General features: G+C 34.3%; 13 protein-coding genes, 1 non-coding gene and 3 pseudogenes across 31 annotated transcripts in view; 7 read left to right on the top strand and 10 right to left on the bottom strand.

Moving 5' to 3' along the window:
• Positions 1 to 1,200, top strand: part of LOC114373747 (vacuolar protein sorting-associated protein 55 homolog) — a 2,451-nt gene extending 1,251 nt beyond the window's left edge. Inside the window, exons 2-5 of the mRNA XM_028331267.1 lie at positions 52 to 186; positions 293 to 332; positions 449 to 530; positions 711 to 1,200. Of these exons, the coding sequence (XP_028187068.1) occupies positions 88 to 186; positions 293 to 332; positions 449 to 530; positions 711 to 903 (414 nt within the window). The 5' untranslated portion in view covers positions 52 to 87 and the 3' untranslated portion in view covers positions 904 to 1,200. The remainder of the gene's footprint in view (positions 1 to 51; positions 187 to 292; positions 333 to 448; positions 531 to 710) is intronic.
• A 1,231-nt stretch (positions 1,201 to 2,431) lies between these two features.
• LOC114374408 lies at positions 2,432 to 3,145 on the bottom strand. The gene has a single exon (XM_028332049.1). It carries the CDS (start codon positions 2,991 to 2,993, stop codon positions 2,697 to 2,699), a length of 297 nt encoding a protein of 98 aa, XP_028187850.1. The 5' UTR covers positions 2,994 to 3,145; the 3' UTR covers positions 2,432 to 2,696.
• A 1,701-nt stretch (positions 3,146 to 4,846) lies between these two features.
• LOC114376616 (haloacid dehalogenase-like hydrolase domain-containing protein Sgpp) lies at positions 4,847 to 7,098 on the bottom strand. 12 transcript variants are annotated; one of them, XM_028334819.1, is made up of 6 exons: positions 7,013 to 7,098; positions 6,837 to 6,931; positions 6,026 to 6,143; positions 5,705 to 5,856; positions 5,348 to 5,609; positions 4,847 to 5,266 (listed from the first exon to the last, which is right to left on the bottom strand). In XM_028334819.1, the coding sequence occupies exons 3-6, from the start codon at positions 6,137 to 6,139 to the stop codon at positions 5,090 to 5,092; spliced, it is 705 nt and encodes a 234-aa protein (XP_028190620.1). In that variant the 5' UTR covers positions 6,140 to 6,143; positions 6,837 to 6,931; positions 7,013 to 7,098; the 3' UTR covers positions 4,847 to 5,089. The 12 variants fall into 12 exon arrangements, with proteins under 12 accessions (XP_028190620.1, XP_028190614.1, XP_028190610.1 ...); XM_028334813.1 differs by having other exon boundaries at positions 7,035 to 7,049; XM_028334809.1 differs by having other exon boundaries at positions 7,018 to 7,044.
• Positions 7,099 to 7,922: 824 nt separating this feature from the next.
• LOC114376618 (haloacid dehalogenase-like hydrolase domain-containing protein Sgpp) lies at positions 7,923 to 10,619 on the bottom strand. 2 transcript variants are annotated; one of them, XM_028334820.1, is made up of 5 exons: positions 10,450 to 10,619; positions 9,163 to 9,280; positions 8,842 to 8,993; positions 8,488 to 8,749; positions 7,923 to 8,404 (listed from the first exon to the last, which is right to left on the bottom strand). In XM_028334820.1, exons 1-5 carry the CDS (start codon positions 10,479 to 10,481, stop codon positions 8,216 to 8,218), a joined length of 753 nt encoding a protein of 250 aa, XP_028190621.1. In that variant the 5' UTR covers positions 10,482 to 10,619; the 3' UTR covers positions 7,923 to 8,215. The 2 variants fall into 2 exon arrangements, with proteins under 2 accessions (XP_028190621.1, XP_028190622.1); XM_028334821.1 differs by having other exon boundaries at positions 9,163 to 9,277; positions 10,450 to 10,618.
• A 2,150-nt stretch (positions 10,620 to 12,769) lies between these two features.
• LOC114373430 (expansin-like B1) lies at positions 12,770 to 14,876 on the top strand. Its single transcript, XM_028330890.1, has 5 exons — positions 12,770 to 12,965; positions 13,052 to 13,158; positions 13,668 to 13,849; positions 13,958 to 14,090; positions 14,492 to 14,876. Exons 1-5 carry the CDS (start codon positions 12,776 to 12,778, stop codon positions 14,696 to 14,698), a joined length of 819 nt encoding a protein of 272 aa, XP_028186691.1. The 5' UTR covers positions 12,770 to 12,775; the 3' UTR covers positions 14,699 to 14,876.
• On the top strand, positions 13,401 to 13,527 carry LOC114377741. Its single transcript, XR_003659178.1, has one exon. It is a non-coding gene; the product is annotated as a U6atac minor spliceosomal RNA (small nuclear RNA).
• A 672-nt stretch (positions 14,877 to 15,548) lies between the features above and the next one.
• LOC114375002 (BON1-associated protein 2-like) lies at positions 15,549 to 16,658 on the bottom strand. Its single transcript, XM_028332733.1, has one exon. It carries the CDS (start codon positions 16,570 to 16,572, stop codon positions 16,042 to 16,044), a length of 531 nt encoding a protein of 176 aa, XP_028188534.1. The 5' UTR covers positions 16,573 to 16,658; the 3' UTR covers positions 15,549 to 16,041.
• Positions 16,659 to 18,222: 1,564 nt separating this feature from the next.
• On the bottom strand, positions 18,223 to 20,604 carry LOC114376368 (annotated as a pseudogene).
• A 119-nt stretch (positions 20,605 to 20,723) lies between these two features.
• Positions 20,724 to 24,011, bottom strand: LOC114376531 (annotated as a pseudogene).
• Positions 24,012 to 24,897: 886 nt separating this feature from the next.
• Positions 24,898 to 28,774, bottom strand: LOC114376367 (ras-related protein RABH1b). The gene is made up of 6 exons (XM_028334460.1): positions 28,524 to 28,774; positions 27,620 to 27,690; positions 26,539 to 26,627; positions 25,996 to 26,107; positions 25,716 to 25,806; positions 24,898 to 25,357 (listed from the first exon to the last, which is right to left on the bottom strand). Exons 1-6 carry the CDS (start codon positions 28,638 to 28,640, stop codon positions 25,214 to 25,216), a joined length of 624 nt encoding a protein of 207 aa, XP_028190261.1. The 5' UTR covers positions 28,641 to 28,774; the 3' UTR covers positions 24,898 to 25,213.
• Positions 28,775 to 30,140: 1,366 nt separating this feature from the next.
• On the top strand, positions 30,141 to 32,049 carry LOC114373489 (cytochrome c oxidase subunit 6b-2). Its single transcript, XM_028330955.1, has 4 exons — positions 30,141 to 30,398; positions 31,386 to 31,483; positions 31,584 to 31,665; positions 31,839 to 32,049. Exons 1-4 carry the CDS (start codon positions 30,234 to 30,236, stop codon positions 31,890 to 31,892), a joined length of 399 nt encoding a protein of 132 aa, XP_028186756.1. The 5' UTR covers positions 30,141 to 30,233; the 3' UTR covers positions 31,893 to 32,049.
• A 3,172-nt stretch (positions 32,050 to 35,221) lies between these two features.
• Positions 35,222 to 47,971, top strand: LOC114377108 (regulator of nonsense transcripts 1 homolog). Its single transcript, XM_028335504.1, has 29 exons — positions 35,222 to 35,994; positions 38,954 to 39,205; positions 39,290 to 39,460; positions 39,581 to 39,631; positions 39,789 to 39,881; positions 40,024 to 40,119; positions 40,759 to 40,809; positions 40,892 to 41,010; positions 41,535 to 41,643; positions 42,117 to 42,239; positions 42,318 to 42,389; positions 42,474 to 42,545; positions 42,691 to 42,757; positions 43,199 to 43,341; positions 43,429 to 43,500; positions 43,575 to 43,703; positions 43,887 to 44,042; positions 44,210 to 44,323; positions 44,405 to 44,503; positions 44,582 to 44,659; positions 44,788 to 44,922; positions 45,178 to 45,252; positions 45,397 to 45,517; positions 45,756 to 46,126; positions 46,228 to 46,290; positions 46,379 to 46,450; positions 46,625 to 46,756; positions 46,848 to 46,967; positions 47,130 to 47,971. Exons 1-29 carry the CDS (start codon positions 35,467 to 35,469, stop codon positions 47,250 to 47,252), a joined length of 3,807 nt encoding a protein of 1,268 aa, XP_028191305.1. The 5' UTR covers positions 35,222 to 35,466; the 3' UTR covers positions 47,253 to 47,971.
• A 2,269-nt stretch (positions 47,972 to 50,240) lies between these two features.
• Positions 50,241 to 52,678, top strand: LOC114374692 (histone-lysine N-methyltransferase, H3 lysine-9 specific SUVH6-like). 3 transcript variants are annotated; one of them, XM_028332366.1, is made up of 5 exons: positions 50,241 to 50,360; positions 50,464 to 50,528; positions 50,729 to 51,169; positions 51,282 to 52,333; positions 52,488 to 52,678. In XM_028332366.1, the coding sequence occupies exons 3-4, from the start codon at positions 50,733 to 50,735 to the stop codon at positions 52,312 to 52,314; spliced, it is 1,470 nt and encodes a 489-aa protein (XP_028188167.1). In that variant the 5' UTR covers positions 50,241 to 50,360; positions 50,464 to 50,528; positions 50,729 to 50,732; the 3' UTR covers positions 52,315 to 52,333; positions 52,488 to 52,678. The 3 variants fall into 3 exon arrangements, with proteins under 3 accessions (XP_028188167.1, XP_028188168.1, XP_028188166.1); XM_028332367.1 differs by having other exon boundaries at positions 50,749 to 51,169; positions 51,282 to 52,678; XM_028332365.1 differs by having other exon boundaries at positions 51,282 to 52,678.
• Positions 52,679 to 56,361: 3,683 nt separating this feature from the next.
• LOC114374798 lies at positions 56,362 to 71,747 on the top strand. Of its 4 annotated transcripts, none has more exons than XM_028332492.1 (23): positions 56,362 to 56,568; positions 57,681 to 58,528; positions 59,070 to 59,185; positions 60,218 to 60,426; positions 60,985 to 61,104; positions 61,214 to 61,342; positions 61,465 to 61,590; positions 61,915 to 61,970; positions 62,084 to 62,183; positions 62,624 to 62,741; positions 62,883 to 63,092; positions 63,280 to 63,604; positions 63,883 to 63,976; positions 64,493 to 64,601; positions 64,685 to 64,950; positions 65,072 to 65,196; positions 65,995 to 66,229; positions 67,072 to 67,260; positions 67,353 to 67,636; positions 68,490 to 68,697; positions 68,779 to 69,018; positions 70,414 to 70,499; positions 71,223 to 71,747. In XM_028332492.1, the coding sequence occupies exons 1-23, from the start codon at positions 56,566 to 56,568 to the stop codon at positions 71,380 to 71,382; spliced, it is 4,356 nt and encodes a 1,451-aa protein (XP_028188293.1). In that variant the 5' UTR covers positions 56,362 to 56,565; the 3' UTR covers positions 71,383 to 71,747. The 4 variants fall into 4 exon arrangements, 3 of the variants coding, with proteins under 3 accessions (XP_028188293.1, XP_028188292.1, XP_028188291.1); XM_028332491.1 differs by having other exon boundaries at positions 56,389 to 56,568; positions 57,542 to 58,528; XM_028332490.1 differs by having other exon boundaries at positions 56,389 to 56,568; positions 57,536 to 58,528.
• A 2,071-nt stretch (positions 71,748 to 73,818) lies between these two features.
• LOC114376527 lies at positions 73,819 to 77,552 on the bottom strand (annotated as a pseudogene).
• A 728-nt stretch (positions 77,553 to 78,280) lies between these two features.
• On the bottom strand, positions 78,281 to 133,562 carry LOC114375427. Its single transcript, XM_028333206.1, has 63 exons — positions 133,303 to 133,562; positions 130,904 to 131,007; positions 128,029 to 128,163; positions 127,882 to 127,932; positions 126,362 to 126,456; positions 126,152 to 126,269; positions 125,633 to 125,734; positions 124,848 to 125,036; positions 124,596 to 124,756; positions 122,127 to 122,297; positions 121,929 to 122,021; positions 121,501 to 121,822; positions 121,295 to 121,399; positions 121,106 to 121,201; positions 117,490 to 117,557; positions 116,654 to 116,774; positions 116,379 to 116,573; positions 116,098 to 116,301; positions 115,889 to 115,998; positions 113,782 to 113,878; positions 113,576 to 113,674; positions 111,764 to 111,925; positions 111,613 to 111,687; positions 111,045 to 111,539; positions 110,489 to 110,965; positions 106,816 to 106,929; positions 106,546 to 106,730; positions 106,236 to 106,344; positions 105,903 to 106,046; positions 105,446 to 105,736; positions 104,479 to 105,117; positions 104,186 to 104,377; positions 102,893 to 102,996; positions 101,626 to 101,915; positions 101,445 to 101,529; positions 101,022 to 101,351; positions 100,353 to 100,712; positions 99,754 to 100,243; positions 98,070 to 98,233; positions 95,838 to 96,000; positions 95,468 to 95,737; positions 95,134 to 95,331; positions 94,126 to 94,168; positions 93,471 to 93,595; positions 92,890 to 93,387; positions 91,365 to 92,129; positions 91,182 to 91,255; positions 90,709 to 91,057; positions 90,531 to 90,629; positions 90,285 to 90,440; positions 89,319 to 89,500; positions 86,452 to 86,964; positions 85,435 to 85,612; positions 85,186 to 85,322; positions 84,010 to 84,136; positions 82,894 to 83,115; positions 82,467 to 82,826; positions 81,936 to 82,094; positions 81,564 to 81,848; positions 81,276 to 81,494; positions 81,105 to 81,157; positions 79,947 to 80,055; positions 78,281 to 79,261 (listed from the first exon to the last, which is right to left on the bottom strand). The coding sequence occupies exons 1-63, from the start codon at positions 133,397 to 133,399 to the stop codon at positions 78,923 to 78,925; spliced, it is 13,062 nt and encodes a 4,353-aa protein (XP_028189007.1). The 5' UTR covers positions 133,400 to 133,562; the 3' UTR covers positions 78,281 to 78,922.
• A 4,089-nt stretch (positions 133,563 to 137,651) lies between these two features.
• On the bottom strand, positions 137,652 to 139,182 carry LOC114373626 (FCS-Like Zinc finger 2-like). Its single transcript, XM_028331130.1, has 2 exons — positions 138,609 to 139,182; positions 137,652 to 138,356 (listed from the first exon to the last, which is right to left on the bottom strand). The coding sequence occupies exons 1-2, from the start codon at positions 138,899 to 138,901 to the stop codon at positions 138,170 to 138,172; spliced, it is 480 nt and encodes a 159-aa protein (XP_028186931.1). The 5' UTR covers positions 138,902 to 139,182; the 3' UTR covers positions 137,652 to 138,169.
• Between the last annotated feature and the right edge of the window lie 2,440 nt (positions 139,183 to 141,622).

The following is a 141,622-nucleotide window of genomic DNA, read 5'->3' as shown; positions in this document are numbered from 1 at the left end:
ATTCTGATCTAATGCCCTTATAACTTGGTGCCAACGGAATTTTTGCTTCAGTTATTACTCCCTATAACATGTGGCAGTGATTTGGAGATGGCAGACTTACCAGGGTATCTTCATGCCTGTTTGAACACAGGGAAGCTTGCCTCCTTGGCAATTTTGGTGTCTGGAGGAATCGTCTTGCAAATTTTGGTCTGGATTGCATTTTATGTTCTTGTTTTATTAGTGCATAAATAGATGACAACTTCTTGGTAAAAATACCACTGTTTACTTACATCTGTCATCTGTGTTGTGTCAGGCATGTGCCTTGTATAATAACTGGTGGCCGATGCTGAGTGGTGAGTTAGAGCACCACTGAAATTTGAAACCAATTTCCAGTGTATATGTTTTTATTCTTTTCATTGATGAGATTTTTATGGGACAAGAACATCCTGGTAATTGTTTTCTCTTGCAGTGTTAACGTATGTGCTTCTTCCAATGCCTTTGCTGTTCTTTGCGGGGTCTGATGATTCTATATTTTCTGAATCTGATAATAGGTAAACTCTTATGCTTGAATATAATTAAAAAGTAAGATCATTCTACTTTTATCATACAACTTCTTAACTTAGTTTTATCTACATTCAAGTTAGATTTGGATTTTATCAGACAAGAAACTAAAAATATGGGGGATTAATCTTTCAACCTTTTCTTTTGTGGTCTTGTAAATGATGGAGCAGCTGGGTAAATTTTACTAAGTTCTTGACTGGAGCCTCAACTGTGGGAGGCATTGCCATTCCAAGCATATTAAAGCATGCTGGGGTTATCGGTTGGGGAGCCTTTGCAATGGAACTCTCTTCCTACTTTGTGTTTGGAATGGCCGTAATATGTTACCTTTGGATGAGTGGTGATGATGATTACAGTATCCTATGAGATGAGACTTTAGCGGGGCTTGCTTCGTCAGTGTAAAAATGGATTTACTCCTTTCATGTGCTATTATTGATTTCCTTGCTTTTGTGAGCTTCACTTCAACATATTTCTTTTCCCGTTTAAAATTTTTTGGCAGCCTCAACAAATCACAGTTAATGATTTGTTGATGCCCAATTGTAAAGGAGCTTTCAGCCAAATATACGGGAATTGTATGTAATAGATGATTTAATGTCTGTTAAGGAATGAGGCAGCTTGGTTGCGCCTTCTTATTGTGATTTTAAGATTGATTTTTCATTAAGCTATTTGATACCATTGGTGGAGTTCTTCTGTACACCAAGAAGGAAGATGGATTTTTCAAATGCTTCTAAAAAATTCAAATCTAAGAATTTCTTCTTCTTCTTCTCAAATATAAAAACTCATGAAATCTGACAAACGTGCACCTATACCAAAAAAGGTTATACTTTGCAAAAATATTCTTCTAAGATATTTTTCAAATTCATTTCTGAATGTAAATAAATTTTTAACGAACTTTTAAAAGTGATTCCATTCAAATACTGTAGTGACTTGCAGCGCTTACAAGGTCAAATTTCCAATTTATGTCGAATTATGTATTCTCCCCTACTCAAGAAATGCAAAATGAAAAAAAAGTATCACTTGCAATCGTGTTTGTGATTACAATATCAATAAAAATACAAACTTGAAGATATTTGTATTCATGTTTGCTTATCGCGTTATTTTTAAGTAAATAACTTGATTAGGTATGGGAATAAACAACTTAATAACTTGTTACAGCATGAAATACAGAAGATTAGGTATCGGGACAAGCAATTTAATTAAATATTTAAAAGCTCATCTCCAGAGAATATTTTATAAACAGTTTTCTTTTGTCAACAATAAACAGTTTAAAAATGAAAAAAAAAAACAGCTGAAATTGAGAAGAAAAAAAATGTCCCGACCATGTTCTAACAAGTTAAACATGATGTAACAAGTTAATTATTTATTTTTGATAGTGGAACGCAAACAAATGTACAGAAAGATACAACTAATCACGAACAAAGGTCATTCACTTGCTTTGCTCCCATTTTGGCCAAAAAGTTGTGTGCCAAACTTAACCAACCACACGCTACTTTATAAACTATAAACTTAACCAAACTCCTTTAATTTTTAACTTATAAATAAGTTCCGTAGACTATAAAGTTCTGGAAAATTAAGTTACTAAACCATGGCAGTAAATTACTAAACCAAAAATTAGAGAATTAACTGGTAACTTAAGTTTTGAGGCCAAAGGCATTTGGCACGAGAAATCTTTTGTTTTCAGCTAACCCATCCAATTTGTCCTCCCTTAAAAGTATAATCAGTTGTTTTTTACATCATTGATCCCAATGACACAACAGGGAAAACGGTGCAACTTAACATAACACTCCCAAGTAAACCGAAACATACCTAGTATTATTCTGTATGTGTGCGTTTCCAAAGTTGTTTGGACCCATGTGATAGGTATTTTGGGATTCTAACTCCATTGGGACTGTAGTAAAAAATGTCTAACCCAAATGAAAGGGGACGATTTATAATTCATCAACCTGATAAATAGTTACCACGAATAAATGGAACATAACAGTGACAGTCATGTAATATTGGGAGTAAAAAACCGAACAGGCGAAAAGAAAAGAGACACATAACATAACAAAAAGAAAAATGCGCTTAAACTCGAATGTTTTATAGCAAAAAAAAAAAAAAAGTAGATAAAATTGAATCCCACAAGCGGCAAAAGAGAGAAAAAAAGTTGGGTATCAGAATCAGAAGACCACGCGAAACTGGGGGGCGTTGGACTGAACGGCGGGGAGGATCTCCCAGCGGCAGGGCTCGAGGTCTTCGGAGACGGGGCAATAGCCGGCGAGCGTGACCTTGTCGTTGGAGGCGGCCACGGAGCCAAACTCGAAAATCGAGACGGTGGTGTTCGAGGGCCGGGGAACCTCCACGGCGCCGTTCATCCCTGGGGCCTCAGTGAGGGGTTTCGTTGAGTCTGCGCCGTTCGACTTTGCTTCAGGTTGGGCTTGGGTTTTATTCCCCTTTCGCCACCACAGTAAACCCATGCTTTCCTTTCCTTTCCTTTGCTTTGTTGTTGGCTAAGGTTGTGTTTGTGTTATCTGCTATGCCTCCTCCTCACTTTGCTTAGCTAGGGATTTTGAGCATTTCATTATGTAACGCAAACAAAACATATCCTTGTCTTGTGCCTCACTCAAATGACCTCATTGTCCTTTCGGTATTTTTTTTTTGTAACTACTGTTCCTTCCGTTTTAGATTATTCTAAAATATACGTTGTTTCACAGAATTAATATTACATTAAATATTTTTATCTAAGACTATTCTTATAGTAACAATAATATAATATATAAGAAAAGTAAATAAATTATTAATTACAAATAATTATGTATTAGAAAGTTATTTAGTATTTTTTAAAATTCAATAAATTAATCACATCCATAAATACTTTTATACTTATTCCAAAGCCTTAATATTGATATAATCCGAAATGGTACGTATTGTTTTAGGTATTATAATTAGATTAGAAGAGAAATACTAGTGGGTTACTCTGGAGTCTGGACATAAACTAGAGAGACAGAGACATTGAGAAGATCTCTATTTGTGTTCCGTCATGAACGAAGAACAATAGTCTCCGCTTCTCAGCTCAGCTTGTCGCTTTTCACTCCCTCAAGGAGTGAAGCCTATCGTATGGCACCGCGGGGTTCAGGACTATTGTTAGGATGGGGGATTGATGAAGATCTCTATTTGTGCTCGTTAACAGCTGGGGGATTGATGATTATGATGGTAGGTTGCGAAGAGGTGTTGTTAGGATGTACTCTGGGTTTGGTCTTATGGACTCTGCATGCAATGTGTTTGAAGGTAATCTGAAAGACTGTGATGATCTATGTTTCAATTCCATGATAAATGGTTATGTTCGGGCAGGTTAGCGGGAAAGAGCTCAAGAGTTGTTTGATATGATACCCATTCAGAACAAGGTTGTGTCGACTTGCATGATTGCTGGCTATCTTAGTGCTGGCCAAGTATTGAAGGCTTGGAATTTGTTTAATGACATGCCTGGTAGTGATAGGGATTCCATTGCATGGACTGAGATGATTTATGGGTATGTGCAGAATGATCTTATTGCCAAAGCCTTCTGCTTGTTTGTTGAGATGATGGCTCATGGTGTTTCTTCTATGAGTTCTACATATGCTGTTCTATTTGGAGCCATGGGTTCAGTTGCTTATCTCGATCAGGGGCGGCAATTACATGGTATGCAATTGAAGACGTGTATGAAGATGATTTGATTCTTGAGAACTCTCTAATTGCAATGCATGCAAAATGCGGGGAGATAGACGATGCATGTAGGATAGTCTCTAACATGACTTACCGGGACAAAATTTCTTGGAACACCATGATCATGGGCCTTTCCGATCATGGGAGGGCCAACGAAGCTTTAAAAGAGTATGAAACTATGCTTGAATTTGGAATTTACCCAGATGGCCTTACATTCCTTGGTGTCCTGACAGCATGTGCCCATGTGAGTCTTGTTGATAAAGGGTGGGAGACTGGGAGTTATTGCTTGCCATGGTTAATGCTTATGCTATTCAACCTGGTTTAGAGCATTATGTGTTAGTATTATCAATCTTTTGGACCGAGCAGGAAAGGTGAAGGATGCAGAGGAGTTTGTTACAATGTTAGTGACAGAGTTTAGATTGCAGGCAACAGTATGTATATATATATATATATATATATATATATACTTTCTCTGCATTCCCTGGATTTATGATTCAGAGTCCATGGGATTAATGTACATTTTGGCCATGATGGTACATCTGTCTGTGGCTGTTTTAAAATGCATGCTTTAATTAAGCACCATTCATACCAACTGAATGCGTGTGTTCCTTTGCAAGAGAACGTTCTATAATAAAGTATAAACAATATCCCACTTAGTATTGCAAATTTCATGGCCAACGTTACATTATTACTAAATACAAATAGAATAGAACCGTTTGCCTTCTGTTCCAAAGCGAGATTGATTGTGGACTAGTGTAATAATATTGCCCACTTTGAACAAAATTATTTAGGGAAGTAGGGGATTTAATATGGAACTCCTTGTTACATGTTTATATCAAGAAATTCCGTCAGTCACATCATTAATTCAAACTTAACGTGCACCAGCCTTGTCAAGTTCTTCCAAAGCTGCCCACAATTTTGAATCCTCATAATCCTTAATCAGAAAGGCAGGCTTTGCTTCCATCAGTAAATTCTCCGGGTTTCTTGTAGCTAAACCTATAACAGGCATCCCAGCTGCCACTCCAGCTTTTATCCCTGAAGCAGAATCCTATGACAGAAAAACAGACAGTGTGTCAAAAGCAGATCTAAAACAAGTTATTCTTTAGTTTGTCATCACAAAAATGCAGACCTCAAATACAAATGCATGATCCTTTGATGCCTTCAGAACTTCAAGTGCTTTCAAGTAGGGTTCTGGATGAGGTTTGGCATGTTCACATTCATCACCAATAATAACAGCATCAAAGAAATCTGTTAGACCAAGTTTTGAGATAATGAGTTCTGCATTTTTCCTTGGAGCATTGGTGACTGCAGCTCTCTTCAGACCATGGTTTTCAACCCATTTCCTCACTTTATCAAGGCCTTTCAAGGGATTCAGTTGCTCTGAAGCCAATCTGGATAGTCCATCAGGGAATTAACTGCTGAGGCTTCAAATGGACCACATGGGGGAAGGGTGGAGAGAAAGTAAAAGAAAGTGAACATGGTTTACCTCCGGAACATGGCTTCCTTATCTTCTACAAACTTTAAACCTCGTTCCAGATCACCAGGAAAGACAACCAAGGCAGTATCATCACTGTGCTTGCCAGAAAATGTCTCAACAAAGAATTCCTCTGTTATAGGAGCACCTCCATTAAAACCAAGCTGACAACCACCAAGAGGTTCTTGTTAGTTTACTAATAGCTATTGATCATGTACTTAGTGATGGTTATTTGGAAATATCACAAAAGGAATATTGCAACAGAACAACTATAATTATTTTCTAAATATTTTTGCATTAAAACTTTTCTTCGTCTAAGAAAAGGAACAGTACCTCTTGGAGCATTTCACGCAAAGCATAATAGTGGAGTGGATCAGAATCACAGAGAGTTCCATCAACATCAAAGAGCACTGCTTCGAGTGGAGCAAGACTGGTGAGAGAACTCATGCTGCTGGCACAACATGAAGGAAATGAGAGAAAAGTTTGGTTAATAATTAGAATTTGCGAGTATACTAAACTTTCTATCACAGACCATGTCCGAACTAACTATTCCAAAGCTATCTGAATGGTTTATATATTTGACATGCCCCCAGCCCTTTTGACTTAAAACATAGACAATATTTGAAAGAATGAGGATAGCAAGGATCCAATTTTAAACCACATGGTTACTAGTTAAAGAAGAAGACAGAAATGTGAAAATAAGGACAAAGAATTAGACATATCATAAACCTTTTGGGTGCAAAATCCAACCTCATCTCTTCCCTTGTTCTACATGACTTTGATCTCAACCAGAAAATAAAAATAAAAAACCAACAATTTTGCTTTAAAACAAAGAGGGAGGGGGTATTGATGCATGATGCATCCATCAAATATGGAAGGAGCATAATCTATGCTCTTGGGGAGTTGGAAAGAATTGATACGAGTGCGATATTTAACTAACGCTAAAGAGATTTCTGAATTCTAAATGATGGGTGGTGGCAACATACATAGAACGAACATACGTAATACATGATATTTTTTTGGTACAAACATACATGATAATAGGACGAAGAAGAAAACAACCATGTATTTGAAATTCGAAAACGAATCCCAGCTGCTATAAAACGAACAAAGATGCAAATGATAGAAGCACAAGCACAGACACCTTTCGACGCAATTCTGAGAAGAAGCCTTGGTGAGTGTTTTGAGATTGGTTTTGACGCAGACAAGGCGAATTTGTGGAGAAGGACAAAGTTTTACCTGCCACGAAGCGTCGTTAGGGAAGTAAGGGAATGTTAACAAGAAGCTGCTCATGGTTATACCGAAAAAAGAGAGATTTACTTCACCAGAAGAAGCATCGTACTTGTCGAATCCGCTAAAAAGAATCTCACTGGTCACTATGTGTTGTTTCAAGTTTATGAAAAGGTAGAGTTCACTTATTTTTACTTTTTTTCCTAGTTAGAGAAAAAAGTAAAAAAAAAAAAAAGGCTCAATTGTGCAAATTGGTCATCCAAGTATGGCAATTGTGCAATTTTTACCCCATCATCCTTCTCGTGTTAAATATGTAATAGGATTTTCGGATGATATGACATAACATGCTAGCTAACATTATTATGATGCTAGAGAAATCAAAATTATAATTAAGTCATATAAATATATATGTCAAATAACATATCATTGTTATGATATAATATGCTTAAGACTTAATTACTGTTTTAGTTCCTGAATTTGAAGTGTGTTTTTTTTTAGTTCTTGAATTTTGATAATTTATTTTTTGTCTTTAACTTAATAAATTGACACTATGATTATTTTTAAAATTTTGTGATAATTTTAAAATAAAAATTCAAGCATCTAAAAAATAAAAAATTAATTTATGACAGTTAAAAATCTCCATAAATTATCAATTTATTATACGAGAGACTAAAAGAATAATTCCTCAAAATTCAAAGACAAAAATAAAATAAAATTTAGAGACTAAAAAAAAACACCAAATTCATGGATAAAACAGTAATGCATATTCTGTCATCACAAGGTGGTGAAAGAAACTAACATATTTATAAGTACTAAAATTATATATTATTTTTTTAAGCATGTTGTCAGTGTGAAGTTTTGCATTTATTTTTCCTAAGGTGAGATGTGGTTACATCCTTTTCAGAACAGTTCGGTAAATTAGAAGACTAAAATAGGATAAAGGTTATTGGACCTTTGTGTGAAAAATCTAAATTATAGCCCAGCTCTTATGCATTGACCCTACAAAAAATATAAACCGTAAATTATTTGTGAGGGATTTGATTTTGTAAAGTAAAAACAATAGTACACTTGGGCACTGCAATTTCCTTGCCTTGACCATGCGGGTTCATAGATAACAATCACATTATTACAAAATACAAATAGAATATAACTATTTGCTCTAGGTTGCAAAGCAACACTAATTATGGACTAGTATTATAATGGGGGCCACCTACAACAAAATTATGCAGGCTAACCTATGAATTTAATATGAATCCCGCTATTTGTTTTTATCAGAAAATTATGTCAGTTGCACTAGTAATTCAAACTAAATGCACCAGCCTTGTCAAGTTCTTCCAAAGCAGCCCACAATTTTGGATCCTCATAATCCTTAATCAGAAAGGCAGGTTTTGCTTCCATCAATAAATTTTCCGGGTTACGAGTAGCTATACCAATAACAGGCATCCCAGCTGCAACTCCAGCTTTGATCCCTGAAACAGAATCCTATAACCAAAAAAAGAAATGCTGTGTCAAAAGCAGATCCAGAACAAATTATTCTTCAAGAAGGCATTACAAAAAATGCAGACCTCAAATACAAATGTGTGATCTTTTGATGCCTTCAGAGCTTCAAGACCTTTCAGGTAGGGGTCTGGATGAGGCTTGGCACGTTCACATTCACCACCAATAATAACAGCATCAAAGAAATCTGAGAGACCAAGTATTGAGATCATGAGTTCTGCATTTGCCCTTGGAGCATTGGTAACTGCAGCTCTCTTCAGCCCATGATTTTCAATCCATTTCCTCACTTTATCAAGGCCATTCAAAGGCTTCACTTGCTCTGCGGCCAATCTGGACGATCAGGGAAATGGATGAAGCTTCAAATTGACCACATGGGGGAAGGGTGGAGAGATAGAAAGTGAAAGAAAGTAAGCATTGTTTACCTCCGGAACATGGCTTCCTTATCATCAACAAACTTTAAACCTCGTTCCAGATCACCAGGAAAGAGAACCGAGGCTATATCATCATTGTGTTTGCCAGCAACAGTCTCAATAAAAAATTCCTCTGTTATAGGAACACCTTCATTAAAACCAATCTGACACCAACAGAAACTACTATTAGTTTTTTAATAGCTGTTGATCATGTGCTTAGTTGTGGTAAATTGGTGATTTATAAATACTATAAAAGGAATATTGCAACAAAAAAATGTATTTATTTTTCAATATGTTGCGTTAAAACTTTCCTACTAAGAAAAGACACACTACCTCTAGAAGCATTTCGCGGAAGGCATAGTAATGGAGTGGATCAGAATCACAAAGAGTTCCATCTATATCAAAGAGCACTGCTTCAAGTGGAGCAAGTCTAGTGAGAGAACTCTGGCTGCTGACACAACAAAAAAGTAATGAGTGACAAGTACAAGCTGTACAGCAAATGATAAAGTAAGATATGCCTATATACTAAAATTTCTATCACGAAGCACATCAAGAACAAAGTAGCCAACTATACCAAAAGCATAAGCCATTGCATACATGGTTTATATATCTAAGTAACGTGTCCCTGCAAGAGTCCTTTTGATTTAAAACATAGATAATACACAGAAGTACCTTCCCTTATCCTGAAATTTAACTTCTATTTATAAGAATGAAGATAACAAGGATCGATTTCTGGACTAAGATGTCATTGTAGAGGCTTAAATACCTTGCCATAAGCTAACTGTTTTAAAATCATAAACTGTTGGGCGAAGGCACATAACAGTTTTTATGTCTAACAATGCAAACCATATCGCATGCATATGTATGCCAGCCCCTCTGCGGCTAATCAGTTAAACAAGAAGCCAGTAATTGTGAGAATTATGACAAAGAATTTGACGTATCACACACGATGCATTATTCCCTAGTTTGCCAGATCCTAACATCAATGAACTTTTTGCGCCTACCATGCAGGGAATTGGGGCAGTGAAGTACCTTAGCACCACTTAATATTATAAGAGAATCTTAGCTAATAGTTGCCACTTACCACCTACGGTATATGATAAATCCAAGATTCATGCTTTTTTCCTTATTTTTTTTTAGGTTTTTTCTTGAGGTTCAAAATTATGAACAATCGTAAAAAAGGGCTCTTGTTTTAATTTCCAAGACGAGAAAAAGGGGGTAAATCAAACAGGATATACCTAATTTTTGGGTGCAAAATCCAACCTCCTCCTCCTCTCCCCTTTGTTCTATTATATGATATTGATCTAAACTAGAAAAAATGAATCACAAATCCATCCATTCACCAAGAAAGGATTGATCCATGTGCATGTGAAATACTATTACAACAGAACAAACCTGAAGAATATATGGAAAGTACAACTATGAATAACAATTACTCATGACAGAATGATAAGTGATTCAATAAACAAAAAGGTTTCTGACACACAAGGACATAGAAAATGGGGAACTTTTAGCAATCATCGCACACATACGTGTAAAGGAAACACAAAACACAACACAATGTCCTTGAAAATTTGAAATTGCTCTGGGTATTGCAATAAAATAAAAATGAATACATACCTAGAGACGCAATTCTCAGAAGAAACCGTCATTGTTAGTGAAACTGAAAGATGTGGTGTGTACAGAGAGAGAGAGAGAGAAAGAACAGAGGAAACGGAGAAAGGGAAGAGTCAGTTGAGCATGTTAATGTTAATGTAATGGAATCTGCCAAAAAAGCATAAAGAAAGTACATGGCGGATATGCCATGTGCTCCACCTTAACGAATAAAAATTGTAAGAGTTAATAAAAACAATTAAAACTAAATCAGTAAAAGAAAACTATTAACTTATAAGGATGCAAACCTTATTATTGGAATCAAATTTAAAATTAAAATTAAAATATAAAACTGATATTAGAAAATTGAGAAAATAATCCAGTTTTATTCAATTATAAATTCACATAAGCTTGTTAACGTTTTTAAAAAATAACTTATGTACTTTATATCATCTAATTATAAATTATTATATATAATATGTTTATTAAATTTTATAATAATTATTTTAAAATTTATATCGTTTATTTTTATTGCTTAATAATATATATGTTTTTACGTCGAAAGTACATAAAAATTAAATCCAAATGATTAATTTTTTTAAGAGAATTGTCAAGAAGTCATTTGAAAAAGAAAATAATAAGTTAAACCTTTTATAATAAAAAAATTGTCAAGAAGTCATTTGAAAAAGAAAATAATATACATAATATTACAAATAACTATATATGTCAAGTGGTATACATATAAAATAAATAAGTATTAGTACAAGTTTTGCATCTTGGTTGGATTTCAAAACATAAACAATAAAGATTGATTTGATTTGATTCAATAAAAAGCATGTTAATTTATTTCTCAATTTTTTTAAAATATATCAATTTAGTCCTTCATCGATAGGGTCGACGCCGTTAATATTATGAATTTCAATTATTGTCTTTTAAAAATCACTAGATTTATTATTATTTTTAACATAGACAAATAACAAATAATTACTTTTGCTTGAACTTTAGCCCGTTCCGTGTAAAACAAAAGTAGAAAGAAAGAAAGAAAAAGAATCAAAACGCAAGCCGAAGCAAAGCCCGTTTTAGGAGTTCCGTGCAATGATTTGGTATCAATGGTATGGACTCGTTAGGGTTAAATCCGCATGGAAATGGGATAGGCCAGTTTTCCAGTGGGCAGCCACAGCCCTAACCATAAGAACTTGAACTATGCATAATGCAAGTCGAATTATTCTGACTGCTTAAATTGATCCATGACCAAAAAACAATAATAATAATCTTAAATTGATCATAGGTCCAATTCCAAAGCCTCAAAGTGGATTCCATGTCATGGTCGATGTGGATCAAGAAATTTCTCATTCCAATCTTTTTAAACGTCGAGATGCTTAAATGTTTGTGTATATATATATATTATAGGAAGGCTTTCTTCGTACACTGGGAATAGCTAGAATTATTTTTTTTGGGTGCAACTAACTAAAATGTATATATATTAGATAATAATTAAATGTTATCCCAGTGTATGAAAATCAATTCATAACAGAAAAATTAACGGAACCAAGCAAATTACAAGGTGCTATATAGAAACATGGAGAGGAACCTCAGCAATGTCGTTTTCTTGTCCTTCCAAGGGAGTCTCCTCCTCCTCCTCCTCCTTCTGCATTCTGTCCCCCTAGCTATGATATGGAGAGGAGTTAAATCCTATGATATGTACCTTGAAGCAAATTACCTAAATTTGATATTATTGATCATGCTCTTTCAACATTATGTGATGGCTTCATGGCCAAGTGGGAACACTAGAAGATGCCTACATGAAGGGTAGAGTTATTATATCAAAGTGCAGAAGGGCCTAACTTTTCTCCTATTATTACATATATTCTCAAATTCTGAACAATTGAGTCTTTGGTTTTTACCTAGCTGTTAGGTGTTCAAAGGTCAACTGGCTCTCACATTCAAACGACTCTAGCTTTGACTAATGCCATTTGAATAGCATTAGAGTTGTTTAAAGTATTTTCCTCTCAAATTTAAAAATAAGCCACCAGAAAGCTTATCTGCTTAGGGGAATTGAGTCCATACCAGGATTTCACCTATGTGGAAATATCATTTCTATTTTGTCAACTAAAAATATCAATAGATCATATAAAAAAACAGAAAGTATTGCAGTTTAGAAAGGTCAGAAAGTGGTTTTTAGCATCATATACTCAAGTATGTGTCTTGGTAGTCTAATTAAGCGGGTAGCTGAGAAACAATTACATTTCTCATTCAGATTTCAGCATGTGAATATTTTCTTGTTTTTGTAATGCTTGTCAAAGTTGGTAAATTGACCAAATTCTCTATAAATAGTAGAAATGTGATTCGTTCCATGCATCACCTAAGTGTCCTTACTCACCATATATCTTCCCCTTTTACACATATGGCGCTTTATCTTTTCTGTCGTCTTTTTGCTATCACCTTAATTTTCATGCAAACTCTGGCGGATACTTCATGCACTGATTGTTTCATTCATTCTCGGGCAGCATATTATCCAAATTCTGAAGAACACGGAACGGATGGTAAGAAGTTAAACTGATAAGACGATATTGAAAAAAGTAAACTAATTAAAACTGTTGTCTCAATTTTCTTGTTGAATTCATTGCAGTAGGTGCATGTGGGTTTGGTTCCTTTGGGGCTACAGTCAATGGTGGAGATGTCTCAGCTGCATCTTCTCTTTATCGAAATGGTGTTGGCTGTGGTGCCTGTTACCAGGTGAGTACTCAACTGCTTATTAAGCTAGCTACTACCATTACTACATTACGTTTGAAGAGAATTAATTCTATAAAATATTTATGTTGTGCCTAGCCATGCATTGTGGTCATAAGCCGTAAACTTATATGCAAGTTAATTTTCATGAGAAGGAAACCATTTGAACCTCCCCCGTAATTAGTCCCACATCGTATAATATTAGAAAAAGTTTACTCTTTATAAACATTATTCAGCCACAGATAGATGTGTTCGTGAAAAGGAGAGATGGTTGGCATCTCCCCTGACAGGGATGGGAACAGCCTTCGGGCTTTCCTGTTAACACATCCGGTTAAGGCTACCCACCTATTGGTGGATCTCTAACCCAATTTTTTTTCTAACCCCACCATGTTTTAGCCCACTCCTTTAAACAGATTTGTTCTCATTGGCTGAAATTTTTTGATATTTCTCGAAAGAGTTTGAAACTGATATTATCTCGCTACGTTGTACTATGGAATTTGATCAATAATCAATAGGTGAGGTGTACCAACAGTGCCTATTGCTCAGAAAATGGTGTAAATGCAGTTATAACCGACCAAGGTTCAAGTGATAACACTGATTTCATTCTTAGCAAACATGCCTTTAGCCGGATGGCTCAAACCACTGATGCAGCTGCTTCTCTATTAGCCCTTGGTGTGGTTGATATTGAATATAGACGGTAACATAAAAAAAACTCTCATCATATAACAATAAGGTGTTACATGCAATATTTGCCTTTTTTTTTTTTTTACTTAACTGAGGCTTTTATCTTTCTATCTCTCTCCAGTGTTGCATGCAGCTTCCCAGATAAAAACATAACAATCAAGATAGATGAGAGCAGCAACAACCCTTATTACTTGGCTTTTGTCATTTGGTATCAACAAGGAAGGAGAGACATAACTGCTGTGCAGCTCTGTGAGGTACTATCCGACAATTAACTCCTTTGTCTTGTGATAACTAAGTCGCAATTTTGTTTAATCTTTACACCAAATTAACTCAATTCTTTAATAAGATAACTTTCGTAAGGACATGTGTAAAACGTGAATACTAAATATAATTTACTAAATCATATTTTCAACTAAATAACATTTGCTTGCTATATTGAAATCACAAGAGATCAATCGATTACCCAACTTTTTTTTTATCAAATTATAGGAAACTATCCCTTTCTTTTATTCATTACAAGTACAAATTCTCAATTGAATTATAGTACTATTAGTTGGGGGAAAACATTGAAGACAATCAACCCCTTTCAGGTAGGGAAACAGTGCTAGTGACATGCAATGACAATTAATGACTGTAATCTCTTTACTGTGTGCAGACTCAAAACTTTGTGTGCAAGTTACTGGATAGGAGCCATGGAGCGGTGTGGACTACTACCTCTCCACCAAGAGGACCTTTGTCTTTAAGGATGTTGTTTAGTGATGAAGAAGAGGAAGAAGAAACATGGCTTGTTCCTGTTAATAACATACCCGGAGACTGGAAGGCTGGTGAAACATACGATTCAGGGATACAAGTGAACCAATAGAGAATTTAACAGCAAAACAAATTCATTAATATGGCATACTATTTATGATTTTATTTTTCTCCCAATAAGTAGTGATGGCATACTATGCATGTCACCCAATTCCATTGTATTGAATGCTTCATTTTTACATCTCTAATCATACAAACTTAATAAAAATGTTGAAACACTTGACAGATCACTTGTTTTTACTCCATGTAGCATTCATTTGTCGATACTGAGCCAACTAGACTCGTCATATATATTATTAATAATAACTCAGAAGCTAGACCAGAGGGAAATGCCGTCATTGCTTCAATGCATCTCAGTATGAAAACCAACAGAAACAAAATGAGTATTAATATCTTGAGATCAGAGTTAACCTCTGCAAAGATAACTAGTTAAAAATTAATGAGACAACGAATTTTATTTTTAAAATCTATGCAACATTCTTAGAACACTGATTAGGACTTAGGAGAATGAAGCATTTTCCAAGTTCACCAAGTCAGGAAACAACTTAAGCTTTTAGGAGAGTTCTTTGACATGGTATCAGAACTGCTCAGGAGCTCCATCTTTTTCCACCCCATTGATCTAAATAAAGTTGAATTGGGCAGGCATGTTAGAGATATAAATTAGCTAGGCATTCATGGGCCTCTACCTACAACCTTAAGCTTTGCTCATTGACAAAAAGGTCAATTTTCCATCCACTTAGATACCATAATTGAAATTATTGTCTCCCTAAAATTCTCAATTCACTTCCCTTTCGGTCCTGTTTCACCAAAGAACACCAGCTTGTACTTTTCAAGAGCGGACACTGGCGCCATTTTCACTGATCACCAGCTTGTACTACAAATAAATTTCTTTTTTCTGTGTGTAGATTTAAAATAAGATGAATAACATTAACTTCATGTACATCAATTTAATAATACAAAAAGTATGTTTAATCAATTAACGAGTACACATATATGGTGGCAGTCTTAGTTAATCCAAAAACACTAGGCAATTTCTTTTCATATCTTCACACTGTACATATATACTACTGGAAAACTCATAAGTAGTTTGCCAGATATTTGCTCAACATTTATTTTACTTTTTTGTGAATCCCTCTTCAGTCTTCATGCTGTTTGTCACAGTTTCTACAGAAAGTCGAGAAGGAAAAGCAATGAATAATGCTTTCTTTTTTCAGTACATAACAAACCAAACCCTTCAAATATTTCTTCTTTTTTGGTACAGATTACTAATGTCTTTCACCCGAGACAATCCTAATCGTGTCAGGTAAGACAAAATGCAGCTATAAACATATGACTCAAATTTGAGACATCTGTTGCTGAAAAAATTCCATGCTAGTTTATCCACGCTCGACGGTTTCAATGATTTCTTTGGTAGTTTACCCAAACAGCTGGAATCCCTGTGACAACTCCAGAGGAGCCATCACCGGCCACCGGCACCCCGGTTACCGCAGACAATGACATAGAATTCAAATTACAAGAAGAATGTTCTGCCACTTTCACCCTCACCGAAATGTTTATAACCCCATTTCTCCTAACTTTACCGTCCCACAACCTATAGCTCAAGAAATGCAATTGATTTTCGGGCATATAGCCTCCAATGAAATCAGAAACCGGTATTTGTGCCACGCCAACACTGTTAGACCCTGATGAAGACGTTTTGCACTTCACTTCAACGGTTATGAACCTTGCATGCAATGGCACGTCCATCACAACTTTCTCATTCCACGAAGGGTAACTTCCACCCTCTAAATCCACTTTCGTGGCAGCACTTGTGTCATCGCTACTAGCGTCGGATTGAACCGTCACAAATGTACTCCCTCTAATGGATTTTCTATTCATTTGGAGGTTTTCTGCTGACAGAATCGTCATCTCTACAGTTCTTGACATCGTAATATGTTAGTATATATGTATGTATAAGGTAAGACGTGTGGGAATGTTGGAGTTTGAATTTTGAAATGTTTGAGTTGAGATTTGAGGAAGAGAGAGAGAGTTAAATACGTGAGTTTTTGAGAAACATGAGAGAAAGAAGAGAGAAAGAAAGAGGTTGCTTCTGTTTAATGTTGAAGTACTTTCTCGTGTCTTTGAATATGAGCCGTTATGAGTTATTACGACAACATATGGCGCGTGTTTTGGAAGGTTGACGGAGTAAGGATGTTTTTACGAGGCGAACGTTAGAAAAAAAAAAAAAAAAGAAGTCTGTGGCCGTTAACTTCACGGCAGGATCTACGAGGAAGTTTCAACCCTGTTGGGAGGAAGTTTCAACTTTCTATAGTTGCCGGAAATTTATAGTCTATAATATATTAATTAATTAATTAATAATTATTATACTGCACCTCGAGGTCGAAGGTTCCTTTATTCTTTATTTAGTATATTTAGCTTAAGAATAAAGAAAAATTCTAAGGAAAAGAGGTAGGTATCCTAACGGCTAAGACTTGATTGCAATTTATTAAATAATATTAGTTTGATTTTAAACAACTGGGTATATGATTATGTAATTTATTTGCTACGTTTCTTTATTAATTATACTCTCAAATAAAATAAAATAAAACTAGAAAAAGAATCTTTTTTATTTGACGGTATTATATTTATTTTTAATTATAATGCTTTCTGAAGTTGGATGACTTTTAGCGAAAAGTGGAAAACCCTTGAGAATTGAGATGTTTGATATGCTGGCAGAGCGCTTGTTTTTAATTGGTTATGGTTCTGCTCCAAAATCCCTTTGCTAAGTAAATTCCAAGGGAGAAAGTTCCATCTTTTGTTGTGTTTTTTAATTTTTCCTTTAATGGGAAGTTTCTTCCAAACCAGTTCAACTGCCCTTGTTGCTCTGAAACACAACAGGCTTGACTGTTTCTTTGTGGACAACGAAGGATAGGTAGACAGAGAAATACCCGGAAGCTTACTAGCTTGGAGCCTATTATCTCACGTGTTCTTGCTCTAACCCAATTTTTTTTCATACCCCACCACACCATGTTTTTTGACACAATATTTTTGGGGTTATTTCTGCCATTTTTGGTTATCAAACGTATTGACTAAGTTGTACTTTGGTTGGTCAATATAATCAACAGGTGAGGTGTACCAACAGTGCCAAATGGCTCAAACCACTGATGCAGCTGCTTCTCTATTAGCCCTTGGCGTGGTTGACATTGAATAATAGACGCTAATATTATAACCCATTGCTTCCACGAGCTGTATATATGCCCGTTGTTTCTGGGACGGAGCTCTCTAAGGTGACTTAGACACCACTTGTTAGCATTGTCTTAACAACAACAACAACGAAATCTTGTCTCATTATAGGAGATCAACTACATGAATCATATGACCTCACGATTAAAAACTAAAATTTTAGGAATATTACTAAGCCTGAGATCTCTCTTGATTTCCTCCAACGCATTTTTTTTTTGTCTCCCTCTTCCTTTTCACAAGAATAAAAATCATGCAATCTATTCTATCTATGGTTAAATGCGATTGGGAATTAGTATTTCAGAGATAAAACTAAAAGGGGAAAGGGTCCGATTACTGGGACTGAGGGGCATCACATCATGCATAAATCACATTTTTCCTTTCTATATTTCCTCGGGTTTGGACATCTTGACTTACTACAGTTACAAGAATTCTTCCAAAAAAAAAAAAAAAAACCAAGACTTACAGTTACAAGGGGAGTTGTTAATAATAATCTAAGCAAGCAAATTTTGATCAAGGCAAAGTTTAGATGACATTTCAGCATTGACGAGCATCTTTAAGACCAGCTTTAAGATCTGCTATCCCTTCCCCCAAAACAGTACACACAGGAAAGATGGGAACACCCTGGACCCTTTCTCTTTAACTCTTTATACACTTCATCTGCACCTTCCTCATCAGTCTTATTTGCAACTATCAAGGATGGCCGATTGGATAAACCGTCCTGATGGTACTCTAGCTCTAGAATTAAGTTTCTCAGCTGTTCCCATGGTGGAATTCCCTTCCATTTAAAGCGGCGGCCAAGTCTACCACATAAGCAAGAACCTTTGTGCATTTTGTGTTGCCCAGAAATGCATGTCCGAGTCCATGATTTTGGTGTGCACCTTTTATAAGTCCAGGAATATCAGCCACAGTTATTGAGAGATCATCATAGTCTAGATTCCCCAAATTTGGCCTAAGAGTAGTGAAGGCATAGTCACCAACAGCAGGCTTAGCCCTTGATATAGCCCCAAGTAAAGTGCTTTTACCAGCATTAGCCGACAAAGCTCACATCAGCAATACTCTTGAGTTTTAATATAAGAAGAGTCTCAGAAGCAGGTGAACCTGCATGCAGAGAGGAGAGATCACTGTCAGGGTCCTGAACAGTCACAGGCTTCCTTGAATCTTTGGAACAAGACACATTGCCCAGACCACCCTCTCCTCCATGAGCAATGACAATTTGTTGACCTTCTTCTGTTAACTCAGCAACATTGTATAGTATCTCTTGTTTCTCTCCTATATCCTCTGTTCCAAATTCAGGAGCTCCATTAGAAGTGGAAAGTTGAGAAAATACATCTGTTGATGCAACTTGTCTTGATTTTTCAGATTTCTTAACATCTGTTTCTTCATCTTGTGATGAGGAGCACCAAGTAATTCGTATTGCTTTGACTGGAAACTTGTAACACTGGAGGTAGAACCATTGCTAGGGTCAGGAACATCATCAACAAGTGCTCCGGGAATATCCCAAGGGTCTACATCTGTTGAGGATTGAGTTTTGACAACAGATGGAATATCACCATTAACGAGATGAAGTACAGTGCCAATCGATACACACGCGGTTAACCTATAAATAAAGCATATGATTTTGGAATGAACTTGCAGTTCTGTATTGCAAACATGGCCAAATAAGAGAGAAGAAAACTACTATTTTTTTTAAAGCAAAAACAAAAAAAAAAAGGTGAACATCAATTACCTTATCAGCACCCCTGCTACCATCAACATTTTTTATGATCCAGGTCCTCCTTTCTCAGCTATCTATCGGACACCATTAGTGTCACCAATCTTTTAGACAAGAAAAATTTCATCATTTCACAAAATATTGTGGCAGAACTGCAGAAGATACAAGCGCATACCAGGTGATGCTGCAAACCACTGAAGTCCCAAACTCTGGGAGAGCATTACAGAATCACATCACCACCTCTCCCCCCATTGCCACCTACGTTAAACACAGACACCAAAGTAGCATTGTCATAACCTCCGTTGCACAGCATCCACATTTCTTAACATCAATCTCATAATAGTACTCGTGATAGCACATTTCAAACTGCTCAACAATTACATTATAAAAAATAAAAAATGATTGCAACAACAAATCTGATACCATAAAACACTAAATTTTTTAAAAAAATAATAATTAACGCTAAACACCTAGTTTCAAATTGTGGTTGAAGACCACAATTACAGCTGCAATATTACAGTTTTGAAAGTCTCTACTACCTAACTGCAGTTGTATTGGACCGCAATTTCTGTAATCACAAGTTCAAAACACAACAGCATCAGCAATTCAAAACCTTGGGTTATACGTCATAACAAAGACGTAAAGAAAACACACCATCAGATCTTCCCTTGCGCAAGATAGAACAACCATTACCTCCATCACCTGCTTTTGCAAACATTTTACACTGGTCCACCATTCTTCTCTCCAACAAACAAATACCCAAAACCCAATGCAGTGCTTAGAAACTTAAAATAAATCACAATTTGTCCCTTTTTTGTGTAAAAAAAAGAGTTGAGGATCAACCTGCAAAGGAGCAAGCTTAGACTTGTTCTGAGGAATATCAGAGTAACGAGCGTAGAGTGTAACGGACCATCTAGATATACACCTCTGAGTAAAAGCTTCCGTATGTTTAATCACAGTAGCCTTGTCCTCCAGCGCGACGACTAGCCTTGTTGCGGAGCAGTTTAAGGGAGCGGTTGTCGCGGCTGCAATCGTGGCGGAGCAGTGCGGCACGATTAAGTTTAAGTGTTCTAAAAAATTTTCGCATAAAATGTCCTTAAAAGTCTAAAAGACAATGAACCTTTGCAGATCTGAGAAACATACATTTCAAACAGATATCACAAAGCAAAAAGATGCAGAACTTCAAGATAAGGAACATTCAGCAAGCACATCCGCCGGACTGAGGTTGAGATTGATAACCACCAAAAGATCTTAGGTCCACGTCGACCATATCTTCTTGTTTTGTGGAGGATAGTGTTTCCATTCCAGGTAATGCAGCAGCAATTTTTCGAAAGAGGGCCTGAATATAGGTTGGCATGTCAATACACAATAATTCAAAACATGGAAAAATGTAAAACATGCATGGATTGCATGCAAATGAAGGTGATCTGATAACTGAAACAGTTAGCCTTCTGAAAGCCATCACAACTGCAACAAGTAGGATTGGCCCTGTTGGTTTGAACAAGAGAAGCATACACCAGGGATATCTATACACGGTCTACCTAGACATGTGTTTAACTACATATAAAAATATGGTTAATTTTTTTTACAAGTGGATAAGGCTAGAGTAAATGAATGCGAGTATATACAATTAGCAATGCGTGGTTAATAGTGTCATGAGGTAAAAAAATGTCTAATGATAGTTAATTTTGTTTCACAAGTGGTTAATAATATCATAAGATTATTAACCATCACACATAGTTTATATGGATGTGATTTACAATCCCACATTTGAACCATTTCCAAATAATATATATCCCGCGACCGAGACCATGGAAGAGTTATATAGTTCATGCAAGAATTTTTTTTCCAAGGTTAATCAGAAAGAGAAAGTACATGTGTGCTGGGATCAATGGGCATAGAATTGCTCTTAATCATTACATGATGACAGTAAACAAGTAAGTTATTGCATAATTATGCAAAAGAAGGACGAGGCTTACCTTTATATTAAACCCAGCTTTGGCACTAGCTTCAATAAACATGACGTTCAGTTCACGAGACTTAGCTTCCCCTTCCTCTGTAGAGACTTGCCTATAGACTCATGATGAGTGAAATTGTGTAAATTTAAAAGAACACTTTTACAAGACATGAAAACAACAACGTAAAGCAAACATGGAACATCTCAAGTGCCAAACAATTCAAGCAAGCAAATCATTCTACCATTATTACCTCTTATTGACAAGGTCAGTTTTGTTCCCAACATGAACAATAATAGCATCACTGCCTCTCTCAATGCGCACCTCTTCAATCCACCTTGATGTGTTTAGGAAAGTTTGACGGCCTATTTCATAAGAAAAATGAGTAGTTAGAAGCAACCTTCAAAGACTTCTAGTGACTATTGAAATCATGTACAGAGATCCAAGAAGGTGACTATGGATAATAGAATAGACTGCAGCAGTTAGAGAAGGTTAATTTTAGAGAAAGTTCCAGTTCTTCACAATGTTTCAGTTAATTTACGCAGGTAACTCCAGACTCTGAGGAACATGTCTTGTTCTCTAGGTTTTAGGAGTCTTTGTATTCACTCATTTGGTCATATACTCAGAATAAGAGGAGAGGATTCTGCTTCCTGGGATGTGGAATATTAGCATTTTGCTTCTGTCCAAAATAGTGATGTTTTGGGCACATTCTCTTGAGAAAACTTAATTATAATTTTTTTAACATCACTTAATTATAATTATAAAGCAAAAGCAGCAAAAAGAAAGGAATAGGTGAAGGGAAACACCCTAAATAGCATACTTGCAACATCATATGCGATGACGTACAGCAACAGATGAGTCCCTAATGTAGCTTGGAATAAGACTTCTAAATCTTTCCTGTCCAGCTGTGTCCCTGTTGCCACACATCACAGACATGGAAAAAAATAAAGGTTTTGTGGGGGAAAAGATTAAAAACAAAATATTAAATGATGAAGGAATCCTGCCTAAAAGTTGCAATTAGACAAAACAAACTTCATGGACCTCACTCTGATTAACCAATACACAGCAATTTTTTACACTTGAAGTAATAAAGCTAAACAAGATACAAATAGTAATTGATATTAGAATTCTTTAAAATAAAATTAACTGACTGAGAGAATTCCTATCAGCCCCTAAGAATTTATATTTAAATCTGATTGCAAGTCAAATCCTAATTAAAAGATAACTCCTGAATTATAGGATAAGGGAATCCCTTCCCTTTTCGCCCCTAATACCATTATTTTCATTTCTGATAGAATTTCCAACATGCGACATCTTACCACAGCTGCAGCCGAACAGTTCGATCTTCAACATACAGAGGTTTTTGATAAAAAAAAATCAATACCAATTGTGGCCTGTTTGAAAAATTAATAATAATTTTAAGAACAGGCAAGAGAAAATGACAAAAATGGATATGGTGCAAAAATTTCCAAGCGCATGATGCTTATAAGACAACCTAGAAGAATTATAATTATTATATGCACAAATGAGGAAACAATTGACAAAAATGCCTTAAATAATGCGGATTGATTGAAATATGCACCGCAAGTTCGTAATGTGTACTGTAAACTGTAATAAAGTTGAAGAATAACTGGATAACACTGACAGACATAACATTTAAATATATTAACTGCTGGTTATGCATGATTTCACTTTGCTAATGGAAAAGGAAGTAAAAGTAGGAGAATACATATATTGTTTTGCATCATTGTAAAATGAAGTGAAGAGAAAGAACAAAAATTTTCAAGTGAATCCTTTTCGTATATCCTCAAATAAACAGTAAGAAAAGGCAAGCCAGACAAGATTAGTTGCAAGATATAAATATTTACAGAACTTAATTCGTAAGTTCTCACGTTACTCCCTAACTACAACACAAATATCAAAATCAGAAGTCTTAGAGACATAAAGTCGTTCATGGGCTTCTATGGTTCTACCTCACAACTTTGGATTTTAGGAGAGTTGAATTGATCATATTAGAGATATAAAGCCAGAGGTATTCATTTCATAGACTTCTACTAACTACCACCTTAAGGCTTTGTTCATTGACAAAAAGGTAATATTTTCCATTCACTTAGATACCATGATTGAAATTATTCTCTCCCTACAACTTTCAATTCCTTCACCTTTCTGTCCTGTTTCACCTTACATTTGTTATAAATTAGCAGTTTTTATTGTTGACAGAATATCATCAATCATTACAAATTGAAACCCATGATCCCAAAGGAAAACCGTGATCTATCATCATATGACAGATTCAGATCAATCATCATTCATAATGGTTAGCAGTGCAGCATTTGTTGTCATTGATCAGAGCAAACACTTGAAACATAAAAAGTGATCTGATCACACCTGATAAGTGTTGTCAAATTTGTCATACATGAAGCGAGTGATGATGCTGGTTTTCCCACAGACTGATCACCCAAGAACACTGATGCCATTTTCACTGATTCCCCCGACACAACACAAGTCACCTCAATTCAACAAAATGCCGCTTCTCATTCAGATTTCCTCATTTCTCTCTCAACCAAGATCAACTTATTTTTGTTAGTGTAATTTAACCAAAAATCTAATAATTATTTTGGTGCACTATAATTAAACTTCTTTTTGCTATGGGTAGATAATAATAATAACAATAATAATAATAATAATATTGTTTAATCTATATGCATTGTCACCTGAATCATCAACAAATCAAAAATAATGTTAAAACTAAACTTTTTTTTATGCGCCGAATTTTATTTGAATTAACGATATAAAATTATTTACATTTATTTGCGCCTTTTTTTCGGAATTACATTTATTTATTTATTTGCACATAATGACGAGAAAAGCTATCATTCTCTCCTACTTAACGTGTCTAAACTCATTTAATTGTTTATCCAAAAACTAACTTAACAAAACTCTCGTATGTGTTTGATTTTATGTTAAAGAATTAATTTAGAGTTCATAATCAATTTTAAGTAAATTTTCACATGTTAGATTACAAGATATCATAATTAATTCTAAATACAAAATTAATTGAGTTGACACAACTTAAATAAAAAAAAATATAGTGAATTTTACTTTTCTAACTCAATTTTATAAAAAAAACATCGACATCTCTTCAAAAGTAAAATCAATCTATTCAAAACACAAATTAAATTCAGTACTGGATTCAATCAAATTGAGTTGTTACTCGGTCTTTCAGATTCAATTGGTTGGGGACGTCCATTTAAGTATTGTGATTGCATCGATGCAACTGATCAGTACTCATTTTGGTCAGATTTTGCCGGCGCACTAGCAAGATGGAAAACCGTGACACCATGAACAAGTTAAACACAAACATACGTCAATCCAGATGAACAAGTTAAATTTTAAACATATCACACGTTTTACAGGGTACAATGAACACAATTCAATTTTGGGTTGGGTACCTTTACTACATTATGCCGTTCAAAAAAAAAAAATTCATTAGTACACATTATAGGCAAAAAACCAACTAACAACAGAAATTGTCTAGACAGAACTTTTATCAACCCCTACCCTGATCCGCTTATATATTCTTTCATCTTTTCATATAATGCTGTAGAAGACTATAGAAAAACCCGCATAAAACAAAAAGCATGACACAAAAAGGTGGACCGCACATGATAAAGTATACTTAACAAGCACATCCACTTGACTGAGGTTGAGACTGAGCACTGCCATTTGTAGACTTTAAGTTTACATCAACCATGTCTTCTTGTTTTGCAGAAGATAGTGTTTCCATTCCAGGTAGTGCTGCAGCAATTTTTCGAAATAGGGCCTGTACAAATGTTGGATAACAAAATACATGGTAAGTTAGAAGCAAGAGAAATATTAGAACCATATATAAGGATCTCAGTTACTTCCACGAAAGAGAGGGAGGGAGATCATGCAGAAAACTGCAGGTTGAAACAAAATTGACAAATGCAAGCAATTTGAAGCGAATGATTAGAACAGTAGTAAGTAGTAGACCACGTCAATATTCAAAGGTACTAAGTAGATCACATCCATATTCAGAGGTCCAAATACATGTGTACAGAGTCCAACCATCGCAATTAGCATGACTCATTTCACTCTGGCAAAAACGGAGAATTCAATGATAATGTATAGAAAGAGAAAAAGTGGGAAGCAAGGTTTACCTTTATATTAAACCCAGCCTTAGCACTAGTTTCAATGAACATGACATTGAGCTCACGTGCTTTTGCTTCCCCTTCCTCTATAGAGACTTGTCTGCAGACACACACAAAGAAGATGGTTGGTAAAAACAAAACAGTAAATTTCAGATTGTAACACTAGCATGTCTCCAGAATGATATAGCAAGAACATACTATACTATGCCTATGAATTGTTTTTGCCAGTCGTTCCTAATTTGAGTCTCCCTAAATTCATTCCAACATTCTTCTCTTCATTACTAATTACCTTTTCTCGACAAGATCAGTTTTGTTCCCAACAAGAACAATAATGACATCACTGCCTCTCTCTGTTCGCACCTCTTCAATCCACTTTGCAGTATTTAGGAAAGTCTGCCGGCCTATACAACAAAAATATCAAATTTATCAGAAAGTTTTCTTGACAGAGCTCTTGAGTCTTGACAGACACTTATGCCAACTTATTATTCAAATCATGTGAGAGAGATAACAAATGGAATTTGGATGCCATGGCTTGCTATAAAAGGTTATACAGCAAGAGTTATAGAGCCTATTCATTGTATCATTCTGCTACTTACCTATGGTTCAAACAAAAAAAATGACATCCTGCTACCACAGCACACAGTATTTAAAAATAATGTGAAGTTCATAGCTTAACAGGCAAAATCGAAGTGTTTCAATATGTAAACAATAAGAAGCAAAAATAGCAACTTCGATCAGATTAACTTTTATTAAAAGACAAAACCATGTAAGATAGCATCAAATAGTGGGCAATAGTAAAAGGTGAAAAGAAAGCGAATCCCAAATGACGTACTTGCAACATCATATACAATAACAGCTACAGATGAGTCCCTAATGTAGCTTGGAATAAGACTTCTAAATCTTTCCTGGCCAGCTGTATCCCTGTCGAAAACATGAAAAGATGAACATTAGGAACACCGGGAGAAAAAAAAAAAACTCCACCAGTCAAAAGAAGGTGTGTCATTAATTGAACTAAAACCCAACCATGCACATCCAATACCGATACAAATATATTGTCAACGTATGAAAAAACATCAATACAAAGGAAACACTCAAAAAAGTACAGATGGTAGAAGCATGAAGTATGCATGGAAGTTTCAGGTTTAGAAATAGAAATATATCGAGCTAAAAAATATAAATATAGTAAAAGCTTAAGAACAAGAATGGTTAAAAAACTTAAAAACCTAAAAAATGATGATATGTGAAAGGATATAAGAAATGAAGGATAAAACTCAGCATAGCTGTGAATCATTGAAGTCGAAAGAAATATCAAAATTTCATGTGTATAAATTCAGAAATCTAAAGATAAGTAGTAAACCCTGATGTAAGTTGTAACATGGTCCTATTAGTATTAATCATTATACAACTTTCAGGGAAAGAGGAAACTGAGGGATCCCTCCCTAAAAACCCACAAATTTAATTTGGGATAAACATAAGTAAACTTAATTCATGTCAGCAGAAGCAAAATGTGATCACTGAGACCAACTGGAAAGTGAACCCTCACATTCAGGCGAAATATAATATAATTATAAGAGTTTAATGCCTATGCATTGATAATGTAAAACAGTTATACACAGTTATCCAATCACAAATCACCATTTGAATTACTTTATAATTATTTTAAAAGTCAACAAACTTACATGATAGGTTGTAATTGGATGACTATGTAAAAATATTTACACTGTCAGTGTATAACCCTTTTCTCTGATTATAATGTCACTAAGTACTTTCTCTCATCCTATCATCACCTGTATTCAGAATAAAATGGGAGGAAACTATCCCACCCATGATTTCCTACTTCTTCCAATCCTTTCTTAAAAGCCCTTTCATTTCCTGAGCAATTTATACTATGAGATGTTGGTCCTGTATCTTACCACAACTGCAGTCGAACAGTTCGATCTTCGAGATACATAGTTTTTGATAGAAAATCAATACCAATTGTAGCCTGCATGAGAAAAATCAATATCAACTTGAATTCAACAAAAATGTGCTAGTAAAATGAAGCTAAAGAAATAAAAATACACACAGGCCACAGTCAAAGAAGCTGCGTGCCTATTTATTATGCTTGGAAAAAAATTTCAACCTGAACTAAACTGGATTATAAGAAGTTAAGCACACCATGAAAAGACAACTCTGCATACAGAGAGTAATGAAAAAAAAAACATAATTCTCAAGGCAAAATTGAGCCCAACAAGTCGGTAACATAGTCATAATTGATCAAATTAAATGACTAATAATAGATATAAAGCAGAAATAGACCGCTAATTCATTTTGTTATCAAGTTCCTTATACACAATAATATAGCAGCCATAGTTCTCGGTAGTGAGTCAGTAAATAGGTTGCGTATTGCCAATTTTGGTTGAATAATTTCTTGGTACAAGTTTTAGCCTGTGTTTATCAAAAAGTAGTCTAAACTCTAAAAAGCAAAGAGGAACATACGAAAAGTCAAAGTGAATAAGCTGAATCAACAGTAGGATTCATAATCAAATCTAGATCATAGTGTTGAGTTGTACCTTATGCTTTTAAATAAAATAAAAAAATATTATTATAATGATCATTCAGCATAACAGTTTGCTGGATAGACTAGACTGCAAGGAACGGCAAATCAAATTAAAAAGCAGGGATAAATCTGAATCGTACGAAGCCAATATAACTTAATCAAGTCAAACAGCGAAAAGTGAAGGTTTACGAAGTGGTTTTAGCCATAAAGAGCTAACTTAGGAGTTCTCGATGCGGTTTAGGATTGGATCTGAGGGTTAGGGTTAGGGAGAAACGTACCTGATAGGTGTTATCGAATTTATCGTACATGAAGCGAGTGATGATGCTGGTTTTGCCCACGGATTGGTCACCCAAGAAGACGAGCTTGTACTTGGCTAAAGCTGAAACAGACGCCATTTCAGGAATCTGAAGAAGCCGAGAAAAACCCCTGGCCTTAGGGGTCAGGGTTGATCTCGGATTCTGGGCGAGAGGAACAAGAAGACGCAGAGCAGAAGGATTTAACTAATGCAGGGACATGGGTTATTTAATGGGATCGCATCAACGGAACCCCACAAATATAAATAAAATAAAATTCAACCCCAGCTCCGCAAATTTTATTTTTTATTTTAAAAATAAATAAATAAATCTATTTTTATTGACAAATATTAATTTATTAATTTTATTAAAAACATGAGTAAAAGATGTTCAAATTGATTACCTTTCTCTCTTTTTTTCGCTCATAACCCCTTCTCAATCCTCAAATTCACCTTGTATCTCCTAAATAAATCTAATTCTTTGTAACTTTTCACCTATTGTCAAATTAAATAATAAAATATATGTTACAAAAAAAACAACATATTAATATGTTTTCAATTTATAGCATTTAACTATATTAGAGAGTTTGGTATAAAAAAAACTATATCAAAGAGTATGTATTTTGTTGACTAACAATCAAAAGTAGAAGCTATTTGATTTAAAAATAATATAAATATATTTATTTTCTGAAAATAAATAATGAAATATATATTTTTTATTCATGCAAAGTACTTCATTATTCTTACGTATAACAGAATCAAAGAAAAAGCTTCATGATAAAGAAAAATTAATTGAATCAGCTAATATAAAATGCAAATCAAATATAATGATGAAGATAAAAATATGTATTGGCACAACAAAAAAATACAGATATTTACATAAATTCTAGTGTTCATATGATAGTATCTTATCTTACCTTATCTTTATGTTTTTTTTACCAGTTTAAAAGTATCATAGGAGAAGATTCGGCTTATATGATAGAAATTTTGTTGACGAATTATATAGACCAAAGATTTAAGCCAACGAAACATAAATACATTGAAACATAAATGCATATTGAGTTTTATATATGAAAACTAGAAAATCTATTAAGTTTGAGACTAATAGTATACGTAAAGTATTTTTGATTTTGTATAATTCGTATACATACTTTGGGGAGCAGACCAATGATTTTTATTTGGTACGGTTCGTATAATTTCTAATTATTTAATAAGCTGATTTAAAATGACTGGTTTGATTTCTTTGATGTCTTAATGTTTAATTTCATGTCTAATACAAATGTCATAGGTAATGTAGTTAAAAAGGACGACATGAAAGAGACAAACACAAATGGTGAAATTAAAAAAGAAAGCAATGGATGTCATGCTAGAAGACTAGGAGTTGGAGTAATACAAAAGGTGACTAACTCTTGAGTTCCTTTCTCTAACCTTTTCAAAACTACACAATTTTTATAATTATCTCTAAAGAAATAGTAGTAGCTTACAATATTTTTTGTATGGCAAAGCCTCACAGTGCTGACACGAGGAGACGACCAAAGCTAGGTGTCATTACTAGACTACGGTGTAACTGTAACTAGAAAGTGGACAACCCTTCCAAGTTTGTGCATTACTTAACACCTCAACACACGCATATGCGTATGCATATGCTATTTTAGTTTCAAGTGCAAGCACAAAGCAAAAGCACTGGAGAAGAAACATGTCGGCAGCGCAGGTAGATCCACATGACAAAATGAGAGCCAGAGACGTGAACAAAGTGGCTCGGGGTGAACAAGCTCCAAGGCCAGCTCATGAATTTGGCACCGTTTCTCCACCCCCTCCTCCCTCTTCAACCCACAGTATTGATACCAAGAGGAACAAAAAGGTAACCTATACACATCTTATTTTATGCAAGAGATTTTAATGTTCCAAACACCTTATTAACATTTATTATTTTTTCTTTATCTCTCGTTTTATTATGTATGTTATATTTAGTGAACCTGTATGATTCGGCCCTTTGTAAACTAGGACTGAGTTGGTCTCAAGTGAACCTGTACGAGGTGTTGCTATTTAAGTGTCAATCGTCCTTCTCGAGAAATATCTCAATCGAACAATCCACGGTTCTACAAACACTAAGTCAATAAGGTCGTGGGTACTTAAGTGTTAATTGTCCCTTTCGAGCCTTTCTAGGTTGGACGGTCCAATACCTATATTCGTCTCTATCCTATCTCCAAGTTTATCTACGGTGTCCACGAATCATTTTTCTTTCTATAAAACTTCTATAACTTGTTATGGAAGTTTGAAGTACGGAATATACTACATTTCATACAATTAATTATATTAAACATCATTTTTTACAACATTCATTATACAAAAATTTATGTACACCTCTGAGTTTCTAATAAGGAAAATTGATATAAAAGTTTTTATGAATAAACACGGGCACAAAAAGACTAATTTCCCGTGCCTTAAGAAAAAGTCTTTACTGTTTGGAAGTGTTTCATTGTTTTTTGTTTTGACAGTGGAAAGTTTTTCATTGTTGATTATGATATTTTTAGCAAAATATATTCTAATTTGGTTCGATTGTAACGTGTTTCTTGAATTTGAAAAGGAAAAAAAACAACTGAAGCATTACAAAAATTGAAAAAATTGCGGTTACTCAAACTAAAGTTTATATGTACGAAAAATGGTTTTTTTGCACAATATAAAAAAGCACTCCTAAGGATAATCAATTTTTTTTTCTAATTTACATTCGAACAGTTTTAAAATTTTTCAATTTTTAAAAGAGTAACACGAACAAAAAGAATTGTTCACAGCATAGCTCTAGCATATTGTGATTAATAAGTTGGCCTCTTTGTTTGTGTGCAAACAGGATGAAAAGCCAAGCATAGCTGAAAACGGTGCAGAATTAGCAAACAGTACTGATTATAAAACGCGTCAATGTTATGTAAAATATGTGGAGTATAACAGGCAAGTCTAGATGCTTTTGTGTCTCTCTCAAGAATCATAATTCAGAACCAATTGCTATACAGATATATATCTAATTATGTAGCATGTGTGGTGTAATCAGATGCATTCAGCAGAAGGGCGAAAAGGCAACCGATTGCGAGAAACTTGGCACGCATTTTAGGTCCTTCTGTCCAACCGAATGGGTGAGTGCTGAGCAACAAATTAGAAGTCAAAACTTCTTTTCTCAACTTATTCATTAATAAAACACTTTTTGTTATGTCATTGTGGCGTGAGAGTCTCTTCTAGTGTTGGCACGTATTTTAGGTCTTAGCCGGTTAATTCATTATTTTTTTTTTTTTTTTTTGGTGTTTTGCAGATTGCTGAATGGGATAAAGAAAGAGAAGAGGGGAAATTCCCTGCAGAAATATAGGCAGGAAACATACTTTTTATTTTAACAGGAAAAAAGTTGCCAATTGACCATTGGCAAATAAGTGAAATTACTCTGCATCTTCTTTCAGTCTTTCTGTATTATGTATTTTTCTTTTCGCTTGTTTCAGAGTATGTCATAATAATAGTATATTGATGCATCCACCTCGCACATCTTATAGCTTGTGTTTTGATCCACGATGAATGGAAGTTCTAATGCATAAAAGTAGAAGCAAAGTAAGATCATCTCGTTAAATATGAATTTTGTTTAACTCGGACTGATATGTAATATTAAACACACTTAATAATCAATCTTGGTGCATCTTCCCCTGTTGGCTTTGTGGTTACTAGACATATTCTAAAACCACCATCAAAGCGTGGGTTCAAATGCGACACATAATCAACAACAAAAAAATCAATCTTCCTTATATAAAGTATTAAGGGTCTCCATGGTTAAACCGATTGAGTAATTAGATAAAAATTCACATCATGTTTTTATATAAGACATTTATTTTCTACAACACATAATGATATGATGAAAATTTGAAGAGAGAAATCAAATACACAAATAATGCTATCAGGATTGTTTGGTAATAACTAATAACCCATAACCCATTTATAGCAAGTGAAATATGTGAGGTATTTTTTTTAGCGAAAGTAATTTATTGCATTTCATTCATGATAATTGCACTAATACAAATGAGAATATGCTTAAAAACTTGAATGTTAGCATGGAACCTAAGCAAGGTTGTGGACTACTTTGGTTTGCCTTATTAAATTTACCCTTCAGTTTAGGAAATGACACAAAAGAGAGTTTGCCTTCTAAATTCACCATTGAGTTTGGGAAATTACACAAAAGAGAATGACATTTTACAAAAAGATTGTGAAATTCTATAAATATTGTGTTTTGGGGTGTTTAGCCGTCAGCAACGGATTTACAGTACATCTGAAGAATAAAGTTCCTGAATATCCAAATCAGCTAGCCGAAATAGTTTGTAAGAGGGCCCAAGCTTCTGCTTCTCTTGGGTCAGGAATTCCTGCCGTTGATATTGTTTTGGCCTTGATAAAATGTCCTTGATCATCACGCAAAACCATCACAACACATAAAATGTGAGGTATCTAACGAGTTGAAATAATCACATAAGTTTTATATTTAATTTTGCCCATTAATAGTGAAATTTACGAGTTGACTTTTTTAATAAATATTTTTCATAACAAATTTAAAATTTAATTTTTTACTACATGTTTAAAGAAGTTACTTGTTAGTCATGCTACACACTTAAAAAAATCTATTGATTATTATTTAACCTTTTCATGTTTTCTAATTAGTCCAAAAAAAAGAGTTGCAAGAAACAATAAGTGTATCTCTCCTTACATTTTTCTCAACTAAACAAAGTGTAAAATAGCTCAGTTTTTTTTATTCTTAAAATTTTTCTTCTCTATGTTGTGCTTTTAAGTTAGAATTTTTGGAAGAAAAAAAAAAGGGGACACAGTGTTGGAGAGGTATATTAAACACACGGAGACCCAAATGGCCAATAGCAAAGGAGTGTATTAGATTGAGATTTTAAAAGACCAATGAATATTAATTTTTTTTTGTAAAAATACTATGATTTATCATATTTTTAAAAAGATTTATATGATTTATTTAAATTTAATGGATTTATATCGTGATTTAAAATGATTTTATGAAATTATAAAATTTGAAATAATTTAAAAGATTTTTAGAAATCCTTCAAAATTACAACAAGAAATAATAAAATAATTAAGAGAAATAAGCACATGTCATTACCGCAAGGCACAATTTGAAGAAGAAAAAAAATCTCGTATAGCCTTTTATCATTTGAAAAAACATGTCACTACCGCAAGACACAACGAAATACCAAATATTAGACAATGCCTACATGGCCATTAACAAAAAGTCTTTTTTTTCTTATCATAATAATACAATTATTTTCAACCAAAAGCAGTCAGCCTTTATAATAAAAGGATATGAAAGCATAGCCAAGTTCTTTCTTTCATACCCAGCTTTTTTTTTTTCTTCTTTCATACCCAGCTTGCGTGCATTGCGAAACATAAAAACATAGTAAATGCAAACACCAATGGTAAAAAAAGTATTCTTAACCCCATTATGATACTAAAGATAAGAACAATTCTAATGTTATGTGTAATTTCTCAGGGTCAAACGAAAAAATAATGTGTGAAGGGAGAAAACATTAGAACAAAAAACGAATGATGTCAAAAGAAAAGTATCCTAAAAAATAATGTATCAAAATTTGTTGTTTTTGAATACCATGATATTTTTTTATAAGGTGAAAAAAAATCTTAATAGAATATCATCAAATTTTATTGTTCTCTTTAAAAAATGATGATAGTTTCAATTGAATATCACACAAATTACTTATATTATTTAAAATTATTGATTGAGTGTACAATTGTTTTATAAAAAAAAATTAAAATTCTTTTAAAGTCCTAATTAAATGCATCCCTAACTAGCTAACATGAATAATTCTTAACTCCTTAAACTCGAAATATTAAATATTTTAATATTTTATCATCCACAAACATTATTTGTTAATGGTTAGTTTTAAAAATGTTTTTCTATCAAAAATATTAATTTTGTTAATCAATATTCTAAATATACTGTTTAAGATTAACTCAATTATAATTTATACTAAATAAAATATTTAAAAATATAAACTTTTTTATTTATTTTTATAATGATTAATTTATGTGATATATATAGACTTTGCAACCATAATATATTTGCTTAATTGAACATAATTTTAGTTATTTCTAAAAAAACATGAAATATCTAATTCTACAAGAAAAAATATATATTTAAAGATGTTTTTAATTTCATATATTTTGTTACGGAATTGACCATAAAATGATTATCTAAAATATTTTCATATTTTTAAATCTTTAAAGAGAAGTATTAAAATTTTAATGTAGAGATATAGATAATAAAATGATAAATTAAACTTTTTTAATAATTAACAAAATCAAATATGTAGATAAAAAGGAGGATAATTTTTAAAATAATTCAGAGAGAATATTTTAACTAATTACAGATAATATATAAAATGTACCTTCATATAGGAGAAAAGAAAAAAAATATTAAAGTTATAATTAAAAGAGTTAAAACTAATCATGCATTTCAATGTATATTATAGTAATATTAATACTAGATTATTAATAATTAAAAATAAGAATTTAACAATAATAGATGACACGTGAGAAGTGTGGAGAGAGTGGAAAGCTCACGCGAGCAGTGAATACGTATGATCCTTGAATATGTATAAAGTAGTTGTACACACTGGCGCGCATACGCTCACCTTGTCTATTATGTGTCTCTCTCACTTTCATCCATCTCGAGTGTTGTTTCTCTTCTCTCTCCTCCTAACTTCTATATTTCCTCTTCTTTCCCTTCTCCACACCCAACCCTAACCCTAATCACAAAAATTCACAATCCTTTCCACATTCCCACCCCCAACCAACACACAGCGCTCGCTTAAAACCCTAATTCCGACACTCCAAAAGATCGCAAGCTCCTCTTCTCGATTCGGCAAACCCTAATAATGGACTCGCAACAGAACAATCTTTTCGAGACCGCTTCGCAACCCGACACCGGCAACGACGCCTACACCTTTCTCGAGTTCAACACGCAGGGCGAGGATTTCGACTATCCCGAGTTCCGCGACCCGATTAGGTCGCCGGTTGCGTGGCCAACGCCGTCTGATTCGCTCGCGGACCCGTCGGAGCGAGGCGGCGGCGGGGGAGGCGGTTCTGATCACCAATCAGATACCTCGCCTGTCTCCGCGGCTCCCGGGAGTGCCACAAAGGGCGGCCGGTCGGGGAGCGGTGGTGGCGGGAACAGCAGCCAGATGGTGGATGCGCTCGCGGCGGGGATGAGCGGATTGAATTTCGAGGACACCGGTGATGATGATAACTATGAGTATGGGAAAGGGGATTTCACTGAACACGCTTGCCGGTATTGCGGGGTTTCCAATCCCGCGTGTGTTGTGAGGTGCAATGTGCCTTCTTGTCGCAAGTGGTTCTGTAATTCTCGGGGGAACACTTCTGGATCGCATATCGTCAATCACCTGGTTAGTTTTTTGTCGCTGCATTTGCCGTTTATTGTGCTGTGTGATTTTTGGACTTGTTGTTCCTTGTGTTTTGTTTAGTGGTGGGGTTGCGTGTTTAGAAATTGAGGAGTAAGGGTACGGTAATGGTGTGGCCTGTGGTAGTGACATTTGAAAACTTAGAAGCCTTGGTCTTTTAATGATTTCATTCAAATTTTGGGTGAATAAGCGGGGAGGATTGAAGATATTCATGCACTACTCGAAATCAGATTGTTTATATGAAATCCTTGATATTTTGGTGGAATAACTAGCGTGCATGTTTGTGGAAGTAGTGCGTGATTCTTCATGTTATTTAAAATTTTAATCCATGCTGATAAAAAAATAGAGTCTTTGAGCGAGAAGATATCTGGCTTGTGGGCTATGGTTATGTACCTCGTATGAGGCTTGAGGGTTCTTACCTATTGGGTTCAAAACACGAGTATGACAAGATATACCAGGTTCCCCAAATATAGAAGGGTAGTGCTTGCTTGTTCTTAAGCATGAAATGATGTATGGATCTATTCTGTCGAGATAGTAATTAATTATTTGAAAAACTTAAAGTTAGTTGAGTGGCCCCTATCACATTTTCATCAAAGTTCGCATAAATAATCCAAGTCTTCTGTAAAACTTGAGTTTTCAGGCAAAGTTTTCATATGCAAACATACTATAACCAAACATGCCACCAAAATGGGTTTCCTCTTCAAGTTTGGAACTCCCCACCAGCAAATCAAACATAACCTTGGTGATTGATTGCGTTTTAATATAATAATGACTTTAGATGAAGAAGTCAACATAATAGTTACAATAAGAACAAAATGGAAAGCAAATTGAAGTTTTCCCCCTTTTCCCTTGTCTTCAAGAGTTGAGTTAAATTCCTGATGTGGCTGTCGCATATGCATTTTATTTGTTTTTATCATTATAATTAGTTTATATTCACCTTTTTTTTCTGTTAGACCAAGTTCTCTCGAGCATAGTTGCCTTATTGAGATATATCATATTTCCACATTTGAAGGATTGTTTTTATTAAAGGCAAAATTGCAAATTTGGTCCCCTATTTTGTCTCAGAATTCTATTCTAGTTCCCCTATAATTTAATTCGCGAATTTAGTCGTCCAGTTTTTTGCAATCCCGTTATTTCAGTCCCCAACCCCGAATTTGGATGTTGACTGTTAATTGTTTGCCTTGACTATCACATGTCACACTTTTATTGGATGTTGACTGACATGTGTCACGCTTTTATTGGACGTTGACTGTCACGTGTTGTGCTTTTATTGGACGTTAATTTTGTGCACCTAATTAATGTCAACCTCCAATAAAAACATGATACATGGCGGTCAACGTTCAATAAAAGTGTGACACGTGGCGGTTAAGGTAAGCAATTGACAGTCAACGTCCAATTTTGGGGTTGGGGACTGAAATAACAGGATTGCAAAAAAACTAGGGGACTAAATTCGTGAATTAAATTATAGAGAGATCAAAATCCAATTCTGAGACAAATAGAGGGATCAAATTTGCAATTTTGCCTTTATTAAATCATGAATTATCATAAAATATGACAATAAATGCTAAATTGGTTTTAAGCATAAAATAAAAGACTTGTGCTCTTATAAAACAAGAGACAATACTTAATTTAACAATGTTAGTTATGTATTCTTAATATTCTGTTGTTGAATTCAAAAAATAATAGTAAGTAATAAATAAGGCACATACAACAGATTCAATAGGAGATGTAGTTGGCAGTTGTAGCATTTTTTTTTGGGTTTTCACCCAAAAACGTCCTATTTAAAAGACTTGTGCTCTTATAAAACAAGAGACAATACTTAATTTAACAATGTTAGTTATGTATGTATTCTTAATATTTTGTTGTTGAATTCAAAAAATAATAGTAAGTAATAAAAAGGCACATACAACAGATTCAATAGGAGATGTAGTTGGCAGTTGTAGCATTTTTTTGGGTTTTCACCCAAAAACGTCCTATTTGACATTTGTAGTAGATTTTTGCTCTTAGATTTCTTGGGGGGGGGGGGGAGGTATTTTGTTTTGGCTCGGCCAGATCCAAACTGGTGTGACCCAACAGAAAATAACCCCTGAAATAGTTATTTTCTTAATAGTCTGAGTTGTTTAAGCCATCATTTCAGATGCAGCTTTTTAGTGTTTTGGGCTATGATTCAGTGCCATTTTGCTATTCTCTTTGTAATTAGTATTGCCAGACAGTTGTAATCTGATGTAGTAGTGTGAGTGGGATTTTAATAACCATGGTTTGAATCTGTTATTCAAGTTTGTCTGTCATGTATACTATATATTTTATGACTATATGGTAGTTACACTTGTAGAATTTCTTATGTTGCAAAAATCAAAGAAAACCAGCTAAGTGAAGGGCAAAAAAATTAATCTATGCATTTGCTTGTATGGCACCTACCTACTTATGTTCCTTTAATTATTATTTTTCTTATGAATAAGAAAACATTATTCTCTCATTTATCTCTTTTAAACACTCTACTCTAAGCTTGGTTTAGTCTGACTTAAAAATAAAAACCGGGGATGGGAGGTGATTGGTGCCCCACTGAGGAAAGCTAGAAAACCATAAACATAGAAATAACAATATTATTTGTATCTGTGCTGTCTCCTTTGTCTCTTCTAATTTTTCTCTCCTATTCTATTATATCTTTCATTATTCATTCCTGGTTTTCTTAAGTTTTAGTTCATGAATTTATAATTTTTTAGAATAAACCAGTCTTTTATTTTTGGCTGAGTGGGTAGATAATAGATACACTTATGAATTTGGGTTCAAACTTTACCATTGTTTTTTATATAAAAAATGTGTTTATTTGTCTAATAAGTGATGAGTCTTTTATTTTCTTGCTGTTATGCGTAATGACGAGAATATATATTGGTCTTTGTGAGCAAATGTTGCTTACTTTTGTTTGTTTCTTTTTTAAATGTAGGTTCGGGCTAAACACAAGGAAGTCTGCCTACACAAAGATAGTCCGTTGGGAGAAACAATTCTTGAATGCTACAATTGTGGATGTCGTAATGTGTTTCTTCTTGGATTTATTTCTGCAAAGACGGAAAGTGTAGTCGTCCTTCTTTGTCGTGAACCTTGCTTGAGTGTTAATGCCTTGAAGGACATGAATTGGGACCTTAGTCAATGGTGCCCCTTGATTGATGATAGGTGTTTCTTGCAGTGGCTTGTCAAGGTTACCATGTTTCCTTTGTATTAATTAATTTAATATTATATGTTTTGTCCATCTGTCTTCAAAACATCTTGTTTTCTGCTGCAGATCCCATCTGAACAGGAGCAGTTAAGGGCTCGCCAAATAAGTGCACAGCAAATAAATAAGGTGGAAGAGTTGTGGAAGACAAATCCTGATGCTTCTTTTGAGGACCTTGAGAAGCCTGGTGTAGATGATGAACCTCAGTCCGTGGCTTTGAAATATGAAGATGCATATCAGGTGTGTTCAGGAATCAGGATGGCTTTTTAATGTTTTACATATGTAGTATGTGGAGTCTGTCACAATTTTATCGTATACACTTGAGTCTTATTTATTACATTTCTTGTCTCATTGTCTCAGTATCAAAATGTATTTGCTCCTCTTATTAAGCTTGAAGCCGATTATGATAAGGTAATATTTGTTCTTTACTCCACTGTAATACATTCTATCATATAATAGCTACTTTGCGTTTTCTCTTTTTTTTCCTGCATGTATCTCTTATTGCTTTACCTTTTCCTCTTATCTTGTGTTATGTTTTTACTGTGTATTATATGTTGTGTTGATGTAGATGATGAAGGAATCACAAAGCAAGGACAATGTCACTATCCGATGGGATATTGGTCTTAATAAGAAGCGTGTTGCATACTTTGTATTTCCAAAGGTGCTGTATCTTTTGCTTATTGCTATTGTTGTACATCTTATTCAGTATCTTGTCTTATGTTCTTCATAGCTTGTATTCAATCTTTTCTTTATTATTTTTTATTTTTCTATTAATTGATAAACAACGATGTCCCATATTGTAGGAAGATAACGAGTTGCGGCTTGTGCCTGGTGATGAATTACGATTGCGTTATTCTGGTGATGCTGCTCATCCTGCATGGCAGTCAGTGGGTCACGTGGTATGTATGGATTTTATTTTTCTCTAGTTCTCTAGTATTAATTAATCAAAGTCCCTGGTTTTCTTAATTCTCACTTATTGTCCCCATGCTGTTCGGAAAACTGTTGATCAACTTTTGGCAAAAAACGGGCCAATAAACATAATGAAGAAAACTATTTTCAGATAATGAAAATTGTACTTTTTTTTTTGGAAGGCAAAAATATATATAATATTAATAAACAGAACAGTACCAGAGGTACTGAAGAGATCAGATACAAGACACCTAAGGTGCCACCTTCCAAAAAAACGAAAACCCAACAAAACCCCACCACAAAAGGAGACAATACAAATTAACCAAAGGACTCCGAAAGATTGGTAGACCAATGGTTAAATAAAGTATTGAAACCTTTCTCTCTAGCGTATCTCATACATAGATCCAATTATCTTTCAACCATGGCCCAATGCCCATTATCTCCTTTTTTAGATGTAAAGGAAGCATTATTGACTGCTATATGTTATTTTGTTTTATTGTTCACTTGTTTAGTGTATGCGTGCAACTTATATGGAATAATGTGTATGATTTTATAGATATATTATGTTAGCACTTTATTTATATTATTCCATTATATGCTGTGTAAGATGCTTTATATTCTATTTTCAGATTAAGCTAACTGCACAAGAGGAGGTTGCACTGGAGCTTCGTGCTAATCAGGTGAATTTAGCATTAGTTTGTGATGCTTATATTGTGCCTTCAATTATCTGTGCCTTGTGCTCATTGCCCTTGTTATTTGCAGGGGGTTCCAGTTGATGTTAACCATGGTTTCAGTGTTGATTTTGTCTGGAAAAGTACAAGTTTTGATAGGATGCAGGGAGCTATGAAAACCTTTGCTGTGGATGAGACAAGTGTTAGTGGGTAAGTTGGCCAATGATTAAGTTTTATGACATCAGGTGGATGCCTTGTATTCCTCCGTTTCTTTTTATGTTATTTTTGTCCTTCCTTTGTTTTTTCACCGAAATTGAAGATTGCCATGCTCAGGGTTGTATTTTTATTATCAAACATGACAAGGGACTTGGCTGTAGTTCTATTTGTTGCTATTAATTTCAGTGTACTAAGGAATGGGCTAGTAAAGGGACATTATAAATTGCATTTTTTTAAAATCTTTTTATGATATGGTTTTGTTAGATAAGCATCTTTTATGATACGTGAGTGAGTGTCATGTGTTTTTTGGATGATTTTGGAGCCAGTTGTGAGGTTAAAGTTATACTGCAGCATAAACTTGTAAGGGAACATCTCTATAATGGAAATAGCATTGCACCAGGGTTATTTTTGTTTTAACTAATTGAGGGATCTTTAAATAATAGAGGTTATGATTTTGTTTCAATTGTGCGGTGCACTTTGTTTATCTGAAAATTTGACAATTTCTGATCAATATTTAGGTATATTTACCATCACTTATTGGGTCATGAAGTTGAGGTTCAAATGGTGCGTAATGCCCTGCCTCGTCGCTTTGGTGCACCCGGGCTTCCAGAGCTGAATGCATCTCAAGTATGCTGTTGTTTCTTCAGATATATGTTAATTGATTTGTGATTTTCGTGCTAATATGTTTGATATTGGTCTGTTTTTTCCTGCTATATTCCATGGCAGTTAGCAGATTATCTGCTGCTTTAGGGAGTATGCTTTAGGAGGTGGGAGAGAACATTTTGTGAGGGGGGGATTGTAATCGAAATATATGATACTGTCTTTGCCTTTACTTGGATGTTCGAATTGGATGAGGAAACAGTGCTTTAAATAAAAGAAAGAGAAAATTGTATAATTCAATTATTTTTTTCTCTAATAAACTATTATGTTAACATTGTATATTTGTATTTTAACAATGTTTTTGTTAAAGATATATTTTGACTCAAGGATTAAAAACCTGAATAAAACTGGAGAAATGCCTTGTAACCTTACTGTATCATTTTGTATGAGATGCAACATTATAAAATAATCTTCTGTTCACTGATCACCTATGCTTGCAGGTTTTTGCTGTCAAGAGTGTGCTTCAGAGGCCTATTAGTTTGATTCAAGGACCACCTGGAACTGGTAAGACCGTAACATCTGCAGCACTTGTATATCACATGGCCAAGCAAGGCCAGGGGCAGGTATGTTCTTAAAACTTTTCTAGATATCATTTGTGTTGTGTTTATTCATTTATTCCTGATTCTCAATTTATTTTTCAGGTTTTGGTTTGTGCTCCCAGTAATGTAGCTGTGGACCAGCTAGCTGAAAAGATAAGTGCTACTGGATTAAAGGTATAGTCGCTGTTTGTTCTGTTCATGAGTTGGTTATATATGAAAATAGTGAAGCTCCTGTGTAATACATATCTTTCATTTAAGGTTGTGAGGCTTTGCGCAAAGTCAAGGGAAGCTGTGAGTTCTCCCGTTGAGCATTTAACTCTCCACTATCAGGTTAGTGTTGCATTTACTTTGACTTATATTCTTTTCATATCATGGCCAAATGCTGTATACTTTGATTATTTTCCATCTTTAGTGATGCATTTGAAATTATGAACCACTGCATGATGCATGTGAATGTAAATGGTGTCTCTTGCAGGTTCGACATCTTGACACATCAGACAAGAGCGAACTTCATAAGTTACAACAGCTGAAGGATGAACAAGGTCAGGGTGCCATTTTTGCTCAAAAAGCTACTCAAACTTAGAAATATTACCTGATTTGCAGACTTAGTATGGTTGATTTGTATGCATTTTATGTTATAGCCTAATTAATTTAGTTAAATTTCATACATCTCTTTTTATCCAAGAAATTTACAGTAATCCTGTTTGCATTTCTAGTATCTAGGAAAGAGAGATGTCATCAATCTTCTTGAATCTTCACTTTATCTGTTGAGAAAATAAATAGAAATAGTGCTTTTGCTGCTAGGCAAGTGTTATAATGATCTAGGTTTATATTTTGTTCTCCCCATATAAAAGAAATTTCTCTTTCTGCCTTCCGATGTTCTGTTATTTGTTACAGATGATGCTATGTTTTAACTTGTACTGGGTGAGGCTAATATGTATGAGAGTTAAAAATGATGATTATTTTGTTGACTCATATTTCAGGCGAACTTTCCAGCAGTGATGAGAAAAAATACAAAGCACTTAAGCGAGCAACAGAAAGGGAGATTTCTCAGAGTGCTGATGTGATCTGCTGTACATGTGTTGGTGCTGGAGATCCTCGGCTTGCAAATTTTAGGTTCCGTCAGGTTGACATACTTGTACTTGCAATGTATAATTGTCACATTCTTGATCACTTTTTACACTGTTCGACATTATTATATTATTTTCCTCAGGTACTTATTGATGAGTCCACTCAAGCAACTGAACCCGAGTGCCTTATACCCTTGGTTCTTGGAGCAAAGCAGGTATTTTTTCAAATATGCACTTGCAGTTGTGTGCTCCTAGATCATCAATGTTTTAACAAGATGTTTCTGTTTAGGTTGTTCTTGTTGGTGATCATTGTCAGCTTGGTCCAGTTATTATGTGCAAGAAAGCAGCCCGTGCTGGGTTAGCACAGTCACTTTTTGAACGCCTTGTTCTACTTGGTGTCAAACCAATTAGGTTGCAGGTAAAGGATGTTGTAGGTCTCATGGAAAAATTACTAACTACCTGCTATGATATCCATACCCTAGGTTTTTTCATTGTTTTATCCAGGCTTGTAATATCCCATTGTGACTTTTGTTTGGCTATTTTTCTAATTTTGTTCACTACAAAAACTTTTAAGAATTTTTTGTTTTATTGTCTCAAACAGGTTCAGTATCGTATGCATCCATGCCTTTCAGAATTTCCCTCAAACAGCTTCTATGAAGGCACCCTGCAAAATGGAGTCACTGTTAATGAAAGACAATCTTCCGGAATTGATTTTCCTTGGCCAGTGCCAAACCGTCCCATGTTTTTTTATGTTCAGGTACTGTAAATACATGTATGCAAATATTGTTTTCTTTCTTGTTGAAATATTTCCATCATCATCCACAGACATCGTGTCAAATTTTTTGTTCTTTTCATGTTGGGCCCTTGTTGTCCCATGTGTTTTTCTTTCAACTTTCTTTAATTATTTGCCTAACTGTTTACTAGATGGGACAAGAAGAGATAAGTGCTAGTGGAACATCTTATTTAAATAGGACTGAGGCTGCAAATGTTGAAAAGATTGTAACTACTTTCTTAAAAAGTGGTGTGGTTCCAAGTCAGGTATTTTTTGAACTGTAACAAATGGGTTTACACTGACACTTTTAGTGTTAATATTAATATTCTTGTGAAATGTTAAAACAGATTGGTGTGATAACACCTTATGAGGGGCAAAGGGCTTATATTGTGAACTATATGTCAAGAAATGGTGCTCTCAGGCAGCAGCTTTACAAGGAGATTGAGGTTTGAGACAGTTATCTTGATTTCTATATGCAATCTCTGTCCTTGTTGCAGCTGCTACATGAGTTTTATTCTTTTCAGGTTGCTAGTGTTGATTCCTTTCAAGGAAGGGAGAAAGACTACATCATTCTGTCTTGTGTTAGAAGTAATGAACATCAGGTTGAACACCTTATTCTTTGTTTTTGGCTTTTCAAAGTTTGCATGCTGCAAATATCTGCATTTTGAGCCATTATCAAGAATTTGAGTGATCAATGGATTCCTGAATTTGACTTCTATACCTCATGTAGGGCATTGGATTCCTGAATGATCCTAGGAGGCTCAACGTTGCTTTGACACGAGCAAGATATGGCATTGTTATTTTGGGAAACCCTAAAGTTTTGAGCAAGCAGCCTCTATGGAATAGTTTATTGACTCACTACAAGGTACATGCGTTTTGAGATTTTACTGCTGGTGCTATTGATTTCATAAAAAATGTGCTGGTCTAGCAAGAACCAGAAGATAATTTGAAATGTTTTTGCTAGTTGCAGAATTCTGATTTTTTTTAACTGCCCGTCTATGATTCATCATTAAAAGTTCTCTCATAATAATAATAATAGTGATTTCATATCAATTTCTTTTCTGTAGTGTTGTTTTGTTTTCTAAAAAAGCTGATCTTTTCTTCCCCACTTTCTAAACAGGAGCATGAGTGCTTAGTTGAAGGGCCTTTAAATAACTTGAAGCAAAGTATGGTTCAGTTCCAGAAACCCAAGAAGGTAGGTGTTAAAGGATTAGATAGTGTTGATTTAAGTTTTTTGTGATTGTGGTAGGGTGTTAATGCTTTCAGTGTAGTGCTTTTGTAGCGAGGAATTTGTTTTTTGAGAATATTACATATCTATGTCATGACTGTTTTAATGCAGATTTACAATGAACGAAGGCTTTTTTATGGGGGTGGACCTGGAATTGCATCTAATGATAATTTTGGTAACGTTGGATCTGGTGCTGGCACAAGTTCAGATCGGAGGAGCAGTCGAGGAAGGGGTATGTAATTTATAATTTGTTGGATAGGGTGTTTTTGTTTTTCATGAATACACTAGTATATCCTTGTGGTCTTTGGTATGTCTTTATGGTCCCAATAAAAAAACTGTAGTTTAGAACTTTTCGAAGGTCTAGTGGTCTTTTTCAAGTTCTTGTCATTTCCTACACCTTCCGCCTTCTGGAGCTTTTGATATTTTGATCACTTAGATCTATGATGACTATTTTTTTCTTTGAACTGTAGGATCTTATATACCTCCTGGTCCACCAAATGGAACTCATAAGCCTGGAGTGCATCCTGCTGGATATCCTCCTGTGCCAAGGGTTCCCTTGCCTCATTTTCATGGTGGTCCCCAATCTCAACCATATGCCATTCCATCTCGTGGGGCTGTTCATGGACCTGTTGGGGCAGTTCCTCATGTTCCATCTCCAGGGAGTCGAGGTTTTGGGGCTGGGAGAGGTAATTCTGGTGCTCCTCCAATTGGCAATCATCTACCTCATCAACAAGGCACCCAACAGCCTATTGGATCTACATTTAACTTCCCTGCTCTAGAGAATCCCAACAGCCAGCCATCTGTTGGTGGTCCATTATCCCAACCTGGGTTTGCCAACAATGTATGTACTTTCATTGTACAAACTTCATGTACTCTATCTTCATGTCCTTGTCATTTTTTTTCCTGTCTGGGTTATGACTATATTTTTCCTGTGGATAATAGATGCATGTTCAAGGGGCTGGCCAATCATTTCGTGATCAATTTTCTATGCCTGGAATGTCCCAGGTACTTACTGTGACTTGGTAGAAGCTTGGTTTTGTTTCAATGCAAAATTGGCTCATTTTTGTTCATTTTGTTTTAAAATTATCATCAGGACTTCTTGGGCGATGACTTCAAAAGCCAGGGATCTCATGTTCCGTATAATGTCACTGATTTCTCTACGCAGGTTTGTGAATTAATGTTAATATTGTACATACTATATTTGTTCTTTAGATGTAAACTAGCCTTGTTTATCAGCAAATCAGGGTGCATGGCTTTGTTATTCCTTTTGTTTAAACATATTAGTTAGATGTTCATGTCCATTTGTTTTTTTTCCTACTGACACTTGGACCAACTTAAGGCTTCTCAAAGTGGATATGCTGTTGATTATGCTACACAAGGAGCACAAGGTGGATTCCCAGGGAATTTTCTTAACCAGAATTCTCAAGCTGGATATTCTCGCTTTGGTTCTGGAAACGACTTTATGTCACAGGTTGTTGAAGTTTGCTAGTAATGAGCATATTCCCCATTGATTTTGGTTGCCATGTCCTTAATGTTCTAATTTTCTATCTCTTAATTCACAGGACTACATGGGCCATGGATCACAAGGCCTTTTCACTCAGGTGGGGTTCAGTGATCCCTTGCAAGATGATGCAACACAGAGCCATTTCAGTGTGGCAAATGCCAACCCTCTTCAGTCCCAGGTTTCTGTTAGTTCCAAGCTTTTTATTATAAGAGCAATAATTACAGAAATTGAAAGGCTGTGGTTGTTTTACTGATTGATTTTAGGAACTTTTATTTCATTCCTGTTTTGATTTACTCAACACATATCTTTTCCTCTGGTAAATTCTGTTTTATTTTTGCAGATGAATTCTCTTTACTCCCAACCTTTTGCTCACTACAACACACAGCCGCTTAACATGCAGGCTACCCAACAGCAGCCTCAGGCTCAGAACTCCCAAAATCAGAAAATCCACTATAACGTTTGAGGAACTTTAGGAGCTTAATGTGGCTTTGATGGGTTATAGTCTTTGCAATCAGCAACTGGGTTTGTGCCTGTCTTTTGTGCTGAAATACGTTTGCATGTGACATCCGAAGGATTGCCTTGGGATAGCTATATCGAGGAATTGGTATATATGATTTCAGTTGATGGAAGTTTGGGGCATTACGAAGATACAAGCAGGCGCATCCCGGGCTGAAAATTGATAAGATAACCCCCTTTACCGTACTGAAGTTTTGTATTGTTTGGGATTAAGGTGAAATTGTTCGAGAAAGCATTACATGGAATGGTTTTGTCGAAAGGGTTTCGATCTTGAAGCAGAAGGGGCAGTTTACATGTCGGTGAAATACTGAATATAGTAATCCATACGGCACCAATCATCGCCAAGGAAGTTATTATTGTACAGAAGGCAGGGATGCGGTGAACCCTTTCAGCTCTTCCTGACATGTAATTTTTCAACTCGATATTATAGACACAAGTTATATTATGCAACTATTGCCACTCGTAATTTTCTGTGGCATATAAAGGTGTGATAATTGTTTCCTTGTAAATTAGTTATCTTATAAGTGCAACATCTGAGTGCTTTGAGTAGTAATTACGCAGAGATTTTTAATCTCCTGGTTAATAGCTAACTGGAGTTGGAAGTTACAAATCTGAAGATGTCTACTGTCCTCAATGGGTGATATGTAATGATGTATCGTTAGTTGAGACGATTCTCGTATTTATACAAATTACATCGACCGGAGACACTGGACTAGAAAAGTGATAGGGAATCCCTTCCTAATGAATTTTTAAGATAATTTTTATGAATACAAAGGCTCCGAAACAGTAATTTCAAATTAGTATGAAATGCAGTTTGCGATTAATGATTAGCAGCTGCTGCATTGTCCACAAAAGTTTAGTAACACAGTGGTACAAGCGCGAAAGGAATAAACAACGTAGAATCAGTACAAAGAAAGTTGGTCCGTCTTTCTTATAATGGGAACTTGTCCTGTCAGCTGATTTCAAGACGAAGCCTCAAGCGCAAAGCATTTAGACCTTTGGGTTGTTGTTATGCTCACTCAGCACAATTGTTGATACATCCAGCATAATAGTGTGATTTTCGTTTTAAACTGACACGGATTGTTAAATCCGTAAGTGGCTCATTTGATTTTTTTTTTCCAAAAATATTTTACAAATTAATTTAAAATTAATGATCCATAGAAATTAAATCTATGACTTTCTGACCAATTGAACTAATAGGTCATTTATGTTATAAAATAATTAATGTTGATATATGTAATATTAAAATTTTTAATGTATATTTAGTGTGTATATAAATTTAAATAATAAATTTTATAACAATTGATTTTGATTTAATAATTAATTTGTTTACCTATATACATTGTAAATAAAAATCATAGATTTATTAATATAAATTTATTAATGTGTTTTTTAATCTAATAATGTATTTTTTTTACATATATAAATTTTAAATAAAAATCATAGGTTTCATAAAAATTCATATATGTAAATATATTAATTATTATATCAAAATTAATTGTAACAAAAATTATTATCTAAATTTACATGCACATTAAATATACATTAAAAATTTTAGTTTTATATATAATAATATTAATTATTTTATAATATAATTGATCTATTAGCTCAATTGGTTAGAGTGTCATGTTAATAACACAAAAGTCAAAGTTTGATTCCCGTTTGGGTCCTCCTTATGAGGTTTATATCCCAAAGGCCTAGTTTGCCAACAGGACCAACACAGTGAGGTACACTCTTTTCAGCGTTTCGGACAGTGCTCCCTTCGGGTTCGGGTCGAAGAACACATTGGATATGAGAACAAGGCGTCAATTTTTTATTTTTTTATTATCGTGGCATATATACAAAAAATTTGCTTTTCATAATTGGATGTTAAAAGGTATTATATCAATCTTAAAAATTAAAGAAATAATGCATTTTTTTAACAGTAAAAAAATAAATTGAACTAATTAAATAAATTAGTAATATAGCCTCTTATTAATAAATATTTGTACAAAATAAAAGTTATTAATTTAACTATTTGATTAAAAAAATTCATCATGAAGATTAAGTCTATAAATTTTAAATCTGTTTAATATTTTATTAAAATAAATTTAATCTACTGTATAATTTATTTTTTACTATAAAATTACATAATTACAAGTGTTCAAGTTATCTAAGTTTTGGTGTGTATAATCATTTAGTTAATACTTTTAAAATATTCAACGGTTCAATTATAAAAGTTAATTTGCATAAAGATTATTAAAGAGATTAATTTTGATTCTTAGAGCAATTTAATTAAACACATTGTTAAAAAAACGTTTATTTTGTACAAATAAATCATTTTAATTAAGTTTAAATACATTTTTTCCAACAATTTAACTTTTTTTCATTTTCTTTCTGGTATTTTTTTTGTTTTAGGTATTATAAAATGTGTTTTTTATTTTTAAAGCATTTTAGATAATATTTTTTAATTATTCAAAGTATTTTTTATTATTTAAAGTGTTATCTAAAGTGATTTAAAGATAAAAAATAAGATAAACATACTAAAATAAAAAAAAATACAAAAGACAAAAAAATAGTAAAATTGGAAGACAAATATATTTAAGCCTTTCAACTATAAACATAAAGATTTTTTACATTATTTTCTTTTTTCATTAATTAAAATCACATTAAATGTAATTTTTAAAATAATTATTATAAAAGTTGAAAAAAATAATTATATAACAGTTTATTTTAAATAAGTGTTTTTAAAAAATACCCCATTTGCATGTCATTATTGAATCCACAAACTTATCATACTCAAAATTATTTATAACTAATATAAAGATAAATACGTAATTATAGCCTATATTTAAAACTACAATAGTAAACAATAAAGATTCTTAATTGGGAAGTACAGTATATAACTGTAGCTTCCGCACAGTTGACTCATTTTGACGCAGATATTATTATTATTATTAATTGAAAGAGTTTAGTTTTGGAAACACGCACACACTACTATACTAATTTCAGTAGGACTCTGGCATTCCATATCCATTTTTTCCAACTCTCCTCTGCGTTTTGAAGAAGTTGAAGGGTTTCTTTTCTTCCTCATTCTCTATGTATCTATCTACCATTTCATTTGTTCTCATTTTTCTTCTGCCGTTTTCACTTGTACTTTTTTCGCTGCATGTTTTCAGAGTTGGGAACAAACACAGGTTTTCTGATTTTCGTTTCTCTTCGCTCACTCTCGCACTCCGCTAAGGTATCTATCTATCTATCTTTCTCATACCCTAACATAACACATTCCTTCGTCTTTACGTTTCTATGTTTATGCTTCGATTCTTGTTCTTTCTTAACTGCGTGCTTTAGATTATAGGGATTTATTACTTTAACGGCATGTGATTTTTGGCATTTCATGTTGGGAGTTGGGGTTTTTTTTTTTTATGTTTTTGCCGATTGCAGAGTCATGACAATACTACTAGCTGTTCGTGATTTTCCGGATGGATGTGGAGCATTTCCGAAATTTGTTGAGGATATTAAGAATAAGAATGATCAACATTTAGCAAGAAGGTATCTTCCTCCACGAAAAGCTTCAGCTGTCAGAGACTTCCTTCCTTTATTTGGAGCATGCAATGACATGGATGTGTGTCAAGAAGAGGGGAAGAAAGTGGGTCTACAAAACCTCGCTGTAGATGACAACAATCAATTGAAAAAAGTATCAGCAGCTGATGATGTAAAAGAAGAAGTTAAGAGTAACATTCAAGATGACTATAGTCGCAAGAGAAATATTGTGGACTTCTATCAAAATCAAACTGATTCTGAAAGGAATGTTACTGAGGGACTGAAGGAGCTGCGTGCATTTGAAGAACCATCTTCTCAGATGAAAATGGCGCCGGAAAAAAAGTATGTCACACTCCCTGATCTTCATCTAGTTAAAATGAATTCCAAGGCTGAGACAAGGCTTTTGGATATAATATCTCTTGTTCTGTGCATAATTTGAAAGGAAATTTTATAGATTGCAGGTCTCATCATCAGACATGAAAGTGGTACTTGGTTTCATGGTTAAATCAGAATGTCCTTGGAGGTCTGGTCAAGTTTCCTCCCACTTTAAGTTGGGAGATGCTAAAAATGAAGACAAGAGAAAGAAAGTGGTTTCTTTTGCATTGCCTGACAGGTCTAGAAGAGCTATCAAGACTAAATGTAATTTTGGGCAGAAGCCTTTCAAAAAGAAGGCAAATTCTGCTTCTGAAGGTATGGGTGAATTAGAAATTTGGGGAAAGGAGGGCTGGCTTGACCCTGTTGAAAATAGTGAAGAATCACATGAGTTCGATGTAAATGTTACTCCCTCTTCTCATTCTAATTTCACTGGTGGTGATGAGAGTGACTCGGATGTGACCCGAGAAAAAGTGAGGGAAGCATTACGGTTGTTTCAAGTTGTTTGTAGAAGTCTTTTAGAGGAAGGAGAATCAAAGTCAAATGAACTAGGGAAAAGAAAGAGGGTTGATTTAATTGCTGCAAGGATTCTTAAGGACAATGGGATTCATGTTAACTCAGGCAAGAAGATACTGGGCCCTGTACCTGGGGTTGAAGTTGGTGATGAGTTTCAATATCGGGTGGAGCTTAATATAATTGGCCTTCATCTTCAGATTCAGGGTGGCATAGATTATGTGAAGCACAATGGTAAGATCCTTGCGACTAGTATTGTTGCTTCAGGTGGCTATGCTGATTATTTGGTCAATTCGGATGTCTTGGTATATTCAGGGCAGGGTGGGAATGTGATGAGCAATGACAAAAAACCTGAAGATCAGAAGCTCAAGCGGGGCAATCTTGCTTTGAAGAACAGTAGTGAGGAAAAGAATCCTGTTAGGGTGATTCGCGGCTCTGAATCAATGGATGATAAATACAAGACATATGTATATGATGGGCTGTATGTGGTCGAGTCATATTGGCAGGACAGAGGATCACATGGGAAGCTGGTTTATAGGTTTCGCCTTAAAAGAATTCCTGGTCAAAAGCTTGCTTTGAAGGAAGTGAAGAAATCTAAATAGTTGTTCAAGACAAGAGAAGGTATATGTGTTGATGCTATGTTTCTTTTGGAAAAAAACGAATTCCCATATGTGCTGTGAAGTGTGAACACCATAGATGATGAAAACCCCCTTTCTGTTTTAGTACATAACTAGCTTGCATGATATATTGATATACCCTTTTCGTCTTCCTGCAGATGGATGTGATTGTAAATGTACTAATGGATGCTTAGACTTGGAGAAATGTTCACGTTTCTTCTCACAAAACCTCTTTGTGGTTGCCCGGCTACCCTATGAATTAGAAATCTGTCTGATCTGAGGGTTTTCATGCATGCTTGTAATAAACTTTTTTTAGTAGAGATATATGTGTCTTTCACTATTCGAGTCACTACAAGCCTCAAAGTTTGACAAAGTTCTTTTTTTTAGAAGAGCTTGACAAATTTCTTCTATATTATATTCAGTTCAAACTCAACATCACTAATTAAGTGCAATTATTGTAATAATCTTCCATAGCTTTAACTATATTTAATTTAAATAAAAAAATTCATTAAATTTAAATGTAAAAAACTTTATTATATGCAACAAAGCAAAAAATTAAATATTTATATAGAAATGGAGAAAGAGAGAAGATACATTCTTAGAATAATTCTTAATAAAATTATTTTTAATAATAACTATTTGTAACAATTAATTTTTAATAATTTAATTGTTAAATTAAAAGGTTTTTCATGTAGGTTAAGACTACAATTTTTTTTATAAAATTTTAATATTATTTGATACTAAAATATTCAACAGTTAAATTAATAAAAAAATTGTTAAAAAATATTGAAGACCGTTTACTTTTATTCTTGAAGTAAATTGACTACACACGTGTTAAAAAAAGTTGTTTCACTTAATAAATACTTTTAATTTTTATAAGGATTTTTACACTGTTCATTAATTAAGAATCACTTTTAATATAATTTTTAAAATAATTATTATAAAAGTTAAAAGTCAATTATATAACAAATCATTATTTGATGAGTGTACGAAAAATAATTGCATGCCATTGCATTTAAATTAAATCCATAAACTCAACAAACTCGTGATTATTTATAACTATTATAAAGATAAATATAAAATTATAGTCCATATTTAAAATTAAAGGTAACTTATAATTATTGGCACAAGTGGTTCAACATTTTTGATTTTTTTAATCAAGATTTTGTGTTGGATTTCAATTTGGGCATGGAATGATAATCAACATTTGGATTTCTTTAATCTCTTCTTAAATTTTAGATACTTTTTGAATTCTTTTTTTAATAAATTAAATTTTTTAACAATTAAATAATTAAAATAAACATTTTATCACATAGATAATAAATATATGTGTCAAACAACATTTATAAAATATATAAATTAACATTTAAATTTGGTCAAAAAGATTAAAATTATAGACTTTTTAAAAGTTAGACATGAAATATCTACATTGTTTAATAATGAGACTAAAATTATAAATTTTTAAAAAAATAAAAGGAAAAAATTACATTATACTCAAATAAATTATTATATGTGTTCCTGAAAAATAAAATATCAACTTTTATACTCGTATTCAACTTTACCAAACATGTCATTTATTTATATTATACACGTATAAGCTGCGCCAAATGGACCAATCCACTCAAAAGGGTAAAAAGGCAAATGAAAACAGTCATATGTCGCCCCTGATCATGAAAAAGAGCAGAGGAATAAAATAAATATACAGTTGTTTGTAATTGACTAATTGTAACCCCCAAAAAAATTGAAGAGAAAAAGTAGTTCGGATTTTCTTAACAAATAAATGTACCCATCAATGGTTGATTAAAAATAATTTTAATCTCATTCAGTTTACAATTGAATTCAATTAGTAAAGCACGCAACAGAATAGACAAACACTGAATATTTTTAGTAATCAATTTCATTTCATCACTCATTCTTTCCTACATCAACGTGTAGCGTAGCCATGCATGGAGCAATAGTTTAATACAATATATTATTATTTTTCTTCCTCCATCAATGAGGGGAAGACATTTTTTTTATAATAATTAACTATTTCTCATTTTTCTTCCTCTATCGATCAACACGTATTAAGGATAAATTATTTAAAATGTTGAATTAAATTGTCTTATGTAATTTTTAATTATAATTAACTTTGAATATTCTTTTTACAGTAAAGGCTCAAAATAAGTTAAAATACTAATTTTCAATAAGAAAGAACAACAATACATTATATTCATAATTGATGAAATACTTAAAGATCTTTTTATACAGCATTACATCATTGAATAAGTTTAATATCAATATTATTCAGTATGCATTGATATTGATAATATAAATGAAGTATTCAGAGCCGTGCGGCAAATGAGGCCGTAGCCTTAGGCCTCAAATTTATGTTATTGATTTTTTAGTTTTTATGTATAGTTTTATTATTTTTTTAATTTATTTGGTAATAAATTTTACTATATTATATGCACTTACTTTATTAGTGAAATTATACGATTTAAAAATATGTATATACATAAATATTGTTATAATTGTGAAAAGAAACTTTTCAAAATTACGTAGGGATTGAATGAATGACTATAAGATGAAATATTAAAGTGACTTGATTATTAAATCTTAATTAAAGAGAATAGAGTATAGTTTTTGTACTTTTATTTTCTTGAATAAGCGATTCTAGTTCCCTATTTTTTAATCAGGACATCCTGTTTGTTACTTTTTAAAAATTTATAATTTTAATTTCCATTTTCTATTTGAAAATTTTTGTCTCCTAATTTTAACACGTGACTAATTTCAAAAGTTCATTATGTATTTTTTATTCATAAATTAAACTTATTAGTAATTAAATAATTTTAAAAATCTTCTATCATATGATTAATAATTTAGATATAAGAACTAAAAACATCAAGTTTTAAAAAATAAATAATAAAAATTTCAATTAAAAAATAGAAGAACTAAAATCACATATTTAAAAAAATAAAAAAATAATTATATTTTAGCAAAATAAAATAATAAAATATAGACTCGTAAATTTTGCCTAAAGCGTTAGAATTGGTCGACACAGCTCACAAAATATTTGAAGTGACATTTTATTAAAAATAAAATATTTATTAATTTTGTTCATAATTAATATTTATTGAAAAATCTAACTAAATAAAAAAATTTCCTTTAAATCACATTTTTCACATCAATAATACTCAAATTTAACACCTTACTTTAAAAAACCATATCCATTACCACTCGAAAATAAATTTCATATACCAATATTTAAGGAAGTGACATTCTTTAAGCATAACGCTGAATAAAATTTCATATACCAATTAATATGATTCAATCTTCGATATCAATTAATTATTCAACAATATGATATTCCGTTAACCAGTGTCTTAAATTATTTATTTATTCTGATAAAAAATATTTATTTATTTATTGGTTTTCCACATGTATTTTCTTTGGGAAGTATTTTTTTCTTATTTCTTTTTAATGCAACATTCGACTAAGTTATTTATGGAATTTTCCCTCCTTATTATAGGGAAAAAGTAAGGACAGACACAACTATGGATAATTAATAAACAATACAAACAACAACTTTTTAATGAAACAAAAATATAAAAAAAATTATTTTTAAGAAGAAGGAGACGTCGAAAGAAATCGAGTTAAACATTATCTAATTCACCTGCTGGCTGCTGCATCCTTCGTTGAAAGCTCGTGTAATATTTTATTGGTTGCATTGGAAAGAAAATCGAAGATATAATAATTGTTTTTGCTTTTCATTTTGTTAATGACTTGCAGTAGCACATACTAGTTATTTAGGACTTAGGAGTTTCACAAAAAAGAAAAAGTTATTTAGGAGTAAAATTTAAAATATATCAACAAAGCTGATTGCAAATTTTCTTTTATGGGAAGCTTCGTGATCAATAATTTCTTTCACCGACGAGACGAATTGGACGAAACTTTTTTGGCCATAAACGATACTTGGTTTAGTGACACGTTGAAATGGGTTGTTGTAGAAATTAATTTTACCAATCATGTATTTAATATTTAATCTGGAAATTAGTAACGTGGCTTGGACTCGTACAGACCCTCTTTCTCATTTGTCTCTCTATTGCCAGCCAGCTCGTAAATCAATTAATTACGAAAAACAAGAAAAGTAAAAGCAAAAGAGAAAGTGATGCACCCAAACTCACGACCAACAACTGTTACCATAATAATTCAACCTTCGAAGATTCAGTGCATTTTTTCACTTCTTCCCCCCTTATGGTTAGTTCACTCCAATTTCCCACTACATCACTTCTTCCGCTATTTCGTCTTTTCATTTCTGATTCTTCCACCTGTGCCTCTTTCGTCATTTTAATTTTTGCATCGCTCTTGATTAGTGATTACTAGGTTTTGTGCTTTTTTTTCCTTTCACTTTTTACTTATTTCGTATAGCATTTCTTGAGTTTTCAATGTTTGAGAACTTGTTTTTTGGTGAATGGATTCGTGATCGAGTTTCTGTAGTGTGATCAGTGGAGCTGAATTTCACTGCGGTGGGTTTATTACATCGATTGAATGGATTGTGCATAATTCGTTGGAATTAAGGGGATTGGGGAGTAAAGGAAAGTGTGCAAGCTAAGAAAATATTATTGCCTTGAAAAACGAGACGCAAGGTTGTCAGAATATGCATATGTTTGTGTAACAAAAGGCTTTGCGAATATATGTTGCCGATGATTTTCACTTTTATATTCCTATAGAAATTATATTCCATATCAGACGTTAACAAAGTGTAGAGCGTTTTGTAAAAAAATTGTATAGTGTGTTTTATTCTTAATTGATGCTGATGACTGATGTTGTTGGTCATACTTGGAAACATATTTTTCTTACAGAAATAGTGCAATCTGAAGTATTTCATTGCACCTATGTTATAGTATTTATTCCAGCAATGTGATGCCCAACATGACATAAGGTGTTCAGGAATTTACAATGGCTACAATGGTTAATTTAGGTTTTAGTCACTATTGTTGTTTATTGGTGTATATATACTAATATATTGTCCTTTTTTGCATTTTATGCATCTTAGGGGAACTATCAAATTGATGAGTATCACCTCTCTCTCTCTCCCTCTCTCCCTTTTTCTGTGTCTGTGTGTGTACACCTGCATACATTTTTTTAATCAATGTCAAACTATAACAACTTACAACAATGCTTTCTTGGTTTTCTTAGTTTTTGATATTTCCTTTGTATTTAGTTGCAGAATAAATGTATAAAAGTGGCTTCCTTGAGGACCAATCCCTATGGAGCTAGCTTTCAGAAATAAATTTCTTGATACTTTCCACCGAGCTGATTGAAACTATACATTTATTCTGATTTCTACTGATATATAATTGGCATAGGTGGTGATGCACTTTGTGGTAATGCATTGGAACCTCTGGTGCTGCATTCTTCTCGGATATCTTCATATATCTTGTATTTCTCTTAGTTCAGGACATCACTTGAATAGGAGTACTGGCTTAGAAAACTGGTTGGGTTATTCTGGGTCACTTGTGGGATATGATTCTCAACCCTATGATTCGGCATTTGTTGAAACATCAACTTCGTCATTCCCGTTGAATGAGTCAGTCTCTTGTGAGGACTTGGAAGGTGTAGGATCTTTTAATACCACATGCTTGCTAAGCTCAACTCATTATTTAAAATCTGATATTTACATTTATGGTGTTGGAAACCTGGAGATACTCTCTGATGTGTCACTTTTATGTCCCGTGGAAGGCTGCATGATAACAGTCAATGTATCCGGCAACATTAAACTTGGTCAAAATGCATCTATTGTTGCTGGTTCTGTGGTTTTATCTGCAGCCAATCTGACAATGGAATACAATTCTTATATAGACTCATCATCTTTAGGAGGGTCACCACCTTCCCAAACTAGTGGCACACCTGTTGGCGACGATGGAGCTGGTGGAGGGCATGGTGGGCGTGGTGCATCTTGTTTAAAAAATAACAAGACAAACTGGGGTGGTGATGTTTATGCTTGGTCTACATTGTCTGAACCATGGAGTTACGGGAGCAAGGGTGGTGGAAAATCTACTAAAAAGAAATACGGAGGGAATGGTGGGGGGCGTGTTAAGCTTCTAGTGAAAGACAATTTATATGTAAACGGATCTATTACTGCAAAAGGAGGAGATGGGGGGTCTGATGGGGGAGGGGGCTCTGGTGGAAGTATATTGGTTCATGCCGTAAAGCTGTGAGTATGATCTACTTGGTAGTCTGTGAACTTATACCTTCTTTTCATATGATGGCTTCTAAATGACTGTTAAGGGTGCCTGTAGCTATTATTTGAAGAGTGAAATGCAGTTTTTTTTTGTCATATTACGTCACTTCTATTAGCAGTTACAGCATTATAACTAATGGTTTTATTACATATTAAATGGTTTTGAAGATTAGATGATGAGAAAATAGCAAATGTTCGTAGATTTTTTTAATGATATTACTGGCAGAGAATTATGGCTTTTGTTGATGGTGGCATACTTTCTGTTTACATGGATCTGCTTTGGCATTTGTCCCATGCTCATTTACCATTGCAGTGGTAGTATACTCTTTCTTTTGAAGAATGTGGATGTTTTTGGAAATGTCTTGCCTTTGTTGAAGTTGAAGGTTTTTGAGTTGTTTCTAGTTTTTAAAAGTGCCATGTGTACATTGAAGGTTTTGTATGGAACTAATACATATTATCCAGTGAATTGTGCTTGTAACTTTTCTTTTCAACTTCATTTTTCGGTTGAGTGTAGGAAGGGATATGGTATCATCAATGCTGCTGGTGGAATGGGATGGGGTGGAGGAGGTGGAGGAAGAATATCACTTGATTGTTACAGCATACAAGAAGATTTTAACATTACTGTTCATGGTTAGTTCTGATACACTCCTGTACATGGCAGTTAAACCAATGATGCCTCCTGCTTGATCTTTTACTCTACAGTAGCTTAATCTATGTGAATCAAAATACCAAAAATTAGCATATTCTTTAAAGGTTTTCAGTTTTCAATGTGAGCATAAGCAAAAACCATTTTTTTTAGTTAAAAACGATCATAGATAAGGATTTGACACCTTCTCTTATAAAGGAAAAAAGAGTGATGTAATACTAACTTACCCACAGCCACTGGCTACAGTTTCTGATATATGAATGGTTGAAAAGGAAAGCTTTCACTTTTAATCAAGAAACTTGTCATGTTTTTGTTATTACTTATAAGGATGGTGTCCAGAACCAATTCAGCAAAGGAAATCTTTCAACTTCTCAGGTTTTCAATGGAATTTTGAAGTTTTTTCTGGAAGGTTGTTCTGCTGATTTAGATTCTGAAAGCTGTCCATAATTATTCCTGATTAGAGTTCATTTTTATTTGATTGCCTTCTAATTGTCACAATGATGATCCTTTGTTAAGCTTGAAGTTTCTCCCATCTTTTGCAAGCTTAACTCTTTCAGAATTTTTGAAGTGGTGAATAATCCAGTGTTCCCAATTTATCAATTTCTTCTGCATTGTGAGATGAAGCAGCGGGGATAATATGGATGAATAGCATAAGTTAAAATGAGTGAGGGGAAAACCACATAGGTAGTTTACCAAATAGGATGAGCTTGCTTAATGGTTTGTTTTGTTGTTAATTTAAAGCACTTTTTCTTTATCTTTGTGAAAAGAGGATGATGCTAACATCTGTGCAAAAGGGAGGGGGTTAACGTTTCTGATTACACTGAGTCTAAATTTTTTGGTGGTGTTGAGACTATGCATTTGATAATTTTAGATTTGTTGTTTTAATAAAAAAAATTGCTTGACATTGTTGTAGTTGTATCTTCAATTTTTTCAAATCAAGTAACATGCAGGGGTGCTTTTCTTAATCTGGATAGCAAGAAGGATCTTATACACAATATATGCATTTGTTGTGACAGGAGGTTTGAGTATTGGCTGTCCTGAGAATTCTGGAGCTGCTGGCACATATTTCAATGCACATTTACTAAGTTTAAAAGTTAGCAATGACAATGTCACAACAGAAACTGAGACTCCTTTGCTTGATTTCTCAACCAGCCCTTTATGGTCAAATGTTTATGTGGAAAATAACGCGAAAGTTTTGGTTCCGCTTGTGTGGTCCAGAGTTCAGGTAGCTAATTATACACGTTATGTACTATACCAAACCACACATGATCATGGAGTCACCATTTTATAATTTTATTTTAGTATTACCTATGTTTCAGAAAATTCTTTATGTGATACAGAACTACCTTTATAACAGTTTTGATGTGCTGAAGCATTTTATTGTTCAAACATTTATAGAATCCATTATCTGTTTTTGTAAGTCTGCTTCTTTTGGTATTACAAATTGGTGTAAATATCAGTAATTATTTTCTAGTTCCTTGAATCATTCATATTCCTAGGAAATAGTGGATTCTTGTAAATAGGATATATCATGCATGTACATGGGAAGTAGCATTTTTATTATCTTGTAATCATAAAATTCCTCTAAAATTCTCAAATAATCTTTTCAAGTATTTTAATTGTTGCCTTTATACTGTTTTGTTGCCTTTTGTAATTTTACTTTTTGTTTTGCTTTCAAAAACAATTTCATTGGTATATTTTATATTTTTCTTTATTAATCATTGCAATGTTTAACCATTGGAGCCAAATGTTTGATATTTGTTTGACTTCTTTAATTATGAAGGTAAGAGGCCAAATTAGTGTATACAGTGGTGGAAGCTTAATCTTTGGGTTGTCTGATTATCCAATTTCTGAGTTTGAGCTTGTTGCAGAAGAGCTTTTATTGAGTGATTCTATTATAAAGGTACTAGATTGTGACTCAAAGTGTTTTTCTGTCACTTATTTTGAACTACTATTTCTTTGAGTTGTAGTATCAACTTGTAACTTAACAATTTTACCTTTATTATATGAAGGTTTTTGGTGCATTTAGAGTTTCTGTTAAAATGTTACTAATGTGGGACTCGACAATTCAAATTGATGGTGGTGAAAGTACTGTTGTGACTGCTTCTGTACTTGAAGTGAGAAATCTGGCTGTTTTGAGGGTATGATGTTTTTTATTCTTTATTCAAAGTTGTGCAGCATTCTTGGTTATAGAACCTATAACCATATTTTGTTCTTGGTTGGTTGGAACTTCCATTGTGATAGTGATTTTTTGCCTTTGTAGCAAAATTCTGTCGTTAGTTCAAATACAAACTTGGCTTTATATGGTCAAGGACTACTACAATTGACTGGTGACGGTGATGCAATCAAAGGCCAGCGACTATCCTTGTCTCTCTTCTATAATGTAACTGTAAGCAATTATCTTTACCAGGGATTTTGTTGTTTTTATATTTTTTGAAGTGGTTACAAGAGTTTTAAATGATTTTCAGGGCTCTCCCTTATGCAAGGGATGCTAATATCAAAAAGTTGATTGAATAATGTATGTACAACAGATCTCTTAAAAATAGGCTATCTACATAAATACAAATATAAATAGGAAAAAAGTCTAGTAAATCAAATCTGTATCATATCTCCCGGGATATCATTATAATCTACGTAATATCTCAATTCCCTACCCCCTTTGAAGTTGCATTTGGGTGCAGCATTTTAATTGACAGTGCTCCTCTTGTGACAGGTTGGTCCAGGTTCCTTACTTCAAGCTCCTTTAGATGATGATGCTAGCAGAGGCACGTAAGTATGACTGCTTTCTAGTCACATTGCTTGACTTAAAACAATTTCCATATGGCCTATTTGGAAACTCTAAACTTAATCCATTTTATTGTTTTTTTTAATAATTTTTGTAGGGTGACAAAACATCTTTGCGACACACAGAGATGCCCAATAGATTTGATAACTCCACCTGACGATTGTCATGTCAACTATACACTCTCCTTCTCACTTCAAGTAAGATTTGTTAAGTAATAGGAAATGTGATATTTTAGCTGTATTTCATTTAAAAAAAAGGTGAATTTCTTGTCTTATTTTTTTGCGCTCTTGGAATTAAGTTGGAACCAATTTTTAACCCCCCACCTTTGTTGCATTTAATGCAATACCAATTATATAATTTCTGAAAAATGAATTTGTTTTGGTACACAATATTGGTTTTAGTCATGTTAAAATGCTACATTTGCATTTGTTTTGGTACATATGTTTGTGTATCTTTAATGTGGTTGAGTCTTATGACATGAAATAACATCTTTCTATCATTGCCACCATCATTTCTAATTCAATCAACTTCTTTTGTTGGACATTGTTTTGTGATTGGGTCTACATAAGAACAACAAAATATTGCTGTTCAAGTTGAACATTATGGTGGATTCTTATTTTCTTATGAGTTTTTGCAGATTTGCCGTGTTGAGGATCTTCTTGTAAATGGCATTATGAAGGGAAGCATAATTCACATTCACAGGGCAAGAACTGTGATTGTTGATACCGATGGTATGATTACTGCATCCGAATTAGGTAATTAAAATGTTTAAGAAACCTAATTTTTTATTGTTTTTTTTATACTTTCTGTTCTTCCGAGCTTACCTTGCTAGTAAAAATGCTAATTACCACAAAAGTATAGTATTGAGATTTTGATTAGATAGGGACCTCTTTCAGGTTGCACTGAAGGTATTGGTAAGGGAAACTTTTTGAATGGAGCTGGTGGTGGTGCTGGACATGGTGGAAAAGGAGGGTCTGGATATTTCAATGGGAGAGAGAGTATTGGTGGTAATGAATATGGAAATGCTATTCTTCCATGTGAATTAGGAAGTGGAACTGAGGGTCCTAATGAGTCATATGGGCATGTTGTTGGAGGCGGAATGATTGGTAATTAGTTTTAAACACATTTGACTTTATATATTTCATGTAAAGGATACTCCCAAGTTTATTTCTGGCTATTAAACATGGATGCAGATGTCTGCAAATGCTATATCTCTATTCATTATATGAAGGAAAATATCTACATTTTTATGATATTCTCTGATCACTGTAATTTTTGTTTGATTTTGGCTAGTGATGGGATCCATTCAGTGGCCACTTTTGAGACTAGACCTTTATGGATCCTTGAGGGCTGATGGTGAAAGCTTTAGCAAATCAATAAAAAGCGGTGATGGTTCTTTGGTTGGGGGTCTTGGCGGAGGTTCTGGTGGAACAGTCCTTCTTTTCCTTCAAGAACTTAGGCTCTTGGAGAATTCATCCTTATCTGTTGTTGGGGGCAATGGTGGTCCAGTTGGTGGTGGTGGTGGAGGTGGAGGTCGAATTCATTTCCATTGGTCAAAGATTGGTATGGAGGAAGAATATGTTCCTGTTGCAAGTATTACTGGCACCGTGAATAACAGGTGTGCATAATCATGTCTCTGCTAACGGCTTTAGAATTGGAACACAAAAGATTATTACTGTTTTTGCTTGGGCCACATACTATTTCCATAGTCAGAAGACTAATGTGGCAACTCATAATTTTCGGAGGACCAAATTGAGGCCACTTTTAAGGAACTTGAAAGTTGAAACATGATCATTGTAAATAATTTAATCGCTATCATGGTAAAATGGCAGTGTACATTTTCTTCAATTAAATTTTGCTGAGAAACAGCATCTCTTTCTTCATTATTTTAAACAGTGGAGGTGCTGGGGACAATGATGGCCATCATGGACAGGAGGGAACTATAACTGGGAAAGCATGCCCTAAAGGCCTTTATGGAATTTTCTGCGAGGTTTGCTCCATTAGGTTTTTGTTTTTTCCTTTTTGTTTCTTCTTATTCTTGGATTTGCTCAGAATGTTAGAGATATGCTATGATAAATGTTAGGCATCAGAAATATATAGATCAGAGATGAAAATTCACTGTAGTGCAGCAGATTTCTGGCATGTATCAAGGTTATAACAAAGCCTTGAATCTGCACAATGAAATAAATACAGAACAGGTAAGAAAATCAGACTAGGTAATTAGAGAGTGCCAAGTCTCTCCTTGAGGTCCTAGCCAATCCCAGCCTACATCTCACCATCATCACTCAGCCCTTACACAGCTACACCCCCTAAGACCGAATTACTCTCTTGCTACCCTCTTTACTGCCACCACGCTGGCACAACATTGAGATTTATCGTTCATCTATAAAAAGTTATTCTTTCCTTTAGATTCTGAACCACTTCTATCACAAATCTAATAATTCTTGCACCTTCTCTGGATTTATGCTTTCTGAAAATTTATTAAACTGTGCAATTGATTTTACAGGAATGTCCTATTGGTACTTACAAAGATGTTGATGGTTCTGATGAACACCTTTGCATTCCTTGTCCTCTTGATCTTCTTCCAAATCGTGCAAATTTCATATATAAACGAGGTATCTTTGATGATATTAGTTGGCTTTGCATGCCTAACATTATGTTCTATCTCAAATTTTTTGGATGGCTCTTTTCATTGCAGGGGGTGTTACAAGACGGACTTGTCCATATAAATGTATATCAGACAAATATCGAATGCCTAATTGCTATACACCTCTAGAGGAGCTCATTTATACATTTGGGGGTCCCTGGCCATTTTCAGTATTGTTGTCATTCATTTTATTGCTTGTGGCTCTGCTACTAAGTACTTTGAGAAACAAGTTGACCGGTTCTGGTTCATATCGTAGTTCAAGTTCAATTGAACACCATAATCATCACCGCTTCCCGTATCTTCTTTCTCTTTCTGAGGTACTATTCTGATAAGAAAATTTCCACTGTTTAATTAGTTCTTTCTGAAGCATTAATTGAGCCTTAACATATTATCTCTGAAACTATTTGATGCATTATATCTTTGTTGTTTGAAAACTAGGTCCGTGGAGCTAGAGCTGAAGAGACTCAAAGTCATGTACACAGAATGTACTTTATGGGTCCTAATACTTTTAGAGAACCCTGGCATCTTCCTTACTCACCTCCCCATGCTATAATTGAGATTGTGTAAGAGAAACTCCATATTCAATTATTCATGTGTATGTCATGGATCCTGATGTCATATTGCGTTATATGTGGGGCTGTGCATTTCATATGTAGTCATAGTCTGGTTCCTATTCAGACTGTTCTGTCTGACTATGGAACCATTTGTATGGCTTCACTACCCATGTATTAAGTACCTCTGGTACTTCAATTATATATATATATATATATATATTTTTTTTTTTTTTTTTGCTGATAAAAAAAAATGTGGGGCTGTGCATTGATAAATACTGGAAACTTATTATTTTAGCTTAAATCATCAATCTTCAGTGTTACTGAAAAACCATAGGTACTTGTTAACTATCTGTTTATATTGATATCAATCATTAATCTTTTATGTAACTGAAAATCACACCTACTTGTTAACTGAAAATCATCAATATTTGGTGTAACTGAAAATCACATCTAATCTAGCATCAAAATGCTTTTCCTCTCCTAATAGGAAAAAAAGGTCTTGGTATTTGGTAATAAAAATTCTACATCAAGCATTTGTGTATAAGGCAAAGATAAAGAAATCCAGTTAGTATTCTAATCTAGCATCATATTACTATATGCCATAATTGTTTGATATAAAAATTATCTAGGGATGTAAGATAAGACCATTTATATGTCTTCACCATTAGCATAAACTTTTAGGACTGTGTCATTAATCTACTATCCCAAAAGCTTAAGCTGTTAGGTGAAAACACATGACTGGCTTTATATTACTTCTCTAACAATAATTGTGATTTTAAGTTAGATTTAATCCTAACTGTGATGCAGGTATGAGGATGCTTTTAATAGATTTATTGATGAAATCAACTCGGTTGCTGCATATGATTGGTGGGAGGGATCAGTGCACAGTATACTTTCAGTTGTTGCATATCCTTGTGCTTGGTCCTGGAAGCATTGGCGAAGGAGAGTCAAAATTAGTTGCCTTCAGGAATATGTCAAGTCTGAATATGACCATTCTTGTCTACGTTCCTGTCGATCACGAGCTTTGTACAAAGGGATGAAGGTTTGACTTGCAAAGCATTTAACATGATGGAGTAATTTCCATAAAGTCCTTGTTAGTTACTTTTATTAATATAATTATTCCTGTTATAGGAAGACACATGGAATACTGATGTATAGAAGTAGTAGCCTTAGGCTTTAAACATAAAAATTAGGATTTTCTTAGGGGCAATAAGGGTGGTGATTTGCATCCAGTTAGGGCTTCCTACTTAATTAAGAGACACTTCTAAAGAACAATCCAAGCCAGATAATATAGCCAAAGACCTGGTCTGCCCAAAAGAGAATTAAAAAAATTAAGGAATATACTAAAATACTCCATAATTGATATAAAAATATCCAAATGGTGTATTTTTTTAGCCCAAGAACCATAGAAGTGCAATAATAGAAATTTGAGCCAATGTATTGTACTCACCCTTAATTCTATTTTCTAATCATAAAATGTTTCAGCTTCTAATCATAAGAATTGTGTTTTGATTAGTACTATAAATATGTGGAAGTTTCTTTATTTGGTTATTTCTCAGGGACTATTTGGATTTCTTAGAAGCAATAGGTGCTTTTTATTCATCTGGCAAGTTACGACATGGCTATATGTTCAGAAGATGTTATGTTTATCAGATTGCATTCCTTCATTTGCCCAGAAAAGCAAAACAATGTGATTTAAAACATTAGTATTAATTTTATTTATGCTTGTTACATAAACATATAACATATATACATGTTAATTTGCAACTTTTTTGTTTCCCTGGCTTGTATTAGAATGTAAGACCTTTCAATAGAGGTTTCCACAGTGTTAAATAATGCAGTCATTTTTTTTAATCTCTTTAATTTAAGAAACAAATGATGCAGGTTGGGGCAACTCCGGATTTAATGGTAGCATACATTGATTTTTTTCTTGGTGGTGATGAGAAGCGATTAGACATTGTATCAATTATACAGAAGAGATTTCCCATGTGCATAATTTTTGGTGGGGATGGGAGCTACATGGCACCTTATAATCTTCACAATGATACACTGTTGACCAACCTCCTTGGTCAGGTATCTTGATTCATTGTTAATGTTGTGAAGATTTAGTCAATTATGTTCTCTATACATAGCTGACATACTAATCCCAAACTTGATATCCACAGCATGTCCCGGCAACTGTTTGGAATCGCTTGGTAGCTGGACTGAATGCTCAGTTAAGGACTGTAAGGCATGGATCAATTCGTACTGCACTAGGTCCTGTTGTTGATTGGATAAATAGCCATGCAAACCCCCAACTTGAGTTTCATGGAGTTAAAATTGAGCTTGGATGGTTCCAAGCAACAGCTTCTGGTTACTATCAGCTTGGTATCGTGGTAGCAGTTGGGGATTATTCCCTTCTTGATTTGCACCAGTCTGATACTTTGGTTGGCACAGATGAATATTTGAGGTAATTTATGATCCTGACAAATGCTGTATACATGCAGACCATAGACTTGTTTTCTTCTGATTAATCCAATTAACAACATGGCAGGGAAGGGTAACAATCATTTTATTTTGTCCTATTAGAGAATTGATAGTGCCAATTGAATCTAAATAACATCAAATTGAATGTTAGTAAATGGGTTTCGTGTGGGAAATATTGTTGGAAAGAACATGGTGCCTACTCAAATATTGGGAAATCAGTTTAAGAAATGTTTTGTTTTCATTTTCTGTTTCCAATAATGATAACTAATATTCTACCTTGTTTTCGCTGTTATTGTGGTTTTCACCATTTTTTGTACAAATCTCTGGAAATGGGAAAAAGGTGAAATTTTAGTAACTATTAGTAAACAGAAAATACATTCTTAAACCAAACAGGTAATTGTTCACAAAACAGTTAAACCCAATGTTGTTCATGACTGTTGCTACTCCTTATGATAGTAATGATGACTCATAATACTTGGTTTTATAAAATTGATCTGATTAGATTAGGTGGATTAGGAAAAAATACAAAATTCTTCTTTGATATGATACAAATGAGTGTTTAGAGAGGATTCTTTCTTCCCCAGATTAAGTTGATATTGAGATCCAGCACAATGTATGATGTGCTTATGCATTGTCACTTTTAATGCTAGCAGATTCTCTCATCAGGGGACATATTTGGGGTGCAAAACCTTTACTAATTCTTTGCTTTTAGCCTTCAAGTTGCATGGTTCCTTGATATTGTTTAATTCCTCCTAGACGAAGATTAGTACAGACTTTGTTTTTAAATCCCACTTGTGTATTAGGCTGAAAAGTTTTTTATTTATTATTTATAACAGGAAAAATGTGGCACATGGAAGAAAGAATGTTAAGCAGCTGCAGCATAGTTGGCCATACATGAGCAATTCATTATCTCTTAAAAGGATAACTGGAGGAATTAATGGTGGCCTAGTAAATGATGCTACCTTAAAATCATTGGACTTTAGAAGGGACTTTCTATTCCCACTTTCTCTACTGTTGTGCAATACTAGACCTGTTGGTCGTCAGGTAGTTAAATTATTTTTAGGTGCTTCACCTCTCCACAACTATAAATTGAACATTGTCTAATATATGACATCTTTGTTTCAGGACACTGTACAGTTACTGATTACTTTGATGCTTTTAGCAGATCTTTCTGTCACTCTCCTCATGTTGCTTCAGTTCTACTGGATTGCTCTTGCGGCTTTTCTTTCTGTTCTACTAATTCTTCCTCTCTCTCTACTTTCTCCATTTCCTGCTGGTCTGAATGCATTATTCAGTAAAGAACCTAGTAGAGCTTCACTTTCTCGAGTATATGCACTGTGGAATGCTACTTCTTTATCTAATATTGTAAGTTTTGTCTATATTGTGATACCATTTAGTATAACTGTCGTGTAATTGTAAAACAGTGGAAAACATGCCTTCGCTTGCAATTATAATATGTTTAGGTTATTGGACCTTAAAAAACTTAGTTTTATAATAAGGATTTCATGATGAGTTGCTTGTAGCAAATTGCCCCATCATGCTTATGATGCATAGCTTTAATGTGGTTATTCTAATTCTAGAAGAATGGGGGAAAAAGCAGTCCAAAATAGTTTGGAATTGCCAAAATTTCTTTTTCAACCTTGACTGTAAACTATCTCAATTGGCTTTGTAGCGAGCAACCTGCAGTATAAATGCAGAGATAAACATTGTAAATCGGTAATTACTGAAAGATATAGTTAAAACATATCAAAAAGCTCTAGTGACTAAAAGGCAATGACTTGTACAAAAAAAAAGGCAATGACTTGCTAAAAAATATCAAACTTGCTAATGAGGCATAAATAGGATTATCAGCAACAGAATACTATTCTCCAATGCAACCTTCAATGGCAATAAATTGTTTGAGGATGCAGTGTTTCTACTATGGACTTGGATCAGAAGTGCGGAGAAAGATTTCTCAATCCACTTTAACCATTGGTCAAGTAACCTTAGACAGAGCTTCTTACAGTAGCAGGGGGTAGCATATATAGGATTATCAGCAGATGTACATTTCATTCTGAGTCATAGTTTGGTTCCTTTTCAGACTATGTTTGTCTGTCTACGGAACCATTTGTATGGCCTCTTCTCCATTGTACTGAGTACCTCTGGTACTTTATCTATTCATATATATATATATATATATATATATATATATATATATATCTACTTTTGCTGATAAAAAAAAAACTTGCTAATGAGGCTTGTATCAACAGTAACTTTTATTTGAAAAACACTATATTCAGTCCAAATATATTATTTAAAATTTATTTTTGTTTATGCAATGTTCCATACAAAAATTCTTCTCGTATATTTACTAATTAAATCTGCCATGAAAAGTTTATTGTGGAGGATTGAGACAAACCACATTTGTAGTAAAAGAAAATTGCATAAAGCAGTTTAAGCATTGAAAGGGGATAATATACTACCCTCCCACTACATGATTAAGGGGGGGATATCAGAATTATGATACATTCTACATCTTAAACATTAAAGCCTTCTATTTTTCTGAAAATTAGTAGAGCCCTATGATGCCTAGAAATTACCTTGAAATGCAGAATTGGCAAGGCCTTGTAACATACTATTGTAGGTTGAGGGAAGACAGTTATGGAATTCTGGGCATATTGAATTCTTAACTTTTTAAGATACATATAGTTATGCAACCATTTGAAATATATTATTTTTATGATTTATCTAACATTTGTTTCTGTATGTGCATATGTGCAGGGAGTGGCTTTTATTTGTTGTCTCCTTCATTATTCATTATCCCACTTTTACCACCCTGATGAGGCAAGCACACGTAATGTTAAGAGGTAAGGCTGTCAACATTTAAATGACAGCATTTTATCTCAAACAACAATGACATTACAAACAACCTGCATTTTTTTGTTTAAATTTACTTCGGTGGCGGTTCAGTAAAATATCAACTCTGAATAATTATAACATCATATTTATGCTTATAGTATCACGATTTACTTCATATTTAAACGTGACAGCCAGTTAAATTATGCTTAATCATTAAACTGCCTCTCTCCATGGAGGTTTTGTTGTCTGAGGAAGAAAAATATTCTGTCAAATTTAACAGTTGTTTTTTTAAGAAATTGAACCTATTTACAAACTGGAATGGAATGTCTTTGTGACGGGTGAATGTAAGGAGTTGTCTCAAACACAAGAAAATTGTTACTCTTGACTCTTGAACAGGGGGATCACATGGCAGGAGAAATGTGACTCAATAATCAAAGGCAGCAGAGAGAAGTACAGAGAAAGCAAGCTGGAGGAATTTTGGGTTGGCTTATAAATCCATGTTGACGTGCTAGTAATGAAGTATCATTAAATTCCTCCATCTGTTTTCTCTGTACTTTTCACTCAGTTTTTGATTAACGGGCTGTGCTATCCCCTGATAAGAGTAAGAATCCCCTCAAGTTCAAGGCAACTGCTGAGATTCATCCCGTGGTTGGTGTTTATTTATTTATTTTTGGTTAACAACTTTTGGTGTTCATTATTTTCAAGTCTTAATACATAACATTCTCTTGCAGGGAAGATGATAAATGCTGGCTTTTGCCTATCATCCTTTTTCTATTCAAGTCTGTACAGGCCCGTTTTGTCAATTGGCACATAGCGAATCTAGAAATGGAAGATTATTCTCTATTTTGTCCGGATCCAGATGCTTTTTGGGCTCATGAACCTGGTTTATGACAGAAAAGAAATAGAAGCATTAGAAATGTGAACCTGGATGTTAAGTTTTTGGTAAATCCAACAGTTCAAAATGATGCTTCGTTTCGGCGTGGAGCAGGAGCCTTGCCGTGTGAATATATATATTCAGAGATGTACAGGAGAATGAAGTACAGTTCTGCACTTTTTCGCTTCTTTGTAAAAAAAATCTCTAGAGTTTCAAGGTATAATAGTTACACGGAAGACACCTCTTTCTAGTATTGTCTTTTAGTTTATATATTTTTTGGGTTCGCTTTCTCATGATTAATACCACTGAAGCTTCACCACTTACTCTTGTCTATGCATTTCATCATAAATTAAAGCAAATTTTGCATGACACGAGTTTTACATATATTAAGCCTCATCATTGTATAATTTTATTCTAAAAAAAATTTGAATGACTAGATTGTTAAAATAATTATAGTGCTTGACTTGAGTAATAATGTTTGTATTATTATAATTCAAATCTATTAATTTTTTGCTTAATTATTCAATTGGAATACATTTTTTTAACTTATTTAAACAATACTTTTTTTTCCAAATATTTTTTTTATTGAAAAATGTTAATTTTTAATATGTTAATTTTTTTTGTTAGTTGGGGATTCGAACTCACAATTTATTTTCTCTTCTATTTTTACCACCAAGTTAATCTTGTATTTTTTTTTACAAATACTAGTATGGAGGAGTTTATAAATTAGCATTACATGTTAAAAATATGTAAATTTGAAGGATCAAAATTAAAGTTTATTATGAGGATTAAAAATGTAATTAAGTTTAATTTTTTTCCTTTGATTCGGCTAAAGGAAGTCTTGGACAAAATAGTAAAATTTAAAGTCTGACTTTTTAGTCCACAAATATGTTCACTACTATATTGTGTCATCCACAGCATTATGATCAATTGAAAACTAATTTAGTCCTTAAAATTTTAAATATCTACGTTGTTCTTGAAATTTATAAAATGGTAAAATGGTCCATAAAATTGTAAATCAAAAATAACTTTTAAAAATGTTGTGTTAGCTAGCACAAGCAACAACCAATTAGGCACACATATGACTATCATGTCACATGGACAAAAATGTCTCCTTCTTTAAAGGAAGAATGTATTAGCCATTAGATGAATTGAAGCATGACAATGCATGGTGCTTCTAAACCAATTTGATTCCTAGTTACTTTTTCTTCTACAATGTGATTGAGTGTCACCTCCGTCAAGATACCAACCTCAACATGATCACATTTTTTTGAGTTAAATCTTACATGTTTCATACAACTTGGTTTTAATGATTATTATGGTGACATATCTTCAATAGATAGATTAAAAGACTAATGATATGAGAACTCATCCTTTTTACTTAGAAAAAATAGAGAAAAGAACTCATCCTCCCTAACAATGTTAAATGACACCGCTAACAAAGAGATTGAATTGATTGACAATTTACAATTTCAAGGATCATTTTGTTATATTATTAATTTTAAGAATTAATTTGACCACCTTTACAATTTAATGGATAAATGGGTGATTAAATCTTAAAATACACAACTTGAAGAGTGAGTCTCACTCTCCAATTTCTCACAACTCTTTAATTAATTTTTTTTGAACCAACAAATAAAATAATGAGTTGCATGTGTTGATGATACAAGGCACACATGCAAGAGCTCGTTACTACCACTTTGATGTTGTCATGGGTAAAAGCAATGTATTTTTTTTTTTTTTGATTTAGTTTCACTAGTGAGTCCAACCACGTTTTGGAACAACTTGATGAATTTTGTTATTAGGAGGCTCCAATGACCATAGGACCTATCCAGTACCATGGTTGGCTGTTGACGGACTAGTGGTACCCACTGGTTCTTTTTTGAGATCAATATCAGCAATGCATTTCATCAGCAAAATGTGAAAAATGGTCATAATTTTTTTTATTGGTAATCATACAAATTAAACAACAGAGATCTGGTGAAAAAAATAATCAAACACAGATCTGGTAAAATTCAAACAACACAGATTTGTATATCAAATTAAACAACACAAAAGCATATCACAAAAATCACAACTTAGATTTGGTAAAAACTGAATCACCAAGGTTGGTTCTGGGTCGCGCGGAGGGTTGATGATGGTGGAGGTGTTGGGTTGCGCCGAAGATATGGACAGTTCTTATGAGGACGGAGAAGACCAATTGGAGTGGGCGGCGGTGCACCGGCGGTGAGAAGGTCAGCGTGAGCCTTCATGGCTCGCACTTGCATCTCCAAGGCTGCGCAGACTCTCCTCAACGACGTCGTTGAAGCACAAGATCGCGATTCCTGATTTTCTAACCCTACAAGAATCCCGAGCCTTTCTCGTCGTCCTTCTCAACATACCGCCAACAGGTAGTACAAGACCCCTCAACGTCATCTCCCCTTCAATTTATATGGTAACATATTGTTTGATTGTTTGGTTTAATATAAACAAAATGGCACCCAAACTATTTGCACTTCCACAGAATGAGAACAAACTTTTCACTGCTTAAGTAAAAATTCAGTACCTCTGGAATCTGAAGAAACTCAGAACTCAACCCATGCTACTCCAAAACTCTTGGAATCAAATGTTGCATGACTATTTTGAGCTTTTCCTCAGCAGTATATCCAGGAAGCTCAATGACCTCCATCCTGTCAAGGAGAGGTGGAGGAATAGGTTGCGCTCTATTTTCTGTAGCCACAAAAATTACCTTGGATAGATCAAATGGCTAGCCAACTTAAGGAACAACTTTGAATTATTTATTTATTTATTGCAATAGAAGAAGAAGAAAAAAAGCAACAATAAAAACGAACTAGTTCTGGTGAAATGATGGATAGATCAGGATATAAAGAACATTAACATAATTTCCTTATAAAAACTGTTTACTGATGTTAACATTCTTTCATTCTTCAAAGCAATCTAACGAAGTTCAGTTTCCCATCCAAATGGGCAATGGCATTAAAAATCTACAGTCTACACACAGATATATTGCTAGCAAGCTATAGATCAACATTTATTTACACTATAAGAGATTGTGACTGACATTTGGACTGAGCCTGCTAGTAAAAATGCAAGATAACTGGAGTCACAGATCAGAAAATAGATACTGATTTCTCGTCACTTCATTTCCATATGTAAAGAAGAAAACATAAACAATTCTCCATCATAAAATATGAAAACTTATTAACCAAGATAAGGGAAAGTCATCATGAAGAGTATAGGATACTGATCATCAAATGTTTTGTTTTTGTTCTGGATCAAGAACCTCTAGCAATGAAGAAGCTGGATCTCTACGAACATCAGACCCTGTCTTGTCAATTTCATCAAGCAACATGACAGGATTGCAAACAGCTACTCTCTATAGGTCAAATACAAAAGCAACTATCAGTCTAAATCAGACCCCAAAGAAAAGCCAAACAACCAGCAATTATTATGAGTTTTTATTTGTTTGGTCCAATCTTATAGCATGACCTTGAAAACTTCAATCTGCCCAAAGCAGCAGCAATAGAAGATGCCAGTGATGTCTTCCCAACACCAGGTGGTCCAACAAAGCACAATACTGGACCCCTTGCATCTGACTTAAGCTGCAATGCATACACTTATATCAGATACACGTTAAGAAGCAGACTACTTTATATTTACCGGGAGGCATAGTAACAGGGTGTTGAAAACCTTGCGAACAGCCAGGTATTCGATTATCTGTTGCTTGACCTTCACTAAACCATAGTGATCAGTGTCCAGGCGCTCCTGTGCAGCTCTTAAGTCCAGTTCAAGCTCTCTGCTGGCCTTCTGCCATGGCAAATCAGCAAGAAGATCCAGGTAAGCCCGTGAACTGTTATACCCTGGTTGCTGAGGCTGCATTTTTTTGAGTCTCCTGAGAGAATTACGGTAAAATCAACTGATTGTCTCCGCTAAGTTGTAAAGTAACTTGTATTATGATAATATCCCAATTTCATCCTTATTGAAATTTATGGCAAGAAATTCCCTTGGAAAGATCAGTAATTGCCATGCACAATTATGTTTCCAACAAAAAGTACCTTAATTCTCTGTGAGCATGCTTCCAGATATTCTCTGGCATTCCTGCACTTTGAATCTTTCTTTCCAGGGCAGCCAGGTCATCCTCGTCATCATCATTATCACCAAGTTCCTCTTTTATAGTTCTCATCTAACATGTATTTTACACAGAAAAGAATACAAAAAACAGTCCTATTAGATAAAAAGCCCATACAGGACAAAACATAAACAGAAATAAAATGATCCTCTGCAGCAGAACTGGCCGAAGAGTTCAAAAGTTATTAAATTCTTGGCATAATATTAATATTTAACCATTTACGTGCTACTTCCATACACAAAATTAAAGACACTCTTTAGTCTGTATTTTTCCACTCTTAAAAGGCCAACAAAGCTTTGATGGTGCTTGTAAATCTTTAGACCATTAAACTTCAGAAGGTAAAGCAATACCCATTTGCAACAAAGACACACTGATTATGTCAAACAAACTTACATCCAAAGTTCCAAATAATGAGATAGGTAGAGGCTACTGCTTCTCATAGCTAGCGGACAGCCTGTGTCACCTAATTTTTTTGCATAAAACCCTACATATGAATAGGAACTCCCAATATATTAAAGGAGTCAAAGCTTGAGCAGAGCTAAGGGAATTGCTCAGAGAAATTTTCCATTTGAAATCACTGTCATAAAAAACTTTTGGTATGGAACATGTAATTTAATTTTAGTAAGGTATAAATCTTTACCAATATTTCCTCTATACCCTTGCATTCACATTACAAGTATATATCAAATGGATGGTGCAAGAAAGCTAACCTGCTGTCGAAGAAGAAATTCTTTTTGAGATTTTGACAATTGTCTTTCAACCTTTTGTGTAATTTTTTCAGCTACACGTATTGACTGCGTCCATTGACAAAAGTGGAATCAGAGATAAATAATAGGAAACCGAACCCATATGAAGCATCATTAACACTATTACCTACCTGTAAGTGCCTATCAACCAATTCTGTTGCTTTTGAAAGCCTCACTTTAGGGTCAACTGAATCCAACATTGATATCTGTTCTTCAAAACTTATCTCAAAGCTAGCAACAAATATATCAGCCAACTTTGAACTGCAACAGTCTCCAAAAGAACTTTCGTCATTCCACCAGTTTTTTGTTTCTATACACAAGAATAAAATATAAGGTACTAATCCTCATACAACATAGAAATTGTTACATGCCCATGATATCATAAATAATTATAATATATAACTAAAAGTCTAAAACTCAATAGTTCTTACCAATAAACCAATTAGATTAAGAACAAGCTATGAAGACAAAGGTCCATAGGCAACATTTCATATATTTAAGAATATGCAATCATGGGATCAAATGATATTCTTCAACCATCTATATCAGCATGCTAGGGGAATTTAATGATCAATGCTCAAACAATATTTCCATCTATGTTATTATGTTAGTTGAATTACCTGCTCCAGAACAGAAATAAGCTCCATGGCAGTTGCTTTAAATTGACGAGATAACATCATGAAATCTGGGTCTTGCTCCACCTGTTCCATCTCTAGTTGAGAAAGATGGAAGCAACTCAGCATCTTCAAAGATAAGAACTAAGTATCTACAATGATAATATCAAGCAAACTTCTCTAAGTTGTTTATCATCATCATCATCATCATAAAATGTAACAATGTTTATTAAAATGAAAACAAGGAGATTGAAAGAATAAAACTACAAGAACTTGTAAAATCACATGCCCCTACCTCCCATTGTTTATTAAAAAAGTAGCGAGGTGATCCTTAGTCTTAGGTGGAACATACTTCTAAATGTATTCATAGTTTAATTATAGTTGAGATAATGATTATCATTATTATAATTGGTTGCCAAAAATACCAGCATGAAGTTTAAAAGTAACATCTAAAACAGAATTATACATTTCCTATACAAAAACTTATTTAAGGAAAATATGATTGATTTACCAGTCTTAGTCATCTCAAGGGATGAGATCCTTGCAGTATGGTATGTTCCTCTCGTGCTTAGTTCCTGGACACTAAATCTGCACAGGCCTTCAAGAACAACAATATATGTGACTCTCCCACTTGGTTTCTCCACTCCCCTTGATAAATGTAGTGCTCGAGCAGCTACCCCCCTGGAATTGAATTCTATTAAAATTTACATCTATTTGATAATTTTGTTTTCTCTCTAAAAAACCACAGGATAATTTTTACTCCATAGCATTAGAAAATTGAGGGATGGTGTGATATAAAATGTTTAGGGTAGAAATATGAAAGAGGAACCATTTTTAGCAGAAAAGAGACAACAAAATAGATCAAAATCCGTTAGAAGAAAATCTTTTGGTGATACAGCTTTATGCAGATGGTTTGATGACTCTCCCACTTTAATATATTTTAATTATTAATTTAATAATTCTTAAATATGCTTATGTACTCATAATGAACCCATATTTATATATCTTTTCCATATTGAAGATATAAAGGAAATCTTACACATCTTTCTTTCTTATTTGATATATATGATAATTGAATACAATTACATGAGAATTCAACTATCTGTAAAGTCAAAGGATTAACCCATTTTAATAATAAAATAAGAAATCAATGTTTAAAAATGAATTTCATATAAAAAAAATAATGTCTAACAATAAGCTTTAAAAACAAATTTCTATTTTAAAATGCAAAATGTCATGATTTACGATTACAATTCTTTTATCTAATATATTTTACCTTTTAAAAATTTAACTTAAATTTAACAATACCCGTATAAAGACTAGTGAATGGAAAAGACAAGTACAAGAATAACTTTGTATTGTTGGATTCACTCAACTCTTCAGTAAAAATTAACTTTCGAATACCAATGTTTGAAAACCCAAAATCAGATCGCTCATTAAACAACTTGATTATTTCAATATGCAACATGATTAATCTAAGACAAAAAATAATCCTAATTTACAAATTTAGTATGGAATCAACCAAGAAAAGGCTATGCACACAATTTGTCAAGCAGAGTTTTCGCTCAAGGACATAGTTCATCAATTGAGCCATGGAAATATAATGTTCGAATCGCATCATAAAATTGGCATATCTTCAAAAATAGACCTCGGTGGCCAGTCTTTGCCTAGATTGTCAACCATGTAATATTCTATCCCTCGCAAATCAAGTATGTATGTGGCTTTTGAAAAAGAAAACGCCAACGCATCTTCGCAAAATAGTCTGAGACATGAGCAAAACACACACAAGGATAAGTAGACAAGTTACATGTGCCTTTTGGCAGTTTCCGACGTGGTGCTTTTATACACTATATACCACAGAATCAGAGAGAATATACATGATCCCAATCTGAGTCCCATCACCATTGGATGCTGGAAAGTAGTAATAATAATCACGCGACAAACACAGCCTCTCCTATTATAAACATCGTCCAACTTACATTACTGTCTTCTTTCGGAGATGGCACACGCACATTCTTTGGAGCTGACCTCCAAAGAAATAAAAAACGGAGGTTAACCAGTTTAAAGACTAAGGTGATTGCAACTGACAGTGAGGGTTATCACGGACCCTCTTTGGCTTCCAGTCGGATTCTTCCTTGCTTTGTCGTAGAGCAACAAAATGCAAAGCATCACTCTGTACTGGATAGATATGACAGGTCCATGGATATGAGTCAGGTGCAGACCAAACCTTCAACTCTTCAAATTCTGTTTCCTCAACAAGTGACTCCGCGATACAGTAAACAAGATCAGGCTCTGGTTCCAAATAACCAGCAATGGCAACACATCCGGGAGCCACAAATCCATCTGGTGCCCGTGGGTGCCAAATTGATAATGGAGTAACATAATCTTCCGGACAATTTCGCCACACCTGCAGAGGGTGTCAAACGAATAAAAACCTCTGACCCACTCAAATACTAAATCATGATAACCACTGTCTGCTAGTTCAAGCATTTTGAAACAACCCAACAAGAAGACCACCGATTCTTTTTCTTTATCAAATGGCAGTTAAAAACTATCTACATGCCATACAAAACTGAAATGCAAATTAGAAATAACCAGAATATAGAGGACTGTGTATTGTTGAAATCAAAGTCGTGTAAGTGATGTTACTATTTCTTGTCTAATAATGTCATAATCTAACAATAACAATACTTTTATATAACTGAAGCTTTTGACTTTCTCAAACTGAAGAAAATAGCAGTCAATGAAATTTTATATAATATTGATTTTCGGCTTAAATATGCTTGTAGTCATAATATTTTTTTTTGGTCCCTAAAGCGCTATCTAAAACACTTTATTCGAGTTTTCAAAGTGCTATCTAAACAAATTTAAAGACCAAAAACAAAATAAAAAAATTATTAGGGATCAAAAACAAAATTCAAAAGTTTATCAAGGACCAAAAACAAAAACATATTTAAGCCTATATTTTATATTATTTTTGTTGAGAGTAGAAAAAGTATTAATCTTCTCAAATGACCAGTGAAACTTGATTTACTATAATATGAATGTCATAATATGCCAACTAGTACTCTTAACATCAATTATAAACTTACCAGGTCATATCCCATCGGGAGAGCAAAAAATCCATCAATCTTGCGGTAGACAGCAGCAACATTTGGAGGATGGATACCAACACGAGCAATATCCCCAATATATATATATCTGGAAAAGTAATTAATTCGACATTACAAATATGTACAGTATCCCTGGGCATAAAGGCATGTCCTTCCAATTTTAATTTAATTCAATTAAACAAAAGGCCCAAGAATACATTTCATTTTAATTAATTCAATGTAATAATTAGGCTTTCATCATTCCAGATGACTTCATCTGAAGAATGAGTGAACTTAACTAGATCATGCCACATCAAATTGGGAAAATTGCATGCACCATGAACGCTACTAATCTTTTTCAGAAAATTCAGAATGTGAAGAAAACTTATGATACACGGCTAGTTCTGGTAGGACCAAATTCATGCTAAGAAAAAAATACCATGCAATGTTTGTCTAACATAGGTGACATGGTAAGCATACATGTGAAACTTTAAATGGAAATCATATGCCAACTGACAATTTTAAAAATTGTTGAAACAAATTAGTACAGGACAAATAATCCAAACCCAATCTATAAGACTCCCAAGACATGCATAAAAATAACCCATACATTCAAGCAATGCAAAATATTTGGTGATGAAGTTAATAAGCTTATTGAATAAACACTTCAATTAAATTAGTATTAAGACAAATAAAGGATAAGAAGTCAACATGCACACAACCATTGAAGGAGGGGAGGTAATGATATAATATGCTAATTTTAGATACGAAAAGGGATATACTCAGTACATTATAATTTTATCCAAGAAATTATCATTTCCTATCTCCAGCGTTTAAATATTCTTTTACCCTCAATTTAATTTTCTTTTTACTTTATCTTCTAGCATGCCAATGTCCATTATTAAATACTAAATTAAAAAACATAAAAATGCATCAAAGATATTTGGTAATGGGTAAACGAATAATCAATCCATAAAAAAGCTTAACAAGTTGTGCTCAAACTTCATATTTTAAAATAAGCCAAGCTAAACATTTAAATTTGATTTCTCTAAATAAATAAGCGTGGCTTGAGCTTCAAATGCTCAGCTTGCTTGACTCACTTGCAACCAGAAAATTTAATAATTCCAATAATGTATAATTGTAAAGAATGATAATTACCCAACAGGACACACAGGCCTCCAAATGCTACATATTCTGCCATCTTGCGAGATCTGAAAACATAAGATGCTTGTTACATTTAACACAATTAACTCAGTTTTACAACCTCATGCCCCAGTTCTTGCTTAAGCAACTTTAGCGAGAAATGAGTAAAGGAGAATAGTAAGGCACCTGTTTTCTGCTGCATAACGAGCATCGACCGTTGTATTCTTGTTCGCTGCTCCAGATCTTTGAAAAAGTAATGATGTGTCTCACAAATCGTCTATCATCAGATGCAGTACTGTTTGATGAAATCTCCCTAGAACTAATAATGGCCTTATTGGGGATTCGTGGTTCTCTACTATCAACTTCAGTCCAGGAAAAATGCACTTGTCTCTGACTTGAAGGAACCTAGAAGTGATAATGCTATTAAAATTCTGTTCCACTTCTAGAAATGAATCAGGTTTGAATACCACTTACCTTCAGAATCAAGTTTTTCATGTTAGACTGATATGTCTTCCATGCTCTACGCACCACTGAACATATCTTAATAGCTTGGGGTTCTCTTCCTTCAAACACTTCCACACTATTGCATTTTATCACTCGCACAAAATTTTCAGATCTCCGGAAATGTTTCAGATGGAGGATCAAGAAAGAAGGTTGGGAACTGCCTGCTTTTGCCAACTCCAGTGCCATCAACTCATCCCAAGGTACGTCCCAAATAATCTTGCATGCTTTTTTATCCATCTTGTCGGGAGCAAGACACTAGACAGAAACAGAAAAGACAGTCGAGTTATTTTCTATAAGAGAAACATAATCCCTAAATCCCTATGCCTAAGTTTTTTGACTGACCTGAAGAAGCATGACTCGTTTATTGGTTACTAAAACAATTCTCTGATGAGGCACAGTAAAATGCTCTTCATAATAATCAGACAACGCAAATTTTGAAGGCTCCTTGAAAATCTCAGCACAGCCAAATTGTTGGCTTGCCTCTCCAAGGTAAAGCACCATCTGAAACCCAGAAAATTAAAATGGAGAAAAGAAAACATATGTAAGGCATTGCATATTATATCACACATGCAATTTGCCCACTGACAGGCAGATGATTTTACATACAACAATAAAAGCATTCAGAAATCTTGCTAGGTTGCAGGTCGTAAGCAAATCTTTTCAGTGACTAGAGATACTCATTTTTCCATGTAATGGTATCATGACATTACAAGTATAACTCCCTCCCATAGTAGCTATGTAGACAATACACTCAAACTTAATGGGAACAAACAGAAAATGTATCCCCCATTTCTCCTCCTCCCAGAAAAAAAAAGAAAGAAAAAAACACTTTAAATGATTCAGTGCTTGCGGAGATGCAATTAATTCACATACCTGCCCAATAGCTTCTCTCTCACAATATTCTCTTAGTATCCCATCAGAATGTACAGCCCGAGGATTTCTAATTCTGTGGAATGCAGTCTTGTTGTTGAAAACCTCAAAGCATTTGGAACAACTTGCACCAATTCCATCAACAGTCAATGAGAAAAAATCAAGTGCCCCGCTTACTGGTTGCACAATGAAACCTAAAAAGGCACGTCCAAGCCCATGAGCCAATCCTAGGATACCATTCTGTCGGGCACTCTCAACGGGCTTTCTCACAACACCAGAGACACCAAAGGCAACACCTTGGGCAAGAGCTTCTGTTCCTTGAATGAACCCATCCCCAACCCCAGTGATTCTCCTTGATCTTACCTGTTGCCACGTTTTAAGCCATTTTGGTTTACAGGAATTAAAGAATTGATTATGATAGAAGTGTTACCTGCTTTGCACGTAATTGTAGAAATTGTCCATCCGTGGATAGCTCAGCAAACCCTCTGCTAATAGAAGCCAATGTTGAACTTGTCATACCTAGTACATCAACCGAAAATATTAAATGTAAAGGATTATGAATCAAATCTCTCCAAACACGATTTCCAATGGCTGGAACAATTGAACTTTTCCGCATGAATCTGTCTCTGTGCATCACCCTCCTCAGATGCACCTAAAAATAATAGGTCATAGTGTTATCATAGTTAATTTACAAATGGTCACACCAATTTATTGGTCATGCTAATGACATTCAGGTAAAGGAAAATGTCACAACAATGATGGAATGAAGCCATAACTAGAAAATTCTAAAGCCCAGCTGTACTCAATCATTCACAGTGGTACAGAGAACTTGCAAACAACACGATTACACATGAACATTGCAACACAGTAAAGCAAAATGCTTCTCTTTGGAATCAGGAGTAATTTAAAGCATGCAAGCAGACTTGGCATCCTTGCTTACATTCTTGGTATTTTAATGCTTCATTGTTTTACCTTGCTTTTCATGTTTTGAAAGATACTCTATCCTCCCATTAGTTGTAATTTTCCTAATTTTCTATTATAATATATGTGTGGGCCATGTCCAATAGTGTGGGAGAGTGAGTGTGCTTTCAGCTTGGGAAGCCTGTGCCTCAGCTCTTTGGACTCATGCTCCTCTTGCTTATATACCTGTTTAATTGTTTCTAACCCACTAACGTGGGACTTGTTCTCCAACATTTTTAACATGATCATGCAAAATGGAACAAAATAGTGAGGGAGAATAGAAAATGCATGGTTGAGGTGTCAGAATGTTAAGGATAGTATTACAAGCTATAGTATTAGAACAACAAAATTACGGCCCCTAAACCAGTCAAGGCCACATATCTTAAGCCAGACCACCAATATAAACCCAAATACCATGAAAATAACCTGGCAGATGTATGAAACTTGTGTTCATCCAAGTCTACATAATATCAAAAGTATGATGCAGGGCAACATAATGACATCGAATTTAAAAAGGAAAGGATAATATACTGCAAATGTCCTATCACAATTGAATGTAATTCTCTGTATACAAAACATAGCTCACCTGGATCTTGAAGGCATTTCCAACAGCTGAAAGTATAGGACTCCATATGCCCAGGATCCCATGAGGTCTTTGCCCAGGAGCTGTCTCCAGTGCAAACTTCAACCTTACTTCTGAAACATCTATTAGGCTGCAAAATTAATGGGATCAAATAATAAAATCACATTCTTTTCAAACAAAACCACAAGATAGTAACATATAACTAGTTGGATAAACTGATCAGTCTTCAGTACCCCCTCTTTTTAAGCTAAGATGTAGCCACATATGCAGTTTCTTTTTTCCAGAGATAAAGGAAGATAGTACAACTGGGTGAGGGAGGAAATCCTCCAAAGTATAATAAAATAATGATAGAATAAAATTTCTTGAATATACAGAGTAAGTGGCTTTTATCATTGTTCGCCTAAAATAAAAAAATTTAATAAAGAGTATACACAAGAAAAGTGATTAAATATTAGGCTACAGAAGTAAAAAAAAATAAGGCATCATCCTAGAAGAAGCCAAAAAACAAAATAAGCAGACACAGAATAAGAAGCATAATATAAGCTCATAATAGTTTTCCAGTCCCTTTGTGTACTTATAAATGACAATTCCCCTAACACAGTCATTAAAAGAAACCCACAGAGAAGGAAGAAAGTAATTTGTCCCAAGATAACATAATGGGAAAACACATATCTATTGTTACAACTTCTAGTTTAAGCTCTATCCATATTTTCGACACCTTTTCTAGCAAAACACACTTGCATAAAAATCTTGGCCCAAAAATTATTTGAAATGTTGGAGTGTATGTTACTGGAAAGTAGTACCAAACAAGTAGTCCATATGCAGTGAGGTAATGTTACAAACCTTAAATTGCCATCTACAAAACTAAACATTCTCAAGCAACGCCTAAGTACGGCTTGACTATAATTAAGTTTGTGGTTTGACAAGGAGAAATGCAACAGATCATTTTCTGTTCTGTTCATTAACTTCTCTTGCAACTGCTAAGAGAGATTATATAGACTTTATGCATGCTTCAAATTGTCAATGCACTCCTAGAGGACACAGATACATATGATATAATTGACAAACGGGTGGTTGATGCCGATGGAGAAAATAGAAAGCCCAACCAGCTATAATAAACTGAAAATTTTGAACAAAAACAAAACTATATTTCGAAAAAGTAAAAAGAAAGAATATTACTCAAAACGTATCTCTGGATCAACTTCTGTGACAGTTGAACTTTTAGGTAAGCGATCTAGCTGCAGATTGTTGTAGAAGTCCATGATAGCCCAAATAATAGGTTCATGAATCTCAAGCCTCCAGCATTTGTCAGTTACCTAGAGTGTCCACCAAATTTAAAGGGATTATATTATTTAAATATTTGAAATTTTACTTAAAGAAAATCAGAATATCAGATCACAAATTAGCATCAAATTCAACAAAGCATACTCGTATATAAACATATGGGTAAACTTGAATTCCATCTTTATTCTCATTCTGCATGGTGATTGTCATCTTGAAAACTGGGTGTTGCACATCAGAGGTCTGCTCTGGCGCCAAGAGCACAGGCATCAATGTTAGAGGAAGCTGGTTGTCCAGTTGCAAATAACCAAATATGAGCTTGAACCTGTCAAAAATGTTAAAATCAATTTTCTGAAGTATGCATGAGTAAACTTACAAAACATGCGACAGAAACCTGAAAAAAATAATTGTTATACATGTGATCTCAAAGATATTATATTCTGTAGTTGTTGATCACTCTGTCGTATAAAACTGTAACTCATCACAAATGAGAGGAACTACCTAGTGGCCCATTGCAAGATCAAAAGAGAATCCAAAATGGTCATCAATCGTATTAATAGGTTTTGAAGTAATTGTGAAATCAGAGAAAGTAAACTGAAATTGAAGAGATTTTATTAACATTTAACACTGAAAATACAGTACTACCACTGTTCCTATTTATAAAACCCAATCCATCATGTCTCTTACATTAATTACTTTTAGACTAAAATACCCATAATTAAATGAGACGTTATATTGACATACATTTAGAAGAGAGAGAGAGAGAAACATTATGACAATGATATTTTTGGATAACTATATAAATTTAGGACAAATTTATTGATATTAACAAAATTAACCACTTTTCTTAATCCTGGTGAATTAGGTAATTAGGTCTTATAAATAGGAATGGAGGTAGTATACATATTTATAGGGAGTGCAGACTCTGAGAGGTGTCTTGGGGAGGCTAATGTCAGTGCTGACTCAACAAAGATGTGGCTAATAACTAACTATCCTAACTGACAAAGATACAGTTAGAGAGAAAGAAATCACCTACTATAGACATTTGGGAATACTACTGTACATTGTACAATCAGTAATACAGAGAGCCAGTTGAATAAAATATGCATTTTAGATACATGCCTCATTTAAATGATGCATCTTCTAATATGATAAGGCTGTTACCTGCTTGTCTTTCCACCATCGTAGCCAGTTGAATATGTTAAGAAAACCCTTTCCAAGTACAAGTATGAGAGCTCCTTTGATCTATGGTCCGCCATAGAAATTCCAACCACCCCTAACTCAATTAAGAGCTCAAAAGGAGTAACACTGCTCTGCATTTCAGCCTGAACACCAGAAACTCCCCCTTTTCCAGAAGACATTGGGCCTCTAATCTCTTCATACGAACTTGAACTCGGCATCCCATCATTGGTAAACTTTGCAATTATTATATCTCCTCTATCTATCACATGGAATTGCAATCCAAATTCTGCAGAAGATAATCCAGTCCTTTCCAAATCAAGTTTCCAAATTGTGTTGCTATCATCATCACTAAGTTTAGCATCTAAAAACTTATTCCCATATGGATCTTCCCAAGAAAAGTTGGCGGTCGACAGTGGTTGCAAATGAATCCAAACATCTTCACCAAATCCAGACTGTCGAATGCTAAACACCTTGTTTGTCGTTCTGTTCTCAATCCTGTTTATAAAGTAAAGTAAGCTTCTCTCCCAAAGAAATACACTCATGCAAGCTTCTGAGTCAGATTTAGACAGACATAATGGCAAGACACTGAATCTATCATGTGAAACCTACTATGAGCTAATTTATTTTAAGTTTTTCTACTGAAAAAATGATTTCTGATTATTTTGAGAAACTACTTTAAGTAGTGGTTTCTAAGAAAAAGCTTTAATTATAACTAAGTTGGAAAATGAAATGTTTTTTGTTGGAAGTGGTGGTTGGGTGGGGGGGGTGGGGGTAAAAGTTTTTTTAACTTTGTTTTTTTTTTGCTCAGCAAAAATAAATATATATAAATGAAAATGAGTACCAGAGGTACTATAGTACATGTAGGTAGTATGAAAATAACAGATTCAGAGCATTAAGCATCTGAATGAAAACGTAAGAAAAATACATGCCCTGCACAGTTTTTAACTTTATGTATTTTTGTATTCCTTTACATCTGTATATACTTATGGCTAAAAATTATAGATTGATGCAAAACTGATTGCTGAGTCTCACAGAGTAGAATACGCGGGAGGTCTCACATTATTTAACTCATTTATTGCTAATTAAGTTTGTCCATTTTCCTCATTCTAAAATAAACAGAAACACATATTAGGGGGAATAAATATAAGAAATATATTATAAATGTCATTCATATGCCTTCTCCTTACACCTCTTGCAGTCAAACCAAATAACACAACATAAAATATGAGTTAAGTGATGGATGATGTAGCTTTCCTACTCTGGACATGGCTTAGAAGTTTGGAGAAGGATTTTGCAACTCATTATAATCATTGGTCTAGTAATCTTAGAACAGGGTTTGTTTATTAGCTGAGGCTAGAAACATAGAATTACAGTAGAAATTACACTCATCTTTGTATCCAGATATTGGTTCCTATCAAGACTACATTAAGTCTGATAATTGGAACCAAATGTATGGTCGTTCCTAAATTTGTAACCTTTGTACCTCTGGTACTCAAATTTATATATATATTTATCTTGGCTGATCAAAAAAAAAAAAGTGAAAGAAATAATATCCTAATCAAAATTTGGCCAGCACTAGCTCAATCAGATTTCTTAATCTCAGATCAGGCTGGCCCAATACAGAGAAACTTCAACAGATGAGCAACTGCAATGCTTACAAGCCCATCTCTGAAGTCTAACAAATGCTTGCATCCCATCCATAAAGTGAAAAGTGAAAAGTGAAAACTAGTTAAATAAACTAGGCTTAAATACATTTTTGGTCCCTGTAATTTAGCGCTTTTTTCATTTTCGTCCCTGCAATTTTTTTTTTCATTTTAGTCATTACAAAATGTGTTTGTTTTGCTTTTCGTCCTTAAAGTGCTTTAGATAATGCTTTGAATAGTAAAAAAAAGTGTTTTGAACAGTGAAAAAAAGTGTTATCTATAGGAAAACAAACACATTTTGCAAGGATTGAAGTGAATTTTTTTTTTTTGCAGGGATGAAAATGAAAAAAGCGTTATATTGCAAGGACCAAAAATTTATTTAAGCCAATAAACTAATAGTGTATGTTAGAATATCAAAGAATATCTTGCAAGTATTTCATAATATCTTTTGCAATCTTAGGTCTTCAAAATAATATATTTAGTTTGTAGTTTGTGTAAATATGTTTTCAAATATGTTCTTGGATCGTTTTGAAAAGTACATAATTATGAATATTTTCTATAGAATGTGATACTTATAATCTTAAATGTTCTTGGATCGTTTTGAAAAGTGCATCTATTTTATTGTTTGCCCCTCCTGTGTTCCAAGTCTGCCTCTGTCCCTGACTATACATAAATCAAGTCAACCTAAAATTATTCAGTGCATAAGATCCCTGGAAATATCTTAGATATTCCAAGAGATCTACACCAGAAATATCTACTCAAAAAACAATTCTAAAAAGACATTCATAATTTGGAAATTCTTTAATAAATTGACAAGGTTATCTCACATAATCTACACATAAATGTTTGGTGAAAAATAAAGGCACTACAGATGATAAAATTTTAAACAAGTAAAAGATGTATTGCAAATAATTCAAGCAAGCAGTGCAAATAAGACACTACAAGAGGTCCTAGAACCATGAGATTTTTTCAACTACTTAATCAGATCTAGTGTGTGTAATGTGTCATTTTCTGTTCAGAAAAGCAGGAAAGAGAACTTTAAGCTAAAATCTGTTTTGTGTAAGCATGTTCCTACATACTTTGTTCTTACTGTAGTACTGTACAAGAGATCTTATATGAGGTACTGGAAAACCTAGATATACACATTTGTCTTGCTTACAAGTAAAGAATATATGATTAGGCCAGTCAATATATGCATATCAGTACCTGATAGGACCATCAGTTGATCCAAGACGGAATACCACGATAAAACGGGATCCTTCTTCATATCCACGGATTTCAGTTCTCAAAAATTTGATAGTGCCATCATTCATCCTCAAAACAAGGGAGATTGTATCCTCTTTTACAATTTGAAGAGGAAATGACCAAGTGGTACCTTCTAGTCTTACCTAAAAGTAGAAATAAGAAAAAAAAGCATTTAGATCATTAAAACTCAATCAGATGATGATTGTGGACAGAAGTTTAAAAATAATCAAGTGATGAAAAAATTATAATCCCTAAGTGGCCACAACAAATAATGTTTTTTAATAAGCTATTATACTTAGAAAGATCACTCAGTTGACTCGTTGACATACTGTGATCTTATGATATATCAGTAATATAAATGAGGATCGCTAGACATTGTAATTTATCCAATTATAGTTTACTCATATGCCTCTCTCTCTCTCTATACAAACCATAATAGGAAAAATAATAATAATAATCTTTTATTGCAATGTATCTTCTCCTTGGAAGAGTGGGTTCCTAAAGAAAATGATCACAAAAATTATATTTAGGACTTCAAGAGCCTGATCTCTCCTCAACAACCAAACAGCTCCCAAAATAAGCCTCTTCCCCTCCTATTTTCTACTATTTTGAATTCCCTTCCTATTTCCTCCTATTTAGAACTGCTACCCACTGACTTCCTAAAGAGACATCACCTAGTTGTGGGTGTATTTACATAGGGCCCTTTTCTGTTTCTACTTTCTCCTATAATACATATTCTTAATAGGAGCTTTAGCATGGTGTAATCAAATCAATACCACAAAATCACAAATATCAATAACATTACCTTTGACAATTCATAATATGAAATTCTACAAAAAAAATTATCTTTATGTCCAGAAGAAATGTAGGATAAATTAAATGAGGTCAATTATTACAGCAATATATCAACTATGAACTGTAACCAACCTGGAGTTTTTCAGGTCCACCAGTTCCACGACACACAAAGTATACCCTTGAATCAGAAGCACGCAAAACCTTTGGTTCGTCTTCAGTGCTCAATTTGAGGAATATATCTTGACCAAGTCTATTAGTGAAAGTCATAAATGGCCGAACAGAAATTACCTGCAATGACAATCACAAATACAGAAGTATTACAACCTGACTGCCTAATAAGTAATAGCATTTGTGCTAAATTTGATCTTCTGTGACAACCTTTGTCGGAACAGATTGATAGGGGCATGGTTTTGTAGAAATAATAAGCCGCAAGCAATTTCCATCGCCATCATATGCATATATATCCAAAGAGCCATCCTAAGGATAAAAAAAAGTCAATTTTATAAAATCATGTGCAGTTACTTCTAGTTTGTCAAGACATATATCTAGACATTACCATATCACCAAGAGGAGCAAGATCTGTAACAGGTCCAAAATGCTCATTTCCTGATTGGGCAATAGCCACTGAAAGGGCTAGGATATTAAAGTTAAAAGCAGATGCAATTGTGTAACCACCATATATTTCCTCTTCAGTTATTTCTTCAAGGATTAATCCATTTTTCTTGTTAGTCTGAAATTGAGCAGCAACCTTTGGCATATGTCTTTTTCCTGACATATCAAGAAGTCTAAATGTAAGTGGAGGACATCTAGCTACTTCCAACCAATAAGGAGCATAGACTCTAATTGTTTTAGCCAGCAAGGTGTGCTCTTTGTTATAGTTCTGCTCAAGAATTATTTGGATCACCCTGCACATAAGGAGGCAAATAAGACAAGTTGATGCAAAGTTTCAGCCAAATTTATAGAAATTTAGAAATAATAAGGTAATAGATTGGGAAATTTCTAACTATTCCACATCCAGAACTTTACAACCTTCCAGATATTGAACTTCTCAAACTAATTGTTTTTGATGGATTCTCATGAGGATGAGATATAAGAACAGCTTCCTGTTCGAAAAAGGGGACCGGTGAGATATCAACAGCATAAAACAATGTAACTAAAATGACCTAGTAACTAAATCACAAAAAACAAAGGTATTGAAAGTCTGTATCTTACATGTATGGGAAGCCAACCCCTTTGTGGAAGCAAAGATAAAAACAAAGGATTCCTAATATCAGCACTGTATATATGTACAGTTTTTCCAGATAAAAATACTCCTCTTGAGCATGCAAGAAAATGGCCACTTGATTGCATTTCAAGAACAGAATATTCAGCAGCAAGGGGAAGAAAATTGCTTATTATTAGAGGTGATTTGACCACCAAACACCAATCCTGAATGGCATCAGAATGGATGTCTTTAGCAATCTCAGTTGCTTGTATGCTTACACAAAACCACAACTTGTGGGAGCCACCAGAGGTTCCATGCACCTCACTGCAACACAAAAGTTCCTCTGACTCTGAAAGAGCTGAAACACACAGATTTGAGCATTGACCTCCCCTACCAATTTCTTCTGGCTGCCTAGGTCTGTCCACTACACTACTCCATGAGTACTCACAAGAGTTTTCTGAGGGCCTTAACTGCAAGAAATATTGTACAGATTGTGTCAAACCAGATAGAGGAAGTGGAGCAGTTTCTCCTGGTTGCAGTTGCCCAACTGATATTTCATGCTTAAGATCCTCTGCTATTAGCTTCCTGTTTCTTAGCCATCTTCTTTGCCTGGCAGAATTAAGAGATACCTTTGGATCAAAGGATTCAGGCCATCTCAAACTCTCCACATCAGGAGCATAAATCCATCCATCAGAAGTATTGGGAGATTTTGTATCCAAATGCCAATCATCAATCCATTCCCAACCTGGCGGTAGATCAATTCCAGGAAAAACCTGGATTATAAAAATTTAAAAATAAAATAAGAAAAGACAGAATAATAAAAATGCTACTACTACAATCCAACCTGCCAGTCACATAGTTTATGAACTAGTTTTAAACATATTTACCTTACGTTGATACCATACAAAGTTTAGTTTCATGTTTAGGCTGAATTTTAGATTATTGAATGATGAAAAATGAAATCTAAATGTGGCTTAGAATTTATACACCATTCTTCCTCCACAAAAGCGTTTGAGATGGACGACCAAAAGGTTTTCTGAGAGGCCGTAAAAGTGCCACATAAACGGAATTTTGATATGAAAGTTTAAAAGCTTGGGGTCTGTCGATTTCTAAATCATGATAATCATATAATCTATAAGTTCATATCAATTTTCTGAGCAATGTTTAAACCTCAACATGCAGCAAAATTCTTCTAACCAAAGAAACAAAAACAAGAACCCAAATGTGATTGTAAAGACATTAGCATATGGCTAGGTAGTGGCTTGTGTAGTCCTAATCAAATTCCCAGCATGCCCCTGTTCTAAGGCTAGTGATTACAGCACAAGTGCTTGATCAATGCTGAAATTTCCTAAGCATCCCACATATTATTGATCCTCTTAAAGAGAGAAGTCTGAGAAAAAATTATGAGCATTTTATACAAATATCAGTTTGTACGTTCATCTGTAGAGAAAAAATAAAGTTCAGGCATATAAGCAATACAGAAAGCAGCAATGAAACAGTTCCCCATGGAAAGTGAAAACTATTAACATTTACCTGATGAGATTTTCCCCTGTCTGACATTTGGTTCTCAGAATAACCTGAACAGTGTACCCAACCAATGTGTGGAGTTAACTTTTCAGTTTCAAAAAACTCATCTGTCTGAATTCTGTAGCTCTCTGTATGAATAGATTCAGAATTAATTGAATTTTTCAGCAAATTCCCCTTTTCTGACAAACTTTTTGAAGTAAGGCATAAATCAAGCACAAAATCCGTGTTGTTACGAACAGAAACCAGTGATCGAATATTCACATATCTATTTCCATCCTTCACACTAGCTTCGCTGGCAACAACAGCATTGCCTAACCGCCAGCAAGCAGCAGGGGCAGCATAGTTCAGCCTCACAGTTGTCCAAGGACCTTCCTTGCTTGGACTAATTTGAATAAACCCAGATTTATGGGCATCATAATTAGATAGTTGATTGTTAGTCTCGACTTCAGAATTATGCACTAGTATGGCACATTGTAATTTGCAAGGCTTCTTAGAAAAAGCATCCTGAAATCTCAGCATGACATTATTAAGATAAGTACTTGGAGAAAACAAAACAAAAAAAAAGGCAAATCATACACAAAATTCACCATTGAGTTTTCTGCAGACAAATCTATCCAGTTCAACTTATTGGCAAAATTTTGGGTATATGAGCAGTCCTCAATAGTTTTTGCCATCTCGTTCAAGGAAGCTGAAAAAAATCCAACGGGAACACCTAGAAGAAAGAAGAGAAGCATGTAATCAAGAAGATTGTGCAGCCTATCTATGTTGTTTACCATAGAAACTTTATAGGTGCTCAAAATATTACTACCTGCGGTCCTATATATAAGAAACAATTACCTAATCTATCAATACCAATATAAGTGGTTAGATCAGTTAATTTTTCAAAAAAAATAATTTTATTCCTAGGCTACCCATGACATAAAATGGTTTAAGAGGTGGTTATTTTTCAAAAGATAATTTTTCAACCAATGAGTATACCTTGTTTTGTTGAAAGCTCAATAAATGCACCAACTTTCATGGGGAAATGAGTGTATATCATTAATAGACCTCACAATTAATTAAGGGTAAAAAGGAAATTTAGCAATAAAGTAGTCCTATGTTTTTTTTCTTATATATAGGACCGGAGGTAGTATTATATTCCCAATCCATATCTATTGCAGACATCTGAACTAAAATTAATTGGTTTGCACTTTCATCAGCATTTAATGTCACTTGGGTCTGAATGGAGTTTCAAGGAAGTACCTTTACCCATATCTGTTAAAATTAACTCTAAGGAGTGGTTGTCCTGTAAAAAAAGTATAGAAGCCAAATTTGAAGTTAGTTCCAAAATTGGAAAACCAAAATGGAGACTTAAAAGAAAAAATGATGCTCTAATTTTGAAAATCAAATGTAAATTCCACAGAAACAAACATGAAATTAAAACTGTACACAATCAATCCCTTATTTACAGTAATTACAAACACAATCCTACTTAAATACAGATCATATCTAATCTTATCATATACAGCCCCGCCAAAAAAAAGTAAGCATCAAATATCAATCCTGAAAAATTATAAAGTTTAAATGCTCAATATAGCCTTATCTTAGCCAACACAGTTTAAAATTCCAATCTAGGTAGCAAAGTGAAAAAGTAAATCAAATAAATACTATACATCCCGTTGAAATTAAAAAAGTATAGAATAAAAAATATTAATTGAGAAAAAAACGTAAGTGAAGAACTAGAAATCAACTTTTACTTTTTAATAAAAATCAAAAAGTTTATTCACCCCCCAAAAACATAAATAGAAAGATTACTCTTTATTAGGGATATACTCTATTTTTTTCATTTTGTAATTTCCATTTACATTTACATTGTCATTTGACTCATTTCATTGTAATTTTCATTTATCTTTCTCAATAACAGACTGGTCCTTTTTCTATTACAGAAAACCATGAGCTGAACAGCATGAAGAAGCTACGAAGATAACCCTATGCCTTGATAAAATAGCTCACTATACTCCACAAACATAGGGAGTAGGGACGATGTTAACCTTATCCAATCTAGGGCCATAGACTTCTAGGGCCATCACATCTAAACCAATTAAAACACACAGATCCAAATTTTAAGTAAACATTCAGGACTTGAAAAATACCAAAATCTATTCCAAATGAATTTGAACTTTAGGAAATACAAACTTAATAACCAGCAATTTCCAACAAAACTTACCTAGAACAAGAATAAATAAAAGCAACTAAGATACTTATCAATACCAGGGAATCAACTTTGAAGAAAAATATTTCATTCCACTTGACTAACTCAAGATCTGAAGGCAATAAATGATGTGCCCTTCGTCCACGTGTGCGTGCACTCTGTTGATAAACCGATGAATCACTAGGGAGGCTCTGATTAGAATAAAGGCGGACAGCCACTGTATATTGCTGGGAATCTGAACCTTCAACTTGGGGAAACTGCATTAGCAATATGGAAAAAAAAAATTGTGGGCAATTGAATAATAGGCATGACAGGTATTGAAGGTTACCTGAAAACTAAGACTGCCAAATGCCAAAACCAAATATAAATGACTAAAAGCAACCGAAATCATACCTGTGCTTCTGCTATGATGATTGTAACCATTGTTCTAATCTTTCTACAGAGTTTACCCTTCAAATGAGATTCTAGCATATTTTTCGACACAGGAACTTTCACAGCCTTCATATCCCCAGATGGCATCCGAATTATATTTTGGAGACCCCGAGCTTCAGTAACACGAATAAAAATATCCTGACCAAGTTTGTTTTGAGGGATTATATAATAATTTTTCTTGTGGAGTGTGTCAATGATAGAGTTTCCACCATAAGTTGGAGAAAATGCATCCTGGTAAGAGAAAACAAGTGATGTAAAATGGAGAATGTAAAATACAACGAAAAAAAAGAAGACTCGTCAACAAAAATGAGAAAGGTTGAAGAAACTTTACTATGTTTTTATAACATTCATGAGCATGACTAAGGTTGTTCCAGCTTGCATAAGCTTGAATGATCATATTCGCATTAGAAACTGAAACATTTAAATTCAGATCTCGAGTTGATGTCAACCGTAATTGAGAGGTTGCAGCCAGGGCATTGAGATCATATTGGTACCTACAGGAAGCTGTAATTAAGCAAAGAGAAACTGGAACCAAAATATAATTTTAATGTATTTGACTGTTTTAAAGTAAGGAAATGTGTGAAGCGATTAAGTGTGTATCTACTGTTGATTTAAAGTTAGTTAAGATTACAAAATTCTTTAATTCAAATCAATGGTAAATGCATCCTTACTTTCTCACTTTACACTTTTGTTCACTTTCAAGGAATTATGTCCAATTTTAATACATGAAAGCTCGACAATTTAGAAATTAAAAAATTGTATTCAAATTATTATAGTATATTTTTTATGCAGTTTGGTTCTGTTTCAGCATAAATTGCTGTTTTGTCTACTATTTGGCTCAACTAGCATCTTTGAGGCAGTTTGACCCTTTCTTCAGGATGAGGCTTCGGTTGGAGAGTGCTCCACATCTCCCACAGTAGGAACTGTTAGATAGGTTCACTTTTAAATCAATGACTGAGAATTTCAAATTTTCTTCTCTCCTTTTTTTCCTTCACTTTCCACCCAACAGGCAAGCTATTGGTTGTAAGTGGGTGTTTCAGGTAAAAAGAGAATGTTGATGGGTCCATCAATAAATTCAAAGCCCGGCGGCTTGTAGCCAACGGCTTCCATCAACTCCCTTGTTTTGATTTTAATGAAACTTTTTCACCAGTTGTAAAACCAGTTACTATAAGACTCATCATCACCTTAGCTATTACAAACAGTTGGGACCTTCTTCAACTTGATGTTAATAATGCTTTTCTGAAAGGTTTGCTTCATGAAACTGTGTATATGAAACAGGCAAACAGCCTCCAGGGCTTGAAGCTGCAGATTTCTCTCTGGTCTGCAAACTCAACAAGGCTCTTTATTGCCTCAAGCAGGGCCCCCGACAATGGTTTGACACACTGCAGTTGTCTCTACTGCATTTTGGCTTCAAAGCCAGCAAATGCAACCCTTCTCTCGTTGTTTACAAGACTCATTTCCAAACTGTTTAACTAGTGTACATAGATGACATCATAGTCACTAGAAGTTCCTCTCAGTTAGTTCAGCAGCTTATTACTCAACTCAAGTTTCGACCATTGTTGATCTTACTGAGCTCTAGATACCATCTTAGAAATTCAGAGAAGCTAGAAATGAAAGAGGAAAAAGTAATTGATTCTCATTAACCAACCATAACAGCTGTCTCTATGACAGCTGTCACCACTAATCTAACAGATTACTAACTACCTGAGAGTGCAGTTGAATAACTGTGTTGGAGATCCCACATCGACTAGTGATATGACCAAAATATAGTATATAAATCCCTTCATCCTGAAGAAAGGGTCAAAACACTCACAGTCGCACATTAGGGACAGCTTGGTTTGTTGCAACTGTCATTGATGGAGTCGTGATTTTGGTGGTGTGATGCTGGTGGGTTTAGTGGGTGGAAGCCAGGGCACAAACAGGAGAAAAGATTCTTATGCTCTCTTCTCTATCTTACATTATGTCACTTTGTCTCTCAGTTCTTGAATGCTCAAAATAGTTTGCAATGTACATCTTGGCTTTCCCATTCATCCTGGTTTTGCAAGTCCTTTGATCTAAAGGTACAATCTTACTACGCCAAGGAACAATTGATCTAAAGGTCCAATCTTACTACTCCAAGGAACAATTCCCATCCTTACAGCTCCAATATTCCCACATCTTAATAAGTGTTGGTAAGCCTCCTTAACTGCAGACCCCCTAGCCCGTTGTAGTTGTGGCCTCTTTGCGGGTTGCCTTAATTGCAACCTCGAGGGGTGGTAGTTTAGTCCCACATTAGCTAGAGATATGGGCAAATTTAAGTATATAAGTGGGGGGCAACCCTCAGCTTACAAGCTGAATTTTAAGGGTCTAGTTAGGCCCAAACTCACAATTTCTAAGAATAAGAACTGTCACAAAGAGGATGTACTTACTGACCCCAGACCTATTTTTAACTCAATTCTCATTTTCATAAATCAAATTAAACCACTACTCATAACAACCTAAACTCCCAATCTGCACTCAAGGATTCTACCAAAGGCAACATGTATCACACGGATTCTATAATTTTTTAACACAAAGCAATTACCTTAAGAATCCATCTACTGGCTCAACAAGAGGCTCCCAGGCTTCATACTTATCATTATATGACCTGGCAGCCAAGGAGAAACCAACAGTGCAATTTAGATACCCAGTTCTTCCATGCAAACTAAATGTTATTCCACTCAAAGATATATTGAACAAAGGAACCATCTGTCAAATTCAAAGAAAAGCAGTCAGTACAGATGTACAAAGGATTATAATGATTAAATTTCACACAACAGTAACAGCAATCAATGACTTTTCATGTCGAGGAAAACAAATCAACAGCTAGCAATCGCTTCATGCATCCCATAGACCTCAACAGAGAGCAAACTCCCGCAAAATCTTCAAATCAAAATTTCAGGTTGGCAAGAAGAGAATAGAAGGTCAGTATATGACCTAAAGTAGTATAGAAAGAGGACCCCATCTCAGAGTGCAATCTCTTCTGTTATTACATCTTTAAAGTATAACTACTAGGGTGAAGAAGAAAGACATCATTCAACACTTACAACTCACACTTCGGCACCATTATTCAAGCAATTTCTACAGTTCCAAAGTTAACTTAAAAAAACTTCGTACCCCATTGCCCAGAGGCTCTTCGCTATGCGAAGGTATGGGGGAGGGATATTGTACGCAGCCTTACCCTTGCATATGCAAAGAGGCTGTTTCCGGATTCGAACCCATGACCAACAAGTCACCAAGGCACAACTTTACCGCTGCACCAGGGCTCGCCCTCAAATAACTTAAAGTTCAAATAAAAACCGAAGGGGACTGACACCATGCAAATCAAGAATCTAGGTGTCAGCAAGTATAATGCAAGCCCACTTCCCAAGAAACTGGAAAGAAAATAGGCAATTACAAAACTTCACATAATTTTATACTGAACAAGTAAAGAGCTTAAACTCTAAAGATATGTCAGGAACCTGTTCTACCAAAAACTTAAACAATCAGGTGAAGGCTTATTTATAGTTTTATCTCTAATGCATCCCCTCACACAAGCACTTTTGGGCTTGAAGCGAGGACAATAAACAGTCACCCTACTTATGCTGAAATTCAACTTTCTATAGAAGAATGGGACAGCAAGGATCCATTTACAAAACACTTAGTAATACTTCCATGGAGGCTCTAATACCTTGTAAACAACTAACTCTTCCAAAAGCTTAAGCAGTTAGGTGAAAGCTCATGGATGGTTTCATATCTAACGGTACTGTTTAAGAATTACATCAAAATAGAAAAAAGAAGTTTCAACTCCCTCTTCACTGGCCAACGAGGCATGTTAGAATATTAGGAAAAGATTTAATGTGGCACACCAAAAACACTTATCAATTACATAATCTAACAAATTTTATATTAGAAAGGGAAATATCTGATCTAAATAAATGGTTCATTTTCCTTTCTTCTATTTTCACTCTACAATTCATTATATTTGGTGGAGTTAATTGAATTGTGTTTGCAATCTAATTGAGAGATAAAGGTATATCATATACATATATCTATAGATAACTTAATGTCGACTACACCCATTTTGTTTAGATATTAAATCTAAAAGCATGCCACAATTAGCACTTTTCTATCTCTGGAGAACAACTATAGATATAGACCCATTCATTCTAAAAGCGTAAGATCCTAGAAGATTAGGCACTCACACTATTATTCTAAAAAAAGCTACAAACTAAGCATTTTATTCTCACCAATCCACTGTAATCATCAAAAAGAGCCATCGAGAAAGTCCCAATTCCTGCATCAATGACAGTAGCATCTGAGCCACTTGGCACATTAGAATCTGCAAGCTTCAAAGCAAACCTTCTTGGGGGTCTTTTGAAACCACCACGAACAATAAAAGTCCCCAACTCATTGCCAACAGCCCATATACTAAATGGTTCAGTTACATGCTTGGCATCAGATGTATCCCACACACTTTCTTCCAAAAATTTATCTCCTGCTACTAAATCACTTCGCATGCATCTTAATGTGCTAAAATCATTTTGCTTAGGTTTCCCTTTACATACAACACAACCCAAGGAAACAAAACCAGGAGGAGCTTGCGGAAGCCAGAATGACATACTTTCCATTCCCCTCTGCTTTTTTATTTGTCCAACAAGCTGAAAATCTAGTGGAGTTTTAAAAATATTTTCGTCTCTGGAATCATGAACAACAATGCAGGTGTTTGGAGGTTCAAACCTAAAAAGCAGAAGATTGTATCAGTTCCGTATTAATTGTAAAGAGCAAGATAACAAATCACAATCTAAACATTAATGATGAAAAGAAAGAAGATAAGTGTGAAACACACCCTTTAACAGCTATATCACCAAAATATACCATTCCCATTGGGACAACTGGACGCCATATGGATAACCTCTTTCTCGAGTTTGATCCCTGATTCCACCATACTAACTCAAAGCTAGCAACAGGCTCACAGCGTCTATTAGAATTTGCACCAACAGACTGGTCAGGTTGCAAGGCTTGATGCCCACCAGAAGGAGCATGGGAATCCAGACTACTTAATGCTGCTGAGGATGGCTTCAAAAAATCATATTTAATGCAACGCAATTCATATGCTTTACCCATCAAACTAAGAGAAACAGGATCTACTGGCAAGAAAGTGCCAACAGAATTATCCACTCGCCAGAATGCCACACTGGATGGGGATCTGCAATCAAGATAAACGATATTGTGTTTTCAAAGGACAAAAATACCATGATCTTATGTCAGATCTTTAGTTAAAAGTAATTAAAACAAATTCTGTAATTAAAACACCCAACTTAATCTCAGAATTAATGCTCAAAATATTTACTTAAACAGTCAAGCAAAATGATAACATTTAAGCCATTACCAAATATATACATAGCAGAAGGCACTAACCTCAACAATAATGCAGAAGTTTGGTAGTTTAAAGTATAAAATTGTTAAACGGCCTTGCATGTTACAACAGAACACACAAAAGAAAATTTCCACTTACATATCAGTAGAGCCAATTGTGATACAATCCCTTAAAGAACATGGAGATACAGAAGAAGACGGGATGCAAAAGGAAGAAGATAGTGGGGGAGGTGTCTTTCCATGAGTAACAATACAGCCTAGTGCAACATAACCTTTGGGAGCTTCAGGGAACCAAATGGAACAAATGGCATCTGCCTCAGTTTTCCATAACAAGTCAGAATTGTTCACTTCTTCACCTTCAATGCCCACAGAAGTTAAAAGTTGCCAAACCAATCTGAAACTAATAGGTCTCTTAACTGTTACAGAATTGATATTTACGGCAAGCACTCCTTTTGTTGGTGGCTTGTCTCTGTTGAGCAAACACAACATAATAACATTCAAATCGGTGGGGAATAGATGCATCAGTCTAGATCAGAAAAAAAATTAAAGAATTTTCACTTACAGTGGGGTCAGATAGTCACCAAGTACAGCAAAACCAGGAGGAGCATGAGGCCTCCAAAAGGCATATGTTTGATCAGTATGAGAATCTGCGTGTGAAATGAAAATATGAATATGACTAGCCTTAAACACATGTGTCGCTATATTTACCAAAATGGAAAGCAAATAGAGAATGATAAACACACTTTTTATTGTTCCAACTTTGTCAAAGTGAGAACAAACAATTGTCATTTTCTTTGATGTCATCCTTAAAAATGCTAAAATATCATCTTCCACAGCCATAAATAGTCTCAAGATACTGAAAGTGAAATTCATGAAAATATCGGAAACAGATAAATGTATATTGGTCCTCCCCGAAGCATTCGAGTACTTCAAGGATGTATCAAATGGCTCCAAAATCCTGATTCCATTACTCTCCATAGTCAAACCAAGTACATCTGCACTCATCTCAGTATTGCTACCCTTCAAAACAAGCCTAACAATGGCAAAACACATTAAAGTCAGTTAATCCCACATTACCACTATACCTTAAATAGAGTGAATCATTAAAGTTAGGTCTCGGGCACAAAAATCATACTTAAAAGTGAAAATTTGGGTCATAATTAGGGATGCTTATAATATAAGTACCAAAAAGAGCTTATCTTTCATCTCAAAGTCTTATGTGCTCAAGTTGTAACCATGAGATGTTCAATCTGAGCTCGTGCCAAATGCATTAAACAGAATCAGACACAATCATGTGAGTGTATACTTTGTAAGTTAACTCTATCTGTTAGAGTTAACCCGTTAGTTAGTACAGCTGTCAGTTAGTTACAATAGATGATCTGTTAGAATTAGTGAGTGTATATTCTGTAAGTTAACTCTATCTGTTAGAGTTAACCCCTGTTAGTTAGTACAGCTGTCAGTTAGTTACAACAGATAATCTATTAGAATTAGAGATAATGGATAATTAAGAGTTTAATAGAGTCTCTGACTATAAGTATCAGTTAGTGCTCAGAGATTCAATTGGCCAATTACATTTTCTGTTACAATATCAATAATATCAGTTTATCAACAAATCACAATCTCAGTTGGTCCAAAGTACACTTGAAAAATAGGCACAGTATATTCCAACAGAAACATCAAATTGCTCAACCAATTTTCCCATTAAAAAATTAGAAGCAGGTCCAAAGATAATAACCAGGAAAGAATTTTCAAAAGGACCAATTTTCAAAAAAACATTAAGCTTTTAGATGACGTCAGCTCAAGACTGGTTAAATATCTCTAAGACACTCTCTTTGGACTTAATGGACAAGGCACAAGCCCACTCTACATTATGCAGAACTTTATCTTCACTATTACAAATTAGGACTGATCTCCTAAACAATTGGTTATATTAGCACTCAGATACACTTGAATACCATGCCAAATGTTCAGCCCTCCTAACATATTAATCTATTAAGTAGAGGAACTCACCTGCAAAATGCATCCAACTGTGCAAGTAGAAGTTTATTAGACAGGTTTAATAACCCTCCTACATCTTTTGATGTGTTATAAAAGGTAAGCTCTGGGCCAACAGCCTGCAAAGAGATATTACGGTCACATATTAAGACATGCATAAAGCAAAGACATTGAAAACAAACCTACAAATCATACCATTACTTCTTGTCATAATACAATCTTGATTGCATATTTATATGAATATGGCATGATGATAAAATAAATGTCAAACACAAACAACAGAAACAACCAAGCCTTTTCTCAAGCAGGGTCGGCAACATGAATCAAAAACACAACATTATGGGTAGAAAGTTTTATTATTTTAAAATTATATTAGAAACAGGCTAGACCTAACTCACTCCCAAAAGCTAGGCTCAGGGGAGGAGGATTGCCCAAGTATTATAAGGAGTATTATGACATTTCTAACCAATGTCAAACATCTTAACACACTCCCTTCACACAAAAGCCTAGACATCTGGAGTGTGAAGTTTGCACAATATAGAGAATATAAGTGGGGGGCAACCCTCACCCTTTGAGCTAGCCCCTTCAACCAAAAGAAATTGGGCATAAAGGCTTATATTTTTAGGTTTATAGATTGTGTTGTATTGGAATGGAATCTAGCCCCTTCAATCAAAAGGTTCCGAGTTCAATTCTCATTTATAGAAAGAAGACTAATTTTACAAAAAATTCATTGCTCTTATTTGCAACTTTCCTCCCTTCGATTCTTTTCCTTTCCTATTGATATAATAAGAATGTGAGGACTGAGGAGTGCTAGCAACACATTCTTTAAAACACTCTCTACTATTAGTTAAAATTTATTGGAAAGTACAAAATCATGAATGAAGCTCATTAAATAAGAAGCCAAACACACAAATTTTGTAATTTCTAACAAAATTCAGCCAATAATAGTGTGTTAGAGTGTGTTGTTAGCATTTCTCTTATTTTTTTGAAAAGAGAAAGAAGTAACACAAATAAGAAAGAGGTTGAGATATTCTGACCCTAAGCAAGTTCAAGGTTCTTTACAGTGTTTTAAATATAATTTGAGTAAACAAGTTAAAGCCCCCCCTGAAAATATTGACCTTGGGTATTATAATTAACCTTTGTCAACGGCCACAGGCAACAATATCCACAATTGCTTAGTGAGTGCTGCTAACAAAGAAACTTCCAGACTCAGGTAAATACAATTAAAGCTACACCTACAAAACTCTTCCATCATTTAGAATCAATCATGCACAAATCCATGAGTAGTTAACTGAAGCAACACTCAACCTGAAGCTCAATGATCAATTCTGTGGAGTTGTTAACTGCACTATTCTGAGATGGTAATTCATCCACACTTCCTCTCAAAGACCTAGACTGAGGGCTTTCAACTAATTCTTCCAAGTAGACATGATCATCCTCTAAAGCTGAATAGCTACTGTTTGCTCCAAGAAAAACACAAGAATCCAAATGCTGTCCAACCTGCAAAAAATAAAAAGGTTATTAGTTTTTTGGGCATCCACCAAAATTTTATATTCATAAAGCACTTCACTAAAGAAGTTGATAAAGTTAGACACTATGACCTTAATAACAACATTTCTGAATTGCAACTTCTTCCCATTTCCAATGTATATTATAGCCTCCGAGCTAGCTGCTGTGAGATTAAAACCCTGTCTATCTTTTAAATATAATATTCCACCATCACCATCGTAAATGAAATGATCAAAACTATCATCATCAACTATTAAAGGCTTTTGAGGAGATAGGGAAAATTCAGCACAAGGTTGCTTGTAGACTGATTGATCAATGATGATAGCTTCCATCATGTAAGACCTATTTTCTTCAAATGATAGCATACTGCTAACTGTTGGAACAAAAAACTCAACTACAGCCAGAAGAAAATCTAGTGCAACAAGCAACTGAGGCCTTTGGACACACAAAGAAACAAATGTTGAATCCTGACCAAATTTCACATCAACAATGAGCATTGTCTGAACTAGATCAAAATTATCTCCCTTAACACTATCCACTGAGTCCTGGTTTTGATTATACGAAGAAGTATTTAGAGGACTGGCTCCAACATTCTCAGACTTTCCAATTGCTAACCGAAATTCTTGTTCAACTCCCTCACGATCATCAAACACACTGAAACCTTGCAGTGTTGCAGAGAGGAATCCATTTCCTGCTGTGCTGGACTTGTACAGCAGCCATGCACTGCTGACCTGCACAAGAGAGAACCAAGAGCTGAGAAATACAAAATTAATAGGTGTATTTTGTTTTTAGAGCAATTTAGTCCCAAGTTTCCAGTAGAAAAATGTTTAATCCTAGTTTTATGAGGCCAATTCCCCAACCTTCATTAATCAATCTCAACAAAGTTGATTATTTGACCGTTTTATGAACTCTCACAAACATTATTGACAATTTATGTTATCAGAAACAAAAACTCTACAGAAGTATATTCTTCCTTTGATGGGTGTGGTAATTAGTAGAAATATCTTAAGGGATCCAAAAATGTGATGTCTTTCCTTGTTGGTAAAAAAGACAATGTACCTGTACAGTAGCCAGAGATGCATCTCTAGTTAACCCTGTATATAAGCTCAACTCAACAAGATTTATGGACACACAGAGTTTCAGTAGAATAGAGGCTTCAACATTTATGGTCCCTGAATCAACAACATTTGTAACCTCAGGGACAATATCTCCTGTTGTATCATTCAATGTCATGGAGGAATATTGATTCAGTGGTGGAGGAATATGTGGGACCTCAGAAAAGTTAGAAACAGCACACTCAGTAATAATTTCATATTCTTTATTTGACACTCCAGCTTTCAACTTTTCAATCTGTAGAACCACAACATCCAATACAAAACACATTCAAATATAGCAAGCTAATAGAAACAACCGATTATACTAGCAGTGGAAAGTAAATGAAATAATAACATTAATATTTGAAAGTGAGTCTATCCAACTTTAAGGAAACATTACATAAGAAAATTAAATATATTACCTTAATTATGACTTCAATACTTGGATATTGATGTGACAAGTCTCTAAGAGATCGGTGAATAATCACAGATAGCCCATTCACATCCTGAATTATGCTTTCACCTATGTTTGATCCAGTTCCAACATTTAAGTTGATGTCTTCAACCTACACCCCAGTAATTAGACACCAGTCATATTAAAACAAAATGCTTTAAAATGCAGTACACAATAAGCCCAAAAAAAAAACATAACATCATAGTGAGCACACAAGGCAGGGAACACGTCAAGATCCTTTCCCTTCTAACCAAGTTTCTATAACCAGCAAACGAAACATATTATGAGCAACCAACCTCACCTGGACTGTCAAAGTTTCCAAGTGCACTGCATTGATTTCACTTTTACTTCCACCAATCCACTGAAATGTGTTCTTCACAGTTATATGAACAATGTCAAGCTTCAAAAAACTGCGTCCAAGAAATATCAATAACTGATGTTAAAGGGATGAAAACCACGCTTGAGCCATTACTTAACAGCTTACGCTATTAGATTGAGTGTCCCATTAACATCAACTATGCAGCACACTATGTCTGATGCGATAAATAAATGAGAAACCTATTATTTAGAGAAGTTATAAGTGAAAGGGAAAACTAAATTCTTCAGCTTACTCAAGACTATCTGTCTTCCGCGGCATTAATATTATAGGCTTCTTGAGAGAAAGATCAAACTTTACAGCAGGAGATCCTTCAATTTCACTAGCTGAAAACCACTTCTCTGTATTTGTCACTTGATCTGTTACTTTTACGACACTTTTTGGGCTGTCTGGAACAAGACCCATAAAATAACCAACAACCTGCATGCATTTAGACTCAATAAATCTTTATAACTGATGTGTATAAAATAAAAATACACAAAGCTTGAACAAACTGGTAAAATACCTCCTGCACAAATCGATTCAAATAGACAATGCGCACTTCTGAAAGCTCACCAAAAAGACTAAAATCATAACCTTCATAGTCTTCATCATCGTTGCTAAATGATGTGAACTCCAACTACATGGTCAGTCAGATATTCAACAAGAAACTCACTATCATATCAAAACATAACACTGAAAGTTAAGTAGAAGTTTATCATTTTTTGCCCTTATAGTCTATTAATTAAAACAAAACGGAATAAGGCACGTGTAAAGATTTGATAACTAAATACTTACAATCATTAATCCTGCCTAGTAACAACAAATCTAATAGAAATATGGAGCAAATCATACAAAATATAGATTACTAATTTACGAATTTTTATAAAAGAAGAAACATTGTTTGAAGAAAATAAAAAAAAATAAAAAAATTGGGATAAAAGCTGAAAATTAACAAAGAGGAAAGATTACAGCCAAAGAGGATAAGATATCTTCCTAAACAGAAAAAGTATGAAAAATGAGCCTCAAAGGTTTAAAAATGCATCCAAGCTGTCCAAACCATTTGCATATCAAAAAGGAAAAATATGCTAATAAGACTGCACAAAAAACCAGAGAGGCCATGCATATATAACTCTATCCCATAACTTCAACTAAAAGATCAAAACTCCCTCCTGTATCAGCCCAAATACTATAAAATGTTGAATAATTCTTCAAAGCCCATCCCCAAAATTTAATCCAAGGTTGAAGGACACAAGTGTTCCCAAAGAGCTCAAAATATATCCCAAACTGACAGAACCTGAATGAGTGAGAGTAATGATATTCATTCCATTACTTAAATCTTCTCACATTTCTTCTAGTCAAATTAGAAGAATTTAGACTGTTGATCAATCTGGTGTGTTTTCTTATAAATGCCATATTCAGTTTCTTTCTCTCTCCCCAAATTGGAGTAGTTTACTATTGATTCTTTTGGAAATCGACAGGCTTGTTTTGTTTAACAAATCCTTACATATTTTATTTTGTTTTCATTGATAATTACAAACTCCGCCTATGGTCTCATAACCAGTCCGAAGACCAGGTAAAGGAGGAGGTTGTGTCAGGACCTCAGCAGCCACTGTAAAACTTGTCAAAATCTCAAACATGGATCAGTCATGACAAATTATGTGTGCTTCATAGAATGTGGGCTATGGGCCTAATTCTAACTCAAAAGTTAGCTCATAGGATGAGGGATATCCCCCACTTATATACTCTTTGTACTATCTCTAGATGATGTGTGGCTTCTGGTTTTCCCAATACACCCCCCACACTTAAGCACTTTTGGGCTAGGTGCATGGTTAATGTAGTGGGTGGCTCTTTAATAGATCTAGAATAAACTTTGATACCATCTTAGAATGTGGGTTATAGACCCGACTCAATCCCAAAAACTAGTTCATAGGGTGAGGATTTCCCCCCACTTATATACTTTATCTTGGCACTATCTCCAGCCAATGTGGGACTTGAAATTTTCCCAATAGTGAACTAGGTCCTTACCTTGAGGTAATACACTATATGGCTCAATGTTAAATGAGCAAGAGCTATTGCATCAGCACCCAAATGAAGTTTCAAATACCTAAAAGTTAGGTTTTCAGTCAAGCCAAATGGTGTAGTGCAATTCATGTAACCCACCTCACCTAGGGGGAAATGGTTTCTGTTATTGTTTCATTGAGCTAGCTCTTTGTGCTGGATGAATGCTGGAAGTGATCTTTCACTTCACAGTTACACAGGAATTTTGTTTTGGTCATAAAGATTTTTGCAGGAATAAGGATGCTAAACTTTTGTAGCAGCATCAGGTTTTCACTGTCCCTTCATACTTTTGATTGCAGAGAAATGCTCACATTTTTAATAGGTTTCCTTTGCCCCTATATATTGGATAGGAATTTGTATGTTTCAAGTGCTACACAGCACTTTATCTTAAACTCTCAAGTTCTCTACTATGTTGTTCTTTCATTTTTCGGATGCAGACAGTGTCTTATCCCCCTTCCCTAATCAATACTTTACTCAGATAAAATTTGTTTCTAATTAAAAAACAACACAAAAAATATACACCTAAATCCAAACTACAAAATGATTTCTTATTAATAACGAAGAGTATTGTTCGAAAGAAGAAAAAAAAAGAGCAACGAACAAAAAATAACCAATACTTCCTAAACAATGCTTTTCTGACTTCTTGACCATACAGTGCAACAAAACACATCAAAACCATCCATCTTTTTTTTTGCTCAGCAAAGATAGATATTATATATAATTAACTGAGTACCAGAGGTACTAAATTACAAATATTTGATTGCCCATGCCACTGGTTCCAGAACAGACCAAATGGAGTCTGAATTGGAACCACAGCCAGGCCACACCAAAACAAAAAACCTGCTGCTAGTCTAAATTTACGATACACACGCCCCACATAGGACCTTGGCACATGAAGTTCCCGCGCACGATGCCTGCCTCATCTCCAACGAGCGTCACACTGGTCTCCATCGTCACTACAGGCCTTCTTTTCTATCGGGTTGACCACATTTTTAACAAGCTTGATTAATATCACACATATACTCCAGCTTCAGGGGGAGTGTGAGATTATGTTTTGATATTATTCTTGATATTGTATTTATTATTAGAATATTTTATTTCCTATTAATCAGTAATTGATCTTGTAATCAATATTGATTAATAAGGAAAATAAATAATGAGTAATAAAGGAAATAATCCCATACTAAACTGTTGTAATTAAAACACATCAAATCATATATTTAACGGGAAGGATAGGAAAAAATGGAAAATAAAGAATCCTCTTCCGGAAAATAATAAGAAAGCCAACCACCAAACAAAGATAAAAGAATCCTCTTCCGGCATCTCATTTATTCATTCACTGCATAAAAATCCTGCCCATTTGGTGGGAAACCATGTCTTGGATGAATATTAAAAGTGCCCTTCCATTAAACCCAAAATGTCATTTCCTCCAACACTCATATGTTCAGGTGGATGGCATAAGGGTAAAGAGATGGCAATGTTGGTGGTTGGCTGTGGTATGGTCCATATGGCAGATGCGCAACAGAATCATATTCTCTAATGCTATTTTCAATGGCAACAAGCTGATCGAGGATGCAATGTTTTTAATCGGGACTTGGCTCAGAAACTTAGAGAAGGACTTCTCACTGCATTTTAATCACTGGTCCAGCCATATTAGACAGGGTTTTTTGTATCAGTAGAGGGTAGTTTTTATTGGCTTTTAGCAGCTGCAATTTAAACATGTAGCCATAATTTGGTTCCTATTCAAACTCTATCAGTTTCACTGAGGAACCATATTTATGGAATTCTATTTTTGTACAAAGTACCTCTGGTACTCCATTGCTATTATATATATATATATATATATATATATATATATATATATATATATATACTTATCTTTGCCGATCAAAAAAAAAAAATCAAATACAGATGCCTGTGTAAATAAAGCCAAAGAGATTCCCAGAATCATCCATGTGGTGAACACCAAAGACAGAATAAGTAAACAATCTTCAGCAGATCATGACTAAGAAAAAACCTTCCTTTAAAAATCTGAGCATTCCCTTTTAAACAAAGGAAACAAAGTACAGCAAACAATGACACTTAAGGCATGGGTCACATTTTAAAATGAAATATAAGAAGGTAGGAGAAAGAGGTACCTCCACAAAAGATCTGCCCCCCGGATTTCTCATATCGCATGCCCAGTAATATAAATGACTACTAGGTAGGCTATCATCACTTATTTTTAGATTCCCCAATGCTGCTTTAATACTAAAAGAGGAAGGGAACACCTTGATGTCTGTAAGCAAACTCTCTTGAGACAAACAAGCAAGCTTTGTTTCATTTTCCTTCATCAAAAGGATTTGGGCCTGAGCCATTTTTAATGTCAGGTTGAACATAACTCTGGATTTCCCTTTTCCAAACAAGCCCTTAACAGCATGTTCCTCAATAGCAGTAGCTTGTAGATCATCTACATCTCTTGATATATCATTTATCATTCTGGCTGCTGTTGAAGAGCTATCACTAGAAGTTGCAAGGTTCTTATCCTCGATATTAATAGAATTCATAAATTCCATAATGGCTAGGATTGTTGGTCTACGACAAAAAAATGTCAAGGTAGCCAGAGTCACTATCACCTGAAATGACATGAATAAAATATTTAGTGAAAAAATACATAGAACTAAAGGCAATTTGTTAAAACCCATCAACACCCACCTGCTTGTCTATATTCTTATACTGAGCAGAATTCTGGTCATAGATAATTATTTGAGCTTTGACAAAACTCTCCAATGTGTCATTGAGTTCAAGCTCCTTCCTAATAGAAGGAGTGTCACTAGGTAGAAGTCCAGTAATGCGACTAAACTTTGGGAGTTCCAGAGATGAATAATTAAATTGGATCTTGCTGGGCGAACTAGATGGGTATTCTGATGTACCTCCAGGAGATTGCATAGGATAATCAACACTGTCTGCTAAAGTCTCGGGCGCCTCATAAAACTTATCATCAGTTTCAGTAGGGATTAACCCACCACTTTCAACATCTCTTGTCATGGTATTATAGAATAACAAATTTTCATCTGCCGTCCCAATATAAGATCTTGCCAAAAAACAAGGCTGAGACCATCTTTGACTACCGCAAACTAAGTCTTCTATTTCCAAAGATTTCAAGATAGTGCCAACGAAAATGTTATTGTCTCTGATAGAAACCTCCACCTGTTTAAATATAAATGCCTCAAAAGGGAAGATCAAAGCATCCAGTTAAGAAACAACAAACTAGCTATTTTACCTGACCACCTATTGCCCGAAATTCAAACAAACGTTTTTCTTCATTTAAAAGAACCTTCATTAAGCTCTGATCAGACTACAGCAACACACATTTTTAGTTCATGTGGAAATTCAAATTTGAAACTAAATCACGAAAAAGGCAACAGGCTAACCTGATAACTATAACTGAAGCAAATCTTTAACTCATCAAGAACACCAGTTACAAACAATCTTTCAGCAATCCCTACATCAATCATACCATGATTATCCTGTTCCGGTTCAGTATCCTCATGATCTGATGAGGTTTCAGATAGACCAGAAATAGGAGCTGTATTCTGCACAAATAAAGCATAATATCGACATTTAACATTCAATCACTTTAACATCATGGTCTACTAGATACTCTCAATCAAACAATGGTTGTAGACTTGTTTATTTTGAAAAAGTCCTTTTATTCTGCAGTTTCCAGAGTTATAGAGGAAAAACAACTATTTCCCGTAATCAGTCACAAAAAACCCACTAAAAGATTGTGAAAGCTATTTTACCAATGAAAATGGAACCTTCAAGTAGTAAACAAAAACAACCAATTAAATGGAGAAGAACCTTAAAGCTTAAATTTTTTTATAGAAGTCAAGGATTACTTTTAAGAAGTAAACACAATGTTTTTTATGATTGAAGTGTTAGCCTAGGGCCTTAGTTATTTAGGTTTTATTAGGCTGACATAGTCAGAAGAAATAAAAAAGGCAGGGCCTTTAAATAGGAAGAGGCAGTTTAGTCATGATCACAAGTCAAATCGTCCAATTTCGCAATTGTAAGGCACCCAGGCGAGTTTGATCACAAGCAAAATTGGATTCCTGCTTAATCATAAAAATCACTGTGCTAAATCGTAAAAATGGGGGAGCATGTGTTTTTTACGCATTGGATTTTGCAGATCAGATTCACACTCCATGAAAGAAAAATGTTGGGCTTTTGGGTTTAAAACCCAAGCCCATTTTCTCAACCACACTTATTCCACTAGGCGCATATCATTGAACCCTAACAACTCACCTTATGCAACCTTCTCTGTTCTCTCTCTCTGCTACACAACGTGAACCCTAAGTCACCATTTGCAAGGGAATTCTCCGACGCCCTCAAGGCCATCTCCATTGCGCTCAGGGTAGCACCAAATGCTTGTTTTCTTCTGTTTCAGAAGTATCCAGATTCAAGACTTTGAGGTCGTGCACTTTTCTTTAGGGTGCTTGGGTTTTCACTTTTCAGTATTTTAACTTTAGGTTGATTGGGTTTTTCTGTTTCAGTAAGGTGTTCTTTGTTGGTTGGTTGACTTGCTTTCCTTCCTATGCTTATGAACAAGTTTAACTAAGCATTTAAAGTGTGATTTTAAGGTTTTTTTTTATTTAAGCTATTTTATATGCATATATACAAGTTTTATAAGTTATGTGGGATCTTACGATTCGTGATCCCATGATTTATGATCATGTGACCCCTTCTCAATCTTGAGTTAGTCATTTGGTGAAAAAGAATTGGGACTATCTCCAGAAAATTCTCAGTAGATATAGACTCAATCAATAAAGAAATTCTGTTTCTTCCATTTTTTATCCAGTTCCTATCATTTTCCTTATATAAGTAGTAAGCTCATACAATTTCTCAATGCAGAGGAGTTTTATTTGTGAAAATAAAATAGAAAATAGAATATTGTCCAATTATAAGCAAGTATCTTCACTGCTAAGAAAGTTGTAAATGTCTGATGTACTATCAGGGCAAACTGCAACAAGTGGGAAAAAGTAATTTACCATAATGGGTTGCTAAAATTAGATAAATTTAAATGAGAAATGCAAAACTAGAAAAATTGACAAGGGCAAATGATGCTGCAAGACCATACATAGATATATTTGACATTCACTTCTAAACTATATCGGGATTACAAAAAGTATAAAACCATTCTCAACACACACACACACACACACAGGGAAAGGAAGAAAACAAACCGATGCATAATAAATAGCCCGTTGTAAGCAACTATGCCAGGTATTCTTCAAATCCTCAGATTCACAACGTATAATTAGTGCATTTGTGTCCTCCACAACCTACAACCAACCATTTAGTGATTTCTATTAATAGAAATTCAAACCTTCATGGAAAGAACAGAAAGTTCCCATATCTGGTTTTTGGATGACAGAAAAAGAATTTTTACCTTATTGATGGATCGTGTAGGACTACAAACAACCAAAACATGTTGTACATTACCAACAAGTTCTTGTGGAACCTGATATACCTGTTTCCCTCGTAAGCTATGACAATCAGATTACATAGGCTGTTAATAGCATATATAATCCAGGAGAAGATGCAGATAACAATTAAATAAACAGTTGAACAAAGACGATTGAATTGCCCAAATTCAACAAAACTGATCCTTTGGGATGGATCACTAGGCCAAACAAATTCTGAGGTGCACCATACAAAGCTATCAATAATGGCGCACAAAGAACCAAATACAAAATCAAAATCAGATGAAAAGACAGAAATAGAAGATGACTCAGCGACAAAGATGCTTGAGACCATGAAAATGGTAAAGAAAATTAAGGTAAAAGACAAAGCAGCAGTGATTCGGGACTTCAACAATTTGGTTCCAGCAGAGATGATGGAAGAAGAGAAACAAAAACTAGTGTGAGTAATGTCCAAGCCACCAAACCCAGATTTGTCCATTAAGGTGGGTGGAGTCACAAAACTATTGCCGCTACCACCAGACCTAGATTGGAACATGGAGGTGGGTGGAACACCAATGGCATTGGGGTCTTGAAGTTTGATCTTACTGGCCAAGCCTCTATTTCAAAACTTAAATGTGCACAACTAATAGCATGAAGACGGAGCAGTGGGAAGAGGAGTGTGTAGTAACAACAATGGAGATCCAGGTTGTACATAGTGAACTTGTATTCCTATCACAACTGAAACCATCAGACTTGGGCTTCGTTTGGATAATCATGGACATAGAAAGGAAAGAAATAAAAAAGAAAGAAAGAAAGATTGGAATTGACATGAATTAAAGTGGAATTTTAGAGTTATTTGGATTGATGAAATTAGGAAGAAATGAGAAGAAATAATTAATTTTAGTTGTTTGGTTAGATTAAAAAGTGAAAGGAAAGAAATATAAAACATGAATTTGACTATTTTATCCCTCATACTGCAATTGAATACAGTACTATAATGATAAATATAATTAAATAAATTCAAAAATAAAAATCAAAGAAAAAAAACAACGGAAATCTACATAACTCCTAAAATCAACTAGCCCATTCCTACTACGGGTTGTGTCACCGCAATGAATCTGCATGTCAACACAACACTGCACGGAGAGAGAACAGTTCATAATGAAAGGGTAAGATCGGAAGATGCAAATATTCACCAGAAGCAACTAAATTTCATGGCAAAAGGGGTGGAAAGCCATTTCCTGCATATCCCACATACTTTTAACCATTTCCCTTCCCACTTATGCTTAAACCAAATGGTGGAAGTGCTTTATTTTCAGTCTCATTCCATCCTTCTCGTTTCCATATAAACAAAGTGTTAAAGCTCACATTCAGTAGTCAATGGGTCATTCCAAACTATGCCACCATGGAAATACTCCAGAGACATACATCTTACAAGAGTAGACAATTAGGCTCTAGGAAGCGAAAGGCAGCATTTGAATTTTGCAAAGTGGATCCGATTTTATCTAATGGATCAAGCCTTAAATGGTCTTAGTAATTCGATCCATGAAAGCCTTCCAAAAAAAAAAAAAAAAAATTCGATCCATGAAGAAAGAGGTTAGACAGAGAGTCAAAAGAGACAAAGAATTGTGAATGAATTATGCAAACTTGTCATTCGCCCCATTAAGTGTATTTATACCTAAGGAATAGGGTACATATAACTGTTGTACAGGTGCAGCGCATACATAAGTCCCCATTTTCTATAAAGGATATAGGAAACTTAGGTTTTAGGGTTTAAAATCTCACCCAAAATAACAATTACAGAACCCCTTTAAGTCTTAAAGATCAATTCATATTACGAAAAATCATCTAAATAAAATTACAAAAAAATGTTTAAACTAAAATTAGGAAACACAAAAAATCAAAAAACTTGACCAAAAAATAAAAACCGTTCTAAAATACTCCTGACCATATAATATCCAGTTAGGAGTTCAACTCTACAATAATAACTATACCAAAGCTTACCGAACAAACTTACTGGAATCCTCAAATGTAATCCATGCAGAATCGTGTAATATATAGTATGATAACAAGACAAAAAGAAGGCATTCGCACCTGGTATACTGCTTATAAGATCTCGAATCAGGGCTTTCAAGTACATAAAGAAAAGGCCCAACTAAGCAGAAGTATCTCCGCTGCCACACAGCTTCCCTAATTCCCACACCCTAATAAATTTAAGGAGACAAGTGATAGAATATATCAGATTATGATGGCGCTACATGGACAACAATAGGTAACCTAGAGGGTCTGAAAGAGACCACTACCTTCCAAGTTAGAAGAGAAAACCACCCCTCAAGGTCGGCCTGATTCCAAGGTCGAAGAAACTCAGAGCTGTCACCATCCTCCTCCTCGAAGATCTTTATTACATGCATCAGTCGATGATACCGAGCAGGTGAAAAATGAAAGGCCAATGATGGAAGCTTCAAAGCAAGGCGTGTTGAAGGATAATATGGAGTCTCCAAACGAACCTGATCATAATGAGGAAAAAAAGTTTGAATGTTTCTTATCTTAAAAATTAGAAATTCCAATATGTGAAGAATTTTACCTGTTGAAGTTGTAAGATGACTCCACACTTGTCAATAATTGGGAAGAAACCACTGTTGGTAGAATGGGCCGACTTATTCAGAGAAACTTGGCTCCAGTGATAGTCACCATCAAACAAAAATGCTGATACATCACTTAAGACCAAATCAAATCGCAGGTACATATTATCCTCAGCTGATTCCTGTTGATAGTTGTCCTGAATACATATTTTAATGTTTTAAACAGATTAAACAAGTTCAAAATAAAAATATTACGAAAATAATCCAGAGTATCCACCTGTGTACGAATCAACAAGTTCCCTAGGTCCAGTAAAAGCTTTGTAGCATGGGTATTGTCCGGACAAAAATCAGTAGGAATAGTAATCTTGGGAGCTGCAATATCCAAATCTAATGAAAACCTAACAGATAAGCAACAGCTAGAATTAGTAAGGAGTTTCTCAAGAAGAAACCCTCTGGTTTGAGGAATGATTACATAATGGAACAATAAACAGTGAAAAAAGAAATCCAGAATAATTAGCAATGATTTGAATTTTTTATCCTCTAGTCTTGTTTAAATTTATTCCCTAATTTCCAATAATTAGGGCAGACTTGATTTGTACAGATTCTATTTGACATCATTTCCCAATATTTCCTATTTTAGATTAGATTAGAATCCACCTATACATGTCGTACCTCCATTTGTATTATCAAGTAATAATATTCGGAAATTACTTTTCTCTTTCAAGTAAACAGATGGAATTGAGCCACAGGTGTGAAGGATTAAATCACTTATACCACACATAGAATCAGAAAATAATTGAGGTAAAATTGTGTATCAACCCATGCAGTTAGATATATACTATGTACATCGTTAGTTACAAGAGAATCTAATCAGCACATATATAGCGGGTAATATCTAATACTAATCATCAAGCATGTGCTTTAAATCTAAATCATTCTAAATTATTTAAATTTGACAATAATCATAAATCTAAATCATTCTAAATTATTTAAATTTGACAATAATCATAAAAAAGAAATTTCCCATTGTCATACTTCAACAACTGAATAGGACAGTTTCTTACTAATGGCTGTCACACACACATAATAGAGCAAGACAATAGAGAAAATAACCTGGCCTGATCCTTTAATGCTCTGTTCATTTGCTGCTGTGCAGTGCGCTTCACTTCATCAATTGTCATCTAGGAACAATGATACAAGCTAATGAGAACATCCTTTTACACAAGACTAATCAGCAGAACACTCTAGCGAGTCAAAAATAAATTCCATGTTTTTAGCATAAGAAAATATATTAAGAAAACAAAGAGAAATATAACAAAAAAAAAAGAAAAATGCAGGAGAAAAAGATAAATGAAAAGATAAGCATAGACAGTGCAATAAGAGCGTACATAGAGACTTTAAATATAGGGAAGCTAGTAAGGTTCCAATGTTCATCTCAGGCTACTACCATTCCAGATAAGGGAGTTTGGACTTTAGATTTATCTATTTGTTTCCTTGTAAACTCTTGTTTCAATTCCTACCTCGCTCCCCCAATCACCAGATATTCTTTTTATATAACCAATTGGTAAATCCAGGGGTCCCTCTAACGGTATAGACAACTGATCTGATACAAATTTGTGAGCATCACCTTACTCTATATCCTGATTCCATGGACAGTGACTAATATGGGAAACTGTCCCAGGTGGTTTATGCTGGACAAGTGAATTATAACCATTAGATTAATTGATTAAATATTAAACGGTTATGATTCATTATTAGTAACATGAATTATCATTTTCCACCTTTTGATTAATTTTTTTTGCATATTAACTTTTATTATCTTCATGAACACTACGGATTTGCAGATTAACAAAATGTGTAAACCTAACCCTAAAATTAAAATGGTGTTAGTTTGTCTTGGGCAGCTGCTGAAGCAGCTGGGAGAAGGGAGTGTTGCAAGATTTCTGCTTTAAACCAATTGGCAGGCGATGCAAGACTTTCTAACAAGTGTGCAATGCCAGAGGCTGCCTGTGGCTGCATGTACAAGAAGGTGAAAGAGAGAGAAGATGGTGGGTGGTGGTGCAAGGTGGGAAAAAGAAAGAAAGAAACGGGAGCAGGGCCACCGGAAACCACTTATGTTATGACATAGCCACACAGTGGCAAAGAGAAGAGGTAAGCAAGAAAAAGAAGAGGGGGGAAAAGAAGGAGAGGAGAAGAAAGGAAAAAATAAGAGTACGGGGAGCACCACCACCAGAAATCGCCGGCGGCAGCGCACAGCAGCCCTCAGTGGAGGTTGAAAAGGGTTAACTATGTTTTTGGTCCTTGGACTTTCTCAAGTTTTCACTTTTAGTACCTAAACTTAAAATTGACTGGTCTTGGTCCTTGATCTTTTGCTCCATTAATGTTTTGTAGTTCCTGCCGTTTGTTGTCCCATTAAACAATGATGTGGCCACCACTGAGAATGCCACGTGTTATACTTTTCAAATAATTTAATGGGTTCATTTTTTGGCGGTTGAAAGCCACCAGAAAATGTTTGGATGGGTTTTTGAAAGGCATGAATTGTTTCTTTCCCCTCACCTTCTCCCATCACACAAAACTTTCCAGAATTAGTGATAGAGAAAAACAAAATCATGTTCAAAACATCAATCACATAGAAAAACAAAACAACTTCAAACAATTTGCCCTTCAACATTCACGAGAACACAATGAAACTACATGAGTTGGATTTTCGAGAGCTGAGGAGGACTTATTGAGAAAGCACTTCGAGAGAGAGCAGAGAGTCTCGTCGAGCTTGTCGGCAGCGAGGGCAACGCAGCCCACGGTGTAGACTTCGTTGATTATGTGCAGGTTGATCTATGGAGATCGTGGATTTGATCTGCGCCTCCACCAAAACGACATCGTCTCCCTTGTTTCTAGGGCAAAAAACCCTAGATCTGCAATGTTTCACCTCCGGCAGTGGCGAGATGCCATGGTGAAGAGGAATGCTTGGATGTGTGGAGAGTGGTATCAATGAACCTTTCAAACAGCTCAAGTGGTGGTTAATGAGAGGTTATGGATTTGTAGTGGTGGTGCCATAGCTGGCCACGGAAGTGGATGCTTGCTTCAATGATGATGATGTTTCAACCATAGAAGCGGATTCACAGTGGTTGAAGAAGGAATTTAGCCTAATGAAACTGACGCAATTAAATGTTTCCACGGAACTGACGCAATTAGATATATAATGAAACTTTAAAGAAGAAGAAAGAACAGTGATAGACTTTTGCAGTCTGGGGACTAATCGTCCAAGGTCCATTTTATTGGCCACAAATAATGAAAGTGAGGATATAATCTCGCTAATTAAACTGAAATACTTCCAAAAACTAGATTTTTAAATCACTATTGAACAGCTCAAAATATTATTTTAGAGAAGATTTAGAACAAAACAAAAGAAATTGGTCATTAATGAACTGTGAAGGTTTTGGTTGCTTTGATAAAACAAGCGACGGGATATAAGGCAAAAGCAATTTTCTCGAGGTTTAAACTGTCAGAATTTGTTTAATCCATTTTAAACATTTTAAATCAATTTCCTGGCAATTTTTAACCATCAAAAAAGTAACCGCCTGAAAAAATATTAATAAATTTATGTCATGTCATCATTCAATGGTAGGGACTAAAAACACTAACGGAACAAAAGATACGGGACCAAGACCAATCAATATTAAGTTTAGGGACTAAAAGTGGAAATCCGAAAAAGTTCAAGAACCAAAAACATAATTAACCCAGTTGAATAAGGTATTTTTTTTTGCTTTTTTCGTTTTTGCCTTTTCCTTCTCTTTTCTTCTCTTCTTTTCCTTCTTCCACTCTCCTCTTTTCTTTTTCTTCTTTTTTTATCTGCATTAATTATTTCATGCTCTGGTTACAGGTTTTGGGCTTTGGTTTGTTGTGGGTATCGGTGCCTATGTTGTTTATGATGTGGTTTCGATTCTCTGTATATGGTTCCTATGGGGTTGGATGTTTTGATTTGGTGCTGATAGAATGGCATCCACGGAAGAAGCCAAACAAGGACGGTGCAGGTTGCGTGGTTTGACACTGAAGAAGGAGAAGATTCAGGGAAAAGTCATGCCTGTGTAGAGAAAAGGATCTATTTTGATTAAAAATTATTTGAAGATAAAGCTTTCTGAAAAAGATTAAAATCTGGGTTGTGTGTGTTTGACAATGAAGAAGATTAAGATTCAAGGTTTTAACTTATATCGATTAAGAACCTAATTAAGTGTATCTTTACTATTTTTTTTTTAAAAATGCTTACTGGTAATAACTTGCTATAACCAGTAAAATTTATAGGTCCACCATCATTTGAGTAATCGGGTGCACCAGAGAACTCGTCAATTTCATGATGTACTCTTCAAGTTCAGAATCTATAGAGCACTTATTCTTGTAGAACAAGGCAACACCTTATGAAAATTTTATTTGGGGTTCCGGTGAGGTTTAGTTATGTCCTACTTTCGAATAGTTTCTTGAGGTGAAGTTTTTTAAGGCTTTGGAAAAAAAGGAAGCAAAAGTTTTGTGGCATTCATTACAAAGTTTTTGGTTTTTCCAAGTTCTGGTTCATTTGATTGGAGAAGAATGCTCATGTCTTTAACAAAGGCTCACACTCTTAACCTTCTTAATTAATATACTGACTCCTGGTATCATAGTTAATATACAATTCCAGCTTTGAGTCTTTGACAATTAACATGTTCCCAAATAGCAGAGATGTGAAGTCAAATAATACCTGCACAGCAGCTGCAGTTTCTAGTGCTATGGTCTGACTTACAGCAGTATTACTTTCAAAGAATTTCACAATTTGATCTATGCTGTCCTTCATGTACTGTCCAAACTCCAAAGACAAATCAGTAAACTCGTAAACCAAACAAATAAAAACTCAAGCAGAGAAAGGGGACAAAAATGAATAACAGCATACAGTCATGTAACATGGAGAAGCTTTGGCAACCATCCTCCAGTCCACCTTGTCATCAAAAGGTTTGTAATGGAAGACACCGACTAATGAGTCATAGGAAGTTGCACTCTGAAAGGATGTGGAACAAATATTCAAGATATCACAAATAGTATTATGCAAGCATAAAAATCAAAATGCAGAAAATTAACATCAATGATAAGGAGTCCAACCTCTGCAAGGAGACCTTTTGGTGAGGATAACTTATATGAGCCCAACTTAATGTCAAAGACCTTTGTTTCTGGATAAAGAATTATTGAGCAACTGAGGTCTTCACATGATAATTCAGCAACGGACTCTTTGGTTTCCCCAATAAGCTTTGAAGCATTATGATTCATGTGAACTTCCAGGAAAGTATGAATAACATCAGCCTTGCTATTTACAGCCAATTGCCCATCATCACCCTCCTTATATCCTATTATTTTATTTAACTGGTTCCAGTCCTCTTCACTGAAATTAAATTCCTCACTTTCCTCTTTAGAAGATTGACTGGTCCTGGAGCATAGAACATGATCATAGGTGAGCAACACAGTAAAAGCTAAAATAAAATCCATTATTTAGTTACTGATACATGAAAATATTTTAAGACAAGACTCTTCACCATCCAAATGACCACCAAGATTTCTGTGCTTTCTGTTTCCTCATGTTATGATTTGACTCTGCCGATTTTTCCAGCAGCTTGTGAGACAACATTCTGCCAACACCATGAAATATAGACTTACCTTACATACCCTTGTTTTTTCATATGATTAATTCAATATTAATATTAAATATTAACATAACAAAACCAACAATGTACCTCCATTGTAGTATAAGTTCAATATCAAGTTCACGATCAAGATCTTCAATCTCTTTGTTGCCACTAATTGTCACCTGAGTGGGGTCCGATTTGAGTAGTGAAGCATAGAGAGAAATATATCTCTTCCGCAAGCTTGCATATCTTAAAACTTGCTCCCATGACATTTTTCCACTGACAGAAGCACAATATCCGTAGTCAATGAATAATAAATAAAGATCAACTATCACCAAAGATCCCACAAAGCTCTAATATTAATTTTTTTTAGATGTCTGTACAACATTCTGAAAAGTTGAAACTGCAACCATAAGAGGGTGTTGGTTTGATGAGAATTTGAGAACATAACAAACCAAACACCCTCTAAATTTGTACTTATAAAGGTTTAATAAAGATTAAGGTTGAGAAATAGATGGAAGAAAGCTAAGTGAATGTTTTAGAACAGCATCTTCTAACATCCCTTGAAAAACTGCCCCTTAAAGTATCTTCTGTTGTTGGAGTTTTATTAGTGAGCTTTATTAGACTTCTTTTGATTAAGTTTAGAGATGAAAGCTAATAAAACAAGCAACAATGATGTTATTTGCTCATATTCTCTGTATGGAGTTGTTTAAACAGAGTTGCGGCTATTAGGAAATATGTATGATGGTCCAATGCAAAAGAACAGGGTTCATGTTACTCTGTTCTGTACATGAAAAAGAAGAGTGTTTGTAGACTCCGCATGTAACAAACCAAAAATAGTGCATGTTATTGCACTCAATAAACATAAAACAAAAAATTATAAAGAGGGATAAAATATATATATAAAAAGTTGTTGTGACACTGAAATTTCCTAAATAAGAGATTTGGTAGTGAAAAAACAACGAAGAGAATAAAGGAGCATCATGCTTTGACTGCAGCACAACATAAAGGGCAACCCATTGCATGAGGACCCATCTAGTGGGATCTGGGGAGGGTAGATATACACAGCTTCACCATTGCAAGTGGAGAGGCTGTTTCTCCGATTTGAACCCTTGACCTCCGTGTCACAAGACAGCAACCTTACCACTGTGTCAAGGCTTGCCCTATCGTAAAGGGCAACCCATTGCATGAGAACCCATCTAGTGGGATCTGGGGAGGGTAGATATACACAGCTTCACCATGCTTTGACTGCAGCCCTATCGTATCATGAAACCGCCAAACATATACAGAAAGAAAGAATAGTAACTTCAAAAAAAAATTAAAAATTAAAAAAGTATGATATGGATCAGTGAGTGATGTTTTGCCTCCTTTCAACTGTTGTTAATCTTTAGAATTTGGACTTATGACATAAATCAACCCCACAAAACTGGCCTGTATGGTAACTCAGTTAGGATTGTCCAATCTTTATAAGCACTACTTAGGTTTTATCTCTATTCAATGTGAGATCTTAACCCCCTACCATGGGCTGCACAATACAATGCTTCACTTAACCTTTCTGGTAAGCCCCTTCATACATAGCCCTTTTCGAGACATAGACAACCAACTCTGTTAGGCTGCAATTAAGGCAGGTTAAGGATGACCACAATTAAGGCAATTTCTCCAACAGTTAATCACGTGTGGAAATGTGATAGATTGTGACAAATCAAAATTATTGTATCTTATATATTTCCTTATTTGGGATTATTAGGTTTATTATCTTAGTCAATCTGAATATTTTAATTTTTTTTTCAAGAGGAATATTTTAAAGTTTTAATTCCTTATTTTAGTGACTCTGTTTCTAATTTCTGATTCTATGGGATTTGACAGGTCAATCCTTGCTGTGGCCAGCACTTCTTTATTGTACTGTTCTTCCTCAATATATCAGAGTCACCATTATACTCTGTTTTTCTACATCATCCTCGGCTTTATACAACTCATTTTGCTTCAAGCGGTGATTGATCTCTGGGTTGCCACTATTGGTCATATTAATATCTAGGCTTCTCATGGACTGAGCTTTGCTAATTCCTCGCTCTCCAGGGCACTTACCTGGGGCATTTCCGTTGTGAAGTAAAAGCACTTTTTAAGATATAACATGAGCACAACTCACAGAAGAGGCAGAAAAATAACATGTAAGAGGCACTTGTACTATCCATCATCATTCATCCCATCTTGGCATTTAAGGCACACTTTTTAACTCCTTTAACTACACTCACCTAAATATAAAGCCTACTAGTTGAGAGTTTCAATTTTAAAGATAATCATACAAATAATTTGATGAAAAAGCATATGTGCAGATGAAGCATGGATACTCTATTATGGCAGATTTGGGAAACAGATACGTAGATATCAATTCTAACTTACTAACATGTTTCCAAGATAATTCAGTCAAACACTAGTCACTAGTCTTATTTTAATTGTAAGTTTGGCTGTTAAATTGGGGTTACTTATCAAAGTGACACTCCCAATCTACAGTAATTAGTATTCACAAAATTTAGCTTGGCAAAAGACTGTGAACAGAATCAGAATGTGTTCAAGTACCTTGCCTTCTTTATCTGGTCAGATACAGCTTTGTACGCATACTTCCACCAAGACCTGGAATCAGCTTTTACTGGCACCAGTGGACGATAATGAGCATACTTTAGACGTTGATTAAATGCAGCAAAGTTGTCTGCTAATTTCATGATATCACCATATCCATCCTACAAAGAAAAAATGCAAAAACTATCCCTAAAATTAATCACAAACTCTGGAAAAAAAAGAAAAACAAAAATAAAGAAACATCAAATGAACCTTAGATATGCTAATTGTAACATCATCCAAATTCACCATAGCCTTCTGTAAAGGTTGTTTGCTATCAGCAACTTCAGTTGGCAGCAGCTTGGAGTACTTTGCTTTCCCAGTCACCGGTTGCAGAAGGTACGAGTGCTTTCTTAACAAATTATCAGCTGGCTTCCCATCTTTGGTGCCAAATTTAAATATCTGAATTTTTTACAAGAAAATTACGAAGAGAAACTAAAAGAAAAAGAGGTTAAGTAATAAATTCATGATGAAAACAAAAGAAAATTGCATGCCACCTCCAAAGGAGCCAAGTGAATAATTTGTCAGAGAGGCAAAATATCTCTAGTGGGAAAAGACCATTGTTGTTGTTGTAGTAATTTTAACAGGGAAAGGAAAGAAATCTATCACCATTCAACACCTCCCACCCCCCATCTTTTACAGGATCGGGATAAAAGAACACTCTGACACCTAGCCAATAAGTACAATCCACAAGCAAAAGCAAACTCCCATCAAACCGCCTAGACAATGCACAGAAACACACTAATTTCCCCTACCATTCAAGAGAACCAATTTGAAACAGCCCCTCTCCTCCCGCACAGCAAGACTATCAACATTGACCACAAACATAGTATCATGATAACCAAACTAACTAGGATACCAAACACATTCACATCCACTCCTTAAATACATGACATATATTAAAACAGAAAAGGACTTCAAAGAAGTTGAGGAAAGAAATAACGGATCTACGTAAATCCATAGCCCTCCTTATCCACTCCAGTATCCACCATACATACCTGAAACCACTCTGAAGGAAGCAAATCTTCCCATGCTTTGTTAACATGCCATGGTATAATATCTGAATCTAAATAAACTGCAAGTCGATCAAGTTCAACAGACTGCAAAGCAATGGGGAAAAAAGACATTAACAACAAAAGAACACTGGCAAGTAGCAATAGAATAGTTAGACGGAATGAAAGGCATTAATCATTACAGACTACGCAGTAGCATTATTTTCATTCAGCAATTTATGGACTTAACTATTGTTCCAAGCAATTATGTTTCATTGGTAAGTAAAAAGATTCATTGAAAGAAAACAAAACAAGGAAATAATAGAGTTGCAGAATATGATAGACAAAATAAGCTCCTCACTCTCAAGCAAATAAAATTTCCAAGATACAAAATTTAAGATAACCTTCCTTTGTTTCAATGCAAGATATACTTTAAACCTTTATCAAATTAACAAGCATCTGAATCAGTACAAAAGGATTTCATTGCTACAACCAATATCAATTGACACTAAGTCACATTGGAACCTTTTGAATGCGATCTAGTGCGCCTCCAGTAATAAAAGTCTCCTTCCCAGAATCATCGACTGTCACAGCCAAGAGTTTGTCCAACATAACTCCAGCTGCAAATGGGTGCCCTGGATTGCTACAAGACAGAATATCAGGCTATAGAAGGATATAGAAAGTTGAGTGAGATCAAATTTACATTCATAAAACATTCCCAAAATTCTCCTTTACCTCTCACCATCCTCATATCTGATGTGAATATTAGAAATTGAAAGCTTCAAATTTCCAATGATGGTGCTGATGAGGGATCCCAACCATGATTTATTCTTAAGATTAAAGAAAAAGATACATGAGCCCATATAAGGTATTCTTGATCATACAGAAACATGCATGCATATGTTTACATAAGGATCCAAAGAGGAATATGGAAAGCATCACCCTAAACATATGCATCCAATGCATAGGTACAAGAAAATTATATACGAAATGGCTTTATTCCAGAATCCATGAATAAACTTTACACATATTTCCCAATTCACTACTAATAGGAAATGAAATGCAACTTTGAAAAGATAACTTTAAAAATATCATCACCATTTAGTTATAAGGCAAATTTGTTGGTAACTTTCATGAGAAATATCTTGTTTGGGGTTTAGGGTGAGGCCAGGGATTTGTCCTTCAACTTTGGAACAGTTTGTGATTGTTAACATTTAAAATTTAAAGGCTTTGACAAGAAGGAGGCAAAAGTTTTGTGGCAGTGATGCAGTTTTGGCAGTCCTTTGATGAAACATAACAGTATATGTATTATATTCAGTGTGTACAGTATGTACTGTGCAAGTTTTGGGTGTGTTCATGATGTGTGAACTCAGCTGCTGACCTGTCATCATGCAACTAAGTTGAGTTAGTTAGGAGTTAGGATAGTTGTACCCTGTATTAGAAAGCTAGAGCTAGTAAGTTATCAAACTGACAACTGAGTATGATCAAATGCACAGTGTAAGCTTTTCACATTTTCCTAATAAAACATTCATTTTTCTGAAAGTTCTCTCCTACTCTTTCTCTTCATCATTTTTGTTGGAAAGCCTCCTTAAATGAAGTTCCCCAAGCCCGCCTTAGTTGCAGCCTCTTTGGTGGCTGCCTTATTTGCAACCTCAAGTGGTGTTTAGTCCCACATAACTAGAGATATCAAATATGGCTTAAATAGAGCTCATGAAGTTTGGGAAGTCCTCACCTTACAAGTCTATTTTGTGGGATTAAATTAGAAGCCCTAAGCCCAAATTATATGATGATATCAGAGTCTATCCTAGATTAATTGTTGGGCCACTTGCATTATCACACTCTAAACCGGTACCCTGGGCAAGAGGCCAAGTGTTGGAAAGTCATCTTAATTGCAGTGACCCCTACCCAGCCTTAATTACAGCCTCTTTGGAGGCTACCTTAATTGTAGCCTCAAGTGTGGTGTTTAGTCCCACATCAACTAGAGATTTGGCTTAAATAGAGCCTATAAAGCCTAGGCAGTCCTCATCTTACAATCCGGTTTTGTGTAGTTGAACCTGGAGGGAGCAAAATGCTCTCTGTTTATGGGTTATTCTATTCAGTACTCTGCCATTAAATATTAAGGAGTTACCATTTCAAATAAGTCCAGAAATTGAGCAGTTCTGCAGAACCTTGGGTGCATGGATGGTGCTTGACACAATACAAAGTGAAAATCCACTATTTATTTAACAAAAAATTACTAAAAGCCAAGCTCATACCATTTCTGACTTTAACTGTTGTGACTTCTCCCACAGTTTCAATTCCATCTCCTGTTGCCAAAAGGGAGGGAAAGTATGCTTCATCAAATAAAACGTCTTCAAGCCAAATTGAACTAAACTTCATCTAATTCTTACTTGAGTTCTTACCTGTATTAGGCTTTTCTTAGCTTCTTGGACAGCATCCTCACTGCATCCCTCAACTTGAGTTGCAGGTTCAGCTAGTAAGAAAATGCGATCCAAATATACTAAGACTGGATCTTGACCAAGCCTACTCCATGGAACCTTAAAAGAAATACAAACATCAAATGTGACCATCACTCGTGCAGAAAGGAATATGTGACTCTCTTACAGCATTGGCAATTATGAATATGATATGCTCATAAAACAATAAAACAAAGAAGATCAACAGGAAAAATCGTTCCATGCCATGGCCATGCTGCTGAAATAGCCCCCACAGTGCCTCACTCATTTAACATGTCATTATCCTCAAAATGAAAAATCAACTATGAAAAACAAAAACCAGAAATTAGAAAAATGAGAAATAAAATAGTTGGTTTAACCACAAGTTAATCACAAAAATGGGAGAATAAAGCTAGCAAAATACAAATAACACAGCAAAAATAATTGAAATATAATACTTTTAAGGTGCTGCTTTACTGTGTAAATTAAATCTATCTCAACTTTTCATTTCTTCATCGAACATTACAAGGCTCAAGCTTCATGTTTCTTCATCTAAGCTCTTGCTCTTTTAATGCCATTTCTTTCCACCTCATTCTCCTGTTTTCCTTTATGTTCATCCTAGGCCGAAGAGGTTTGCAGTAGAAAGAAAGAGGAGTCAATCTTGATCATTCAATCTTACATAAATGATCAAGAATCAAGATTAGATTGAAGTAAAATCAATCTTGGCTATCCATGGAAGATTGAATAATCAAAATCATTTCCTCTCACCCAATGCATGCATGCATATATACGTACTTTAATTACATGCAGCAATATATATAACTAGATATTATCTTGTTTTTTGATACGAGTACATTAGCAAGTTATAACTAGATATTTTAAAATACACCAATGGTGTAACGCACTCATACTAAAAAACAAGTCTGTGAGTATGTGTGCACGCATGTGTACATTAGCAAATGCTTGTGGGGTTTGCTAACACGCACACACTTGTTTTTTAGTATGAGTACGTTAGCAACCTATAACTAGAGATTATCTTAAACTATATCTTAAACTGCAGAGTGTTGTCGGTACCCTTCTCTTATTTGGGTATCTCTATTAGGACAAACCCACGGTGTAGTGAGACATGGGATTCAGTAGTCAAAAAATGTGAGAGAAAACTATCAAAGTGGAAACAAAAATATCTTTCTTTTGGGGGAAGGGTGACTCTAATAAAGTCAGTCCTGAACTCAATACCTATCTTCTTTTTCTCCTTTTTCAGGGTGCCAAAGAAAGTGATGGACAAGCTGGTGGGGCTACAGAGGCAGTTATTGTAGAGCGGAAACTCAGACCAAAAGAAGATTGCTTGGGTGAATTGGGGTAAGTTTGTCTGCCAAAGGAGAAAGGGGGCTTGGGTATAAGGGATTTGGGGAAGTTTAACTTGGCTTTACTCGGGAAATGGCGCTGGAATTTGTTCAATCATCATGGGGAGCTGTGGGCACAAGTTTTGGAATCAAAGTTTGGGGGGTGGAGGAATTTAGATGCGACAAGAAGGTCCATCAGAGAATCTCTTTGGTGGCGAGATCTTGGCTATGCTTGTAATCTGTCCGAGAAAGGGAGCTGGCTTAAAAATGGGACAAAATGGAAAGTAGGATGTGGATCAAAGGTCTTGTTCTGGGAAGATGGATGGATGGAGGATGGGGTCTCGCTTAAGGAGAAGTATCCAAGACTGTACCAGATCTCTCAACAACAAAACCGACACATCCAGCAAATGGGGACAATAACAGATACAGGTTGGGAATGGAAGCTTCAGTGGAAGAGGTTCTTCTTGGAGGCTGAAATAGACACGGCTGCAAAATTTATGAAACACTTACATCGTCTGACGATACATGTGCAGCAACAGGACATGTGTAGATGGGAGGGAGATTCGAGCGATAAGTATACAATGGGGAGTGCTTACGAATTACTCAATAGGAATTTTCCGTTGGAGAGTCTGGATGAAATGTTTAAAGCACTATGGGAGATAAAAGTCCCAAGTAAAGCAACAATTTTCGCTTGGATATTGATCAGAGAAAGATTGCCTACAAAGAGTAACTTAAGAAGGAGGAATGTGGAAACTAATGACGTCACCTGCGCATTTTGCAGAAGTCATGATGAGGACAAGGCTCACTTATTCTTCACTTGAACTAACATCTTTCCGCTATGGTGGGAATCGCAATCATGGGTAAATGTAGTGGGTGCTTTCTCGGAAAATTCGAAACAACACTCCTACTACAATATCAGCGGACTTCAGAGGTGGCAGACCTGGTGGATTGCTTTGACATGGTGTATTTGGCAGCATAGGAATAGGATGGTCTTCCAAAATGAAAGTTTCAACAACCATAAAGTGATGGAGGACACTATTTTATTGTTGGACCTAGCTTAAAAATCTAGAGAAAGGATTTGATATCCCGTTTCACTCCTGGTCCAGTAACATTAGGGATAGTTTTTTGTGTTGAGGGGGGATAGTTTATATAATACAAGTTAGGCTGGTTGGGTACCTAGCGGTTAACCAGATCTTTGGTTTCCTAATTCAAGTTGGTTAGCATGTATTAGGTCACCACAATTCTGCACCTTACAAATGCTAGGATGTATATACAATAGTACTGCTTGTACTATTTTTAATGTTCTATATAATATATATATATATATATATATATATACTTTTGCTGATAAAAAAAAACTATATCAATGGTATAGCTAGCTAATGTACTCATACTAAAAAACAAGTGTGTGTACATTAGAAAATCCCTATATATATAACCACACTCAACATCTTATATTTCTAAATTTCTGAGTAACAACAGTTGATCCCCCCACCAACCTGAAGTTTCACTGATCCAAGAAAACCTGCCTTAACCTTCACAGGAAGTTTTAAAGCATTTAGAGCCTCAGGCTTCAACTGCATATTCTTTAGCTCTACATCACCTGTTTCATATTTCAGTTCAGGCAACAAAAAAAGATAAGAGATATATTATGAAAAGTTAATTCGAGGTAGATAAAAAGCAAAAGCACACAAATGTACATACATAAACTCAGTAAGGATATATTTGGGAGTTGGATTAAACTCAGTAAGGATATATTTGGGAGTTGGATTTTGGAGGAAAAGGGAAGACAAGACAAATTTTTAATTTCCAAAAAATATCCTCTAATTTGATTTTTTTTTAATGGAAGAAATAATGTGATAAATTAGCATAAATTGGATGTCCTAATATTTTGTCTATTTTTGTAAGGCTTAATTATCAACTTGATCCCCAACTTATTTTAAAAGATTCAATTTAGTCCTCAAATTCAATTTGGTCCTCAAGTTTTTTAAAATGCACCAATTTTGTCCTTTCCATCCAATTAAACTGACACCGTTAGGATTGCGAATTCCAAGGGTTTTTGTTTACGAACATTGGTGGTTTTTAACCGCCACTATATTCAATATTATTTTTAATAAAAGAAGCATAGAAGGAGATGACAAGGAGATCCAGAAAACATAAAATGGGGGGAGGAGACAAACTCATCGACGACAGACGATGGAGGAGGGCAGCAGTGGAGCATCGGAATGTGATTGAGCTTGGGAGAGTGTGAGGAAGAAGGTCAATAGGAAAGGGAGTGTCACACTCACGAACATCATCTTTGACCCCTGCCGCATCATCTATGTCTCTACCGGCGTCGGCCACGAGGTCGTTGCTCTCCACCACCTCGGCCTCCACGACATTGTTCAACCAGCTTTGCCAGAGCCTGGGGCTCTTCTGCTTGGAGGACTTAATCATCTTGGCAACATGGGAGGATTTCAAAAACAGTGTTTCGCTTCTCTTCGGATTCTCAGAGCATGATCTCCTTGTACTACAGCAACTCCTCCATGTGCTTGATGTGACATCATTTGGATACGGCATCGGATCTGAACTGCGGGAAGAGCTGAGAGTATAAGATGTACTCGATCTGCGAGATGCAGCCTTTGGCTTCTTCAATTGATGCGATGAGGATGCTGAGGCTTGTCGCGAGCTTTGTGTCACCACCAGCAAGGAGGGGAAACCCTAGCTTTTGGGACATTCTCTTTGTTGTTGTTACTGCTTATTCTTCTTCATCCATTGTAGATCGGTGATGAGATGGAATGGGAGGGGGAGGAGGTCAGGCTAGGTGGCGTCATCGTGTGTCACTAGCAAGCGGATATGTATATGAGCAAAATATAGTGACGGTTAAAAACCGTCACTATTCGTAAACAAAAACTACTAGAATTTGCAATCTTAACAGCGTCACTATAATTGGACTAAAAGGACCAAAGTGGTGCATTTTAAAAAACTTGATAGCTAAATTAAATCTTTTAAAAACTTAGAGACGAAATTGAATCTTTTAAAATAATTTGGGGACCAAATTGATGATTAAGCCTTCTTGTAAATATGATATAATTCTCATCATTTAAAAATAAGAAAATTGTCCTGTCTTTCCTTCCCATCCGAAACCATGAAGTCTACCCCAAATCCTTCAATAATGATGACTAACTACGATATATATCTGTATGCATAGATGGACCTCGCCAAAAAATGCACATTGACCTCGTAATAACACCCCACTAAATCAAGACAGCTAGAACAAATTATGCATTGAATTCTCCATCACATTTTCAGAAAGAGGAAATAAAAGAAAAACGTAAAAACATCCAATATAGCCAAATGCTAACTGTTGATAGCAGAATCATCATCTAATACCTTTCCCCTCTCATTCAAAACTACATTGATTGGAACTAGGCAAAAATTTCACAATCACCAAAAACTAACAGTTTCAAACACAATTTGCTACTCGAATCACTCGCGCACCCTTGCCACGGTTCCTCTGGCAAACTCAACAGATTGAACACTCGGAAATTTAATTCTACAAATATAAACGCCCGAAATTAATAACCACATATAGTGCAACAATGCAGAAATATCACAAACACCAAAAACAACAGTTCCAAACACAATTAGGTAGTCGAATCACTCGCGCGCAATCGCTACGGTTGCCTGCTCTAGCACATTCAAGAGATTGAGCACTTAAATTTCAATTCGACAAATATAAACGCCGGAAATAAATATCAACCACTGCAGTTGATACACGAACTCGTAGCCTCACTCTAACTTCAACTCAGCAATCAAGTGAAAAATAAGAAACAGTTCAGCATTTCAACGTTTCAGAGAGTGATTAAGAAAGCGAGGAAGAATAAATAAGAAGAGTAGGAGTTAGGATTTTGAGAACCTTTCCAGACACTGATTTTGAGAGCTTCTTTGCTGAGCCCTCTCACATAGTTGCCAAGGTACCTCTGCAAGAGGTACGCCACCTGATCCTCCAGCATCTTGAGGCGGAGTGATCATATACGCCGCACGACGACGACGATCGCGGCGATTAAGAAAGACGAAAACGACGACGACGGCGATAAGAAGAAAAATAAAAAAGAGGATACAAAAACTTCTCAAGGAATGAGTGATTCGGAACTTGAAGGTCACGTTGTTGTCGCTTTGGCCCCAAAAATATATAAATAAAGATAAAATAAAATTAAAATAAAATTAAAATAAAAAAAATGTTATTACTATCCTTGCTCTGTAAGGTTCTCCAACAGTAGTAGATTCATATCTTGCATAAGTATACGATAAACTAATAATATTATACGATTATTGTTCAAACATGAGAGTTGACCACGTACAAAACTGATCACGTGTCCACCAACGTGGCTGTTTAGGAGGGTAGTATTGTAGACATAGGAAACCGTGAAAAATTATCGATTTTATTAAAGAGGTGTTATCAATATATTCCCAACATAATTAATAATTAAAAATACTAAAGTTTAACAGAAATTATATTTTTAAATTTTATTTCTTATTCAATACTACTGTACAAGTTTTTTTCCTAATTCTTTACTAATCTTTAACTAATTTTAATTAATAATGAAATAGTAGTAGTAATAAACTTAAGAGAGTATGTTAAAAGCTTTTTTATCATTTTATTAATCTACACATTTACCAATATCTGAATGCGGTTGCCGTTGGGTGAGACACGCTTGCCCTTCAAGTATGCAATTAAATGACTTCGTGGCCTGATCTGCCATTGCTGACAGCGCAAGTCAGCCAGTACCTTGCAACGTGGATAATGAAAAATTATATATTTCTTTTGTTCTAGAGACTCAATATCTAATTCAATAAAATTAAGAAAATTAATTAATTTTATTTATAATAATAAATTTATTTAAAATTAATAAAAAAAATTATATTTTTCATTATTTTTTTTCTCTTTTAATAATTTTTCAATACATTACTCATTATGTCTTTCATTACAAGACTCTTTTAATTAATTTATGTTTTTTAATAAAAATAATTAATTATATTAAATATATTAATTATTTATATTATTATTTTAAAATTATTTTTTTATCTTTTTGTTCACTTAATTATTTTTATTAATATTTGAAAAGAGATTAAGTAAACAGGAAAAAATAATTAATATATTTAAAAAAAAAATATTATAAAAAGAAACAAATAAATTTCTAAAAATAGTAACGAAATAAGTAGTTAAGTATGCATATTTATTTTGAAAAATATGAAACTCATATGTCAGCCTTAATTGGAACAACAACCATATAATCCAAGTGAAATTATTTAAATTGCATATTATATTGCCCTTTGTTTATAATTGTATTTTGCAGTTCAATTATAACAAATTATATAGTACCATCTTATTTCATCCAGGTTTTTATATTAAATTAGAATCGAGTGATCTTTTGAAGGTAGTTAAATTTTTTAGAGTATTTTTTAATACGATAAGTTTATTAAAGTAATTCTACATTTTTTTATAGTTTTCATAATATTTATATGACTTTAAAAAAATGTAAATTGATGGAATATATCTCGTTTTAAATTAAATACTTTAAATTTATATGTTTATATTTAATCCAACATAAAAAAAAATGCTAGTAAAACATTTGAAATAATTGTTAGTATTAAAATAAAAGTGTCACCAATATATGCTATATGATTACTAATGGATGTCTAAAAATGGTATAGAAAACAGGTTTGTTTGTTCTAATAAACAGTACTTGGATCCTCAATATTAAGATGAGTCTTTTACGGTTTTACTTTTCTTAAACATTTTTATCTAACTAAAAAGATTGTTTGAATTTGAGCTCTGAAAACTCTATGCATGTAATATTCAAATGCTAGCAGAAAAAACATTCATAAACAGCATGCCCTCAACTTAAACCAAATTCTATAATATTATTTCTTTATTTCTTTGTATCTTAAATTTTGACTTTAAGATATATGTTATAAGAGGGAGATGAATAAATATGAATTAAATAATTATACTTAATAGTGGGATGAATTTAAAGTTTATAACAAAACTTAAATATGTTTTTAGTCTTTTAAATATAAGTCACTTTTTTAGTTTTCCATATTTAAAGTTATTTTTTTATCCTGAAATTCATAAAATGTTTTTTTAGTCATTATGTAAAGTGAGTCAAAAAATAAATAAAAGATTCATAATTTCTGTCATTTTTTCACTATCAAATTTTGATTTTCTATTTTATATTTTAAAGTATAATTTTTTGGCAATTTTAGACTACCAGAGTCAAGTCAATAAAAAATCAAAGTAATTTTTAAAGTAATTAATGGGTTTTAATTTTTTTTAATGACTTGATTATGATACTTTTTAACTTTCACAACCCGTTGTTTTAAATATAAAATAAAAAGTTAAATTTTGATTATCAACAATGACAAAAATTGTGAATCTCAGTATTCTATATTTGACTTAAATTGTGTAAAAGGACTAAAAATTATTTTTTATTGACTTGATTCTAGCCATTTAAAACAACAAAAAAATGTACTTTAAAATAAAATAAAAAATCAAATTTTGACAATCAAAATTGTTACAAATCATAAATTTCTTATTTTATATTTAACTCATATTATAGAGAAGGATTAAAAAAGAATATTTTATGAATTTTAAAGACTAAAAAAATAACTTTAAATTTAAAAGACAAAAAATATGACCTACATTTGAGACACTAAAAATATATTTGAGCCCTAATCATAAACTTTAAATTCATTTCACTGTTAAGAAATTTAGGTTGTGTGTTATAAAATGAAATAAATATTATTTTAAATTAGATCTTATAAATAAGAACGAAAAACGAAGGGAATAGTATTTATTCATCACATAATCTATTATTTATCTATTCGAATCAAAGAAAAAAAAAAGATTTATATTACATGTTTTTTGCCTGCAAGAAAAGAGAATATCAAATGAGTTTGAGGTAGATTATAATAAACCTGATATTGTGATTGAACAAATACAAAAGTTGAGTTTGTAGAAGCCTCAACCTAGTGTTGGATACGGCCTTGGGTAATTGATGATGGACTTGGGCAAGAACAACAGCTAATTCCACAAGGTGTGTTGCTAGTTACACCTAGCATTTTATTAAAATACTAAAACTGTTCTTATGCTTTTTTCGCATTTGTGATGGGTGTGTGTGAGGGTGATCTGTAAATCATACGGATCACATTGATCTGTAAAGTTGATACGAATCAACTTGATCCATAAGTCTTTTATGGAACAATACGGATCAACTTGATCCATAGAAGTCTTACGGATCAAGTTGATCCGTAAAAAGCTTACGGATCAAGTTGATCCTTAAAACTTTTGCGATTAAATTTAAATGACTTACGGATTAAAAATATTTTCGTCATTTCACCTTAAGTGCTGAGTGCACTAACAATAATGCTAGGTGCACCTAGTAACACCCTTCCACAAGGTGCCAAGGCCATCGCAAGTCTTGAGCCATTACCCAAGTGTATTTATTCTCACAAACCACTAAAGCTTGGCCGTTGTTATAACTTGGTAGTCATGATGCACCCTGTTAAGAAATGCTTGTAGTCGCTGAAAATATCAAGAATCTCCATAAAATTGAGTCTATATGCTGTATATACTTTAAATGATTGTTTATGTAAACAAAATATATGTCAAGCTGTTGATTATTTTTTAAATATGTTGTTTATTTATGTTTTTATAAGTTTAGAATGTACTATGTTTATTATTATATGTAAATCTAAGCAAGTTTACCCTTAGATTTGCATATTTAAAACTCAAATTAGACACTAACTGATAAAGCAATTACATTCCCAATATTCAAACTAGCAACTGATCTATATGTTTGGTGTTCCTAGACAAGTGTCTTTGTTAATAATAGCACTCTCATTTCATTTTTTAAATCCGGCTTAACAGCCTCTAAATTCGTTACTTTGATACTAGTATTTGTTAATTAATGATCTCAGTATTAGTGAGGCTTCACTGATCTCGCCCGCATAAAACAAAGATTCAATTATAGACATGGTTACAGCACAGTTTTTATTTCTTGAATCAAGGACATTAGTTAACAAATAAAAAACGAAACAGTGATAGAAGGTTTTTCTTAATTGTCTATTTCTTCTCTATAATATCAATGGCATATACTAGTTCGTTTCACACCTCAAAATTCCACGTGACTCTCCCAATTTCTTAGTGGCATAGTGTTTCACGTCCTGCAGGCCACAGCCACGGCATATAAAAGTCCGTCCATGTACATTTTTTCTGCCTTCTTGGATTTTCATATTTAAATCAAATGCCACATAAAAGGCTAAAAATATACAAATGGAATCAGGGAAAGAAATATCAACTAAATTGGTACTATTCAGTTTCTTCGTTAAAACTTTGAAACTATTAGACACCACACCATCATATAAAATAGTACTAGTAAGTAACTAAGAGACATTGATATATATGTTTTTTTTTATAAAAAATAAACCCGAAAAAGAGCCAATTGGGAGAGAGGATCCCACACGCAACGAACTTCTCTACACGTATTACCATATACAGCTTCATGAACAAAAATCCTTTTTTTTAGGGGGGGATCTCTTCTCTCTTGACCCTTCTTCGAGGAAAAGAAAGTAACTTGGATTGGAACTTGGCTTCTACTTTCCTTTGTTCATCTGTTTTCCTCCTTTTTTTTCTTCCTTTCTTTTTTGAGAAGGCTGTAGCGGTTAAACTGTTTTTTTCGTTCTTCTTTCCTCTTAATAGCTAATCACCATACAAGTTTCAACTAAGCAGCAGCAACCGTCCCTGCACGAAATGAGTAATCTTGGGTCTTGTTTGGGGAGACAGAATTTCTTTGCTCTTTTTTTCTCAAAGCCTTCATCGAAGAAGAAAGGTTATTATTCTTCTCCTTGGCTTCGTCTCTCTCCATTTGCTCTTGTCTACACTCTTCGCTGCAAAAAGGCGTGTCCCCTCTGCAATTAAATTGACACCCCCAATCAGAACAAAATACATAGAGATCTAACAAAATTCACATTAAATCTTGATACTCAATTCTGAGGCATGAAATAATTTCTAAGCAATGCGGAGAGGGGGAAAATAAATCTTTAGATTTAAGAATCATAATCAAGACTGGTAAAAGATGAAACAAATCAAGTATTTGTATTAAGGAAACTAATCAAGTAATTGAGAGGTGTAAGAAGATGGAATTAGGGCCTGCAACTAACTTGTACATGAAGATGTCACTATTATCCCCGAGACGCTTCTTGCAAAGAGAACAAGCTTGAAGAAAGTGGGGTTGGTGATCTTCGAATCTTGCATCATAAAATCTCCCAGATCTCGGCGAGAAAATCGAATGGCTCCTAACACCTCGGTTGTAGAAAGTGCCATAACCCAAAGTCCTAGACACGAAACCATGATGGAAGTGGTGGTTGTGCCCAGAATACCCAGGCTCCATGGAAGAAGCGAAACCATGGTCCTCTTCGGAGAAAGAATGTCTCTTGATAGAACCACCGGCCATGCTCTTTATTAGAAACGAAAATGAAAAATGAACGTTCTTTTGTTGGGTTTTTGGTTTGTGGAGGGAACGAACCAAGGAAGGAACAAAACACAATACAGAGTGATCAAATGATTTGGGAAAGGAGAAGAGAAGGGACGGGTTTTATAAAGTGGTAGGTGAAGGTTTTTTGTTTTCTTCGTTGAATGCGGAAACGAGAGAGAGAGGGGGGGGCTATAATAATAAACAAACAAACAGCGGCAGGTTACAAGTTACACATTTACGAACACGAACCCGTCCCGGTGAATCCATTGGTTCGAAATACCTGCATCTAAAAAGAAAAATACTTTCATTTAATTAAAGAATGGAATTATTGGAGGGGTACCCAAAATTACAGAAATGCCATGGAATGTGCGAGAAGGCCTAAGGGAGGAATTAGAGATGAGTAACGATCCATTCACCATCTTGTATTTTAAACACTCAATTAACTCCTTTTATTTTTGTATATATTTGGTAGAATGGAAAAAAAATATAAAGTGAAAAAGAAAAAAAAATAAATAAATGAATTCCAAAATATGATCTTTTATATATTTACCGTTTATTTATTTCTCTTTCATGATCTGCCTCTATCAAAGTCTCTCCTATCATAAATTCTATAAGGAGATTGTGTATGAAACATTTTTCATTAGAAAATGATGAGGGAGGGGGTTGGTGGCAGTTTTGTGATTTGAAGGGAATGCGAGGGTATGAAGTGGGGGAGGGAAGATCTTAGCAGTTACAATTCTGGGAAGTGGTGGGGCCCAGGCACATGTCTCTCTCTTGCTTGTTGTGAAATTGTGCTGGGGGTGTAAGGAAAGTCTTGGGACCCAAACTCGCGCAGTGCGCGTAAGAGTAACGGTCACTCACACACCGCCTAAGCCCTAATGTATGTGTGTCCCACAATAACTACTGCACTGTTTCTTTTCTTTCTTTACCCTGGTTTTTTTCAGGGGCTAATTAATTGGGCCACGGGCCACGGGCCACCTGCCTCTCACATTCAATGCTTAATTTAATTCTAAACCCAACTAATCTTCTCTTCGGAATTACTCCTACTACCTCAGTACCTCCTACTCTGGTTTTTTAATGTTATTAATAACTTTAAATTTTACAACTAATCCTGGGTACCTAGTGTCTTATTTACTTAACGAAAATCTAATTAGCAAATATTAAATGGTTTTTAATGTTTTAAAATAAATTAATGATGAATGATAATCAATGTTCTAATATCAATTGTTAAGCAACTTAAAAATAAATGTTTTTATTAAGAAACGAAAAATTATATTCTTTATGATTTTTTTACTTTCTTATAATTTTTTACATTAAATAATTTCTCTTCTAGTTGACACTAATTAACATGACCATAAATTAATATTTTTTTCCTTCCTATTTATAAAATTCGAGTTTAAAATTAAGAAGAAGAAAAAATATTAACAAATAATTATAAAATAGAAAAATATTAATGGTAATGATAATTTTAAAAAATTATAAATTTAAAATAATTTATTGCTATAGATTAAATTAATTATTTTTCTTAATCATAAATAATTAAGTAATTGGTTAGGAAAAAGGAAGTATATTTATTCTATAGGTAAATGTTTTCAAGAAAGTATAACCTGGAAATAAGGTTGGGTTATAGATTCATACCTTGTGAATAATATAGTTTTGATATTAGAATCGAACCCAGCTCATATGACCGAACTGGAAAGACAATTATCATGAGGCCTGAGTGTGTCGATGCCTATGAATAATATAGTTTAAACAAATGATTCGTATTATTTAGATTATAATTTTTTATTATTATAAAAAAAATCTACGTGAACTCATTTACGGTCCGTTGAGCAGTGAGAAATAAAAGAAAAAAAAAAAGGAAAAAGTGAATGCAGAAAAAAGATAAGAAATTGTGTATGTTTGATTTTGTAGAAATAAAAAAAATGAAAATAAACAACAACCGCACTTTTTACTGAAATATTTTTTTTAAGACTGAAAACAATTAAGTGCCAGGTTTAAAATTGACTGTATTTGATAAAAAAAAAAAGTGACGTAATCAGCAAAATAAAAAATCAATATTAATATTTTTTATTTTAAATTTAGTTGATAATAATAAATTTATTTTAAATTTAAATTTTTTTACAAAATTATCATTATTATTAATATTTTTATTTCTTCTAATTATTTGCCAATATATTTTTTTATTTTTAATTTAAAAATAATTAATAAAAATATTATAGATCAAATTTTATAAAATGTTTTAAGTATCATTTTAAATTTAAATCTAATAACAGAAAATAGGGAATATTTAAATTGTTGTGCGTATCTGTACCCAAAAAAAAAATAATGTGCGCAATTAAGTTGCAAATTCGGGTGATTCCTTAGCCCATGCCTAAAGTTAACTTGTTTTTCTAACTTACAGAAACACATTCAATTTATGATGACTTTTCCCGACTTTTCACACCATTCGACGCTTGACATTAACCGGCGCCCGGTGGAACCTTTTTCCTTAAGAAAAATGACCAATCAATAATTTCCTAAATTCACTTTAAACAGAGGAGGAGTTATTTTTCTTTTCTCATTTTAATGATAGGTGTTTTTCAAAAACCAAACCTACCGTATTTATATCGCGTGTAGCACGGTTGACCTTGAACAAATTTCATTTGCTATGGGAGTATGAATACAATTACTAGGGAAAAAAAACCATTTAAATTAAAT

This window comes from Glycine soja, chromosome 11 (assembly GCF_004193775.1).
Source record: "Glycine soja cultivar W05 chromosome 11, ASM419377v2, whole genome shotgun sequence".
NCBI lineage: Eukaryota > Viridiplantae > Streptophyta > Magnoliopsida > Fabales > Fabaceae > Glycine > Glycine soja.
Note: the sequence above shows the minus strand (reverse complement) of the source record. Positions and strands in the feature narration are given on the sequence as shown.

Excerpts from the sequence above, each read along its gene's own strand:
- LOC114374408 (XM_028332049.1), bottom strand. The coding sequence starts at position 2,993 with ATGGGTTTACTGTGGTGGCGAAAGGGGAATAAAACCCAAGCCCAACCT.
- LOC114376616 (XM_028334807.1), bottom strand. The coding sequence starts at position 6,985 with ATGAGCAGCTTCTTGTTAACATTCCCTTACTTCCCTAACGACGCTTCG. Across the intron at positions 6,144-6,836 it reads TCTCAGAATTGCGTCGAAAG|CAGCATGAGTTCTCTCACCA; the intron begins GTGTCTGTGCTT and ends ATGTTGTGCCAG. Across the intron at positions 5,267-5,347 it reads ATCATGCATTTGTATTTGAG|GATTCTGCTTCAGGGATAAA; the intron begins GTCTGCATTTTT and ends TTTCTGTCATAG.
- LOC114376618 (XM_028334820.1), bottom strand. The coding sequence starts at position 10,481 with ATGACGGTTTCTTCTGAGAATTGCGTCTCTAG. Across the intron at positions 9,281-10,449 it reads TCTGAGAATTGCGTCTCTAG|CAGCCAGAGTTCTCTCACTA; the intron begins GTATGTATTCAT and ends TTGTTGTGTCAG. Across the intron at positions 8,750-8,841 it reads AAGGAAGCCATGTTCCGGAG|ATTGGCCGCAGAGCAAGTGA; the intron begins GTAAACAATGCT and ends CTGATCGTCCAG.
- LOC114373430 (XM_028330890.1), top strand. The coding sequence starts at position 12,776 with ATGCATCACCTAAGTGTCCTTACTCACCATATATCTTCCCCTTTTACA. Across the intron at positions 12,966-13,051 it reads TGAAGAACACGGAACGGATG|TAGGTGCATGTGGGTTTGGT; the intron begins GTAAGAAGTTAA and ends AATTCATTGCAG. Across the intron at positions 14,091-14,491 it reads CTGCTGTGCAGCTCTGTGAG|ACTCAAAACTTTGTGTGCAA; the intron begins GTACTATCCGAC and ends TACTGTGTGCAG.
- LOC114375002 (XM_028332733.1), bottom strand. The coding sequence starts at position 16,572 with ATGTCAAGAACTGTAGAGATGACGATTCTGTCAGCAGAAAACCTCCAA.
- LOC114376367 (XM_028334460.1), bottom strand. The coding sequence starts at position 28,640 with ATGGCGTCTGTTTCAGCTTTAGCCAAGTACAAGCTCGTCTTCTTGGGT. Across the intron at positions 27,691-28,523 it reads AATTCGATAACACCTATCAG|GCTACAATTGGTATTGATTT; the intron begins GTACGTTTCTCC and ends TTTCTCATGCAG. Across the intron at positions 25,358-25,715 it reads AGGCTGGGTTTAATATAAAG|GCCCTATTTCGAAAAATTGC; the intron begins GTAAACCTTGCT and ends ACATTTGTACAG.
- LOC114373489 (XM_028330955.1), top strand. The coding sequence starts at position 30,234 with ATGTCGGCAGCGCAGGTAGATCCACATGACAAAATGAGAGCCAGAGAC. Across the intron at positions 30,399-31,385 it reads ATACCAAGAGGAACAAAAAG|GATGAAAAGCCAAGCATAGC; the intron begins GTAACCTATACA and ends GTGTGCAAACAG. Across the intron at positions 31,484-31,583 it reads AAATATGTGGAGTATAACAG|ATGCATTCAGCAGAAGGGCG; the intron begins GCAAGTCTAGAT and ends TGGTGTAATCAG.
- LOC114377108 (XM_028335504.1), top strand. The coding sequence starts at position 35,467 with ATGGACTCGCAACAGAACAATCTTTTCGAGACCGCTTCGCAACCCGAC. Across the intron at positions 41,644-42,116 it reads CAGAGCTGAATGCATCTCAA|GTTTTTGCTGTCAAGAGTGT; the intron begins GTATGCTGTTGT and ends CTATGCTTGCAG. Across the intron at positions 42,240-42,317 it reads CCAAGCAAGGCCAGGGGCAG|GTTTTGGTTTGTGCTCCCAG; the intron begins GTATGTTCTTAA and ends TTTATTTTTCAG.
- LOC114374692 (XM_028332366.1), top strand. The coding sequence starts at position 50,733 with ATGACAATACTACTAGCTGTTCGTGATTTTCCGGATGGATGTGGAGCA. Across the intron at positions 51,170-51,281 it reads AAAATGGCGCCGGAAAAAAA|ATTGCAGGTCTCATCATCAG; the intron begins GTATGTCACACT and ends GAAATTTTATAG.
- LOC114374798 (XM_028332492.1), top strand. Across the intron at positions 61,343-61,464 it reads GAAATCTGGCTGTTTTGAGG|CAAAATTCTGTCGTTAGTTC; the intron begins GTATGATGTTTT and ends TTGCCTTTGTAG. Across the intron at positions 61,971-62,083 it reads GATGATGCTAGCAGAGGCAC|GGTGACAAAACATCTTTGCG; the intron begins GTAAGTATGACT and ends TAATTTTTGTAG.
- LOC114375427 (XM_028333206.1), bottom strand. The coding sequence starts at position 133,399 with ATGCTGGAGGATCAGGTGGCGTACCTCTTGCAGAGGTACCTTGGCAAC. Across the intron at positions 105,118-105,445 it reads CATCTCTGGCTACTGTACAG|GTCAGCAGTGCATGGCTGCT; the intron begins GTACATTGTCTT and ends TCTCTTGTGCAG. Across the intron at positions 104,378-104,478 it reads TCAGAAATGTTGTTATTAAG|GTTGGACAGCATTTGGATTC; the intron begins GTCATAGTGTCT and ends TATTTTTTGCAG.
- LOC114373626 (XM_028331130.1), bottom strand. The coding sequence starts at position 138,901 with ATGGCCGGTGGTTCTATCAAGAGACATTCTTTCTCCGAAGAGGACCAT. Across the intron at positions 138,357-138,608 it reads AGTGACATCTTCATGTACAA|AGGGGACACGCCTTTTTGCA; the intron begins GTTAGTTGCAGG and ends ATTTAATTGCAG.